This window comes from Lepisosteus oculatus, chromosome 11, assembly GCF_040954835.1.
Source record: "Lepisosteus oculatus isolate fLepOcu1 chromosome 11, fLepOcu1.hap2, whole genome shotgun sequence".
NCBI lineage: Eukaryota > Metazoa > Chordata > Actinopteri > Semionotiformes > Lepisosteidae > Lepisosteus > Lepisosteus oculatus.
Genome location: NC_090706.1, coordinates 6628683 through 6772861, shown reverse-complemented (window position 1 = coordinate 6772861; position 144179 = coordinate 6628683). Strand labels below are relative to the sequence as shown.

Genomic DNA, 144179 nt, shown 5'->3' with positions numbered 1-144179 from the left:
GTCTCTAAAAGCTTACCTTTAACTGTATAGAAATTATATTTAAAATAGCAGCGCTTGCTTCTGAACAATTAAGATGTAAATATGTGTATTTGTACATTTCACATTAATTGAACTTTAACTGCAGGCTACACACAGTACCACTATAAAGAATGGATCACATGGATCAAGACCACAAAGAATAACAAAGCCACTCAATATTTAAGAGTGCTGGAAAACGTTTTTTAAAACAACTGGCCTTATAAATACCAGAGGAAATGAAAGAAATGATTAGAAAACTAAATAGAAGACGTTGTTATAAAAATGTGTGACCTTAGTCTGTTTTAGTATATGGCAGATTCACCACCTTCCAATTTTCCGTATATAAATTGCCCAGTAGTATATTTCTGCTGGCAATATGCCCACTTTAACGAGGCCTTCATAAACCATTAGCACAGAATAATGCCAGCAGTTTCAAAATTTCAATTAAATCTGTATGGCCATCAAGGGAGACGTTTTTTTTTTCTTCTGATTTTCTGATGCATGTGACTTCTCAGCATTTCAACTTCATTTCATCTCAGCTTGTTAAAGTTTGTTATTCTTGGGAGACTGCACTTTTTCTGCAGTTGCCATTAGAGCACTATGGACCCTTACCGCTGTACGTGGCAAACATCATTGTGAATGGTGGGTGTTCTATGGAGGGGAGGCATCACGTTCTCCCAAGTTTGTGTTCAGGCCATAACACAGGAACTGAGGCATGCAGGTTCTGAAGTGATGAAAATCAAGCAAGAATTACTGACAAAGGCTGTATAATGCTACCAGAGAAATAACCAGCAAATTACACTGATTCTGGCTGCCCCTCTATGTGTCTGTATCTCCAAAAGGACCAAATCCACATTGAAGCTCTTGTCAAAGCCCAATTCTCTCCTGCTGTCATTCTGTGGTCTAACTCACTACAAAAGTCACCTTGACATTAAGTTCACCAGACAATTTTAAGGGACAGACTCTCAAACATCAATACCATAAATGCTGGAGGTAAAGTCATTCACTGGGTTGTGGATCTGTGGTTTGATTGCATAAACTCCATGGGGCATAACTCTTCATCTCTCCTGGAAGTATAGGCATTACATTTCATTTGTACTTGCATTACATACAAGCTCATGAGGATGGGAGAGAAGACTTGAGCAGATGGAGTGCCGGGTAGGTCTGGCAAAGGATAGGATGCCAGGACGACATATTCCGTGAGCTTTCAGTCCTTTACAGTAAAGAGGGCACAGCGCAAGCATGCACACACTACAGAAAAGTCCTGTATTAAATTGATACTGTATGTGTACGCTAAGTGGTAAAACAATAAGTCATGCAATGAATCTTTACAATTCTGTCCAATCAAAAACTGTCTGGCTGGTGTCTCCTACAAAATACTTTCACCTATTACTGTACTCGATGTGATCTTGGATAAATTACGACCAGGGTGTCAGATTTTGCTTTAGCATATATATATATGGACTTTTCTAATTTCTTCTGATTTTTTTTTTCAATTAAAAGGTCACTTTTAACTGTTTAGACTTTGTGTAACTCAAAGGTTTTTGCTTCATTAAGATACTTTTTATCTTTTGCTATTTTTTTATTGATCCAGGCTAGTGCTTATTTTATGCAGTTGGCTTTTCTAGTTAGATTAAAAAGAACCAAATTAATAATCCACCCTTTCTTGATCAAAAGACTTAAGCATTCTTGAAATTCTACAATGGATAAATGACAGTTTAAAAAAAATAATGCCAGTCTGATTAGAGAGGAGGTGATGAAGTAGAACTGTATTCTTTTGAGAACAATTTTGCAACTTTCATCAAAATAACTCTACAAAATAAGAATAATGTCTATGAAGAAACTGTAGCACATTTTAAATTGTTGGGCATAATTTCCATAAAGCAGACTGAAGGAATGAAAAAAGCTTAAGAAAAGATAAAAAGTGTCATATATAGGAATCAGTGGAGACTGGAAAGAAGCAGCAGTTTAAAAAAATACTTTTAAAAAAGACTCTGCTTCAACAAAGATCAGATTTCCCCAAGAGGGAGAAAACCAAAAACTAAAAACCCGTATCTCAAATGGTTCAATAGATTAGTTACGAAAGATGATTAAAAAACAAAAGGATCCAGTTAAAGAAAAGGAGTATAATGAATTGGAAGTCAAGGGAAAATAGGATATTACAAAGGCCAAGAGAGAAATTACTAGACATATTGCACCAGAGGCTAAAATAAATAAGTTCTTTCAGTACTACAACGGCACAAAAGCCATTAAGGGTGAAGTATAATATATTCAGGACGATACTGTTTCACCTCTAGACGGTAAAAAGGAAATGGAAGACATACTAAGGAAGTATTTCACTCAGATGTTCACTAAGAAAGAAATCAACAGCTTGCTCCAGGCAGCAGAAAGACAAAGGCTAGAAGCACTCAAGACAGACAGAGCATATGAAGGGTATTATTTTTCACAAGACCTTTGAAAAAGTTCCTCATAAAAAAATAATTGTAAATTTACAGGCATTAGGCATCCAGGGAAACACTCCGCCACTCTTTCTGAATGATATCAATGATCTTGATTCCAGTATAGGTAGTAAACTAGTCAAATGTAGATTATAAAGACTAAATTAACTCCTCTGACCAATTAACTATTAACTACTAATCAGGACAGACAGGCTGAATGGCCTCCTCTGCTCTCAAAGGTTTGTAACCATTCTTATACTGTAATGATGGGCTGTGTTTAAAGTAATTTATTTGAGTTGAAACGTAAGACATACTTGGCATTCGATATATGATTGGCTCTGTGGGTAAATGGCCACTACTTTGGATTAATAATCTGGGGCATATTAGCATCTGTGGAAAAATTCACATTTGGATAATCACCAGGGTCTCATTATGCAAAGTGTCTGGTACCAATTAAAATGATAGACATGGAAAACTGAGCATAAAGAGTTAAGCACCAGGGAGTCTCTGTATCAAAGGGACAAATCTGTGATTATTGGAATGGAGAAGCTGAAAGGTATTTCCCATTCTGGCCTTCCTGAGATTGACTGAAGATGGAAGAATTGAAATGACTGTGCTACTGAAAAGCTGTGTGGGAAAAACTACTGAACAGTGGACTGTGCAGGCTTCTCCAAAATGATGGAAATGGAAAACTTGGCGTAAAGAGTTAAGCCAAGATAAGAGCACCAGCATTAATGAAGTGGTGTACAGGACACCATGTACCAGCCCTAATTCTGTCATCCTGTTTCAAACTGGAATATTTAGTCTCTGCTCTGGCCCTCTTACCAAGACGAGGTGGATAAGCATGGTGAACATGCATTTATTTGAAAGCGGCACTTGTCAGAGACTTTCTCCACAGTGACCATCCACAACAGGTCAGGTGTTTCCATGCTTGGTCCTGAAGTTCCACACACCGTACTTGTTCCAGGAAAGCTCTCAGTTACACACAGTAGATGAACCATTTAAATAACATATTAACAGGATCAATTTTAATTTGTTTGCAGTTCTTTGCATTTGCATTTGGCCCTTTTGCCTTTTTAACTATTGCATTTGGTAAGGAAGGTACTGTAAGATCTCCACCTTTCAAATAGCAAAAAGGAAAAACTTGCTCTATTTATGGTTCATTTTAAGAAAGAAGCAGACTTGTGAACAGAAAGTTAGCATTGATTGTAAGTGTGATACAGTTTTTATTTGACAGCCCTGCAAGTTTGCTGGTATACCTGATAACCCTCATGATTTGCTTTTGTGTTGCAAGGTGACTCTGGCCATTACAAAGGCTGCGGGTTGGAAAGGACGTGGGAATCCCTGTCACTGCCTGTTAATGAAACAGCCCACAGTCAGACTGACAATCAGACTGCAGATTACTGGCTGAGCCACACATTTGTGGTGCTTATGATGGTTACATTCTCAAACGTGGAACAAAAGCACAAAATATTAGACATAAGCGGTAAAAATGTGATTTCTAATCAAAGAATTGTCCGCTTTCTGCATGGTTTAATGAGTGGTGCTTTTTTATGAAAACAGTGAATGTCCTCATTGTTATAAGACAACTGTTACATTGAAACAGTGACAAGTGTTATGACTGATATTCACAAATCTTCTGACAATATCAGCTCAAATCAATTTTAGCAGTAAATTTCTTTTTCAATGTCAGGAATATTATACAGGCCAATTAAAGTGCACATAAGGCCAGGATTGGCTCTTGTTTTGGGAAATGCAGCAGTCAAACGACTATTTAATAACGACTTCACATTAGGCAATGCAAAATCACCCTGCAGTATTGTGCTTCCAGGAAGAGCAATGAGATGAAATGAAATCTCCCTAATAACTACCTTCGATATGAATCCTGATACTCTATCTCCTTGAATGACCCTTATGCTGCTGAATCATACCATGCAAAACAAAAGCTTTCTTGTGCAATCTACATAAAGTCTATACAGTTGACAACTTTGCTAATTACTTTGTACTTCAAGTCCCATTTAATTAACAGACACACAGGCCATCTCAACAGATAAGGAGGTGTGGGAATTGGAACCAAAAGGCTATGGCCTTGAACATAATACTACACCAGATGGTTTGCATTTTATAAGGTGGCAGCTAGGTGAGCTCTTAAATAATTCAAGTGGATCAAAAGTGGTTTCACTGCACATTTGCTTTACAGAGCAATTCTGCTTCTTCCTCCCATAAAGCCAAGCAAGTAGGATTTGTACACTTCTGTCTGAGCTTATAAAAACGGAATGCAAGAAAGACACCAAAACAAAGCCATATCATATTTGTAGGTCTTGTTTTCGAATGAATGGAAGCAGTTTTTAATCCATTTTAAGCAGTGCTCTAAAGTACAACTTGCAGCAATCGAACAATGATTGTAGTATCTTGCCTTTATGGTTAATGTTGTCCTAAAGCAATACCGAAGCAATTGCTATCCTGTTCATGAAAACACTGAGAGACTTAGTCCCTGAACTGATAAAACTGTGTAAAACAATGCCAGTTTATATGTGTATATGTGAACCAAAGCTATAGTGTTACTCTGTACGTCAAAGCACTTCAGCGGGAAGCCTTCTGCGGATAAACGCAGGAGGCAGGCGAAATTAAAATTAGCAGGAAAGATATGATTGTTTTTCCAAGAAAAAAAAAGTTAATGGATCCTTTCAAGGCTGCGTGAAAATCATTCAAAACTAAGGTGAATAGCAAAGCAGTATTTAGTAAATTATTTCCCTTCAGCCTGTAGCACCTAAAACTACAGTTTTCGGGCAACTTAATCTTGTTAAAGGATTACAAACCTCTAAAACAGTTGAATAAATTAGCAACACAACCTTGTAATGTACAGAGTTTTCTTTATACAACGTTCATTCATTCAGCCGTGTATTGTGTCCCTCTATGAAATCCATTGTTGACACAAATGGTGGTCTTGCTCAGCCAACCATTCCCTTGGGAATAAACCATCCATTTTCTAACCGCTTCATCCAATTTAGGGTTGCAGGGGAGCCAGAGCCTATCCTAGCAAGCAAGGGCACAAGTCAGGATACACCTTAGATGGGACGCCAGTCATTGCAGGACGGCACACGGTCCAACTAGGGCCAATAACCCCAGAAACCAATTAACCTATCAGCATGCCTTTGGACTGTGGGAGGAAACCAGAGGCACCTGTAGGAAATCTACACCATCGTGGGGAGAACAAACAAACTCGAAGCAGATAGCTCCCCAGATCCAGAATTAAACCCAGGCTCCAAGTGCTGTGAGGCAGCAATACTAAACACTGTGCCACTGTGCTGAACAGTATACCATGCCTTTCCCAGGAAGTATGTTCTCCAGTGACCTATATGTGTACACCACATTTTAATGGTCTAATGTGCACAGTTTTCACCACACATTTGCATTAATACATTTTAACACACCATTTGGTGTTCTGTGGTGCAAACCCACACTGTTCACAATGCCAGTAACTAAACTCTTCTTAGAAAACGTTTAAAAGCTAGAATATAGAACTTGAATGTAGATCCTCGGTTCATCTATATTGGGGGGGGAGGAAGACAAGATCAGCCTGGTTTAAGCTAGCGTTCACATCCACAAACGTCAACTCCCTGTCACTGAGAAGAACAGCCAGCTACTCAGCCATGTTGATAAATGCCAATACCCCAGTTTGTTTTAAGAAACAGCAGGCTGAGATCCTCAGATCAAAAAACTACTAGCAACCACACAAGCTAGATGGGCAGAGTAGTCTCCTTTCACTTGTGACCTGTTTTATGTTCTATGTTCAGTTGCTGACATAAAGATTATGGTAGAGCCACATGCTAGGGTTAACAAACGTTCTTGTCGATTCTACATTTTCTATGCCTGTCTTGCCCCTGGGACAGATTTGTTATTCTCCCTTCCTCTTCCCTTTCCACACAATATGCTGCCGCATCATAACTATAATAAAACAGCTATGGGACAATAAAAATCTCCTGTTTGAGCCTATTTGAAAGTGCTTCTCTGGAAACTTTTTCACATTTGGGGGGGGAGGCAAAAAATGCAGTGTAAAGGAAAGTCTGAAAAGTTAATAAGCTGAAAACAAAATTAACTGCTGACACTACAAAGCGCTTGATTATCGGAGTGTGAAGAACATTTCGCTGCAGTTCATAGCATGCTCTTAAAAAACCTTGGGAAAAATGTCTTAAATGATTTACTTGAAATCTAAAAATTGATTGACTCAATGCACTAGAGCACACTGGACCTCAATTGGACAGCACACAGCAGTTTATGAAACATCAAGCAGTTATTATATGCCAGAAGAAGTTAGTTTGCTTCACGTAGAGATAGAAGAAGAAGAAGCAGTGCTCTAGAGTCTACAATCATGTGTGGCAACACAAGCCCTTTTATAATGTGTAATCATCCAGGCAAGGGTGTGCACCACAAATGACCAGTTTGTAAGGAAGTTTGTTGAAGATTTTGCAAATATGATCACCCCTTGTAGCAACAGTTTAAGACAAAGCAAGACTACAGAGCAGACATTGCTACTGCATGTCACGCCCAAGAGGAAGTCACTGTGAGTCTTAATCACAACCAGGTTGGTAATAAGAAAATTAATCACCATGCAAGTCAGGCCTTGTCAGCATGAGCAAAGAGGGAGCAGTACTTGAGGGCTTACTGTAGGAATAAATCAAAAATGAGGACTGTGTCATGCGCTTAATTATGCCTCCCTAGCCCGTTTCTTGGGACCCATGAGTTTAAGTTTAATTATTTAGTGCAATGTTAACGCATGCTACCACGGAGTTACTTAAAATGGAATCTAACTTGCTGCTCTTATTAAATCATGTGACTGATGTGAGACAGTTACTGGTCTCACAGGGGAAAGAAACAAACTTTGCAATCGGATGATAAGACACTTATAACACCAATGCATAATTGTTTGAAAAATTGTTTTCTAACACTGGTGCCATTGCTTTCACAGCTGCATTCCAAGGTTCTGAAATGTCAAGTGATTCAGATTTGATGTCACAAATGAGGTTTCTACTGTCAGCAATAGCATACCTAATCCAATGGCAGCACAAAAAAAACATTCACATTTAAACTTATACTGCATGTATTTACACTTGCCCTTTTCAGCAATTATTTTTCAGTTATATCTCAAAATATTTAAATAAACCATATGTCAGGGAACACACTTGTTAGAGATGTCCTTCAAGATAACTGTATAGAAATAGTTCAGTTCTGATACACATTGAATAGGCCAAATATTTGTCATATAAGTATCTGTTCAGCATTTTTTTAAACTTTCTAACAACTAGGTATTCTCCCAGCAGCTGTATCGCCCTGCAACTCACAACTGGCAGCCCACTGAAGCTCAGCAGGTGTGAGCCTGGTCAGTACCTGGATGGGAGACCTCCTTGAAAAGCTAAGGTTGCTGCTGGAAGAGGTGTTAGTGAGACCAGTAGGGAGGGCTCACTCAGCGATCTGTGTGGGTTCTAATGCCCCAGTACAGTGATGGGAACACTATAACAGTGAGATGACATGTAAAACCACCTGACACTCTGTGGTCATTAAAAATCCCAGGACGTTTCTTGAAAAGAGTGGAGGTGTTACCCCAGCATTCTGGCCAAAATTTCCTTTGGCCCTTACCAATCCTGGCCTCCTAATAATCCCCCTCTATGAATTGGTTTCATTACTCTGCTCTCCTCCCCACTGATAGCTGGTGTGTGGTGAGTGTTCTGGCGCACTATGGCTGCCGTCGCATCATCCAGGTGGGGCTGCACACTGGTGGTGGTGGAGGGGAGTCCCCATTACCTGTAAAGTGTTTTCAGTGGAGTGTTCAGAAAAATGCTATAAACGTGTAAGCAATTATTATTATTATTCATAACAGTGATAACATCATAGGTTTCACATGAAGAAAACATAGGATCAATGTGCTGAGTTTCTGAACAAATTGCAATACAAAACAATGACGCACACAAGTTTCTGAACCAAATTACTTAATTCCTGATTCTAGTCAAAAGCTTCCAGATAATGTGTGGGTTTGTCTTATAATACAGACAGTACAAGTCCCATTCAGACATGCTCTCTAGAGTATGAATCATCACTACATCTTACACAGATGGTGCCTTTCAGAGCCGCAGTATTCACCAGAAAAGCACAGCTTTAAAGCAAAGGTTATTAAGGCGTTAATATAAGCTATAGAAAAATGTCTTTATTGACATCCAGATTGCAAAGTCATTTCTTCTCTCTGCCTTCTAATGTCTGTCAACTGTCTCCAAATCCAGCTGCAGTCTCACTCGATCAATGCCAGCACTGCTTTTCAGATCTCCCGATACCAGGGTGTGTAAAATGAGCGTGCATCACCACACTTGCATTTTCAGATGGCCACTTGATATTTTTAAATCTTCTCCAGAGAAATGCATTGCACTTTTTTCTCCCCACTCAAAGCATACAAAGTGAAAAGTTAATAAACTTTAAAATAGCAATAAGACTGTTCACTCTAAGATCTGGACCATGGACATACTTTGAAATGAACATCTAACCGCATGAAGTGTCCTGCCTCAGCATTGAATAACAGTCAGAAACAGGAGCCAAATGTGATTTTCCTTCTTATGCCCAACAAAAAAGCAGATACGTTAGGAACAGCTGGAGGTTTCAGTACAGTGAGTGACAGAGACACAGACCTTCGTTTTAGTAAATAAACATTAACTATTCATTTTGTCACAATAGAAAAGTCGCAAAATTATACCACATGAAGGCCTTATGCTGATGTTTGTGTTTCACTTGGAACATCTGGAAGACAAAAAGAGGTAATAATGACTCATTAGAGATAGTTTATACTGTAGATAGCACAATGTGGAAAATAAATATATCTGAAAATAAGGCTGGAGGACACTGCAACCACAGCACTCTGTGAAATGAAACACATTCAATACATCCACAAAATCCACAGTAATAAGGACACAAAGTGAAATTTGTCATTAATATTCCAGTTCTTAAACATGCCTTGCAGTTTGCTTTTTGTTCTGGTATTCAGTTTTCCTAAATCCAATCATTGTGTCATTCCTGCAAGGTGAGAGAAATCTGGAGAAACCTCAACAAGCCCCCTGAAATAAACCAGCCAGTCTGAATAAAAAACAAATGGATTTAGAAGTGAACAACTGCCTAATCACGTCCTGCTCTCTTTTTTGTCATAAGACATCAATAATGAAAACCGTGTCATGGGAAAGGGGCTGTCCTTGAGTGTCGGCCTGGTAGCCACAAAAGTTAAATCCTATTTCAGTCTAGGATACCATCCTACTGGGAACTGGGAAGCTAATGTAAAGCAGCTCATCCTCACAGTTTCAGGGTACCCAGGTATTTATAACATAATTACTTAATTGTATTTGTAATTTTATTTTATTTTATTTGTATTTTTCAATTCCAGAACTGGGGTGCTATCTGTGTGAGTTTGTATGTTGTCCTCGTGTTTTCATGGGTTTCCAGTTTACTCCCACAGTAAAAAATGATACTGGTTGATCAGTTGGCTTCTGGTGTCCCATCCAGGGTGTATCTTGCCTTGCACCCATTGCTTGCCAGGATAGTCTCTGACTCTTCTTGGATCAATCAGTTAGAAAATGGATGGAAAAATATAAAGTGTATTTGGACAGCAGGTCACATGAAAACTTACGCTACAACAAATTTAGCACGATCAGCTTTTGTTTCCAAAACCAGGAAAAAAAGGTATAATAAGCATCATAATGGTATATATTCTTCTCTTTTCTAATAAGAACTCAACTCTGACTCTCCTAACTTTCACTACTTTTCTTTCAAATAATTTTTCCCAACCCCTGTACTTATAATTCCAGCCAAGCCTGTCGAGGACTGTCAGAACATCACAGCAGGAGTAATGCATTTATTCCAGGAACAAGGCCCACTGCATAACACGATTCCAATATGATCTAGTGAAGCCCAGTATCTAAAAGGGAGCCCAGCTGGAGAGTTCAATTACTATTTTGACTCCATTGTTCCTTCCCTTTTTCTATTGCGATAGTTTTAAACGACTTTCAGAATCAGGCAGTTTTCATTTAGTGTTCATGGCAACGGAGAGCGAGAATGAAACACAAACTGCACCCCATGTTCACAGAAGCATTCATATGAAGATTATATTCCTCCAGCACAGTCATCATGGTATCACATTTACTACCAATCATCTTATGTGTTTATTTGTAATGTGTTTATTTGTAAATTGTATAACAAGTAATGTGTTACATTGGCTTTTCCCTCTTTTTATTTAAATCAAGGCTCATTTTTTTTTACCTATTGCCACCCCTTTTCACAGGACAAGCTTCTCATTGCATGGGGGAGACAGACCATTGTACTGATGCACAAAGCAAAGGCAGCACTTAAGTCTAATGGATTTAATTAAATATTTTTTTAAATAAACAACAACAAAAAAAGCACAGAGCATGTGGACACAAATACAGATTGAAGAATTGTGATCCATTCCCAGTGTGAAGTGTGACACTGTCAAAATATATTGCTTGTACTGTATGTGTTGACACACAGACCTGATCAGCCTTGGGACAGACTGCTGTGGGATGTGACTCTTCCAGGGTGGCAGCAGCCAGCTGGTGAAGAGTGACCAGTTGAGATTGTCTGGCATCGGAGAGTTGGTCCCACCAATAATCTGCTGGCCCCAGGTTAACATAAAAATCTGGCCACGATGGAACCTCAAAACCTCTTGTAGTTGTTCCTAAGTAATGTGGGCACTGTGCAGTCTTACAGCATCCTGCTGGGCAATCTACACTTCCATACTGACTTGCAAAACAGAAGAAATCATTGGCTCAAGGACTTAATGTATGTCGTGTTGAGCAGTGATTATGGGCTCAGTTTGAAAAAAAGTGTTCTTATGTTAAAGCAGGTGCCAATCCATATCACCACTTCCACTGCCTCATCTATAGGCTTTAACAATGCAACAGTAAGCATACGAATTCCCTGTGTATCTCCACGAAGCTCTACCCCTGTCCGAGAACGTAGTTCATTTTGTGGAAGGGAAAATAGTCATACCGCCAATGCAGAAATTATTTCTTTCTGTAGCCTGAGAATTATTACATAGATCAGACAGATGCAAAGATCCTGGGCCACTATGATAATCCTTTGCCTTCCAGGATCTCTGCCAGACCTGGTGTTCTGGATTTTCTTTGGACTAATTTGCTGATTGATGAAACAGACCATCTTATTTTCTGGGCTGACATCATGCATTGAACACATGCCAGGATATCGACTTGTCCACACTGCCAATCTACAGTTCCAATCATCCAGCTGCCTTAAATAACTATTTTGAAAAAAAAAAAGCTAGTTGACTTAAAAAATGAAACTTCATCCCCTACCTGCTGTAAGATCTATTCCTTGACTACAGCACATCTAACCATGACAATGCAAATAAGCATAAATTGACCATTAACAAAATGAGTATACTAAAACTGAAAGACATTAAGGCAGAGCTTTTCAGAATCCATCTACAGTCCATTTAGAAAATGGAAAATATTCAGAGAAACTCACACTGACATTTAGGCAAGGTCATTTAGAGCATTTCAGACAAGCCAAACAAAGAAGAAGAACATTGACCACTAATTGTATCTGCAGTACAACAAAACTGCTTGTCCAAGAAAGACAAATATTAAATAAAATAATAATAAATAAATAACACCACTTTATTAACCCTTTACAATTTCTTGCATTAGGAATTATCTTTTCGAACACCCCAGCTTGATCTCCATGAGACACACAGACAGGGAGAGAGCCTGGGGTCAGAGTGGTGGGTCACCCATTGTACAGCGACCCTAGAGCAGTTGGGGTTAAGGGCCTTGCTCAGGGGCCCAACGGAGTAGGATTCCTCTACCAGTTGCAGGATTTGAACCGGCAACCTTCCAGCCACAGGCGTAGATCCTTAGCCACAGAGCCGCTGCTCCACCCCTTGACCTCATTGACGCCCCTTGAAAAATCACGCTATTGAAAACAAAATCCATGCAGAATCTAATGTAATCCTTGATTAATGGCCAGAAGAATGTGGTCCACTATCATTTCAAGGTTAGCCTAGCAAAGAGACCCCCTCAAATTCCATGACAGACATGAATACTGTCAGGTTAATGAAACAAGACCTCAAACCTGCATGCACGCTCCGCCCCTTGACCTCATGCATGCAGGTTTGAGGTCTTGTTTCATTAACCTGACAGTATTCATGTCTGTCATGGAATTTGAGGGGGTCTCTTTGCTAGGCTAACCTTGAAATGATAGTGGACCACATTCTTCTGGCCATTAATCAAGGATTACATTAGATTCTGCATGGATTTTGTTTTCAATAGCGTGATTTTTCACCACTGTCGTTAGATCTGTTTCCATCTTGAACAGATAGTCTAATGAGATCATCCTGGGGTCTCTCGGAAATCTGCGGAACCGGCGAAGAAAGATGGAACAGACAGAAGCTGACAATACCATGAAGTGGAAGCAAAGAAGCACAAAGAAAATTGGTGTTTAAAAACTAGATTAAAACAGAAAAGCCACCGGGCATGTACTCCGGCCTTTCACAGTGCTGCTGTACTACATGTCCCTACCGTCTCTGCTACACCACTGTGCTGAGTGGGTGCACCTTATAAAAAACACCAGCTACTGCTGGGAGGAAGACTGAAACCCGCTTCAATACAGCTACATTTTAACATAAAACTGAACTGTTTTATCTGGAAGTCTAATAAATGCGGATATCCTGTTTGTTTTTCACAAAATTGTTCAAATTCCTTCTTTACACTAACTGCTCATTCAGATGATTTTTATGCTGCCTAGTAAGTATTCTAATGGCAGTCTCTAATATTTGGCATCCCCCCCTTTCTCCCCCACCCTCTCTCCCTGCAGCCACCAGCAAACTCTCAATCTCCAAATTGTTTCTCTCTGCTTATTATTAAAGAACAGGAAGTCCTTTACCAAAACTGCAGAAAGGCTGCTGGTCCTGATCTGGTTTTTCCAGCCACTTTGAAGCACTGTGCTGCTCAGCTCTCCCTAGTGTTCACAGACATATTCAACCAGCTTAAACAGAATCACCCTGCTTAACCAGAACACATGAGTACATGGTGTAGTGTGTATATAATTGTGGACAAGTACTGTATATGTTCTTCGTGTGAAGTGTACAGTATATATGTTATTTATTTGTTTCTATGAATGTTTTTGCCCCAAGACACCAGATCAAATTCCTTGTATGTGTAACGTTCTGTCAAATAAAGTCATTCTGATTCTGACCTCCTAAGTTAACCGATCATACTTACCACCTCCATTGATACAGACCATTCAAAACTATGTCAAATAGAGAAAAGCTGAAAAATCTTAAGTTGAAATAATTATGCTACTGTATATGTGTTCTCCAGCTCCTTCTACTTTAGCTCTTTTTCCAGTAAGGAAACAAAAGCTATTAGCATTTAAAGCTAAACAACAAGGTGTAATAAACTTAGGCAAATGAGTATTTAAAATAGTTATTTATAGCATTGCATTTGAGATCAATCAGATCCATGCAAAACATTCACATTTAATTGTAAAAACAACTGAGTTTAGATTGGCCCCCTACCAAGAGCACAACCCCTCTGTAATTCACAATCAGGTACATTTTAAAGTGCATTTAAGAGAGCTTTTGAATCAAAGAGTCCCCTTGTCTGTACTCATTAACTATGAACATGATTGTTGTCTCATGTTAAAAAAGGGTTCTTGACTAATTCATATTCAGAAGTCCCTTTGTTTATCTGCATTAACATGAAGATGGCTAATTCACAACTACTACTGAAAGTGGTCTGTAATTCTAAGATAAAATACATTGTTTTCTGAATCAATGGAAATTGTATGATGAATCAACTAATATCTAAACAAAAGAGCTGTGAAATTGATCTATGCAATGCCATTTTGTGTATTTTTATCCTCAATGGATATCAATTAAATTATTTGTCAGAACTTTATTTTATTTTATCCTTGATTCTGACCATAAAGAGCATATTAATGATGGGTAGAAATGTTTAAAAAAACACTACCTTTCTTCTAATTCTTCTTCCACTGCAACATTAACAAAGAATATTTAACACACTGAAAACACTGGTCTTACATATTAAAAAGCGGTTTAGTGAATTCAGTTTCACTCATGAGGGTCACTTCTGATTCTTAAATTGGTGTCTTGCTGAGAGCTGTTAATTGGTGCCTCTTATCTAAAGGAAAGACATATTCAGGGAGTTGCTTGGCAGCTCATCAGATTTAAGTATGACACGAACAAGCCTATCTTCTAAAGAATTAAGAAAATAATACTATAATAATAATAACAATAATAACATCACTTTATTAACCCTTTACAATTTCTTGCATTAGGAATTAACTTTTTGCATACCCCAGCTTGCTCTCCATGAGACACACAGACACACAGATAGGGAGAGAACCTGTAGCCTGTATAATGCAGTTTCAATAGTTTCCTGATTTTAGAGTATCAACAAACAACCCAGGACAAACTACTAAATTGTATGGCAGATCTGAATCCCCACTTAGATGATACATATAACATATAGAGGATAATACATCTTTTTTTACCTTCCTCTTCCTAAACCATTTGTTGGAGGAATAAAAAAAATCTCTGTGACTGCAAATCATAGTTGATAAGGTAATGATTTCCAGAAAGGAAAAGTGTTAAACGTTCACATGCAAAGACATTCATTTCCTACTTTTTGTTCTGAAAGAGATGATTTACAATATATTATAAATTCGTACAGTCTTTCTCGAATTCCTATGAAGGAATAATTTAAGTTAGCCCATGCAACACAATTCTTATTATCCAATGTTTTTGCTTGGAATTCTGCATATAATCAATCCTAGATTTAAATAATTCTATCCTCCAGGTTTCTGGCGATGAGGCAATGAGGCGATCTCTAAGTCATCTTTTGCAAGTAAAACATAAATTTTTCTCCATTTTAAACATGACAATGAGATACATATCCTAGCGTATTCCTGGTGTAATAAATCACTCAGCTTTGCATTAGCATAGAAGAGGTGACTTTATCTCATTTAAAAATGTCGGTGCCTGTAAAAGAGCCATTGAATCTTCATGGAGAGCTGCATTCAACCTGGCCTCATTAGCAGAATTTCTTAGCGGTAAGGTAATTCTAAAGAAATTAAAAATATGTTTTATCGTATACAGCACGTCAAATTCTGAAACACATGAGAAAATACCTAAGTAAAAAAATCACGCAGTGTGCTACCTTGAGAATATCTATAAAAGCAGCTGTCTAAAGAACACGATGCACAGTGGAGAAGAAAAGCAATTACTGTGAAAATGCACCATTTCAGAACACACAGCAAAAAGACCCCAGAATTCATCTCATTTTGAGAAAGGCTATTAGGCCCAAATGTCTAGATTATTATAGGGACATAAATTGCACAGCTGAAGAATTCCAACCAGCAGATGTTTTACAGAGCTGAGATGACTGCAACTAGATATCAGGGAATTGATACTGAAAGGTTTAAGCTAAGTGTGTAGCAAGATGCATTCACAGAGGTTACTTTTAATGAGCGCTTACTGAACACTGCTGCAAGAACATTACGTTTTCCGGAAGTCATAATTTATACAATGTCATTATTAGGAGGATGGGATCTATTAAACCATAATCACACAGAGGAGTTGATTAAAAAATATTATACCCCCATCTTAAATTAGACGCTGAAGATAATGCATCCATCACTTTTTTAATCCATGTAATTTAGTCATTGACAACGGTAAAAGAGCAGCACTGTCTGTGGGCTATCAGACATTTGGTTGTTTCGGGAAGATTGAGAGACTGCAGTGATAAGTTCATTCTAAGTGTCACAGAATGAATGAATAGAAGAGAAGCATTTTTGGCTCCAGTCCTCCAAATGATTTAGAATTGAGAGCATGTAAATAAATAAAACCAGAACTCAGCAGGAAATAAAGAGCGAAAGTACAGAAGAGGTCTGCACATTCTGGACAGGTTTGCTCTCAGAACTAATGACATTGAGAGCCACTGTAGACTGGTTGTTGCTGACACAAGCCCCATAATAAAATGCAGAATTCAGATTTGACAATTTCCCTTTTTTCTCATGTGTAACCTGTGTCACACTTTGGTAGTAAAGGGTTTTTTCCATGAACCTATTAGGGCTGTGAAAAATGTACGACAGCCAGCGTGTTTGTGAGGTTTGCAATGTCCGAAGATATCCGTTTCTAAAGCCTCTTCCCCCTGGCATGACTTTATGTGGGGACTTGCAAGATCCAGTATACAAAAAGCCAGAGAAAAGCCTGTGCTTCAGAGCTGAGTAAATCAGAGTACATTACATTGGCATCTACTACACGACTCTCCAGGGCACCTGTAATAAACTTCTTTCAAAAGTACACCCAACTGTGGCTTCCTGCACACTTAAAACAACTGCAGGTGTCTGCTGTGTCAGTTTAGTGGACCGTGTAAGACAATTAATAATAGTTAACTACAGGTACATGATGGGCATTTGTTCTGGGGAATACCTCAGTAATGTCAATGTCAGAGCCTGATGGTCAGCATGTAATTCAACACATGGATTCCAGCTCACCATGTTGGAGTATCTCAACAGCATATTCTACAGAGACAGTGGTTCTTATTTAATGTAATGTAACCAAAGCTTGTCTTGCAAGGTGACGTGTAAACAGGCATTAGGAATAATCTGGGCTGATTTGTAAAGCCCTAGACAGGATTAAAAAGGTTTTATGTGGGAAAGCAATTACAAACTACAATCTGGCATACTATTCATATAACGTATAGTAGTCCGGTTGAAGTCCAGTGGAGATTGGACAACAATGTTTAGATAACTTTCACTACTACGCTAAAAATGAAGCCTGCTTAAAAAGAATAAAGATAGAGCAAGCTATACAGTATCACAACAAAGAGGAAAAGAATTAAAAGAGTCAATCTTAAACAGATGTTACCCAAATGGAAAAAGGGTCTTCAACTATACAAGGAGGTATCCAAGCACAGCAACTATTTCTTAAAAATGCAGCGATTTCTTGTCCTTCAGCTAAACCACCTAAAGTACATTAAATTTGGAATATTTTGAATATTTTGTTAAGCACATAAATAACAGAAAAAAGACACAATTATAGTGGGTTGAAAACACTGGGAAACATGTCTTTGACAATGAACTACGAATTTATCTGTAATAGTCTACTAGATTTAACACAGTAGATAGAAATGCTTTTCTAAATATTCCCCTAGCAGTGAACTTGTTGACATGCATCAATTATACAAAAAAAAATTTAAATAGTGCAAGGAATATGGAAGTGTGCTCCACTGGGACAAATGTATCTATTAAATTGCATTCGTGATTAAACAAACAGTGATTTTGAGATCATATTCTTTTAATACCCCTGGCAAATACTCTCATTATAATAGCTCAGAGGCAGTAGTAATCATAGACTGGAAATCAATAATGTAACAGAATCCCATAAATATATCATTAAATATTAACCATTTCATAAAGATTTGTTTCATTTTACTTATCAGCCTATGTATTATGAAACATCCTGTGAAACTAAAGCACCATTATACCTTAAAGTAAAATGACTTTTCATGTTGAAGTATAGGGTGTTTCATCTCTCCTTCTTTCTTGTAGAAAAGCCTTTAAAAAACGGTTTTATTGGTTTTCAAATGCTATTTTTCCAACACTTTGCAATGCAGAGAAGCAACTGACAAACTAATTACTGTACTGATGGCCAATCGATTTTTACATTAAGGAGGTGGCAGAAAAATATGATGTAGATTGAAAGCTTTCTGATCACTGACAGGAATTGGCAAATATTCAAATAGTGATAGCTATGGTTTGATTACTGCCATCATTTGGCTAACCCAATAATATTGGTCTGAAAGGGAAAATGGCTGAATTATTTGTTATTTTGTTTATTTGTTAATTTATTTGATAGAACTGAGCTCATATGTCCAATATAAAACAAGCATGCTGATTAATCTGGCTCTCTAGAGTAACTGTAACAGTGGGTATCCTGATCTTTTGCTTGGGAGAGTGATCAATAGCACGGTTTCTTACGGTCGCTCAGCTAGCTTGGAGGAAGTCCATCTCAGACCAGACTTGAAAAATGAAAAGGTTTTTCCCATCAAGACCCTGTTTTAATATATATATCTGAAAAGCCCACACAGTCCATAGAACTAGTGAACACAGAACGTGACCATTGCTGTCAAATCAACATTGTCAATGACTTGAGATTAACCCTGATTAACACACATGTGCTATCCTTGATCATATTACAATACAGATGCAAGAAGAAATACATTCCCATGGGCTCATCTGATTCTAAAGATTAATCCACGATGAGAAACAAATATTACCTTTATCCACTATTTCTAGATGCAATATGCATCAATCAGTGTTTCTATAGTGCATAAAAGAACTTAATCTAAGGCTATATATTTATTATATATTATAGTATATTATATTTTCATGTTTCTTGGCATTATGTACTGTACCTGCAGCTGATTCCTTATGCAGTAGAGGGAATACCAGGGTGATGTTATGGATAGGAAATGAAGATACAGTAGTGTCACCTTGAAGGCAGCTCTGTTCACTATCTCAGTAGGGTCTCACCCTGTGCCATGGCAGTTTAGGCTTTTGTGCAGACGAAAGTCCAGTGGTCTGATTGCAGTCACAAAGAGGAACATTGGTAAATGTTAGGTGAGCACTGAGCAATGGTAATGGAGAACAAAGAAACAGATTGTCCTCTTATCAAACGGAGAGCAGAATCATATCACAAGGAAAGAGGTGCTGAGCAATAATACGCTCATTATCAGAAAATACTGCAAATCCAGAAGTTTAAGTCCAGAGATTTTATCGCACATGTTCATGTGTTAGAATAAACGGCATATAATGTTAATAAAAAATATTAGCTATTGATTGTTGCAAGGAAATCATTTTTATTATGCTTTCTGATGTGCTTCCTGGAAAATATCTTTCAGAACATTTCAGAAAAAAACTGAAGATGCTGTGTGTATGAAACAAGCAAATGTCCTGGTCATAAACATAGAGCAAGTGCCTTAATCTATGCCTAGTAGTGCATGAAGTGATTCAAAAAAGTCAATTTGCACAATTATTAAAAGATCTGCAAGTTACAGTTTTTGAATGCTCGGACAATCACAGAGGGTGATTTGTATCGAAGATAACTTCCCACTGTTTCATCTTTGAGTACTGATGTGTTTTTTTCTATAAGACAAAAAGGTATACAACTCTTGTGCTTAGGTATTTCAATTAATTATCTTCTTTCATCAAAGGGCCTTTTGTATAAGTGAACAGACATTTAGGTTTGTTTTTCACCTTATCCTTCAGCAAAAAATGCCCACAGTGTGGTTGATCAGTATATAGTTTACTTAACACTGAAATTTCTGCTTTTATGTGTATAAGCAAGATGTGTGTGTGGCCACCTTCTAAGAAATCTATTTGTTCCTACAAAACACTCAATCTGAACATTTCTGTAAATTAGCCATTATCTGCTGTTAAATTACATACTGTTACAAAAATTTATAAAGACCAAATAATTAAGATTAAATTGAATTTTGTAACATACTAATGTAACATTAGTCTTTTGTTGATTGTCTTTCTTGTGGTTATCTGCAAATAACTTATTACAAAGTATTTATTCTTATGTAGCATCCCTCATGCTAAACCATCCCAGAGCACTGTACCAATTCAAAAGCAAACAAAACCTCAGCAAATGGAAATCCGGTTGCAAGCCATTAGACTAAAGCACATTCAAAGGAAATGTTTTTTGATTCATTATAAATGATCATTGTTTCATTTTTTTCTGATGAATTGGTTGTTCGTGTTTAGGGTTCCAGTAAAAGGGAGCAAATACAGACTCTAAAAAACAACAAGCTGACAAAAGATATTTGGTTATAACAACTAAATCTACATCTTTAGATCTTGGTGAGTAATTAGGCTATGAACTTAGAAGTGCCTGAGACAATGTGCCTGACATTAGGCCTGACATTAGGCAAAAAAGAACTAAAAATTCCAGCTCATTTTGACATTAGGCAAAAAAGAACTAAGTGAAAAAGCTGTTATGGAGTCTGGTGGAGCTGGCCCATATACTGCGATACCTTTTACTAGATGGTAGGAGGGCAAAAAGGTTGCAGGAGGGGTGGGAGGGATCGTCCACAATACTGGAGGCTTTGTGTGATCAGCGTTCGTGGTAGATGTCCTGATTGGATGGAAGGGAGGCCCCAATGATGTTTCCTGCCGTACTGACAATTCGTTCGAGGGATTTGCGGTCTGAGACAAATTCCCAAACCAAGCAATGATACAGTTTGTCAAGATGCTCTAGATGGGCCTCTATAGAATGTGGATAGTATGGGGGAGAAGCTTTGCCCTTCACAGTCGCCACAGGACATAGAGACTTTTTTTTAGCTAGGGAGTTAGTGTTGATGGTCCAAGTGAGGTCATCTGTGATATGTATACCAAGAAACATAGTACTTCTAGCTGTCTCCACAGGGGAGCCATTCATGTGCAGTGGGGAGTGATCAGCGCAGGCCCTCCTGAAGTCAGTTATCACCTCTTTTGTCTTATCTACATTCAGAGACAGATGAACAACATTGAACAGAATACATTCTTTGACATTCTGCATACACTGTTTTATTTTCGTTACAAATTGGTCCATTTTCCTCCATCAGCCCAAGCTTCCATCCCTATTTCTCTCAGGAAATAACATTAATGTAATGAAATCCCGGCAGTAACCTCATGACACGGAGCCCATCAACAAAGATGGAGATCTTTGGCTGAAATAAGCTTATTGGCTTTGTGATAAATGTTGACTTGAACTTTATTGCCATATGTAAGCGGTGCTGGTACAATGGAATTCTTACTTACAGAAAGTCTCTCAATTGTAAAACAAGTGTAAAAAAACAAAAAACAAAACAAAGTGCAAACAGTGCATCAAGACAATGTACAAACAAACAATAGACAATGTGCAAGTAAACATGCAGACAGTTTGAATGTAAACAATACAGACGTGTAAACAATGACTGGAGACGTACAATAAATAAATTACAATGAGGTAGATGGTGATGGTGTAGGTGTGGTCCGAGGGGGATGGCTAAATGTGTTTGCCAGTCTCACTGCTTGTGGATAGAAGCTATTGAAGAATCTAGTGGTAAGTGCATTCCCGAGCTCATGATTCTCTTCCCAAAATGCAATTCCTCAACAAACACTTAACATGCTGGCAAGGAGCCAGGGAAGTTGTTGGCTTGGGAGTGTTGATCTTGTTCAGCTCACTTGGCGCATGTCTGTCTATTCCTGGCAAACTAAGCATTAAGGGAAAGGCCTAATGAAGTGTCAGGAAGTTGTGACTTTTTCATGAGGTACATTGGAAGGTTAATAAAAGTTTCTTAAGTGTTAATCAGCGCAAAAATCAACAAAAAAATCAATATCAGGGTTCTCCACCATCAAATTGCCCCTTTGCTCTGCTATCTACTCACAGGAACTGGCTTTTAAGCTGGGAGGAGAGTCCCAGCACACTGTAGGTTTATTAGCTGACTAACTATGCACTGGCAATGTGTCAGTGCCTTCTCATGCTGTCCAATTTCTCAGTCAGTCCCCTCAGCAGAACCACACCCCAGCCCAGTTGCATTTAAGGGCAACAGGACACTCTGCCACTGGTGTAAACATGTAGTGTAAAATCTACAGCTTGTAAATCACACTCAAGATATACATTTCCAATATTTTGCTCTTTGGAATAGGGAGTACCAGCAAGATACGCTGATACTTAAGTGGCAGAGAAGAACAGGACTTCTTCATTTATAATGAGCACCAGATGGTAACAACATTTTTAAAAAGCAACTTTTAAAAAACATGTATATGAATTAAGTAGATAAACTTCTTCCTTCACATTAAAAATCTACCATATCTTTAAGTGATTGATAGTTTGAAATGAACTTGGTATTAAGAGGTCTCAGCTCAACCCATTCTCCACACTAATTTGCCAAAGTCGCATTTAAGATCTCTAGTGAATTCCTGCAGTCTATCTTGGATGCATTCAAACACTGAGGTGTGAGAGACTGTTGACAGGCTGGTAAGTGGTTTTAAAAATAAAATGAAGTGATAGATGCTGCTACTCCATCTCTGTCTAATCACTATATTACGATCTCTACCTTTGCAAAAAAAAAAAGAATTCCACAGACATTTTAAAAACAAAACAAAACAAAATGAATATGGAATGGTCAAAGGTGATAATTACCTTTGTACTTAAATGATACATATACCGCAACAAGTATCACCCACGCAAATTTTTGAAGAGGTTATGAATCACATGCATCTCTATATTTAAAATGCATTCAGATTAGTTTTCAAATTAACAAATGAAAGTAAAAAGATGATAAGCAAAGGTCTGATTAACGTCTACTCCCATGCAGCTCAGGATTCCAGTCTCTAGCTTTAATCCGATACATTTCAGGAGCAGACATACACACGTGTTTACTGCTGACTGGTGAGTCAAAAGATTCCAATTTATTTATTACAAAGATAAAAACATGTTTTACTACCGATGCAGATGAAATGATCAGTTCATGCGGAGATGAAAAGAGCCTTTCACTGTACAGAAAGAGCTATAGTGTGTAAACAGATCAAATAATATTTATATACAGAAACCCAATGTGTAGTGCTATTTTGTGATACACTCCATTGCTATTGGTAGCCACACCTTCAGCTTCACTACAGTAAGCAGTCTTGCTTACTGGCCTAGTCTTGCAGAGCCACGTGGTTCCAATCGTGTTCATACTTGGTTCAAATGTGGTTGCTTATAAAATGTGCAGCATAGTTTTGTAGTCCGGTCAATACAATGCATTAATGTACGTTATAGCCTGGATTACAAACATGATTATTCTGAGATATAACATACTTGTTACCAAATAATCAATGGGACTATATATCACATTTTACATTATGAGTTCTTATCAACAACCCAAAAGACAAATAAATGCACCTAAGGCCTACAGAAATTTGTCTCCGAGGATGTCATTACAATGTCAGATTAATCTGAGAAATGATAACCAATACCAAAGGCAGTGAAGGCTGGTGACAAATACAAAGTTAAAGGAGACTGTAGACAATCAAAATAAACCGTTAGAAGTGTAAATAAATACAGAATCTCATGGCATTAGGCAAAGGACCTGCCTGTATATACTGGATAAGATAACATTTCAGAGCAGGAGAAAGGAAAAGATTCACAGTCAACGTGGTCAATAGGTCAGTATTCTGGCTGATAGATAACAGTATGTCAACTGAGAATTATGGGAAAGGGGAAATATGACCAATTGTGCCTACAAAGTGTTTGACAAGGCAGCATAATCCCTTCCTCTTAAAAAGATAAAAACAAGTCAAATACAGGACGCTTATCATCTGAATCGCTCTTTCATAAAAGAACAAAAATACCAGCCCAGGATGCTGTTCTTTATCATCATTGCAAAGACAAAATAAGAGTAGAATACTTGATTAACTGAGGACTTTGCATTATGTGATGCGTGACTTTATGGAAAGACTCAGAATAAAGTTACAAACATAGCACTTTGAACCTGTCACCACTGTCTGAGTTCCTAAATACCCATCTTAACACAAACTGGTGGACCGGTTGGGGGCACACTTCCTTCCCAATCAGAATTTCCAGACCAATGCTCCTGTATGGTAGCCAGGTTCTTGTCCACCACGGGAAAACCACAAGTGGAATACCACATTTTAAGTCAAATCCAATAAAGATGACACTTTTTGTAAGAGTGGGAGTGTTAAATCCCACTTAATAAGAGTGTCAGGGATAAATCTCAGTCTCTGCTTGCACAATCTGGCCTTACTAAAGCTCCCTCTTAATACAGTCCATGAAGTAGTTTCCTGATCTTCCATCTCATAGGCTGTGTAGTGGGCTGCTGGACAACAATACTGTATCTGCTGAGCATTATTTGCATGAGTACTGCAGAAATGGGGTCATCTCCCATAGGTAAAACATTGAGGCTATTCTGCGATAACAAGAAGATATTGAAACACAATAAATTAATTTATAGGCTCTGTTCCTTTAACTAATAAAAAATGAATTAATAAATGTAAAATTAATAAATTAATTGAATAGATTTCTTAACATTTTGAATTTCAAAACACCATAGTTTACAGTAAAGCCAACCAAATGCTAATATCAATGAAGGATATTCATTTTTTCTCAAGTTTCCAGGACTTGAATTGTCCTCAGAATTATAGGACCATATGGTCATCCTGATTTATATTTAAAGACAGGGAGAAATGCCTGTTGTATGGAATCATTAAGGAGCACATTCCCGTTTAGTTTACACATTAATAGTCACTTCCTCTCTTAATGTATTCGTGTTCTATCTACCTTTACAAAGTGGGAGAAAATAATAGTTTTTAATTGAATTACACGTTACGCCTCTACATAGTGCGTCTCTTTTAATTCCTTCTCACTGAGAGGTTACAGAAGGCAGCTACAGCTGTTACACCCTGATTTGTCATCACAGTAGCATTTTAATAAAGCCTCTAATAACAGCTAGCCATTTAAATACACCGATTTCCATGTGCCCTCTGTCACAGAAATGGTTAAATGCTCACACGTTGGCAGTGATCAAAACTGCAAGGAAGTTTGGAATGCAGCTGTGACTCTATATTAAAGATCCGGAAGATTCCAGTTTATTAAAAACAACCTACTGTAAAATGATTCAATGTTTACTATTCACTGAGAGACCTTTAAGAAAAAAACCCCAACAAGTGATACAACTCGAAAACGTTCAGTCTGAGATAAGAGCAGAAGGGCTGCAGGATTTGTGACTGACTGACAAGTTTATCAAGTCTTGTTCTGTTCTTTGCTGTACAAGCTTGGCAGAGCACTATCACTGTAACACCAGACATGCTTGAGGGAATATACTGTATGATTTAACAAAAAACAACAATAAAAGCTTTCTTGCTAAAGCACGGTGAAGTAGGCACTACAATCAATCCAAATAACAGAAATGATTGCAGGAGGACTTCCACAGATACTGTATCCTGGACCACGTTACTAGTTATTTTTCACACTCGGAAATGGAAATCTAATATGATAACAAAAACGAACTGTCACTGAGTTAGCGTTGATAATGTACACACCTTAAATTATTTGCAATTCCACAAAGATATTGCAAAGCCTGACAGTTCAGCTGGATGAACACATGTGTATGGCCTATCTCCATGAAACGGCTGGTGCCATTTTGTCAATTTCACCGACAGGATGTCTGGTTTGAGAGATGGCAGTTCAGCCTTAAGTCTAATCCCACATCACATTGTTCTTTTGCACGGGACTCCTTATAGTGACTCCGTTGTCCACATGCTGGGAGTTGCTGGGTTATAAGAACCAAGGTGCTGGGCTGACTTCCACCTTTATAGAGTCAGTGTTTAACATGTCAGAATCTCTTCAAGGGGAAAAACAAAGCTGCAACTCAGATCACACTGCTCGGTGAAAAGGAATTTAAATCAGTGTGCTCATTAATATTACACTTTAATATCACAGCACCGCAATGGAGCTTGCTCAAGACCCCGAGCCATCCAACGGCACATCTCAAAGCTCTGACGGTGCTAGCCTTTCACAAAGCGAAGGGACAGGTTAAACGCTGAGCCCTGTGAGTAAACAGCACGCGAGGGAGAGGGGGGAGTGTGCGTGTGTGGGGGGAGGGGGATGGCGAAAACAACCGCCGCATTTCCATTCTCGCCAAGGGGGTTATTTTTCAGGGCTGTGAAATTACTCCTTTTTTATGTTAAGCGAAAAAGTAATTATGGTTATTAAGCACAGAAATTGGATTTATTAATGCAGAGCGTGACTGACCAAGTGGAATGATGGTTAGGAAAGACTTTGGAGTTTGGAGGACTTCGGCATATGAAGTTTAGAGCAACAGGTTTTTTATGATGATTCGCACACTGTTGAATGTATTGTACAAAAGCACAAACAGACTGGATGGACATTTGCACATTCCCTTTGTAGACTGCCACTGGAAAGACATTAAAACCAGATATGTACAGCACATGCATGCATAAACAATTCTGTACATTTCTTCCTCCTTTTTGGCATGTTTCAAATTAATTCAGCTTCATCAATTAACCAAGCTCAGTCTTTCAGCATCGGAGCATGTGAGCCCAAGAAGAGTGGGGACCCTTTTCTGGGGAGAGTCAGTTCTGCCTGAGAGGACACTGTACCCCACCAGTCTCTGGACAGAGCACTGTAGAAAAAACATCTGGATTTTTTACTCCTCTGCCACCTAACAAGTGCTGCGTTGACATTTAATGCCACTGCCTAGATGGCTGGAACCCTGTAACAAGCTTCGATCAGTGAGCCACACGAATACTCCCCCACTGTACATTCTGTCCACTTCCAAAAAGGTGCAGACAGCTGGTCGGCACCTCATCAGGTTGCTCAGTTTTAACCATTACAGACGACTTGTTAAGAGCTGTAAACGGCATTATGTGTAGAAGCTATGAGCAGAAATCATGCAGGCAGAAATGCTGTGCAGTGGAGAAGAAGCAGAAATGACTTGTTTCTGGGGTCTCTGAACATGAGGCTCACAATTCCAGCATGTCCAACTAAAATGTGCACTATCGCAAATGTCAATCTGTGCACAAATATGATACAACCAGAACGTAAAAAAAACAAATTAATACACCTTTGACAGTTTGGGAGATATACAGTAGTATCTAAAGCGTGACATCAAACAAGACCAGCCAGATAAGGACTTCAATAGTTCAACCATGATATAATGTACATTCTTTACTCAGATAAACAAGGCTTGGTTTGCACGGCAAACATAAAGCAGCTCTAAACTCAACTAACAAAAATATATAGTGAAAGCCAGTGAAAATTATCTGCCTTATTTTTCTCATATCCAGTATTAATGTCTTGTATATTCATTACAAAGGATCCCATAGCACTTCACACATAGATGGGGTCTCTGTTCGGGTAGCGCAGCCACCACTTGGTAAACCTGACAACCTACGCAAGCCCATCTACTGGTCAAAAAATCTACTACTGAAATAAGAGACATTTTTACAAAATCTGTAAGGACGCTGAAATTAGGATAAGTTTTACCTCAACATCTTTAGAGAGTGAAAAATCCAGTGAAACCTGGCACCACATTAATTAAATATTCAAATAGTAATGACCACAAAAAGAGTTAGTATCTACAAGAGTTGGTGTCAATTCCAAACTAAATTGAAATTAAAGTTACATTTATTTAACTGGAAGTAAAAAATAGTTAAAAGGTGAAACTGGAATCAAAATCCTACATTACATGGAATTAATCAGTTCCTTCCCAAGTCCACATGTTTTGGTCCAAACTGGCTGATTTTCTTGAAAAAAACAAAACAAAACAAAACAGAAACAATAGGTATCATCACTTTCCGAGACATTTCCAGATGTAAACATTTTCTGAAAAGAAAATTGAGAACAGTTGCAATAAAAGACAAAAGACGTAGATATTAAACAAACGTCAGTGTTTGTTTAAACTGTGTTTACAACTTGTATTATGTCATAAATAGGAATTAGCCACAGGTAGAACTGAAATGGAGCAACAGGGCGATGCATTGGTTAGCATTACTGCCTCTCAGTGCTGGGGCCCTGGGTTCAATCCTGGATCTGGGTGGAGCTTCAGGGAAAATCAACCCTAACCAAGGTCAGAGTGGGTTTGTGTCTGCCCTACGATGGACTGGCCTCCCATCCGAGGTGTAGCCAGCCTTGTGCCCATTGCTTGCTGGGATAGGCTCTGGTTCCCCCATGACCCTGAATGGGAAGAAGCTGTCTGAAGATGGATAGAACTGGAATTGTACAAAAGGAACATACAGTATCACAGTTCTGGTTTCAACACTTACTGGGTTTAGGACTTTCTGAAACATATGCCCTTTCTCAGTGAATTCATTATTGCTTTGCATTAATCCCGTGGGGTATTATGTGAACAGTGACTTGCTTCTTTGTTTAGAAGAACTGCAATTTTATTGCTCATCAAAAGAGAAGCTCTTTTCCTCTATTAGTACACAGCACATGTGTGAGGCTTATTCATACAGAAGCTTTAGTTGACTAATCATAATGCAAATTAGGCACCAATTTTAATGTCAGGCCCCAAAAAGCAACTTTCATAACCTTTTCTGGATAGACGGTAGAAAGCTGAATAATAAAACTATTAGGACTGATGGTAAGCTCATTAGAAAATTGAACTATTGTTCTTTACCAGAATTATGACCTGCTCAAATTGAAGTTTAATGAGTTTCTGTGCACAAGGCAATGGTAGCAGAAGTGTTTTTAATTTTTTCATGCACACAAAAAATAAGTGTTCCCTTGTCTCCTCTAAGAAATGTCAAATTTATATTTTTTAGAGCTTTAACCCCCCCCACACACACACACACAATTAAAAGTGCTAAATACAACTAGTTTCTTATATTTTTCAAGACCAGTATTTGATATTGGGCAATGCAGTATAAAGAGTGTGGTACAATGCAGCTTTGTGAATGTGGAATACATAAAGAAATGAACTGCCAGTGTGGAGCATATCATATTGCATTTACATTAGAAAATTATCAGGTGTGTTATTATTGCAAGCAGGTTTCATATGTCTCTTACAAACTCTAACAGCAGGTGAAATCCTGTAATTAAAAAAGTGCCAATTAAATCTGAGAAATAGTGTTGCAAAGACTGAATACCTTAGAAATAACCTATTTAGTCTTAAAAATGTCGTCATTACAGAGAGCATTGACTTTTTTAATCAAAATCGTCCCCCTTGGACCCTTGTGTGTTTAACAGCTACAATCACAAACATTAATGCTGGTTATTCATGTTTCCTAAGAATACCCTCCCTTACCCTTCAGGAAGAACGGCCAGTGTTTAAGTCTGCTAAATGGCAGCACTGACATGGAAATCTACCCTAAACCAGGGGGTTCATTCAAGTTCTAGTGCTTACAGTTAAACCCTGGACCCAATGACTCACCTGCATTACAAAGGTTTGAACCCCCTTTGACACACATATTGTTTTGTGCAGATTAAAAAGCAGTAAGGAATTTCTAGTTATTTCTAATAAATGTCATGTCTTTCATGTCCTTGACATCTTTCTCCTGTAATCCAACTGCATTAAACAGCTTCAGTGTTCAGCCATTTCTCAAGTTTCCACTAAACAGAATGGCTGTGTCTCTCAGCTCAGCCTTACTTAATATTCGTGGCACCTTGCTTGTCGAATGATCACAAAACCGCCATCCCCAACACCCAGACAAATAAAAGAATACTGGACCACCAATGGTTCTGTTGAGTGTGATTATTACTAACTTGTTGCTTCTTCAATTCCTCAGTGTGGAAAAGAACCAAGGTCACTTCTTGCAGGTGAGAGAAAGAAATGTATTTCTGAATGATATGGAAACAAATAGCTCAAAAGTGTTACTGACGATGATTAAAGAACATTCTGGCCAGAAATCCATTATGGTGCATGTCATTTTTCTGGTTGTCCGCTGAGATAGGCATGCTATTTTCCCCAACAATTAAATTCAACAATCCATTAAAGCATGCCTACAAGATCTAAGCTACAAATAAAAGCTTACTGCAACGTATAAATTGGTTGCCTGACACCACATCACCGTTTCCAGGTTGACCTTTTATCATATAAAGCTGAAAAAAAACAAATGCAAATGGTGTTGAGCAAAACTCAATGTAAGAAGGCATAAGAGTTGGAGGGCATAGAGCAGCATGTTCCCATGTGCGCAGTTACAGGAGAATCTTCTTCTGGCCCAGCACCTCCTGGGTAAGTGATACAGCACACTAGGTCCCTGTCCCCCAGCCTGCAATCATTTTAACAGTCAAACAACTCTATCATTGCTCCTTAGCTTATTTTTAACCACAAACAGAGAAGTTAGAGCAATGAAAAGGAGAAAACAAACATTTCAATTTCTACACTTTACAGTCGCCTCTCATTTCCTCCTTTGGCAATTCATCTTTCTTTCCATCCACAAGCGGAGAAGGCAGAGCAATCAATCAAGGCAAAGAAGAAAAAAACAATATGGTTCAGTGTTTAGTAGACAGTCAGCTCAGTATTTCTTCCCTTCTCAATACGTACCCTTGCAAATGACGTGCCAGGGAGATGAGTTTAAAAGAAAAAATAAATCACTTGAAGACTAGGTAGCACTTTGTTGTATCCATGAGTGCTGCTGCCTCACAGCTCCTTAGCCTGGGTGCAGTTCCTGGTTCGAGCACTTTTTTTGTGGAGTTGGCATGCTGTACCCAGCTCTACACATGGCCTCTTACAGTGCTCCACTTTCTGCCCACTTCAAACATTCTGTCCACGTTCACTGGCATCTCTGAAAAATTTAATTTGCATCCCTCTGCTCAGGAGTGGGTCTCTGGAGATTTATCCCCTGATAAAAATAATTTGTGAAGACTGAGGTAAAGCGAAAAAATATCCTGCATGACAATTGCTTTGGTCTTTTTCCTATTTTAAGTTTTGTTTGCTGTCCATAAAATGTCTTATTCTATCCATTGTACATTGTTTCATACACAAAAGGCGGCTTTTAGATTTAACCTGAAGCTAAATGTTTCATTTCCTAACGTCACTGCCTACTTCCACAGTATCAGTGAAAGAATGCATGCACAAACAACCCAAACAGCTCTTGCAAAAAGAGCCAGTAAAGTAAGTGTAAAATAATCTGAACTGCTCACTGCTTTTTTTTCTGGATGTCTTAAGAGTTATTTCTCGGAAAACCCCAATGCAGGTTTTTTCCTTAGCTACTCCTTCAGATTGTCAGAGGGAATACAGTTGATCTTAAATTACTGCTGTAGTTTATTACAGGAGTTATTGATTTATGCTTACACAATGGTTTCTGATTCCCAAAAGCAATTACGCTGAATAAAGACTTCCTGATATAATATATATTATATATTATATATATTGATGTCTGTGGGGATTAAGACATGTCAATATTTAAATGAAAAATAGCTGTAGGGTGGCACAGTGCCATGGTGGCTGGTGCTGCCTCCCAGCACAGGGTCCTGGGTCCGATGCCAACCTGGTGCTCCTTCTGCAGGGACTTAACCTGTCTCCCCCATTTCCACATTTTCTCAAAGTGGCCTGTTTTCCTCCCATCTCCCAGAGACATGCACTCTCCTCCCTGTTAATAGAACTCTAGGTGGATGAAACGCGATACAGTAACACCTTGATTCAATTAAGTAACAGGAAGGGAAATGCAGTCCTTTCTTGGTGGGTGTGCATTAAATCATAAAGCGTACAGTATATATACACATATGTATGTGTAACTATCACTAAACATGATAGCGTAAAGTACCAGTGACAACCTGTTACACCATACTTGATCACTAATGAAGGCAAACAAGAGTGCAGTACATCTAATAGGAAACTCAAAACTGGTGAACAATGTGTAATTTAAAACAATAATGAACACTTCAAATTCTTTAACCAGGTACTTTCATATACTTTGTAGCACCAACAGTAGATCATCTTGTTGTACCTACATCAACTTTTAATGTAGTTTCCTCTTTTTTTATATCAGACACAGTTTGTTTCTTTCCACCATGTTTCTGACACATGCACGCATGACAGACACGCCAGATTGAAGCTTTTTTGCTTTCATTCTAGTTTCTGACTTGGACGTGGGTTGACTTGCTTTTCGCCCCATTCTTTTGAGCCAGGTTGTATATTCTCTCCTCATGTCTGTGCAGAAATTGAATGACAAAAGAAACTAGATTAGGCAGGGTCCACCCTTGGACAGGACACCAGCCCATCACAAGACACTCACACCAGGACCAACTTTTCCAGAAGCCAATTAACCTACCAGTTTTCCTTTGGATTGTAGGAGGAAGCCCACCCAAACATGGGGAGAGCCTCCAAAGTCCACACAGACAGCACCCCAGAGCTGGAAGTAAACCCAGGGCCCCAGCAATGCTAACCACTGTGTCACTCTGCCAATTTTAAATGGTGACACTGAAGTTGAAATTTTTAAACTGACTTCACAAACCAGATACACATTTGTAGTACATAACTACTGAATCACGTGTTTTAAACAATGAGTTATAAATTACCCTCTCATGAGCTCAGAGCTTATCAGACTCCAAGGTGATGTTCCCCATCACAGAGTTTTGTGACCCATTTGCCTTATAGGGTTTTTTTGATCTAGTGGAATTTAAGATAATGAAATAATCACCTGAAAATAAAAACACTGCAAGTAAACTTAAATGGAATGCAAAAATCCAACATAAACATCTGCACAATGGATTACTATTCCCTTATGTGCTGTTAGATTAGGGATACCATTATTTTTTCATGTTTTTCAGAAGAATCATGAACAGTGAACCATAAGAAGTAGTGACAGTGACTGTGCTTCTCTCCTTAGTTACCCAGGATTCCTCTGTGGTTTCTATACTTTTCTTTCAAGCTCTTTGTTTTCAAGGAGTTGAAATAAGACTTTTCTGCAGGTCAGTTACACACTTCAAAGCTTGAATTTCTTGAAAACATGGCCCATTTTTATGATAAACCACATTTTAATGAGTATATAGTTGACTGCAGATGCAGAACAGAACTCCAAGCCAAACAAAACTACTGTCAGCAAAACAAAATTGATTAAAACAGCATATTTTAATTACCCTCCACATCACTGAACAGACAAGACTCCAAGAATCAAATGTGTTCCCAGCAGAGAAGAGAAAGTTCCATCATTTCTTTCAGCTGCAGTTTCTGCATACTGAGGCACTGCTCCCTTGAGTTATAGGAAACTGGCTTTCAGAGGAGTAGCTGATTAAAAGTGTGAAAGAATTCAGAGACGTCTTAATACAACACCCAAGTTAGATAAACATTCTCCGTGCATGTTTAAATAAACAACTTGTCAAAAACTTCTAAAGTACCTGATTTTGAATTTCCCCTGGAAAAAATGTCCACTTTATTTTTGGAATATTAAGGCAAAACTATTTGACATTATAAAAGGAGTCAAGTCATTGGCAGATACCCTGGATTTAGATTAATAATATTTTATACTTGAAATCACTTTTCACAAAATGCTTGTTTCACCAAAGGTGTGCATTTAAGAACCCAATTCCCACTGTAATGCATCTTTGTGAAAGGAAGAGAGTTTCCGACAAAATAGTATTTGTAGAAGTGGCAGATTCCATTAGTTTGAGGACTGTAATTACAGTAAAATCATACCAGATGAGTTCCTTGAGACAAGCCAGACTGAAAATATTTCACACGATGGACAAACATGGCAAAAACGCATGGAAATTCCCTGTGCTAATGGCATCTGTGATCCTTCACCTACCACACATCTCCCATTCATTACAGGCATGGGGCAATGCTTCAAGTCAGTTTCAGATCTCCTGCAGTATATCACAGGGAGATCTTCAATATCACACAGCAGCCCACTCTGTGGTATTGTAGAGAAGCACATCAAAGCGTCTTTGATAAAGGAATAAAAAGATAAGCCATTCATCCTGTGGATGGACAATGCATGTTGCAAGATTCATTGCACCCAATAATGCAATTATTTCCAAATGAATTAGGAGAGGGTGTTTCTACATAGAATACCAGTTACATTACCCTGAAAGTGATACGGGGAAAAGATTTAATGCACACTGCCATTATTTCCTGAAGCAGTTAATTTATTACCTTTTAATATGACCTTCAAAAGATTTTCAAAATATAGAAAGTCTGAAGGGGAGAGAAATTAAGAGGAATAAACGCTGGGCTTACTGAAGAAATCAACTGAAAATGTTAAATATTTTTTAAAAACAATTCGACTGTAGCATAAACTCAAATTTAATTTACATGACAAATTAAAGGGGTCAGATGGACATGTGAATTTAGTGACCATCCTATCCATCAATTAACAAGAAGCCACTTCTCCTACTCAAAAAGACTGCAATATCTTTTCACAAACATGATTAACTTAGGTACCTATATCAGTTTTAAAACTATATTTACAGTTTTATGTCTTGCCTTTCTCTCAAGCAACTGATTAAATTTGTAGTCGATAAAACCTGTTGATTTAACTTGCAATTAAAAGTAAAGAGGACTGATCATCAATTAACACAATAGCTTTACCGTAATTATGCCAACCAAACATAGATAAACCCTTTTAGCTAAACAACCTGAAAGAATATACAAGAGAAACTAGCTAAATACACCATCTGTAGAACACAGACTACTTTGATTTGAACTTTGCAGCCTCAGTAAATCAAAACATTTTTAAAAACAAATCACTTTGTTAAACACAAGTCCACATTCTGTTTATAATTATGGCCATTGCATGAAACTAACATCTGGTCACTCATCAGAAAAAATAAAGAGGTGCTATACATTAATAACCAATGTCTAAAACAAAATCTATTTTTTTGCACTGATGTTAACGTTTTCACATCCACGCTGTAAACCTATGATAACATATTGTATCCATAAATATGGATTTGTGGGAGAAATAAATTATTGACAGCCAACATTTAACCACCTAAGTACTCATTCACAAAGTCTTGAGTATATGTCTACAAAGACATGTAAAATATGCATAACTTCATATTGTATTCATAAAGTTGACTTCTGCATATGGAGATCATTACCACAACTACATGTTAGTGACATGTTTGATTCATGCACAGTTAATATGAGAAGATAAGTTCCTTATCAGAAGGTACCCAAAGGAAATAGGACATAGGTAGCACTGGCTATGAAAGATAGGGCAGACACTGAGAACGTGTTTGCTGGAGAGAGAAAATGTCGAAGCAATTAATTTTATGTTCTCCAAAAACTCTCTGAAGTATTTAAAATAACACTCTGGGTAACACAGCTCCTTCAGGCTTTGAATCTTCCTTCGTCATTCCTATTTAATAGTAATAACAGATAATAGTGTCTTTTCTTGTGTGCAGGCAGTGTTACTATGCTCAGATAATGGCAACATTTAATAAGGATATCAGCTCATTACACTAGGTTTTCATCAGAGCAGAAAAATACACAAGATAAGACTGAATGAAGGAACGTTTTAGCAAGCAGTGTACATATCAATACTAATTCTTCCTCATCATTTACATACATTAGCATATTAAAATACTTATAACTAAGCATGTAAACTACATACTGTAAAGGACTTTTTCCATGTTCTTTTCATAGCTTTGAAATAAAGCATAGTATTTCATTACATGCCCTTTTACCTTGCACAGTTTTGATCATATCAGAACCTTTTGTGACTGAGGCTCATGGTGTCTGATGTACTTTCATCCTCAGAAATCAGTTGAACTAATATACGACATGGATGGCAAACTGTAACAACATACAGAACTGCAAAGGCAACAATTCAGCCATGCAAATATTAAAGACAGGTAATCTACTTCTCACCTTCCTTTCCAATAGAAAAAACGTGAATGGGGTCTATTCCCAGCCATGTAAGAGTGGAATCTGGAAGTCAAATGTGAGCTGGATATAAACAATTTGTTAAAACTAATTTGCAAATACTAATTAAAAAATGTGCCACTCAATTATCCATCCATATATGCAAGATTTATTAGTTACCTAATTTTGAAAAACACTACACTATTTATGAGGACGCGATACATATAATAAAATCAAAATAAACATCTAAAGAAATCTTGAGTCAGTTGGCTATTATTGACATGGTGACTTCATGCCATTAATAATAATAATAATTGCTTACACTTATATAGCACTTTTCTGGACACTGCACTCAAAGGGCTTTACAGGTAATGGGGTCTCCCCTCCACCACCACCAATGTGCAGCCCCACCTGGATGATGCGACAGCAGCCATAGTGCGCCAGAACGCTCCCCACACACCAGCTCTCAGTGGGGAGGAGAGCAGAGTAATAAAGCCAATTCATAGATGGGGGATCATTAGTTGAACCAATTTTTCCTGTTCCACTCACTCATCCTACATTCAAAAATATTTTATTCTTATAAATTTGATATATTATTTCCTAAACAATCCTGGTCTATGGATTATCAGAAGGATTGTGTGGGACATCAGATTCATCAGTCCCATTTTGACAATTTGTTATTTGTCATATCACAAACCTTTTCCTCCGGCACAATACCTTCCCCCTGGTTAAAAAACCCTGATTACACCGTGTATAAATCTAATGAGGCAGCTAACTTTCCTAAAAACAAACCTATTAGTGTTTTACCACTCCTTCAAAAAATAATACAAAGAATGGTAATTAAATGGGAGTTTTTTATTTTTAGAACCTCAGCCATACTGATGTTTCTACATGAAAAATTATTTTGCATAAATAGATACTGTATACTTCATCCCTTAGTTCAATGATAAATTCATAATCTTTTAAAGACTCCTTCAGGCCTGGTGACCATACGAAGTATTAACTTCTTATTTTATACATTTTGTACCATCTTCCGATTTGGTCACGGCATCTCAAGAAAGACAAGCACCAGTCACTCAAACAAACTTCATCTACAATCTGTATTTCCAATGTAGTATATTTGAAACCCTCTTTAAAAAATCAAGGTTAATTACCTTTCAAAACAGAACAAAAAAACAAAACAAAACAATCATCTTTTTTCCTTGAGCAAAAACAACAAAATTCTCCTTCCAATTATCTGTAAACACATATGCAGATCTATCACAAACTGGACACACTCATATCCATCACAGAAAAACTGAACCACAGTCTTGGATATAAGAATTCGGTCAAAGACCTTCTCACTGTTTAGCCCAAAAGGAATATATTCCCACTCTCCTTAAAATCATCCCTCACACTACAGACACTGTATAAGGGCTCAGCAGATGCTGGTGGACTATCATCCTGTCAGCTAGTGACAGGTACTGTATCTCTGTGTGCACTAAGACTCCAATCCAGTCAACTTCACCTCATCCACACTTGACAGTCCCAGCTAATTTGCTGTCGTTATTAGAAGCTCTCAGCCACAGTCACTGAACAGAAGAGCCTGGGATTTAAATGGTGTCAGAAAATTTGGACTCGGCCAAAATTCAGAGGATGCTTGACTCACTAAAGAGCCAGGTGAAGACTTTTAAAAATGTACTCTTTTAAGGGATCATTAAAGCCTATGAAGCCATGACATGAAAGAATCATGGGTGTCTGCAGTCAAATGTGAAGCTTTATAAAATTCCATTGTATCAAGGTCAACTACTCATGAGATTATGCTCAATGAACTGAATATTAGTACTTCACTGATAGACACTCATAAACATCAACAGAAAGTAGACTGTAGGAGACTATAATGAATTTCAGTCTTTACATTTATGACTCTTCTACATTTTGCAGGATCTCGTGTGAAACAAGTTCTTAGTCTGTATAACGTCTTAATTCTTCTGCTTGGGCTCATCTTCAATAGTAAGCAGTTTTTAAAGTCTTACAAAGTTAAATTACCAAGAAGACACATTTATATAAGCTCTAGAAACGAATATACCCTTACTTGTTGTGTAAAACATTAACTATATTGCTATAGCAGGGACTTGACATCATGGGGTAGGTTGATAAATTGTTATTTTATGGTAGATTTCATGTATTAAGATGTGATTCAATGTGGTTATAATACAAAAACAAATGGACATAATCCAATCCTCAATCCATTTTTTAATCACTGCCAAATAATTCTCATCCAGTGACCCTGAAACACTATAAAATAGTACTGACGAAATGGTAAATGGCTTTGAACATTATTTAGTACCAATGCAATCCACTGGTGATGAGCTGAACTGGTCCATTAGTAAATATTTCATGATTGCTTGCATATATAACATCAAACGTTATGTGCCTTACTTTGCTCCCCAGCAGTGCAGCACTTCCGATATGAAAATAATGGGAACAACATCTTTGATGTTTTCACAGAGTACAGTGTGAATACACATATACATTTCATATTTCAAACACGGGTTGAAGCATCCAGGATCCATTTGCCTGTAGAAGCCTTGTGTATGAGTACATGCAGCACAGATGAGAAAAAGAACTCCCTACACCTACTCTTTCAATCTAGCTGATTTTTTTTCCCACACTGTTGTACGATAACTGCTACACTCTTGCTCCTCCATTTTATTGTAGGGATGCAGGGAGTCACGGCGCAATCCAGTGAAGGTTTGAGATTTAACTGTAACGAAAATGGCCAATTTTCCGGAGAACACTCAAGGAGACACACACGAGGTGTATTTCCCACAGCGGGTTTTTATAGTCCCTGTTCAGCCATTTTATTACCATGAACGGGGGCTTAAAAGACCACATTCTACTTATGGTCCAGTGGCTATTCTTGATAATGTTAAAAGATTTAATTTTAGTATTCCAAACAAGAGGAAACATTCTAATATGAGGAGCAGGAAACATAACCAGATCCCAAGGTTTAATATAAAGTAATCGCTAACTTGATTATTTTAGAACACTTAAAAATGTAATGATTCTTTAAACATTGCTCTTTTAAAATGCAGCAGTTAGCCAAAATCAACCCAGCTGATTTATTTGGAATGAACAGTGAAATATGAACCCAAAGGGCACAAGTGGATACGACGTTAAGTGATTTTAAACCATGAGCAGGATACTCATTAAAAACTATTTTGTAGGAGTATAGAACCTTCTCTCCATCCATGTTGTTGTCTTATTAGTTCCAGGCTTGGAGACCTTTAAGTGTGGAGTTTGTTTGTGTGTTTCCTCCTGCCTTCTAATAATAAGTCCATATATGATTTTGGCTCCATTGAAGAATGCAGCTAAATCTCATTACTCAGCCCTGATAAAACTCCAGATGAGGTACCATACTAAAACAGAACTCTCTTTATACTCCAATTCTGTAGTCGACTACCAGATCATGACCGGGCCCCTACAGATCAGAACTACATGGTAATGGAGTAAATACTAAATATAGACAAAAACTATTGCAGCCAATTAAAGGTACAATCGTTCTTTGTTTTCTTAAAAATATGATGTGTTATGCTAGGAATGGCATTTTAGAGCCCTTCTACAAACTACAAAACACAATTCTGCTCTATAGCCTGTTATCTGTGTGCAAATGTAAAACTGGGGAGAAATCTTGAGAATGTACAATGTTCAGAGTGCCTAATCCCCCACATACCGTACTTTTGTATTCTTCATTTGCTTTAGGCCAGAATGCATAAAGGTCAGACACAAAGTTCTGCAGACAATAGACTGTTTGCCTCAGGCACAGGAGAGCTGATAAGAGCTGTACTGGGATTTTAATCGATCTGTAACAATGCATCATACCAAAGACACTAAGCTCCAAAACTGCGTATTCAGTGATGCTGTCTGTAAAAGTTTTAAAAGAAAATGTCCTATGAAAAGAAATCACAAAGCTCAGGCCATCTGTGGAGACAGATGTTAAAGTGTTAAAATATGGCATAAAATGCTATGCATCACAAGTAGTGCAAGAGGATGAATAGAATTTCCTTCGGGCTTCAAAAAAGTCTTTCCAGATGCCAGCAATGCTGATTTTTCATGATTTTCATGTACATGCTTGGTGTGGTTCTTTTCATTAAGATTCGCTTCACTGTTAATTACCAGCTGCAGCCATTTGCATCCTATTTAAAGAATAGACACTGGGACATTTCCCCACCCAATCCTTCCCCCTTTTGCAAGAGAGTGTGACCATGGCAGGAAAACCAATTCTTGATTAAGGCACTGCTTTACAAAAAGCCATAAGGAGAGGGAAGAATGATCAGGCTGGAAATATAGTTTCAAAGCTCATGGCAGAGGCGAAAACTATTTGGATATCCTACATTCCAAGATGGAAAAGGAGCAGGAAGGAAGTGTGATCTGGGTCTTTAACGAAGGTAACCATCGGGGTGCTCTTACACACTCTCTGTGTCAGTGTGGACCACACACCTTTTCTAGGTTATATGCTGCAGTGCAAAAGGTGCCTTAGGTTAGCAATGCAAAAGTGTCCAAGCTGCGGACCTGAAGCACTACATGTAATTTCTTTGCATTTCTGAAATTGCAGTGCCATCTGCTGATAAAATGAAACAAAAGATGAAAAGTGATCAAAATATTTAATGTTAGTGCACACCCATGCTCACAAGGACCTCCAGAAACATATTTGCAACAAAGGCCGCCATTTAAAATATATATCAGAATTGCAGGGTCTATTGTGAAATCAATCCAAAACTCATATACAGTAACTTACTATCCAAAACTCACATACTGAGTAACATGTCACTTATCTCATTAATGTAATTTATCAATTTACCTTAAAAAGTATTATGCTGCCACATTTATGATGTTTGAAACTCCAAAGACAGCGTACTTCTTACCCAAAGCCATGTGCATGGAGAATAATACGGTTTGGGTCTAATACAGTTTGGCTGATACAACAATCAGCGCAGACCAGTATGAGATCAGCAGACCAAGGAGAGACAGGCCATTTCCTGGAGGGCAGAGGGTCTCTGCACCAGCCCAGGGTCATCACATTCATCGCATCCAAATAGCAGTTTCCAGGCTGCTGTGGCTACAGCACAAGACATTCCAGGAATAAATAGGCCACAAATCATCAGAATTACTGTATTTCACTGTCAGCATGAAAAGAACTGGCATGCTCCCAAGTCACTCAGGGTACAGCTGGGAGCCGAGTGATGAAATCACCGTCTTCCATGGGTCAGAGAACATCCAAGGTGGTAATGTTTTATTTAACAATGAGTGACCTTGACAGATCTGAAGGAAGACCACTAGTGGAGACTTTGTAGAGAGTTATGCCTTTGCATTACTTGATCAAACAGGTAGGGTTTGTGGAAGTGTAATATGGGAAGAATTCATTATCATAAGAACACATCTGGTGCAGACGGTGTGGCTCCTTACCACACAGCGATATATTGGCTATGTCTTAGAGACGATCTCTGTACCTGGAAGCCCATACAGGAGTGTCCGTTTCCAGCAGAGCGATACAAATCCAAGTGATCAACAAGTGCTAGGCTGACAACAGCACAGTTTCAAGAAAAATGTTATGGCCCTTTTGTTTTGGTCAGACTTGAATCCTAGAGAACATCTCAGGAAAAAATCCATCCATCCCATAATTACCAGGAAACAACTGTGACCAGCCGAACTCCCTTCTGCACAGGAAGAGTAGAAGAGCACCCCAAAGCAGTCTGTCCCTAAAAGAAGCAAAAAGCAGCTTAGCCATTCATTTACCACTGGTCTGTTTTGGGTCACTTAGCCCCCTTTCCTCAGGTGGCTTGTTATCCATCTAAAAAAGAAATTCATTTCACCCATCTAATATGGTCTTTCTCTTAAGCCCCCATTGATCATGTGCACAAAACTGACTCCCTGCAATCACAGTGGACCACACGTGGACAAGAGTCAGAGTCTGGTAGCTAACCCAGACTCGACCCGCTCATGCACAAACAAATTTGATGGCTAAAGCCTGAATTAACATTAACTTCCTTGCATTTTCTGTTTCCCACAGAACAATAGCTAAAATTACAATATAAACTGTCAGATCTTCCAAAAAATAATAGAATGATCGAACAGTGGCTGTAAGAGAATGAAAGGGATTAATTACACATCAAATTATATGGCAGCAAACGTAACTGCTAAATAAAAAGCTATTGATTATGTATGAATTACCTTTTGCCACCCACAGAGCTTATGGATTTTGCCAGGATTTGGTAGGATAGATATTGTGATGAACCACCTGCTACACTGCATATTGAAAGAACAGATGAAAGATTTGACTATGATGTCTTCTGTTTTGAACTGCATGCATATTCTGTTTTTAGGTGCTATCTGGGTAAAAATACCATTCCAGTTTTAAGAATAATCTGATCTCCTTAAAACAATTTTCTAAGCTCTTAAACAAAGGTCTATTGCAGAGGATTACACGTGAGGACATGTGCTATATAGAGGTATGTGGATAGTCCTAGGGTTTAAAAAACCCTGTTATAGACAGTTCCTTTCAGTATGGAATTTCAATCAGAGCTAGTGATGCTGCAGCACGGAATGTTAATGGCTACCTAAACACATATGAATGATTGTAAGACTGCCAAGACACTTACTCTTTCCCATTTTCTGTTCTCAATTTGATGGTATTTCATGAAAAAGAAAGACTGTTAGACAGACCACTGAAATTATTGTGCTATAAGCATGACTACAGAAATTAGGCAGGTCAGAAATTATTAAAGGTATGAGTACAACAGTTATGAGACTAACCAATGCCCCACACTGCTAACCCATTTTCAGTGTGTAAACCTTACTATGTTTATAGTAATAGAGCACTAAACCAGTCCAATCAATACAAATAGGCGTCCTTCTGTTTACTCGCTTAGAGGTTCACATTTGAGAGCCTTGTTAGTCTTATGGCAGCGATTGCTATCGATCGCTTGCAGATTACTCAGTGAGAGGTCAAAGAAGCAAAACTGTTGGGTCATAAATCATTGCAAAACAGCACAGAATGGTACATTTAATAATTTTGGAGAAAGACACGGGAATGGAAAACTGGGTTTGTTTAAAATATGCACCCTTTGCACAGATTCAATTAATTCCCACTGATTTAAAAAACAGAACTCACTGGATGCCAGCTAATCTGTCATGTTCTGTTGTGCATAAATCTACAATACTTTTGGATTTTGTTTTGTGGATTTACCATAGTAAATCTGGCTTGTATTATACAGTATCCTACAGTTAATTTTAGTTTGACTTTATAGGTGCAGTTTATCCTATACCATTACTTTCAGAAGCAGTTTGGGATATTTAGATCAGAATAGTAAAATATGGCTTACATGGAAATCCTTCTAAGAATAAAGAGATTTAGGAATATAGGGTAAGCTTTTCACATGATGCCAGTTCAAGCTTTTTAAAAAAATCCAGTAAGTGTTAGTGATGATACCATTTTTAATACAAAACAGATTTATTTTCCCAAGACAAGGATGGAGTAGGTGGATCTGAGATCATGCAGGTCCTTTTGCAGTTGTAATTCCAAATTTTCCAGTAATAGAAAATGAATTTCACATTCAAATTGAAAATCACAGGTTGTTTTTAACCTCAGAACAGTTTCAGAAAACCACTACAAATGTTGTATTACAAAATGCCAACCGATCAGCAATTAAATTAATTGTTAACAAAAAGTTGTCTTTTGCAAATGTAAGATGGCATAAAGTACTGTAGCTAATTCTCTGATTTGAACATTTCATAATTAAGACACAAACATCTTTGATTTCAAATAAATCTCTTCAGAAAGGATCCGATTTTTATATTTTGACAGGATCCGAGATCTGGCTCTGCATATAAAGGAAAAATAGAAATCAGGAAACGTCATTAAATGAGTAATCTACAAAAAAAATTATGTAAAAAAACTTGTTTGTTTATAACCAAACTAATACAATCTGTCCCATCTGTTTGCAATTAAAATATAAATACCATTATATAACCATGTACCAGAAAGTACTACAGTTCATAAAAGTCAAAGCAAACAATAGTCTTAGTCTAATCATCCCTAATATGCCTCCAGTCTCATTGACCACTATAGATGGCGGCAGGACTCTCTTCATTGTTCTCTTATTGGTTTTGCAACACTTCCCATAGTCGCACATATTTTCACCAAAAAAGCATTTGACCATCATTTGTTCCCACGGAGGCTGTTTTCAGCACAAAAAAAACAAACAACAGCCTTGTTGTGACCAGACCATAAACTCTGTCTAATGAATTCCAGTTCATTTCAAGGACTGTCATTGAGCCTCCAATCACCAAGCCATATGTAACACCACATCTAGTGGAGTGGCAAGTTATTAGTTCGGATTTATTAAGAATGGTGTGCAGTGAAAGGGCTGAGGATGCTTTTTGTGTGTGCCCTGGTTATCAAACACAGAGCACTCACCTCTCCATTGTGAGCAAGAGGACCAGTATGCCAAGTCTTGGAAACAGTTTTCTGTGAAAAGGGGAAACAGTTTCTCACTAATTAATTTTGTTACACACTAATTATCATCAAAAAGACCTCAGGATGCATTGTTATTTGAGATTCGAATAGAAAGTGTTTCAATTTCCAAAACAGACTCTGTGGCAGTAATTGATTGCTGTGGGGAACAGGCAGGGCACCACGCTCTGCAGATGTGACTCCAAACCCTGTGGGGCTAAGAGCAGGATGTGAGAAGCAACAATTCTTTGCTGATAATTTGCTGATAATAATGCTCTCTCTCCACATAATGGAGAGAAAACTGATTCCAGAAATAAGTTATCTGGCTGACAAAGTTTTAAAGCTTGTCCTCCTGTGGTATGTTTAAAAGGAAAGGGACTAATTGGGGAAAAAAACATCATTTTATTACATTAGGCCACAGACAGTCAATCCTGTATCTGGACAGGCCACCCTGATATCATCAGTTTGAAAAGACTTCAAACACGTGAGCTTTGATCTATTTTGTAGGTTCATTGGTACAATTGTGAATGGACAACTGTGGGAGCTACAGAATGCTGGAATTTCAGATGATCTCTAAACTACCTAAATAAACCAATCACCCTGACTTGTGTGACTACCAGTTTCAGTTGTCAAAACCTCCCTGTATTATCATCTGTATAACAGAATTCAAAACATTGCAATCCTAAATATTTTGCAAGAAAATGCATCCAATCATTTCTGAAAGGTTAACCCTATGTTAAAGGATATAAAGACTGCTTTTCAATGGGATAAATGATTTTCTATTAAACACTTCATGTAGCTTTTAAGACACTGGATTAAATCAATGTCAGTAAAAAGTGAAAATGTAGCCTTTAAGCAAAATGACAGATTACCACATGTCAGGAATCAGCAATGGGTTGATCACTTTAAGAACGAGAGGCCAAGAACTGCCAGAGAAAGAGTTATATGGTAATGAACTTCCAGAATGAAGACAGATGCATCACATTCTGCCAAAAGTAGAGCCACACAGTCATCTTCACTAATCAATAGTCCGACATAATGTCATTAACAACAGGTTGTCCAATATCCATAAAAATCTCTGATTCATCAGGGATTTACAACAGATTAATAAAACAGGAAAGACAGGCACTATGAGAGGGAGAGACTTATCTCCACCAGGTCTGCATACAACAAAACACAAGCAGCTGCTCCATAGCTTATGCAAAACTTCAGAACACTAGAATAAGGCTTTCTTCTACAATGCAAATTTTGCATAATATTATCTGAAAGCAAAACACTGATAGATAAAACCATTAACACAATAACATCTATTTACTTAAGCATAATGAGGTACAACAACTGAACTTTTTGTCTGTTATTCAGCATTTTTCAAACTAATTGCTTGTTTCCAATTAAATGCAGTCATCAGGCTCATCATAATGTTTGTTCTATAAATTACAGGACTGGTTCTTTATTCTGTAAATCACAAAGCAGATATCAGCACAGCTACAGTGTGCAAAGTAAGCAAAACTTAACCAGTAACTACAGAAAGTAATCACAAGAGAAGTCATACAAAAATTGATTTTCTATGCTTGTCTGTATATTTGTGTTACACTTAACCAGGGGTCCTAGCAAATTCTTAAAACTGCAAACTGTGGTTAATCGACAATAGTATTCATCTTTGCACATCCTGGTCTTGGAGTAACCTGGTCTTGTTCCTAATGAACTTTAAGTTATTAAGCTTACTATTCCTGTAATTAAACTAAAGTACTTGCCTTTAAAAATCTGTTTCCACTCAAGATAGGACAAAAAATTAGCATTTACCCTGGTTTCAAAGAGTGGATTTGTCTCGTTCGGGTTTATTTTTTCAATAAGGAATTTTGTCTGTGCATCACTAGGAATGCTTGTACACTGTGTTTTTGATAGGGGCATTCCTACCATAACTAACTCATAAACAATCAAAAGCTGTTGAGAAAAATCAGGAAAGCAACAATTTTGAACTACACTGAAAATGAGATCTGTTTGCTACATTTCATGGAAATATGGCATGAAAAGGACATTTCTGCAACTGATGGTGTTTCAAATCCAGCTATTGTGAATTTATTGCCATCTTTTGTTTTTCAGAATAACCCACTCAATAGATCAACAGAGTTCACATTTTCTCAGAACTTCACAGTCAAATGTCGGCGTCTCAGGAAGATGGAAGAATTGGATCAAAATGAAATCTCGTTTTAATTACTCTAAAGTCTCTCTGATGGATTAATAATAATAATAATTCCATACACCTATATGGCGCTTTTCAGGACACTCCACTCAAAGTGCTTATCAGGTAATGGGAACTCCCCTCCACCTGGACCTGGACTTTTTGTTTCAAACTTCCTCAGGTTAATTTACTTTTCACTGAGGACTATGATGCTCGGAGTTCACATACATTGTACTGACTGGTGCAATTCTCAAGTACGTGGAAGGCACATCCACTCTAGCAACTCCAAGTTGCAGACATATGCAGGCATTCTGTCAGGAACAAACAAATTCTGTGGTATACAAATGACATGATACAGGATGCCAAGTACTTAAACTATCGATTCCTTAAAGACCTGTAGTACACTTCATCATGAATCATTTAATTCATTAGAACATCTTAAATATCACTTTCTTTAAAGGATGAGTGATCAATTAACATCAAAAAGCTGTCATGGACAAAAAAAACTGTGGTTGAGTATAATACATTTGACGGTGCAAACCCATTCATTCAAGGTGCCAGTGCTGAAGTCTGCAATTAAACATTCAAAGAACACCATTCTAATAGAAACTACAGAATAGCTGTTATAGAACGTGGCTGTACTAATGAAATATCTTAAGGTTGTGTCAGCACAGTGCACACAATGCAAAATTGATTTGCTACAAAGCTGTTTCCTTCCTTGAAGACTATAGTATTCAGTGCCGGAAGTAAATGATAAATTTCAAAGATGGAGATCATTAGCAGAAACGCATTTTACCTTAAAAAAAAACACCAGGCCCACTCCTCCCACTGTGTGATCACAGTTCTGTGGACCTGAGTGGGTGTGCAACTGTGCCACACAGTACATAGACTGCGTGGGTAGGAGTGCTTCAGCTACCTTGGTGTGGAAAGGCACACAAAGAGTCATTTTCAATGGCACTGAAACAGTGCCTAATGCAGTCACAAAATAGCATGCATCTGTAAAAGTGAGAAATCGGTAAGCTAGCAAGATGTCTTTCTTGCAAAAAAAAGATTTACACATTAAAGCTTGTCTTTTGTTTCAGATCAGTAGATCTTACTATGGCAATTGTTTCACAGCTCTTCTTTGCTACGTTTGTGGTAACTCCGTTAGAATCTATGATTCCCTTGTCAGAGTATAATATTCTAGATTTTTTTTATCATCATCAAAACAACTGTGAAATAAAGATTTACATTTCACTCGACTGTACATATGCATATCCTTCATAATGTTGTTCTGCACCTCAACAGTATCAGTCTTTATATCACTGTGACTAGAACAACTTACCAATTGTTCGTTAAAAAGACATTATGTTGTAAACGTACACGGAGCAAATCGCTTATATTTCTTTTCATTAAAAGCAAGGGTTTGCGTACAAGATGCCCCACCACTCCACACAGAAAAAGGACAGCTCCCTAATCTGGTGTCAGAACAAGGTGAAACTGGCGTTTAAGAAAATCAACCTTTTTGCTTATTCGATCTCAAACCTCCTGCTAAATACTACCTATGCTGCTTGGAAAGAGAGAAGCTCACGATACGTTTGGCTGTAAATATCATCTCGCCTAGGCAGCCAATAGTTATCAAACACTGCTATCGCGTGTTTAGTTTCAGCCACACCTAGACTTTCTACTGCTTACCTACATTAAGAATATATAAAAAGGAAGGTAAACATGTTTACTTTTCAAAGCAAATGGCATCATTGTGCCCTTCATGATCTCAAAGCGTGTTTCACATGCACAATAAGACACTCTCAAAAAGGAATCCAATATCCTTTCATTTCACTTTGTAACCATGGTAACAATCATCTGAGGAGGAGCAGGAAGTTTTATAAAGTAAAAAACAATTATGACCATTCAAAAACGACAAAAAATAAACCCCAAAATAAGCCCAAATACTGCAGAAACAGTGGCAATGGACTTTCCACAGTACAAAATGTGGTGTTAATTGTTGTTTATATACAGCACATATATATGATTAATAAAAACAGTGTTTCAACTTGGTTTCTTATGCTAACACACACTTGGACAGGGGGAGGAAATTATTTTTTTAAACAAATATGCTGACTGTTTTTAGACAGGAATTCAAAATCTTTGTGCTATATTATATATAAGTTATGGTTGACTTTTGTGGCTTATTTTAGTAAAGCTCTGTATCTTATAACTTGCTTGATTTTTTATTCTTACTGTGCATACAGGAGGAGCAGGTTAAAAGTCAGTTATTTATCATCAACTACCCTCCTGATCGACAGTGTCTGAATTACAGCAGGTACCTTTCTCGTCACTGTATTTAAAGTGCTTTAATTGAAACACACACAAAGAACACAAAGAGGGACATTATATCTATACTTGTGGGTGCTTCACTGAGTACCTGTGAATAAACCGTTCTTATGAACCTATTTAAATGTCCACACTCTGTGCATTTAAGTTTAGCAAGCGTGTATTGCATTGAAGTACACCTTGAAAACAATGATTGGCCATATGAACTCTTGTATCTAGGAACAGGGCTCTGTACGAAAGCTTATTAGCGCCACGGAAAAAAAAGGCGTTTAGACGAGATTCTTACAGTACACGAAATAGCTCTGCTAGCACATCACAAGCAGCAAGGCCAAGGGGGACGGAGCGGCCGTTAGGCGACCCACCTGGGCGCTACCCAGGCCCCACCTAAGAGTCGAGCGTCCCGCCGACTCCGAGCCGTCCTTCCAGACTGCTCCACAGGCTGCGCTGGGGCCTTCGCGTTGCCATGGCTCCCGGCTCCACGCGGGGCGCTTACCGACTCCTCAGTCCCCCTTGGCCATGCGCACGCAAGGCGGGCTGGGAACAACGCCTGAGGGGCGGGACTTGGGGGAACCGGACTGTATTTAAGGGGTCGGGGGCTATGGGGCGGCCTCTTCCCTTCGGTGTCTGTGTAATAATAATAAAATAATAATAATAAAATAATAATAATAATAATAATAGCTTACACTTATATAGCGCTTTTCTGGACACTCTACCCAGAGTGCTTTTACAGGTAATGGGGACTCCCCTCCACCACCACCAGTGTGCAGCCCCACCTGGATGATGCGACGGCAGCCATAGTGCGCCAGAACGCTCCCCACACACCAGCGTTGTAACCCCTGTCCCTGTGTGTGTACTTATCCCTGGTTCTGTTTAATCAATGTGTTGTTCAATGCGTTCCCCTTTTCCTGAATCTTAACGCCTGCTCCATTACTTGCCGGACCCGGCGGTCGTTACAATATATTCGGTTATATTGTCCCAAACTAATGATCGAAACAACTGCGTTAAAACGCGTTTATACACAGAAATTCTCTCTTTAATTCGGAAATTATCTCGTTTAAACGCAAAACCTTTTTTTTCCACTGTCGCCAATAAGCTTCCACAGTTATGACCTTGTGAGATGGAGTTCTGTAAGAAACGTAGACATTTATAAACCAGGTTAAGAGATGCAAAGTGAAGATGTAAGTTATGCTGAAATTGATAGTATACTTTGAAATCTTCAATTTGTTGAGATGAAACCTTTGAGCATTTCAAAGGCAATACAGTGGACATTTGTAGATTCATTTTGTTAACATGATGGTGAAGTCTAATTATGTGTGCTAGGCTTTTTGAGTAGTTAGTGATCACATTAGAAGATTCCATGAAATGCTATTATTTTAATATAACAGACGATACATTTAAATATTGAAATGTAAACATTTTTCACCTATCATTTATTCACTACTCTGTTGATAATGGTTTGTGACCTTTATATTTCAATATAAGTTCCAATACAAACTACTTTGCCATTAATAGTTATAGGTAAATAATTATATTTCCCATAACTGGAGCTGGATCAAGGAAAAAACACTGACACATTGCAATCTAAGGTTGCTGTTTCGGTATTGAGCTGGGGAAATCTCATTGCTAATGCTTTATATTATTTAAAGGAAGCATTTATAAGCATAAATATTTATGAAGCACCCTATATTGGATTCTCATATTTAATGGGAGTGAAATTTCATTTTACATTCTCATCTGCCAGACAGGTCTATTTATGTGTATGTGTTCTTATGGTGTTCTTGTACAATGGCATAAATGTGCATTTACATGTAAAAGAGCATATCCACAGAAAAATAATCAACATTTAACTAGCATCAACACTACCAGACTTTAGAGCATGCTATCATATATTAGCCATCCAAGATGTGCTAAATTAAATCCCATCACATAAATATTTAGGAGTATTCCCATGTGCAAAATGGATAAAAGGTTTTGTTTGAACTTTGTGGAGGTGTTGAGGGGGTGTTTGTTGTGTTAATTTCAATGAACTTGACCACATTTTTCTATAGTATGATAACAGTAAAAAAAACATGTCAGTTTCCAAAGCTGATTCTGTCATTCATAAAAAAAATTAACTGAATAAACGTGGCCTTAAAAGAATGACTCTGTCTGAACATATCTGTTGTTTTAAACACTGCAGAATTGCTACTGGTCATACGATTTCCCACTGAGGTGTAACACTGCAGAAAATTCTTGTATCCTCAAGGCTGTAGCTGCTTTATGAAACGTTAATCCAGCCTTGTGTGTTTGGCATTGCACTCTCCATTACAAAAACCTCCAAAACCTTAATAGACACCTCTGAAGAAATACACATTCGACCAGCTTACAGGTGGCAGGCCAAATTCCCTTTTTTATAAGATAAGATCACTTTATTGGCCATATACAATTTGGCTCTGTGGATAAGGATCTGTGCCTGTGGCTGGAAGGTTGCCGGTTCAAGTCCTGTGGCCGGCAGAGGAATCCTACTCTGTTGGGTCCCTGAGCAAGGCCCTTAACCCCATCTGCTCTAGGGGACAGCGTATAAATGGCTGACCCTGCACTCTGACCCCAAGCTAAAGTAAAAAAACTAACGTGTGAAGTCAGAACATCTGTCAGGGCAGCAAGGAAAGTCCCCATTACCAGGATTGGGACCAGCGCACTGTACATACAGCATCTCCTGATACAGTACACTGTAATTCCCAACAGATCACAGTTTTACTAAACAAGGTTCTTAACAATCCAGAGAAGGCTGGGTGAGATCCTTGATTCGAATAGCTAACTAACTACCAAGCAAACTAGGCTCATTTGAGACCTATCTTTCGTCTTCTGAAACTGTTGAAGTCCACGAATCTGCACTCTCAGGGCCTAGAGGGCGCAAGTGCTGCAGCTTTTACAGGCAGCCTTGATGATTAATGAGCAAAGATCCGGACAGCATGTTAATTATTTCCAATTAAGCAACTGGTCGATCTGATTAAGTCATTAAGAGCTCAAGTGGAATGAAACCCAGTAGAAACTCGGGTTCACAAGGACAAGGGTTGTTGTACACACCTGGTTCAAGGAATAAAGCACAGCTTTCTGGCTCAATGAAATAAGTGCAAAATCATTCTCAAGGTCACACTGCCTAATGTAACTCTATGATGCCTCTGCCAAGCTTCTGCACTTGTTAGGTTTAGACCATGGTGAAAAGCAGATGCTTCCCCATTGTGAAAACAGCCAGCCCCAGCTGCATCTGTCCAAAAGCCCTGCCCTGTGAATGTCTGAGCTTTGTCATGATTGACGAGAGCAGGATTAGCAATAGGGCTGAAGTGTGCACTTTACTGTACAAGAGGCTTATCAAAGGAGCCACAGGCTCCCTAAAAACTCTTAGGGAGATAAGAACCCTTGCCTGTATAAATTCCTATAGAACATGCATTACTACAGATTCAAAGAGAAATGGAGATATGTCTACATAAAGGACCCTACCAGTGTGACACAGATGCAAGACAGTGAGCTTTGACACTCCACAGAGACTCTCACTCTCAGTGGGTTTCTTCTTCATTTGTCCTGCTAAAAATATTCTTTTAAAAACAAGGTAGTGCAGCCCAAATACTCTCTCTAGGCGCTACTACTTGCAGTGTTTTTAAAAGCATGATGTGGCATTAGTGTTAATTTGGTTTACTGCATCATGCATTTCATGCAGAAAAGCATGAATAAGTCAGATGTGAGGACTGAATAAGAAAAGGGGTGAGACACAACAGAATCATTCTGAACGATGAGTCAAACAGCGACCTATTCAGCCTGTGTCAAACCACTCTGTAACACATCCTAACTTGAAAAGAAGCTCCTATAACAGCAGAATGCTGACTTTTAGTTGGATGCAGAGTTTCCAACAATTTAATTCTGCATTCTGCCCTGCCCCCTGCAACTCACCCCTCAGTCTCAGGGGACACCAGGCACCCCTAATATTCAGGTAATTGTCTTTTTTTACTTGACACTGGTCATACTGTGATACAACTGCACTTACGCTCACAGACTAATATGCCAACAGCCTATTTGCCCTTCACAAATCCAAAACAGGCAAATGAGCTTTTCACACACACATTGAAAAGGTATGTACATCATTATCACTGTCTTGATCTCTTTTATAATGGGAATTGGAAATGATTAACATTTCCCTCTTGTGTCTAAACAACACTAAAATACACACCCATGGAGGACTCCAGCTGAGGTCCACACAGCTATGTTGATCGTGTCAAAACATCTGAACAGGTTGGGGACAGTCAAACAAAAATGGTTTAAAAATCATGAAATGGACATTGAAAATCATTTATCTACACATTAGAGGCAGCACATGTTTATAGATAGTATAATCTTGTCAGGTTATATATCAAATGTTTTGTGTAAGCTAGGCAAGAGCACGCTCATTTTCTTTTATATATTATTTTGAAACCCCGCCTACATTGGAGGGAACACAGAAGGAATCGAAACTCCATATTCACTCTTGCCTGGAAATACCCAATGTTCCATTAGTGTGAACATGAATGAAAAACTAAGAAAAAAGGACGGCAGACATTTAGACGAGAAACACGAATAAGGCATGTTCTTTTTTTGTAAAGCATGTGACAGCCAGTAAGGCAGGAACAAAGCAAGAAGGCTCCAGAGCCGAAACGTTGTGTTTCCTTTCTTTTCAGCGTGGAATAAACCCGTTACCAGTTCATTTGCAGCCTACGCAAGCTGACGCAGCTGCCTACTTGAACTACAAAGGAGTTATGATGTCTTTACGGTTAAAAAAGAAACCTCCTCCACACTTTTTCCAGGCGCAGAGAATTTGATCCCAACGACGTTGAAGGCGCGACATTTGCAATTGTTACCGTTTTCACTGCCTTCCTTCTTACGGATGAAACTGACACACAAACAGCAGAGCCGGGGGAAGGGGATTTATAAAAACAGGGCCCCGAAATCTTTCACTTCTTGGCTGTGCTCCAGGAGCCGTGTGAGTCGGCTCCAGCGGGCTAGTGAAATATTCGGATCAATTATGCATTTGAAATGGCTTGCGAGCAGTAGTCCGTCAGTACCGCTGTACCACTAAATCACCTGGAGATGATTAAGGCACGACGGTGTTTTTCAATCTCGAAATCAGCACGGGTAAATTTGTTGAAATAATATTGAGGATTTAAGGTTCGGATTTTTCTGGAGATGGAATTTGCAGCTATTCACTTTTTTTTCCCACTTCAATCTATGAATCAGTACACTAAAGACAAAAAAATAAACTCGGACATACTCGTAGTACTCCATTTTACTTCCCAGGAACAGATCCTTTCTTTTTAGTCTGGCACTACCTGGCAAGTTGTAGCAGTTTTACCTCTGCGGCAGGGTTTGTAAATTCTGGAAGGCCTGATAAGTAATAGTTGTACATAACGATTTCGTGAGAAATTAGGAAAAGAGTATTGAAACAATGGGTCTTAAAATGAATAATTGCCAAGGCCGGTATGAATTAATAAATTTAACATACCGATAATTTTGGTACTTAACGGTTGTAGCGCAGCAATTTGTAATGAAATTAAATATTCAGGATTAAAGTGATCTGAAGTGTCATAATTTAATTTGATTTGCACAAACTTAATCCCCCTTTTTTCTCAAGTACCGATATCTTCTCATTGTATATATTTTCTTCTGCGAATTTCCAGTCGCTTCTACAATGTTTTTCTAAATTATAAACCCAGCTCGGTGGAACTGTAGTGCACAACAAAAGCAGAGGCCTTCGCCGTGTAATAAATTAATTATGAAGATTTAGAAGATCCTTTTAAAAGCCACGCCATGTTCATAGGGGCACAACAAGAAGTTGGACAAACGCACGGCTTTGGATACAACAGGTGAAGATTATTTTTAAAAGTAATTTAAGTAGATATAACAATTTTAGCTTGAAAGGTTGCAATAAGCATACAAAATATTTAATATTAAAAACATGTAGTGAACTTGTTCGGTTGCCTTTCAGTTTAGGCATGCTGATATACAGTAGTGTAGAAAATAAGCTTTAGCTACGAGTCTTCACACAACCTAAGCGCCCCACGTGTCCAATGAGATTTAAATTCTTGTTTCAGTACACGCTTACCACGGTACTGTGATTTTGATCACTATTACGGTCTTGCTCTTTCTTATGATGGAAATTTATTTTTTTAAAGATTTCTCTCTCGGGTCTAAAGACACAATACCAACTCGTTGAGGGCTCCAAAATCATGATATAGACATAGAAACACGCAACACAATACAAATGTATTTACTATTTTTGCAAATGTCAATAACATTTTATTTAAAGTAAATTTATCTATCATACGTTTCAAAAACTAAATGCAAGTCACGTCTTTGACAGAAAAGTAGCGTTCAGTGCGACTCTTGGGCGCAAGGCGGATTGTGTCCTATCACCCTGCAACTCACAACTGGCAGCCCACTGAAGCTCAGCAGGTGTGAGCCTGGTCAGTACCTGGATGAGAGACCTCCGGGGAGAAACTAAGGTTGCTGCTGGAAGGGGTGTTAGTGGGGCCAACAGGGGGCGCTCACCCTGCAGCTCATGTGGGTCCTAATGCCCAAGTGCTGTGACGGGGACACTATACTGTAAAACAGGTGCCGTCCTTCAGATGAGACGTAAAACTGAGGTCCTCACTCTCTGTGGTCATTAAAAAGCCCAGGGCGTTTCTCGAAAAGAGTAGGGGTGTAGCGTCCTGGCCAAATTTCCCATCAGCCTTTATCAATCATGGCCTCCTAACAATCCCCCTCTATGAATTGTCTTCATTACGCTGAGAGCTTACAGTACGTGTGGTGAGTGTTCTGGGAGTGTTCATCCAGGTGGATGCGAGTCCCCATTACCTGTAAAGTGCTTTGAGTGGAGTGTCCAGAAAAGCACTATGTAAGCATAGTAATGAAGCATGAAGCGTTGTGGCTTATGGAACAAATCCAAAGGCACTATTCTGAGTCATTTTATTTAAAATTTAAACGTAGAAGGTAATTTATGAAAACAAACTTAGCCTACAGATCGAAGCAGACAGAACTCCAGAACTCGATTCTACTGATTTTTCTCAGTCAATGCGTCTAATCAGTTTGGAACTGTGGGACAAATGAAACAAAAACTATGAATAATATTACTAAACTATTGCAAATATATGCACTCAGTTGCTATGCTTTTATTAGAACCAGTATTATTTTGAATTCTATTATACTGTCATTGGAGTTGACCTAAATAAAAGCAGTGTCGCTTAGACCAGTAAAGTGATGACAGTCTAAGACAAGTGGGCAAATGGTGCTTTCTGAAGCTTTCTGAAAAGTTCTAGGTTGGGTCCATTTACACTTCGGGCTTGTTTCACAGCCCATGAAACCTACTCATAGATGTCATATAAGTCACTGATGAAGTACTGATCGATAAAGCTGAGCTGACGATAGTATTGTTGAGTCTCAGTGTTGACACCCATCAAACAGAAACTGTGTTCTTTTTTTTCGCCTCGGGGCTATTGCGTTTTTTTCGCTGAGTTTACTCTTGAGCCACCAGGCAAGAAGTGAAAGATACCCCCCCCACCACCATTAAAGCCCCCATACTCGCCAATGGAGAGTACTTCTCTCTTCCCCAGAATGCTCACACCCATCTCCAGCTTCGCTGGTACACTGGGCCTTAGCCATCAGAGTAGAGTGCACCTCCAGAGGCCTGAGTGGAGAATTCCACACTGTCTAGGTCCCAGCGATCCCCCTTCAGAAAAACACATCTGCAGCCAGGTCATGCAAAACATGTGGAAACTGAAAATCTGCATGGTGGGCTACCCTGAATCCTGAGTCCCCAAAGTTCTTGCTGTGCAAAAACTTTTTCAATCCGTTTTCGATCCAAAGGAAATGCTTACAGATAGTTGGCAACAGAAACGCAGATTTCGCAATCCTTGTAGGTTTTCTGCTTAAATGATCCAATTCTGCAGACAGTACAAAAAGAAAAAAAATGACTGCACAAGGCAAAAAGAGAACTAAGAGGTTTTGCATTAAAACAAGTGGTGTCCTGGTTTGCATTTCAAAGGCTAGAAAAGTGCTTAGAACTCTCATTCAAATCATAGTCCAGACAGTACAGCATGACTCATAAGCACCTAAAACAAATGTAACAAAAAGAATAAGGCCAGGTTATTAATTTAATAATTATAATAATAATAATAGCTTACACACTTATATAGCCCTTTTCTGGACAATCCACTCAAAGCGCTTTACAGGTAATGGGGACTCCCCTCCACCACCACCAGTGTGCAGCCCCACCTGGATGATGCGACGGCAGCCATAGTGCGCCAGAACGCTCACCACACATCAGCCATTAGTGGGGAGGAGAGCAGAGTACTGTAGCCATTTAATGTAATTTAATTAACCATATTCTTATATATGTTTTTGTTTTAAATTTAAAGGTTTAGTAAATCATATTTTCTTAAATGATAATTACAATGTGCGACATGGTGATGCTGTGGTTAGCATTGCTGTCTCACAGCATAGATAGAGCACTATCTGTCAATTATAGTCTTCTGAACTGACTAGAGCTTCAGTTGTTCATGACACTTCTCATAAAAAATAATGCCCGCTACAATATTGTCCCATCTTAAAACCACAGCAAGGCATTTATTAGCGAAGTATTTGAAAGTATTTTAAAGGCAGGCATTACTGAAAAGCGCTAATTATGTTTTTCTGTACTTCTGCTCCTAATTTCATACACCACACGTTTCATGGGGACGTGCAAGCTACGTCGAGCATTTAATATTTCTTATAGAACACTGCCCTCTGGTGGCGAGCTTGTGGTAAGACGCAAGCGAACCAATTAAAATAGTTAAGGCAAAGCCAACAACAGAAAAGGCAATTCAATTCAAACCATTAATCACATTCATTTTTAAGTTAAGTAAGTGAGAACTTAGCTTATATTAAACCCAGGAGACACAGGGTTCCTTTAGGATCAGGGTTAATAAATCCTGCCTTAGGAAGTTTTCTGTGCCAGAGGAGTTCACTTATGGATAGCGATGGTCATGGACTCAGGACGAACGAGTATAGAAGATTGATTTTGTTTCCCATGTTTGTATGAGTCACTCTGACCCACGTCTGTAAACATCTGGAAATAACAGTAGTGGACTGTTGTGACTTATGGTAAATAAATGTGTTTTTAAGTATGCCGCCTGGTTATTACTTCGTTACCAAGCTGTGTCGGATAAATGAAAACTCGGGTCATGTAAAGCAGCAACCCATGACAACAGGGGGTGTGAAATTGTTAGTATTGATAAATTAGTGTCAGGACCCACTTTGATGGTCATTTCTTACTGCATAATTTAATCTCTAAATTCTGGATGTCTATGCAAACTTTTCACTTTGCCCTGTGAAATTAATTTGTAATACGTCAACTCAATCTTTGACTCACTTGACTTCCTAAAAACATTTAGAGCTAAGTTGTCCATATTCTTATTAACTTATTGTTGGACGTAACCTTTCAATTCAGGTTATTTACTAATGGCTATATACCTTACGGTTCCAGTTTTCCCCGATTCAAAAATGACTCGAATGACCGATGTTCATGGCTTTATCTTAGTCTAACAATGTAAGAAGAAAGTAAATAGTTACAGAAACAGGTTCACTTTCCATCTTTAAGGAATATATTAACCTAGCCTCCTGCAAGAAAGTCATGAAATTATGCACAGCAGGAGATCGATTCTAGAGACGTCAAAGCTCTTAAAAATAACTTCTTAAAACATCCTCTTAAAAAGTAACCCCTCTCTTTCAGATCATCTTGAAAGTAATCCAGTGGAAATGATGAAATCATTATCACCTACTCCTGTCTTGATTCTGTAAAACATCAGTTAAAATAATGCCTTTGACATGCCCATAAATAAGACTCTACCTTTCCTGAATAAAACCATGTCCAAATTCTAACTTGATCCTAGGTACAGCATTGGAGACCTGCTGCCTGTTCACTAAGAAACCACTCTCAAATTATTAAAATTAATTAATAATTCTCAAATTATAACAGTCCCACTCCAGAGGGAGAGAAGTCAAGAGGTCGCATTCACATGAAACAACAGCACCTGGTAGCTTACGGGATCACAAAACACGAAAGACAATATTGCCAAAACTAACTACTGCCTGCATGTTCCCATTTTCAAATGAGAAGAAAACCAATGCTATATACACCATGATTTTTTGTAAAGCAAACAAGAAGTATATTAGTTACAATTAGAACAGAATGTTAGCTTGCTATCACAACACCTGCAAATCTTGACAATGCAACCAAGAAGTCAGCAATAAACATATCCCTCATCTCTGCAAGAACATCAGAATGACCTAGTTAAGTTAGAATTGTGTAAATGGCACTGGCGAAAGTGAGAAAGCTAGAAATAAATGTTCTTAAAATAGCACAGAGCATCCTGCTACACCAATCTATATCAATCCAGCTTGAACCTGGTTCATGGAGCTCAAATAAAGGACTATTGCCTTTTGCTTCATGAGGGACAATTAGTAATAAAACAGTGTAGAATGTAGATTCTACAATATTTGGCAATTTCAAACTTTCACCATTGATGAAGAAAATAAACTGCAACTCATCAAGTCCGTTTTTTTTCTTCAGTACTAAAAAATTTGCAGGTTTACAAATGGAATGCACAGGGCACAGTCTGCCTCTGAGCCATGAAGGAAAAACTGCTACTAGTATACAAACCACAAGCAGCATTTTCAACACTGCTCTTAAACATTCACTTCACGTAATGTTAAGGCTAGACTACAATCATCAAAGCCACTGATCAGCATTCAGATCAGATACTGTGGCTCCTTATTTTTGAAATCATAATACATTCATCAATGTCACTTTCTCTATTAAATAAAAAACATTTCCTGAACTTCTTGAGTAGAACAGGCCTATGCATATAAAGTGTACTTGTGAATGTGAAAAAAACATGATTCATACCGAAATACTCATTTCAACAGTTAAGTATATCAATATTAAGTAGCATGCTGCACTCACCGTTTATGAAATCACCTTGGATCACAGCAGGTATTACAGAAAATATACTGAACCAATCAACAAAACATTCAGAGGAATAACTGATCATTACTCTATTGTCTGGCAAGTAGAAAAGGCTTTTAGTTCTTTGGGATTGTAAATAAGGAAATCAACTGCTAAAGAGTATGGAGAATTATTAATCCACTCCCTTTTTGTTGTTCATTAGCCAAATAATGACATGGCTACCATTCTTGCCAGACATGAACACCACCGAACACTTGTGAGATGAGCTGGAACGAGCTCAGGGATCAGTGATCAGGCTCATGCTTGTCCGGGCTCTATGGGACAGAATCCAATAAGTCAGCAAGTGCAACCTGTTACAAATCCCGCATTAAATACAGTTGTACTCCATACTTTGCGATTTTCACACCAGAAACCTTGTTGATCAGCCTGAGGACAAGTGTTCACATGGATAGTAAATATACCTAAAATGTGTCACATCTGTTCAATAAGATGATACAAACATATTTCCCTTTCCTGATAACCACGAATTTGAGACAATCTTCTTTTGATGCCTTAGGATAAGTATGGTGCTAAGAAAAGGGCTGGCAATTATTTAATAAATTTGTGCAAACTGATCCTTAAAGATGCTTCAACAAATGCAGAATGTGTAACTTGGTTTATACGAAATGTTTTGAGATCATGCATGATCAAATATAGTACTATATCATTGCACAATGATGGTAAACTGCTGGGAAAAATTAAAATGTGCTAGTTTTGGGTTAATATTCAGGCAGGACCCTTTTGATAGTACTCATGTAATCATAAAAGTGGAGCCACGCAACTGAGGATTTAAGACAGGCATACCTATACATCTCTAAACTTCATCTGCAAATTAGAGACCCCCCCAAAACAAAACAAACAACTACAACCAGACTTAGACGTAACAAAAATACAGGGCACCTTATCCAAACAGGCAGGCCGACAGGTCTCCCCAGTTGTGAGGGACAGTGGAGTCCCAGTCCAGTAGATTTTATGGGTAGGCATAGAGTTCTAAATATGGAATAATTCAATTGTAATCAAAGGAACAGGTCATTTAAAAAGCATAAGTAACCATTAAGTAAGTGTCTTTCACACTCAGGACTGACAAAAGAACAAGTTAAAATTCTGTTAACAAGCAAGCAGATCAATGACATAATCTATTAGCACTGGAGATTTTCATGCTAATCAGACACAATGCTCCTCCAGGACCAGGATTAGGAACCACCATCTTAGACAGAAGGTGCTCATGTATGCTTTAGCATATGCAAACCCACTTATTGACTGCCTGGAACTAATTTAACTGTAATAGATGTTTTTTTTTATTCTGTTCCTTTAAGTAAGCAGTGTCCCTTGTCTGATAACATGCAATTATATCAATTAATGGATTTCTGACATTGCTGGTGATTAAAAAGCATCAATTTAAGAAATGAAAATGTTCATTACTGATCATCAGCAGCTTTGGACCTAATATAGGGGTCATTTCAAACACTACCTCTGACAGAAGCTGAAGCCAGGACAGTCCAGTCCATTACAGAGTATTTAACCTTTATTGCTATATTGATCTTTCTAAATACCAATTAGTTACAAAACTGTGAATTGGAATGGCTGTATGCCAAAAGGCATAGCCTGCATTCCCATCTTATTTTAATTAGAACTGAATAAGTTTAGATCATGTTTTACATAACAAAGGCTAATCATGGGGTTAAGGTTATCAACACCGTATTTATTGCTTCCTCTGAATTAAGTTTAAAAGGTTTATAGCAAGATTCTAAAAGGTTGTTTTTTTACACAGCTGTACGTCAACATCCCTGAATAACATTCTAAAGAATTTTTATAAAATAATTAAAAAAATGAACATACTCAAGCTAAAAAAAATATATTTTCTTTGATCGTGTTCTAGCAATCCAACACCAGTAGAAGATATGGCTCCCATTGACCCGAGCAAGACTGTAACAGGGTTATCCCCTCTCAAGGGTCACTGAAGTGTCAGTGCAGAAGTCTTTCCCCCTTGCTCTCTCTATGCGTGGACTGGGTGCAAATCAGCTCTCCTGCTTTTCCTTCACTAGTAGGACAGTGTGCTGCCCCCCACTGGACACTGACAACACTTCACGGTTCTCCAGCTGCTTCCCCATCATCTCCACGGGGCTCCACTCATCATCTTCCTCTCCGGTGCCCAGCTGCAGATTGGTCCCCATGCCCCAGGCAAACACAGACCCTGTAAAAAACACACATTTTCCAGAATTAGCTGGAGCAAAAACCAAGATGGCAATCCCTAGCGGATATTCTGGGACTGCCCCAAAATGAGGCTTTTTTGGACAGGTATACACACGGAGCCCAGAAGAACATGTTTGAAAGGGATTTCCGCTTTCTATATGAGGTGTTACATTTTGGCACGTTGGATTCTTATTTGAGGAGGACTGTTGGGTATCTGATTGGAATTCTTTTGCCTGGAAGTAAAAAGGCTGTAACATGACTTCTCTCCAATTCACCAGAGAATGACTACTGATTTAAAAAATGAAATGAAACTTCAACCTCACTTACGGATGAATAAATTTGTTAGACATTGGTCGAGAAGGGGTAAATACAATACAAAAATAAATGTATTGAGAGACAGAATAACTGAAACTTGAATTTAAAAAAATGTTTCTGTTGTTCTTGTTTCTCTTCCCATGTAATGTGATTTTCTCCCTCTCTGTAGTCCTGAAAGATTATACAGCTTCATTGTTTTGAGTGTACACAGTTCTTTAAGAAATCTGCAAAAATATTTGTAACAGCTAAAACAGATCAGAAATACGCCATACGTCTACATATGACAATATGTGCAATATCGTACTGCTCAAGTGTGGTCCACGCAAAACCTTTTCATTTGTATCTAATGTGTTACTATCTTTCACTAAAGTAAAAAAAAGAATCAGCCAGAGCAGCTACACTGACCACAGAGGACTCACCTTGCATGGTGACAGCATAGCTGACAGATGCTCCACAGGCCACAGACTGGACATCCACCATCTCCGGCACAGGGGTGGGCTCGGCCTTCTCCTCTGCCCCCTGCCCCAGGCCCAGGCGCCCGTACTCCGCCCGGCCCAGACTGTACACCTTCCCTGTGGGGATGACCACAGCAGCTCAGATACACACTCTGACGCTTCTTTCACTAATAGCACAGTCCTTCGCATACCTTCACCTCAAGGGCTCCACAGAATATCGCCCAGTCAGCACCACCTAATAAGGACTCTTATCGCCTTTAAAGATGTTAAACAAAAGCTACAAGATCCCTGGGTTACGCACTCCTCGGCTAAATCTAAACAGACTTCAATGACTACTCAACAATAAGGCTCAAAGCACGCATGAATGGCTTAACCATGAGCCCAGGCTGAATGTTATCTTTCTATTCAGAGCCCAAGTCATGTCACTGTGTGCCCATGACCAGGATTCCTCAGCTTTGGGCATACAAGAGCATGAGTTCCCTCAGCTTTCCTGCTAACTGCCAGCTCATGACTGAGCAGGTACCCTTTGGTCTTGCAGCGGCATCAAAGAGGAAAGCACCACCTCTCAGCTTAGAGCTAACTCTCTTTGTCAGGTATGGACTACAGTAGACTTAATGCAAGTTAAGATTCTGTCCCCTTAAACCAATGAACAAGACGCTTATTCTGCTGGGGACACTGTGATATCTGGGTGCCTCACCCTCAGAATCAAGACAGATGGTGTGATGCTGGCCCCCAGAGAAGGCCACCCAGGATGTGGTGGAGTTCCTGAAGGCGGTGAGTTTGACTGGAGAGAAGCAGGAGCTAGTGCCTTGTGTCCCTGCAACAGGAAAGAGTCAAAGTCAAAAAATGACATGACATGACAATGTGGAAGAAATAAATCGTTCCACAGCTGATGCTTACCAAGCTGGTGGTAGTTGGAGAGCCCGAAGCCATAGACATGTCCCTCTTTGGACACAGCGAAGGTGAAGTATGCACCGCAGAACACATCCTTAAAGTGAACTTTGCCTCTGGCACGGACCAGGACGCGCTGGGGCACCAGGAGACGCTCTGTAGTGACACCAGACAGCACAGAACTCAAATCCAGAAATAGCGTCACAAAATTCCACTTTATTCAGAGTATTAAGAAATGAATGAGCTAAATACTTCTTCGACAAAACAAGTGGAGGATGCATGTATTTTTGAATCCCAACCGATTCAAAAATTATCTTTGCAGCTGCCACGTTCCTCATCACTAAGATGCAAGTCATTATCTCAACACGGTCTTGCTTCAGCAAATCTAAAAAAAGATAACTAACAAGACAGTCCAGGCAGTGAGTGAAAATATCTTAATGTCAAGACCGACTTTTATGTGATGAGAGTTTTAGGGCTACAGGGACAAGAAGCAAACAGCCAAAGAGTTCACAGGGCTCAAATGAGAAAACGTTATCAAAAAACACTAAAAACAACAAGAGAACAGTGGAGTCAATGCCCATGTCATGCCAGGCTGACCCTGAGTCCCTCTCGGGGAAAAGGGGGTACGGTGCACCTACTTAATCCCTTCCTGCCTCCTCTGTTGGTGAAGCGTTCAGGCACCCTGCCCAGCTGGCCCTGTTCGCCACAGCCCGAGCTGTACAGCTCCCCACTCAGTGTCAGCATCACCAGGTGGTCATTACCTGAGGGAGGCAAAGCAGGTGGTGAGTCTTCAATTCACTCTGCACCGATCCTGGGGGGACCCCAGTGAGGTGGCTCTCAAAGCGCCTCTCTATGCCTTTTGAATATTTTAGATGCACAAGAGCTGAGATTTCATGATGCCACCGTGTTTTTGCCACGAACACTGTTAAACACGCCTGACAAGAGTAGTTTTGCACACAAGAAACACACAGCTCTTTAGGTTCCAGGTTTTGTTAGACTATGACTGAACTGGGAAGTTGGAACCAGTCATCCCAGACGACAATATTTCTGCCAGGCATTTTCATAGGAATTTGATGTTGGTTAATAGAATTTTAAAATAGGGTGCCAACCTTAAGACATTTTTTCTTATTATAATAACCGTGAACTGTAAAGTGAAGTCACCTCACCTGATGCAATCTTTACGACGGGCTCCTCAATAGGAATCTGGACAGGCAACGTGCATTTTTTCATTGGCTCCAGCAGACCAATCACTCCATTGTTGTCCTGAGGCAGTGGGGAAAACCGTAAAGTTAAGAAAGATCAGAAACAAAAACCGTCACCATCTCACAGAGTTCGGAGTCTCCTGGGGTGCTTTTTGTTCAAAGGCTCCGTACCCTGAAGGAGCCCCAGATGTAGACGGTGCCGTCCTCTGTCAGAGCAGCTGAATGGCTGTCTCCTGCAGACACCTGCACCACCTTCTCCTGCAGCTCCACCTTCCCCGGCCTCGTCTCCGAGCCCTCCTCCGACGTGTCCCGGCCCAGGGCCCCCTCGTCGTTGCAGCCAAAAGTGTAAATCTAGAAGCCAGACACAGAACAAGCTTACTCAGACCACGATATAGGACTTTCATATTGTGCCATGACAGTTGCAAATAATTACAAGCTTTTCTCTCTATAAGAGTGGCTTGCGGTTAGCGCACTGAGTTGTATGTTTTAAATCACTGGCACACTTTGTTTTAGTCAGGGCCGTAATATACCATGCTAAAGATCTGTTAAATAAACAAGGCCACTGTCAGGTTAATATATTATTTAAAATCTGCAATACTGGCATAATGGACAACTCTTTACACAAAGGGTTGCAGGAGCGTGGAACAAGCTGGCCTGCCGTGCTGCCAAATTCGATACTCTGTCGGGCTTCTTTCAAGAGAAACTGGATGAGATAATTGGATCAATTAGCTTCTTGCTACCAAATGGGCTGAAAGGGCTAATTGGCCTCCTCTTCCTCATGCTTGTTTGGCTCCTAAATAATAAGAATGGTACAATTAAAGGAAGGCTATCGGTCCCATCTTGTCTAAGAATAGTTTGCCCAGTGTTTCGTGTCCTTAAATTCCACTGGAGCCTACCCTTACACCACACTGAAGATCCTTTATTTTATTAGAAATATCTGCTGGGTAAAGAAACAAAGTTGTCATAAGGTTTTCAAGACTCATTAAAGGTGAGGGGGGTGGAAGTCACTCACATTTCCAGTGTCGCTGAGACACACCGTGTGCATCCCTCCAGCTTCGGCCTGCACTACACTCTCCGGCAGGGAGACCAGCGCCGGCCTTTTCCTCTCCATCACATCCTCGCCCAGCCCCAGCTGCCCAACGTCCCCCTGCCCCAGCACCAGCACCTGCCCCGCCTGCTTCCCATGGGAGCCGTGGGACACTGTGGGAGGAGGGAACAGCTGGGATTATGCGACACGTCAGAGCAAGCACATGGTCAAGTGAATGCGCCTGGAAATCTGCCAAAGCAACTTTGCGCAAGGTTCTGCTAAAGAGCGGCAGGTAAATAAAATGCATGTCAGGCTTGTGCTGCAGACTATGAATTCTTCTTAGAAAAATGTAAATTCCCACAGGATACCGACTGATGCCCTCACATAGGTGCTTTAGAGTCCTTCAATGCAGACTTAACCAATTGAGGAATTCCGTGCAATGAGGGGTTAGGTGCAAAACGAAGTGATAATGTGAAATTATAGGAGCTTGGAGTGATTGTGGAAGGGAGTAAACTCACAGGTTCTGGTTATCTGTGCGGATTCCTGTAGGAGTGGTACATAAGGACTATGTATAGGTTGATGTCATTTGTGTAATGTTATATCTATTTTAATCTAATGCTTATTAAACATAGTTTTTGTATGTTTTTTGCAAACAAATCAGAAATAAGGTATAACTGTATTGTATATGAATGAGGAAAACACTTATAGTGTCATTCAAATACACCAGGCTTCTCATTTCGGTCAAGATCCTCAAGTTCAACTTGTCCTAATTATAGGTGAATACTGTTGGTATTAGTCTGACATTAACACTCACTGATCTAGAATTGGGCAACACAGGACATGCATGAATCGGAGCTTTAAGCAAACCAGTATGCTTATATGGGGCGCTATACTTCAGTCATGCACACATTAGCCCCAGATTTTACTTGATGTGAAGTTTACATCATATTTGGGATGCAAACATAAATACAACTACTTTACTGACTGCAAAAAACACCCAACAGAAGAATCGGATCATAAAGTAGAAGGAAAGAACTCTGAAAATGCTAACTTGTTTACAATAAAAGAACTCCTAATGGAATGCCTCCTCTGAAGATGTGTAGTTTTCCCGATGTACAGAAACCAGCAGTAATTAATAAACACCATTTTACAGCCAGAACTCTTCCCAATGCTTTTCAGCAGCCCCAGCATGAGAGGGCTACTATAGGTCAGAGAGACCACTGGACACTCAATGACCTACCTTTTACTTTCTTGGAGGGCTTGACTTCCACTGATGGGCTGGGCCTCTTTGCAGCCTTTTTTCCAGGCATGTTGGTCTCTTCTACTGTTAGAGGAGACAAACAGAAAATCAAACGTACAGGCCTTATACAGATCTTAACATGCAGTGCACACAGATATCACGACTTTGGCTACATATGTTAAGCAATATAGAGGCAGATATTACCGCTTGTCACAGGTAGTATAGGACCACTGCAGAATATTTGTATTTATGTCTCTGGACCATAGAACGCACGCCACTTAGTAAATATAGCTACAACTGATGTCCAACACCGACACACCATGCCACGTCATTGTAAAGAGATCCAACGACCAACAGGCGTAGACATTTTGATACTATTGATAATTAAAAGGAAACCCTTAAGTCAAAAACAATCATAACTTACTGAAAGGAGCTGTATATAAACGCGCCTACACCGCGATTACGCAGAATCATTCAGTTATCATGCAGCACCGAGAAGCTCAATTAAAGCAACTGCTGCTGTCTACGCGCATGGCCTTTGGTAAACATGCAAAAAGCTTTTTTAGGACTTGCAAACTAGCAAGTCGACAGAAAAACAACGTCACTCACAATGTTTCAGGGGTGGCGACGATAAAGAAAGTCCTAGCAACTGGACGAAAAATAGAGGTAAAGAGCATTAAATGCAATAAATCCCTTATCGCTACGAGGGGATAACCTCCTTAAATGCACATGAACTACAGCTGCCGGTGCAGCGATCCACGCGTTTGCAACAGATCTTCTGATTAAAAAAAAAATGACTGACAGGGGCTGATGCACGAAGTCCAGGAAGACCACAAAACAAAAACTGCTCTGTTCCCGTTGCAGATGCATAGGCTCAGAGCCTTATTTTAGGAAATGCATTTTTAAAGCATGGCGGTACTCGCTCCCAGTCATTCATTTCCTGGTTCACGGTGTTTTCGCGACCCGCTATTTTTTTTTTAAAAGGCCACGCGGAGCCATCCAGGTTTAACCAGGTCTCCCACACAACCCCATCATTTTTTTTTTACACACCGCAGTGCTCTACGAAACATTCATCTACTCTTAACATGTAATACGTTACCATTACTTTCAAGTCTGGCAGGATTACCACGAAGGGCAAATACATATTGAATAACTTTATTGGCACAATTTGAGCACACGTACAGGATAAGGTACTTTTAAAGTAACGTGCACAGAAAACCATGCGCAAACATAAAAAGCCTTTTATAAAGTTATAATATATCTAACCAAAAAGACTTTTAAAATAAAAGACACAAAGCCTTTTTGTCCCCCCGCTGGATACCGACAATTAAAAAAAAAACAGAAGTCATAAGAAACCGAGCCAATAAAATGTTCTGGAATTGTCTGTTCGCTATTTAAGTCGCGAATTTCGACTTTGACCGTCGGATATCACAGTTTATCTACAACCTTTCAGCTGTATTCACTAAAAAATACTGCGAGAATAACAGTAACGCGCTAGTTTATTGCCATACTTTACCACAGCCGAGAGTGTCCTGTTGTTAAGTTGAAAACCACACAATTTCCACTCTCCCTCTCCATGCGGCTGCTCCTGCCTGCCCTCTTAAAGGGACAGACACCTCTCCTTACAGCTCCTACACCGTCTCTGACGTTTTGGGGGGAAATGTTTGTTCATCAGGTGCTCCACACAGGTAAAAATGTAGATACATACTTATACTCTAAAGCCTAGCATATCTGCTGATTGGTGACAATCAATGGGTACAATCGCAGATAGAAAAACAAACAACGTTTATAAAATGTATACTAAGGATTTTAGATGGGATTATATATAGACGTACAGTGCCTTTTATAGAATATTGGATACAGTTATGGCCACAAAATATTTTCCTTTAGAATGAGTAACTAGGTACATTTCTGTGTTAACGGGGATGTACTGACAGGTTAAAAGAAGCAAATCATTTTAGTTGTGAACAGAAAAGGCTAAGGGTGGTGACCTGATTCTAACCTGATTTGGATTATTATATATCATTCTGTGTCCACTACACAAGAAAGACATTGGTGTTTTGAGATAAGTTAACAGAAAAACAACAGAGATATTTTTTCCTCTGACGGAACAATGCCACGTTGTGTTATGCCTGTCTTCTTTAACTTAACAATTGCACACTTCCCTAAATTTTGGGGGGGGAAGCGAACGGATAAAAAAGGATAAAAACAGCTCGTTTCTTATTGACACCAGCTACTCCCATTGGGGATGAAACAGTCAAATCAATAAATCAAAAAGAATGAAACAAAGTGATCTTTAATTCTTTCCCCTTGGTCAATGTTCACACAAGTCCTAAATTATGCAGTGTTACTAAGAATGTCTTCAGAACGATATGGTGAAGGTTAAGTCGGAGTGCCATCTCATTTAACTTTCACACGATGTACTCTTTCAAATGCACATGCGACACGGCGCTATTCACACCAGAATTTGGGTAAACAAAACCAAACCCGAATATCGCATGCAGAGATCACTCAAAGACACCCAATTCCCTTTCTGGGAAACAGTAAGGGGGCCAGGAACTGCGAGACAACTGTCTGCTGACAACCCACACCTTTCAACAGCTTTTAGCCAATCTTAGCAGATCCGTTCAGTTAAAAAGTTAAAGAAATCACTTAAATATTTCGTAGCACGAAAGAGGAAAAACACAAAACAGTGGAAAACAATTGCCACCCGTGATTGTCCTGAACAAAAAGATGTTAGACCCACTTAAATATAATTGGGATGATAAGCTTTTTGTCCCCTACTGTATATCTTGCCGCCAGATGGTAGCAAAGCTACAAGATTAGAATTGGCGGAACAACTGAAAACTCAGCTGTCGAGAGAAAGGGAATAAATCATTTTCACTTTCGGAGCTTTTCATCTTTCTCGCTTTTTAGAAAGGGCCAATTCATACAGCCCCAGTATGCATCTAACCCGTCTAGTTTCAATAAATGCTACAAAACCACGCGTCGCTCGCCTTTCAAAGCCAAGTGTTGGGCATATTATACGCAGCAGACAAATCTTTGTATTTTAGCTCAATTGACAGGTACACTGCACGAATCATTTGGTCGTCAATCGTTGATGTGGGAGGGCCATTGAAGACGCTGAACGTTTTTAGCCGCAAAAAAATAAATAAAAATCGCCTTGCAGCTCAGAAACGGACAAAAACAAATCGAGGGATTGTTTCAGGAGGAGTAACGATGTAAAAACCGAAATCAGGTTTGGGAGAATTCAGAGCACAAGACGGCAGACGGGTTTGTAAACTAGACAGCCCTAAGAGTCTCCTCTAGTTGGCAATGTTTGTATTCTTACACAGATGACTGTATGAGCCTGAAGCCAGCTCCTAGCCATGGCAGTGAAGTTGATTGTGAGGCCGTTTAAGAAACTGTTGGAATTTCTATCGGGTACATGACAACTCACTGAGATCAGGAGTTTTTCTTGCTGCTCTACTTTGATCTCTTTCTAAGGTTCCTTTTTTATGGTAACAGCTACCATGCCTGTACACAATATTCGAAACGAGTCTCTGTTAAATCTTGAGTACGATTGTCCTCTTAAACTCCACTGCTGTTAAGCCTCAACGATGTTTGGGGTTTTTTTTCTATTGCTTTGCTGCATTGGTTTGACGTGGACATTAAAGATGACTTTAAAAATGTGCATTTTTTTTACATTTATACAATTTATATTAGTATCCCCTAATCTTTATTTCAAATTAATCAATCAATCAAATTAGACAATCTGACTATTTTAAAGTGGTTAAGAAAGCTGATCAATTTAACTAGATGGCTGAACTGACATTTCATTTAAAATTCAATTTAAATAAAAAAAATAGAACCACATACCCTTTCCCAAAAGTTTAATTGACCTCATTATTTAACAAACATACCCTTGTTTAAAAAGGTTGCCTGTACATTAAAATCAGTTTTACAGCTGCATGATTTAGAGAGATTTTTTGGAATATGAAAGGACTAACGGGCTCTTTTCTATAAAATGAAGCTGAATGAATACGCAGTTAACTGTTCATTAGTCCATATGGAATCATTCAGACAAAGGACCAAGCATCCAAGAGGCGTCAGTTTTCACCAGCTATAACATTATACATCGGATCCCGTTCGCTTCAGCTGTTTCTTTACCCGTGTTGATAAACATGCACAATTACGAAGTATGTGGCCGCACTTTGCTTTTGATTATTTTCATAAGAGCTCCAAACTTCCCTCCGTTTTGAAGATGTTCAGACATGAACATATTCTCTCTATATACAAGAGTCTGTTGAGGTTTTCACAGTCGAGCCAATAAAATGAGCTCGTTTTTAAAAATATATCTACTAAAGGTATATTGAAAGAAGTTCAGTGGAGGACTATACTACAACAAATGAGACCAAGCAGTTACCCTCCCAACACACTTTTTAAAATCGAAACAAAAATGATTTAAAGCTGTGCTGAAAACGAGAATTCTTTTTGTCCTTTGAAAGTAATTTCTTGCTCTTTTATCTTGTATTTCAACGGTTATTTCCCCATCAATTACCCTTCGTCAATTAAATCCACTATTTGAAATAACCTGGCATTTTCCTATTTACTTTGTATTAACGGGTTTTATGGGCTGTCAATACACTGTAACTGTACAGTCATTCAGTGAATTCAATTTCTGCCACTATCGCTTCGTGCGACATCATTTTCTCATCTCCCACGGTGTCTTCAAAGCTGGGAATTTAGTTTGTAATTTTTGCAGAGCACATGGCAATCTTTTGAAGGTGTTAATTTATGCATTTGTTCTTGGACCCATAAGATAGGAGTCATCAGGCATACAAGAGGAGCCAAAAAAAGCATGCTCTATTTCCTAAAAACTTTTCTTTGCTCTTTTAAGAAATGCCATCAGTTCTTAAATGGTAAAGAAACGATGCTTGGAAAGAGGCATTCATATCATTGACCACACGGCGAAACCGCATATACCACACTTATCTTTAAATAAGAAAATTTGTATGAACAGTAGAAAAATGTGCCATTTTTACAACAAAAGTCCCGATGACCACGGCTGCCACACTTGGTATATAAGTACTATGATGTCTTTTCCTAATTACCTCTTGGTCATTTCCTCCTTTTAGGCTCGTATTCTGGGTTATAAATACCCAAAGGAGCAGAACTCATTTACGGAAGAAAAATAATATTCTGCCTTAAGGGCCCTGTATGTGCAGCTTCATAAGCCAACCAGCCGAATCCCAAGGGACTGGGTAGTGGAATACCGAGACTTTTACGAGAGAAAGCAGAACTTACCTAAAGGTTGATACAAGGTATAAGGCTAAGCTGTTCTTGGGGTTTAGGGCAAGTGGTAAAAGTATTGCTTTAGTGGTCACATGCTGGTTACGTTGCTGTGTTCTTTAACTGCTTTTTCCCCATCATTGATCATGCTTGGTTACTGAACTGGTGGTGGGTTCTAGGTTTGTTTGCTTGTTAATTGTGCACGCTTTGTGTACTGCAAAAGCCCTTTACTATGGCGTGTAAAGATTAACATTCTGCAACCATTTATCTTCTGTCACTGTGTTTCTAATTGTAAGCTATCTATATTCTACTCTATTCTCCGCATTCTAACAGAGACTGCACGTAATAGTCTCTTTTATAGTTTATTAATGCACAACACTTTGTGAAGAATGCATTGCCTGAAAGGCACTGTTGAAAATGGATTCATATCAAATAGACAACATGGACTTAATCCAGCAGAGTCTGTAGAAAACCTTAGCCCGACAGCATGATCAATCCCCCCCCCAAAACATATCCTCATACATAAGAAATATAAGACAAAAGAGACACTTTTCTATAAGCTTTTAATTTGATTCTGCAGTGGCTGTTAATTGCTAATTAGAGAGGTGCAGATATCAACTGCCTAAATTCCATAGCATTTCTTTACAAAAATTATACATCTGTAAAATAAAACAGGTGTTTTTATATACCAGTCCTTGTAGTGTTGCTGAACCACCAACCATTCTGTCATTAAGAAAAACAATGAAACAGCCTATAATACTTTTATTATATTTAAAATCTTTTTTTCTTTTTAAGATAGGAAGACAAGATATACAATGCATTCACGTAATCTACAGAATAAATCTATACAGCAGAGGTGAGGAACTTGTTTCCTACTGGCCCCAAAAAAGTACACTAAAACATTGTAAGTAAAAATGAAGAAAAATATGTTCCTGCCGAAATGATTTTCCCTGTCATCCATCAAAGAGGCGGATTCTTTTTTTCTGTAAAAACTAAGAGATCTGACCCTGAATGTTAGTCTTTTATTATTTATTTTACATTTACTGTAAAGGTTTAAGGTGCTGTGTTCTCTAGTTGCTAAAAGTTTCAGTCTGCACATTTGTTTTCAAGGGGGGGTAAATAAAATAAAAAGAACCAAAAAAACAGTTAAAAGCACTTATTGGACAGATTTTTGCATTTACTTCTGTCACAGTTTAACAAACACGTTTCACCGCTTGACAGATGATATGCATAAACTACATTCTACTTTAAGACTGAAAGTTTATGGCAGAAAAAAGAAAACATTCTGAAACAACCAGCTTTTCCTCCTATGGTGGCTGAGAATTTTTATACAGCCCCCCCGTCTTTAAGAGACGAGGTGCACCCATATTTTAAATCTCCATAAAAAAGTTCAGTAGTGATTAAAAAAAAAAAACTTTGTGCATTAGGAATATTTTCCTTTGTACACCTTTCCAGGTTATTACGCTATGAAACATTACAGTATTCTATACACACATACACATTAATTCCCAGTGCACTGTTCTACGTTATTAAGGTCCATAACTTTTTCTTTTTTTTTGTCTTCTCCTGATCAAGGACAAAAGAGAACAAAGCATCTCGTACAAAATGAAAAGGCAACCCGGCTAATCCCAAGACAAGGGACTGGCTGCAGAGACCAGTGTCTCCCAGGAAAGTCGCAGCATCCCTGGACAGAGTAGCACGGCTTCAGAAACCCCACAAACGTCTTTCAGCCGCCTTGGCACATGGTTCCCCAAACTCCTGGGCAAAATACTGCATTCTTCCTTCCAACATTATTGATGTGATTAGTAGTGGTAGGATTACTGTTCCAGGATTCCCGAAGACAAGCTGGTACTGTACATTCAGAAAAGGCAGTCCATTAGTGAGCACCATGTCCCATCACATCTCTAAGTGCTTTGTTTTCCAGTCGGAGGGATGTTAAGGCCGATGAAATCTGAAACGAGACAAACAAACATTTTTAAATTGCAAGTTGGTGCTGGAGAGGCTGGTGTTGCTCTGTAATGCAATACAGTGTTCAAAAAAAGAGATGACAAGAATTACTGCCTTTTCAAAAGTTCAAAATCTACAGCCTATTGTTTTTCACAGTTTTACTCCCATTGTGCTACAAACGAACTAGAACTTTTTAAAACCAGATTAATTCATTCAAAATCAGATTGCACATCTCTAAAAAGAAGAACCTCTAATGTTCCTCTGGTGTAGGCATAAAGTAGATATGATAGTGAGTGATGAGGAAAGGCTATTTTAAAATGACAAATGCAGACACACATTGGTAAATTAAAACACCTCGTCAAAGTGGATTATCATTAGAACGGTGACGAAATTATATACAAAAATCCAGAATGCAAAATAAAGGGACTATAATACTGCTGCAAATACCTTGTGTATATCCTACTATCCTCATGAACTTCCATTTCAGAGCTCTTGAACTCATTGAGTTCCTTTCGGATTGCAGCCTGAAAACGGGGGGAAAAAAAGATCAGAATTGGTCAGGAGATGAAAAAGCAGGCTGTTGGCTTCAATTGAGGTGTTTCCATATATGCTTTCATATTGAGACATGCTACTTCAGCCAAATGACAAGGGCTGCTACTTCAGCCCTTTTGCCTCTTGTGATTCCCCTGGAGAAGTTCATTTTACTTGAAGAGACTCTTCCCACTAAGGAAAAAGGTGAAGGCTGACAGCAAATTAAAATTGTATAGTCAAGACGCTGTTTTCAATGAAAAGCAGAGAAAATACATTTTCCAGTGACAGAGAAATGCACAAGAACATACACAGGTGGAAATGCATGCAGTGTTAGAAGACACCTTATTCGAGATAAACTGTATTTTAAAGTGCAGTGTTAGGCTAGTTTAACAAGAGGAAAATATAACAAAGAGACACTCAGCACGAAAGTATAATACAAAACTTCCAAACCCAGCTGTTTATACATCACCATGGCTGAAAAACTACTGAGACACAAGGCTATTGAGCTCTGGGTCGGATCCTGAAGCACAAGCTCATTTAGAATTTCACATGGACATGGGTGTGGATTCTGTATTTTGTCATTTTGACATGTTTATGGGATTTTCCCCGCCCTTCTTGTTTTTTCATCCCCTGGAGCACAGACTCCCTTCTCTTGATTCTTTCTCCCCGAAGAGCACATGGATTGCCCTTCACTTGATGATACCACAAGCAAACACGCCGATGATCATGAAAACATGAGCAGGAACCTGGCTTGGCAAACAAGGAGCTTGGATTTAACATAATAAGCACCAAAGGATTGCCACCTTTATAATCGAAAATATCCAATTTGGGACTTTCTCAAAGGGCAGGAGAAGAAAACTGTGGTCTTGGCTGTTGGTGAACTGCACTCTATGAACTGCGAAAGTGCAGGTTGTACCTCTAATTTTTCTTTCAAGCAACAAGAGTAAAATAAGCTGAGAAGCTTTATGCTTCCCTGGGTTATAAACCTCTGTACAATTCTGAAAAAGAACCAGTGAGCTGACTGAGATGCTCAAGTTTGGGGGTTAAAGTGGCAAACTTTCAACAGGCACAACTCGACAGTAAATTTTAACACTTAACTTGGGCACTACAGCACAAAAAGAACTACAAAGGACCTAAGATTTTATTTAATTTTAAGTCTTATTACATTACAATTTGATGAGAGAGAGAGAGGAAAAAAAGCACTCAAAGACAGCCAATGTCACGATAAAAATGGTTATGAAGCAATAACCGTTGACCTAATTACTATACACGTGTCTGGTGATACAGGATAATAAAAGCGAAATGAGCAAGTCTCGGGTCATTTTTTGTCTGGATGACATCCGAAGTGTGATTTCTGTTTTGGCAGGAGGAAAGGGTAGAGGGATCGGATCGAAGGGTGCGGGGATCAAATATCAAGTAGGCGGAAGGGGATCTTACTTTATCCGCTGGTGTCAGCTTGGTCCAGGGTTTGTCAGCTCTGCGGTCGTAGTCATGGGCGTCTGTGACCTCCACGTACTCATGGAAGCGCAGGATCTTCCGTGCCTGCAGCTCCGCTACCGTGGGCCTCTGGCTCAGCTGGAATAGACACGGATACATTTCAGCCTCTTCCAGGACTGGGAGGGAGGTTTCCAAAGCACACATATCTCGGTTAGAGACGTCGCTGCTCTCGTTTTGCTGATTTTTTCAGTGACACAGAAGAAGCTTATGGCTAGCAGTTAAAATAACTGTTTCATGAGGTAGCTCATTAGGGTAAAGGCATCTGCTTACACGCAGAATGAAATACGTACTTATTCATTTTTACATTTGAAATGTTTTGGCTTTGTATGAATTTACCTTTCAAAATGAAATCTGAAAACATCTCGCCGTTATAATAACGGCCAGAAATACAGTATATTCCAGTTCTAGTTACTATGTTTTTAGTAGACCAGTCTCACATGCTGTGAGAACACCTGTCTCTTGTCTTTCCCCATCATGGCAAACAAAGCACTGTTTCTACCTTTCTGGTCAGTCGACGCTTGATCTCTCGTTTCTCTGCCTGCCGATCAGCTTCATTCTTTGCTACAGGAAGAAAAGAGATCAGAAAAGGCTAGACTGTGATTTTTAGATTTAATTAAATTGTGCAGTGCAATACTTTTAATTAAGTAATGATTTTACATCCTTCCAAAAATCCAAAACTAACCAGACACCCCAGGACTTTCTTTACAGCCTTATGAGACCACAGGTTGAAGGGCTTCCTTCATAATGACAGCCATGCAAATTGAGTTGGTAGCTACCTGTGTCCTTGGTCCTCTTCCAACACCCTACTCAAAACTAGCTTCTCAGCTCCTTGTCAACTTATTAGTTACCTCAGCAATGACCTCCCAGAAATCTGGTATCCTACCTGTAGGCTTAAGGTCTGGTGTTATACCTACTTACCTACTATATTAGTTTTTGCAGTTCCTTTCTAACAACTGTTGTCTAAACCCCAAAACTGGACCATATGGTGAAAAGGTTCTTGGTAAAATGTGGTAAAAAGGTGTTCTTTTATAAGGATTCGTATCATAGTTAACTTCACAGATTTTAGAAATCTTAAATTCAGAGAGGCCTAAAAATTAAAATGGTCTCAATCAACTATTTTAATTGCCCCTTCTCTTAAGTGCAGTAAACTATGATAAAGGCAAATGTATGTATTTACTGTACATCACCCAGCTAGAATACCAACACCAAGGGCAATTGTTGGCAAGAAATGAAAAAGCAACATAAAAGCAGGAGAAACTGTGCTTAAGGTGCTATTTTATGCCAAAAGTGCTATAATATGGCAGAGTAATTTCATAGTACCTGGAAAACAGTTTGCATCACAGTTTGGATATGACACCTTTAGATACACGTGCAGTAACTGCAGTGATGAAACACATGCCTCAGTTTGTAATGGAACAGGCAATCTAACCATGAACTATCAAGGGACACAACGGGAAGCATGAACCATGCACAGGTCAGAAAATCTGATTAAGATGAAAGTGCATGATGTGGAAATAGAATTAATATCCTCAAAGCGCCATTTCCCACTTTCTTCGGAAGGAGAGATCGGTGTGGAGGGAGGTCTCAGCAGCTGAGATTATAAGGAGACCTGCAGATTCAGAGCCGTGCGACAGAGCTAATGAAATTAGAGGGGAAAGGATAATAAAACTTACGCTGAAGAATATTCCTCTGCTCCAGCTCTTCAGGTGTGGGCCTCTGGCTCAACCGTCTAGAAGGGCAGAAAAGACATAATTAGTATTACTAACACTGCCACATCATATATTATTAACCCAAAGGTCAACGCCACAGAGCACAAGACTGTACACCATGAAATGTACTAATTATAAAGGAATCTGGGAATGTGGCCACACATTAGTAAATGTGTGGAAAAGTAAAATAATAGACTCCTCTGTCAAAGCTTGAAAAGACACCCCATTTCTACAAAGTGGTGTTCAAGAGCTTCTTGCACATTTTTTTAAATCAGGAAATGGGAGGGGCAAGACCCCATATGAAGACAACTATATTTTCATTTTTTTCATTAAATTTTCAATATCAAGTCAATCTAAGAAAAATAAGAATGGAGACATGTCCAAGAGAAGGCACTACATGCATTTCAGCTGTTTATACTTGATTGAAAGGAATAATCTAATCAAATTCAATTTAATTAGTTGGAATCATTAATTAAATAAATAGGATGCATCTTAAAGCTGGTATTTCAACAACAGTAACTGATTAACACTTGTTCGAATTAACTCCTCCAAAGAGCAAGGCTTAAGCATGGCTATCGTAGGTGTTGCAGTCAGACTGAATAGATAACGGAATGAACTGCTGTCCCCACAAAGCAGATCCCAAAGTTTTTAGTATATGGGACCCAGCTATGCAATTATTTTTGCCGGCTGAGTAGAAGAATACTTCTATGCTTCCTACACCGGCTTTATCCCTCACCTCTCCAAGTGATACACCAATGACCGCATCGGTGCTGCCCCATGCTCTGATGACTGACTAGAGCATTTCCTGCATCACTTTTACAATGAATATATCTTCCACTACTCTTCCGTTTCTGGGCATAAACCACTGCATTAACCATCCGCGCCTCTCAGGAACGAAAGTTTGCCAAGCTGCGAAGAAAAAAAAAGAGCTGGCACGCATCCCCATTTCTATTCAGCATGCGTGGGAGAGGGCCTGGCGAGTTGTGTCCTGTAAAACCAGCTAACACCTTGCCTGTCTGTGTGCATTCAGCTCCTCCTCGGTGCCCCAGGGACTCCCACTGGTCTAGGCTAGGCCCTCCCAGCAGGCGGCTGCCTCACCGAATGTTTGCTTTTTTAAAGGTGTGACTTGAGGCCCGCCTGTAACCTGATCACACCACCCACACAGCGGAACCAAGCACATGGGAGTGGGGAATGCAGCTAGCTTCTCTCTTCCCAGCCAGGAAAGGTCAAAGGCTTTTAGCTGCAGAAGTACCTTCCAGCTCAATTCAAGAAGCCAGCACCAAAAACATTCGGATAATGCTAAAGCAGTAACTGGCAGTTTAAGGCTTCAGAAAAAAAGGATGTATATAATTATTTAAACTAAAAAACCAGGATGTTTTTACAGATGCTTAATGGGCACCTTGTACTTGAAGGAAAATGATTCATTTAGTGGATGCTGCACACAGGTGGTGGTGGAGGGGAGTCCCCATTACCTGTAAAGCACTTTGAGTGTCCAGAAAAGCGCTATATAAGTGTAAGCAATTATTATTATTAAATTATTAGTGTAATAAGCAACGATAGTTTTAGGGATAGCATACACAAGTTCAATGAAGACTCATTCTAGCAAGCAGCACTTGATGATCTGGTGGGAGAACAAGCCCCTCTGTGCGGTGGAGACGGCAGGAGTGTGGCCCGCGCAGCGCTGTCGTACCGTGTGAGCGTTGACCCGATCTGGGTACGGATGAGCTCCCACTGCTCCCGGCTCTGCCAGGTCACGGGGTTCTTGTCCTCCCGGTCTGGGGCCGATGGCCGGCTGCTCAGCTTGAGGGCCAGAGTGTCCTTGCGCTTGACCTTGCTTGCCAAGGAGCCTGCAGCACAGAAACGACCTCTCAGATCAGAAAAGGTGAACAAGCACAGCCTGCAATGTAAGCCATCCATTCAAAGAGGATCCTTCCAGTATGGTGGAAGCAGCATATGCATATTAACACTTATCACCTGTATAACACTACCAACACCCAAGAGTTTTTGAGTAGTTCTCTCTCACTTTAACACCCTTTGATAACGTGCAATGTTATAATTCCAATACCTGATGGTATATAAAAGGTGTGACGGCATACTTTTTTTTGCATGCTTGAAACCACAATTTTTACAGAATTATTTTATTTCAGGAATGATTTACTTGACTGGGTGCTGGTGTGTAGACATCCAAAAGCTTGTGTTCATTTTCATCTTCTAAACAAAAGTAGTTGGCTTTACTTAATACAAAAAAAAAACCTTTTGTAATTGAGATTAAGTTGGCCAAATTAACCATTAAAGGAAAGGAGAGGTAAAAGCCTACTGAATGAGTGGATCCTGTCTGAAGCATCATAGTCTGGGTCACTAGAGGTTTAATTCATTGCAGCTTATCTGCCAATGATGCTGTCTCTTCAGATTGTGAGAAGTTGTAGCCGAAGGTTTCTAACCATTTACCTATAGCATTTTACATGGAAAATAACTGAAAGGTGTTGTTAAGAAAAAAAACGATCCATGCGTAATAATTAAAAGAGGCATACTTGTTTGGGTGTCATCTTCGTCCTCCTCCTCTTCATCCTCGTCTTTGTAGAGGACGGGCCCGTCCGAGTCGCTCTCCTCCTCTTCGCTGCTATCGGACCCCTCCACCTCGGGGATCACGCTCACAGACAGGTTGTCGCCCACGTACCCCCAGCGGCTCCGGGGCTCCAGCTCCGGATGGGTCGGCTGCTCCTCTTCCTGCTCCTCTTCTTCCTCGAAGTCGTCATCCTCTGGGCTGAGAGGGAAGGGGTGAGAGCACTTATCAGCACGGCACTGAATAAATTCATAATTTCGACAATTCAAACCGCTGACAATAACTGTGTGCTGGAGAACGGCATGGTGGCACAGTGGTAAAGGATGCTGCCTCGCAGTGCTAAAGCCCCTGGTTCAATTCCCAGAGTGCTATCTGTGTGGAGTTTGCATGTTCTCCCTGTGTTCATGTGGGTTTCCTCCAGTTGTTCCGGTTTCCCCCCCCAAAGTCCAAACACATACTAGCAGGTTGACTGGCTTCTGTGAAAATTGGCCCTGGTATTCGTGTGTGTGTGTGTGTGTGTGTGTGTGTGTGTGTGTGTGTGCCCCGCGACGGACTGGTGTCCCACCCAGGGTGTTATCCTGCCTTGCGCCTGTTGTTTGCTGGGATAGACGGTTCCACTGTGTCGCTGTATTGGGTAAACCAGTTAGAGAACAGATGGATGGAATATAACTACGTCCAGCTGAATGAACCCACTAGACTAGCTTCTTGAATTCCTCGGGATCCTAGGAATGACTTGACACTGCCCAAGCCCGCGTGTAAAAATGGTTTAAGAGACACGAGGCCGCCAGACAGTACTCACAGTTTGAGGGGCTCGATGGTGATGGGAAGGGAGCGCACACGGGTGGCGGGGTCGTTCTGGCCCTCGGGGGTGGTCTCAAAGAGCAGGGAGTGGGCCCGCTGGGAGCCGTCGGGATTAGGCACGGCCGGGCCGGGGCTGTTGAGCGCCCGCTGGATCATGATGTGCAGGGGCACGGCAGGCTGGCGCGCGGGCTCCGGGGCGGGGCTCGGCGGGGTGTGCTGGACCTGCGGGACGGCCTGGGGGGGCTGGCTCGGCAGGGCGATGGGCGGCAGCGCAGGGGGATGGGTGCGAGGCGGAGAGGGGGGAATGTGCGCGGGCAGCTGGGGGGAGGGGGGAGCCGGGGGCGGCTGGGAGGCCTGGGCGTTGGTGTCCTCCGGCGGGGGGGCGGCCGTGGCGGCGGGAGTCGAGGGCTCCTCGGGGTTTCGCTTGGTGACGGGAGTGGTCCTCTTCGGAGGTAGAGGCGGGGATGGCTTTGCTGGCACTAGAGCGCCCCCACCAGCTGCCTGTGAAAGCTCAGCTGTGCACAAGAAGAAAAACAACATCCAGACCAATGATATGAACTGCATGGCCCAGTGGAAGATGGCTGACGGCTGATGACTGCAGGGTGGACAAGCACTACTGAGTCAACATGTTAATTTCAGGTGTTGCGGGCACTAGTCAAAGCAAAAACATTACAAGTTAGAAAAAAAAACATGCTGAGTCACTTAACCCCTTAAACTGCTTCTTATATCAGCAATCTTCACACATAAGCACACGGATTATCCAGTGAGAAAATCAGTTTAAGGGGACAAGGTGCATGATCTGAGGAATGCAAGCAAATGTTTAAGCTGCGCAAGGATGATTAAAATGAATCTGACTTTTTTTTACGCAGACTGTTGCGGTCTTAGCGTTTCAAGAGGTTCCGAAAAACTTTAACCAAGGATGATTTGCTAAGGAAACCTGACTTTAAAACAACTTTCATGATTATGACAAATGAATTAATCATATGCATAAGCGGTCACTGCCCAAAAAAAAAAACATCTTGGATTTGCAACATTCAATACATCGCATTTCCCTGTAAACCTTCTGGTTCCAAACTGTAAATACGGGTCTGTTGCAAATCAGAATCTTGAAAATGGAATCGATGTAAATATTCTAGCTAAAATCAAACAGCACCTTTAACGTCTCATCCAAAGTTCAAATCATTTCAAAACGGAGCTGGGCCAGTGGGCGTTTTGACAAACACTAACAAATCGCGTAGCATTGCCACTCCACGTCCGAGAAGTCATCTCATTTCAAGTTAATAGCATGCCATGAAGTCACAGCTGTGGGGTTATCATGCCATCAATCTGCATGCTGTGGCGTACGCAGCATCGCTTATAGCGCGTCATCCATGCAGCCTCGTAAAATAACACTCCGGAACAGAAAGGCTCTGTAAGTCTCTTTAGGCGTAAGTATTAGTTCGTCTCTGGTACATGAAACAAGCTGCAGATGTGTCAGCCCAAAAAAATAAAACAAAAATAAAGATGGAATTCCCTGGTGAGCGAGGGAAGCAGCTGGAGGCCGGACGCCGTTGCCATGGCGAGCGGGTGGCGCCCACCTGCCCTTTACCTGAACGGGGGGCTCCAGCCCGTCTGCAGAGATACACAGGCAGGGAGAGGTACGCGTCGTACTCGGCCTCCCGTTTCCAGCACGACCAGTACAGGGGGAAGGAAACGTTTTCGCCCCTGTGCAACGTTGAGGCTAGCAAAAACGAGTCAAGAGGTTTTCTCGGCGTTAGGGTGGCGCGGAGCTTCAGGGGGTGGCGGCGGTAAAATCTGTGCAATGTTCCTTTTAGACAATCGTCACGCCGACTTGATTTAAATATCAGGTTCATGTCACATTTGCGAGACTGTGACCTGACAGCCATACAGCTCAGACAGCACAGGAAATATTGTCAAGGGTAAGTACCTTGATTTAACCTGTGTCTGGGGGACATTCTAATGTCCTCTGAGAGGCTGTTCCACACACTGCCCGAGAAACTGAAGGCTGCTCTACTTTTCTCTGGGGGAAGACACATGTGGGGCGTTATTATATTACTATTTTTGGAAGATGGATTTCAAGGTGCATTTTAGGCTGGATCACAGAGTGTGGGTAAAGCTGATTCACAGATCAGGAGGTATGTTGCTCAGAAGCCCATTCTGTAAGTCAATGTCCCCACTCCAACCAAAAAGAGTCATGTTGGCTATATTACAGGTCCCTGGGATATAGATATATACGGGCCCTATGGATATTTGCAGATATAAAGTTGTATTAGTATTGAAAATATAGCTTATACCATAAAGCTGTGCTAAGAAACTCTATGGTCCTGTCTCTGAAGTTTAACTTGGTGGATCCTTACTACACTGCAACTATACAGCCATAAATTGTTTGCATAAATAAATGAGACCTTTTCTTACAGGATTTTTGTCTTTGCATTGCACAAAACATTTAAAAACACTTTACAGTTAAAAACGTGCAAACAAAACAGATAAAATAGGATGAAGAACAGAAACAGGCTGATTAAGAAGGGAACATGAGAGCACTACAATCCAGCTTCTTAAACAAACCTTATTTCCTCAATACAGAACAGCGTCTGGCTACCCTTGTCCCCAGAGACCATGAGTGATGGGGAAAAAAAAAGTCTCCTCTTGTGATTTTTGCACCAGAGATAACAGCTGTTGAAACAGCGGGCAAATCCTAGCTGGACAACACCCTTGCCTCAAATGGGAATGTCTAATTCTGATCTGACTGCAGCAAGTGCGTGGGTGGGTGTGAACTTGTTTTCCTGAGCAAGTGCGCACATGCTCAGACATCATATTCGGAGCACAACACATTGCCTGCAGTCTAGCATGTTCTGAAATTAAAACAGCTGGGACATGCTGAGAACACAGTGGCTACTGAACCTACCGATCACAGCACAAAATAAGCCTGTCTTTAAGCTAAGATTCTCTCCCCATTATTTATGGACTTAATACGCAGAAAGGAAAACGATTCAAAGTCTATGAAAAACACAGATACCCTGTTAAGGCGCTAGTCCGACAACAATGCAAACGTGACTACTACAATTTTAAACTGGGCTGCTATTTAAATATACTGATTCTGTGGGCAAGCAGAGACCAATCATGTTTTTTTCCATAATGTGATGTTTGAAATTCCTCCGTGGATCATGACATTCTAGTTTTTTTAGGCTTTTGCCTTCTGACTACACTTTGACTTTCTTCCAGCTACATTTTGCTTCTTTCATTTTCAAAGGTCATATATCACTTCATTTACTCTCCATTTTTACATACACTACCGATGTGCCAACAAGCATACCAAATCACAGTTATTTTCTGTGGTATGAGGGGAACAGACCACTTTGAATCTTCTGTACATTATTTTTTCTTTTGCAATCAAATCACAAATAATTATGCAACGATTTCCCAGGTGAAAAGGCAAGGAGACTTTTCATGTTGAAGATAAAATTACATGAAAAGGCAAATAGTACCATAATCTCTTGCTTGCAAGCACAGAACAAGTTAATTCTATGACAAAACACTTTAAAAGTGCAAGTCCAGATTCTAGATGAACATAAGATGGGATACAAAGATGGTATTTTATAGAAGTTTATTCTGTATATTTTGTCTGACTACTAATTTTATGAGTATAATTTCTGAACAGTTTCTGGCAAGAAAAAGTGCAGCCTTCATGAGTACTTTGTATACGATAATGCACTGACTTCAAGCACTCCACTGTAAGTCCTCCAAAACCTAGAGAGTCGACCACAGGGTGGAACTCAAATCCACAAACTGCACAGCAAACACTGGCAAAGACTACACACAAACTAAGGTACATTTCCTCCATTCAGTCTGTAACACTACTGCCAAGCCAACAATGTGGGGGGTTGTGTCTATTTAACACATTTAACATATCCAGTGAATCCCACAGGTCCTGGACTGGGTGGTGGCAGTCAATCATTCTAATAATATATTTTGCATTTCCATCATATTCCTGATCACAAAGCACGTAGGTGGAGCGACACTTTGTCCACCTGGGTGAAGCCTTGTGGCCGGAGAGAAGCTGCTTCATCAGCTGATGGCCAGAGACACAGTGGGCCCTGCACTGAGCCAAGACTGAAGCAGGACAGCTTGAGTGGCACTTGCCAAGTGCAGAGGAACACTACTTTGTTGACGGTTTAAGGGATTATGTTGCTGTAACAACCGGTAAAGCAGGTCTCAAAATGTGGTCACCATAGCCACTCAGGCATCGACCTTTAACAAAGTTTAACAAAGAGGGGCTCCTGATGTTGACATGAATCGCCAAAACAATGACATTCCATACACAGATATCACAAACCTTTTTGTTGTCCTGCCTGTATAGATGCTTTCAACCATCACCAAATGAAAGATGACGCCCAGATACCACAGAAAATACCACACTTTGCTACTATTCATGGAGTTGCAGCCCTTCAGTCATGCCTCCCAGTGACTCTGAATCATCACGCCACCATTCTAAGTGTCCAATGACTTAATCATGCTTATGGGTCTGTCATGGTGCCTGGACGGGTTTGTCTTTGCTGTTGGGAAGCGATATCTCAAATGGTTTTTCCAAAACTGTCTCTCCTGTCACTGGGGTGGTCACAGGTGCTTCCTGCTTCTGAAACCTTGCGACCGTTGGATGAGTGTTTTTCCACTGCGTTTGTGGATGAATTGCACAGCGATTAAAACTGGCAAACCTCTCTGCTATTTCAGCATTATCATCATATACATTATCTACTATGCCCTTCGAACAACCAAACTTCTTAACACACAGGCTCGAAAGGGGATGTGATCTATAACATTTTACATGGAGACTCATCACAACCTCCTGCACTATTACACTCAATCAGGTTAGTAAGCATTGCAGTGGCTTATATTGAGGGACCTTACAACTAACAGATGGGGATCATAAAGAGAGCAACAGTAGTACATTAAAACACAATAATTCAAGCACAATTTGAAGCATAAATAAACGAAACAAAGCTTTCTCAGCAAGTTTCTAACAGACAATCCGCTCATGAGCTCTGCAAACGAGAGCATGAAATAGCTACAGTGGTGGGCAGTCTGGGCTGTCAGGAGTGCTGCAGGAGGGCAGGGCCTCCTATAATGCACAGCTGTGGCTGCAGGCACACTTACCTATTAGCGCAGGGTTGCTATTCCGGTTTATAGGCTTGGGTGGCGGGACAGGGGGCTGCTTGGCAGGTGCAGGGGCGGTGGGGGTGCTGCTTGGAGCAGGAGGATTAGCGCTAGCAGAGGAAACAGTCCTAGCGGGCTTGGCGCCCGAGCCAGCAGAGGAAGTGGAGGATGAGGAGAAGGAGGAAGAGGAGGAGGCAGTGGTGGTGGCGGTGGGCGAGGGGGCAGTGCTGGTGGGGTTCTTGTGCATGCCGTGATCTTTCACCGGCCCGTCGCCTCCAGCCTCCTGCACCGGGGAGACCATCAGCCACTTGGGGGGCAGGATGGGCTGTTTGGGGGGCAGCGGCTCTCGCAGGGTGTCTCTGGGCGGCTCGCTCTCAGATGCCGGCCGGCTCCCATTCGACTCTGCGGGCGGCCGCGTGGCAACGAGACAAGAAGACACACAGACAAGCAGTCAGACGGAGCGCAGACATGCACACACTGCAAAGCCCCCCGCCGCTACTGAACCTTCTCAAACAAAAGGTTCTGGGAGATCAACACATCAAACAAGAAGAAAATGAGGGTTTGTGTGTTTGTGATTTAGCTCATAAGCAGCAACCCCCTCTAGGTAACATCCTACCCTATACATCAATTCACATCCTCACAAAATTAAACCTCAAAAAGAGGCATCCATACAAATCTCATAGTCTGTAATATCACAATCCTTTATAGCAAGCAAAAGATTTTGAGAAGTCTCTCAAAATGATTAGTTTTGGAATAACCAGACTATTCTAGGCCCCAAGTTCTATTCTTTTTTTAATCTATCTAATCCATTCTTCAAAACGAATGTTTTTTATCTTAAAATAGAGAACAGTGGGTATAGAACAGCTTTATCATTATGACATACCCGACATTCAAAACTAGGTCAGCAAGCAAGAATACTGCTGCACCTAGAAAAAAACGAGTTGTCTGCTGTATGCAATGGGACAAGTCTATAGTAGATTTTTAACAACCAACAGCCAAAAATCAATCTTTTGCATGAACTTTTTGTGGGTATCTAATTCTTTGCTAGCATGAATAGGGCTGGCTTTGAAAGGAAAAGATGTTGAATGTCAGTCAACACCACAATTTCAAAATAACGATGAGACTTAGAGCAACACGAGATCAATAAAGCAAGCTGTTAAGATTTAGTGGTGCTCAGCAGAAATGCTGAATGTTAAGCAGTGAGTGGCTATACAGGAACAAAAAGCAACATTGTAAAACCAGTTAGAGCTGACTTTGGAAGGAAAAATTAATTCAATGACCATCTATCAGGAAGCGGTCTGTGCCATTGGGATTAACCTGCAGTGCGCCTTTTCTTTAAAGAAAGCTTACACTGGGCATGACAGACTCCCATTTAACAAAAGCCAGCAAATCGTGGCCATTTTAATTATGAGGTTTCCTGGAACCTAGAATTGGACATTACGGAAAGCCCAGTTTAGGAGCTGTTATACAACAGACATATAGGCGGCACAGTTATAGGATGCAACAAACAGCCCCCGTCCAAACCAGCAAGATCCCAGCCAAGAAATACACACCAGCTCTGCAGAGAGGCAGGCAATACATCACCATCACTTTTCTGAGGAACCCCTGACAGGGGAATGAATAGAAAAATCCCCCAAAAACCCTAGAGAACGTTAAGGCCTTACCTTTCCCCAGATTATTTTTTTTCGGGGACGGGGGAAGGCAAGTATTAGTTCAAATCAGGTTTTAGTTTTGAGATTCTGAGAAACGTCCTTTTTGCTTCCAAAACAAAATCGAAAAAAACCCACTTGCAACATATCAGAACTGTTGAGAGTTCATAATAATGTACGTGAAATTACAAATACACACGGTATGTTGACAACAAAGCTGCTTCATTAAACTAAAAAACAACGGGCATTTCGGAAATGTTTCGCAATTGCGAATTAAGCAGCTTTTGAAAGCTTAGCTGAAGGAGATCCTTTGAGAACCCGGCTCATGCTCCGATGGCTCCTTCCACCACACGAGACCTCGGATTCCAACTTAAACTCGAGGAAGGGGCAGGGAGGGAGACGACTGCGGGAACTGGGTGCTGACCCCACGTGACCCATCCCTCGCTCACCTCGTCGAAGCCTGCCATCCTCGTCAGAGGGCTGCTTGGGCAGAGTGCCCTTCTTGTCGGGCTCCGAGTAGGGCCGCATCCTCCTGCCTTCCTCTGAGGGCACCTTCTGCAGGCTCAGCTTCTTGTCTGCCTCCGAGTGGGGCCGAACCCGCTTCCCTTCCTCCGTGGGCCTGTGGACGGCCGGCTTCTTCTCCACCTCCACGTGGGGCCGGCTGCGCCGGTTCTCCTCCTGGACGGGGGCCCTGGGGAGGGTCGACTTCTTCTCTCCATCGGAAGATATCCGGACCTTCCTGCCGTTCTCCCCCTGCAGCAGCCACGAGGGGTTGGCTTTAAACTCCAACTCCGAGGGGGGGCGGCCCTGCTCTGAGCTCTTGCCCCCTCCCACGGGCACCGTGTGGCCGTTTTTCATTGTGGGCTGTTTGGAGCTGTTCACGTCCTCCCCTTCTGCAGACAGGCAGAGAGACAAAAAAAAAAACCCACGCAGGCCCGTAGTAGAATTGACAAACAAACTCAATCAAGCTCCCTGGAGCTCTAAAAACCTTCACCAGCAACGGCTGAATTCTGCACATCAATCATGAACAGGGCAGCTTTAACTAAGTTAAAATAATTCTGTTAGGGGAGGCAGATCAAAGCCGGCTTAGGCTCAGGTCTGGTCTGTCAAACAACTTGCATCTGTTTGCTTTACAAGAGAAATAACCACATTCAAAAACACTCTACCTCAATGCTTGTGTTCAATTCTTTTTTGCTCATGTAGAATATAAATAATTATATAAGCTCCACGTTAACAGTTCATTTTTCCAAAATGTTTCAAAAATAACTCTTTCCCCACACTTCTATGTCTTTAGTGTACCCTACAAAAGACCTTTTTAAAAGGTGCAAAAACAAGCATGTTGATTTTGCAAAGAAGACTTCCTTCATTTGTGATCTTCTATGTGTGTGGCTTAACCATTTAACACTCCATCCAGAGCACTGGTTTGGCTTTTTAATCCAGATATCAGTGGATCAGATCTGGGGCATGTTAACTCCCCATATGCAATGCTGCTTGTGGTGGTGGGGCTTGTAACTGTTGAGGTGTGCAGCAGAGGTTACCTGTACAAGTGTACCTTATAGCACAAAACTACAGTTACAGCATTATCAGAGACAAGGACGTTTCATTTCCCAGCTAGCTCTGAAAGCAGCATTGTATTTTTGACACGTAACAATATAACACAATGTTTCAGAGAATGAGTACAGTGATCTGTTTGTGTGATGGTCACAGAATTGCCAAATTCTAGAAAAAAAAGATGTGCTTATTAAGACAAAAATATTTCTTGGTATAACTCATGCAGTGGTGCACTGACATCTCACGTTCTCTTACCATTATCTGGAATCTCCTTTAGCACACCCTTGTCTATCAGCTCCTGCCTGGGCTTCCTCATCGAGATCTTTCTTTCCAGAACTGCGCACACAGGGGAAATTGATCAGAACCTGAACTAGATTTATTTACTGTTTTTTTTTTTCTTAAAATAAGAAAGTGGCTATTAGTGGACTATTAACAAGATTTAATACCACTCAGGAGCACGACTGGGTAAGTATCAGCTTCTGTCAAAAGGGCTTCAGTGGGCCACAGAACGATGTGGGTTTCTGTTTATCAGCAACTTCCGTACCCAATAGGGCAAATGCAAGCATGCAGTGATCAGACAGCTGTTTCAGTGCTTAATTTCCCACTACAGGGGAAAGAGGGGGATTGCTCTGACAATGCCAATTTCAGCTGGGACATGCAGAGTTCTTATTCTTCATGCACTAACAAGCAAAAATAAATAAAAAGAGAAAAGGTCACTTGTTTCAGACTTTTGATCCTTCGCTAACAAAGTCCGAATTGCCACTCTTATGTTTTAGGTTGTTTTTGTGTCAGTTCTTCAAGAGACAAAGGAAATCGTGTTTAGGAAAGTAAAAGCAGCACATAACCGTGAGACTTACTCTTGTCACACAATCTGGAAACAAAATGCTAAACAGTCACATCAAAAGTACCTTCCGAAGTTTCCTTAAACTTCTCACTGCTTTTCTTCTTCCTCCACTTCCAGGGCTTGAAAATTTTGCCAAAGTTGGAGAACTTGCCCTTGCGTCTGGAGGGAGGGGTGCTGTCCCCAGAATTTCCCCCGTCACTCCCCGGTGTGTTGAGCTGGTTGTCGACTTCATCATCTTGGGGAAAAAAATGAAGAAAAGAGCGGGATTAGGCACAGATTCCAGCTGCTTCATCCAGTACAGCTACGGACGAATCTGTACACTCCAGACGTAATGAATTATCACTAAGCACAGGATCACATTTAGGAGCACATACTTTCGCCACTGATGCACATTGAGCAAAGCGTGTGCACCACATCTCCTGAAATCACTGGGATTTGCCCTCTTTTGGATGGGAATTGAATAATGCTGGCACGATGTTCATCACAACAAGCTGAACATAGAGCTTAGAGGTGCCTGACCAAAATAAACTACACACACTGACCTTTTGGACGAATATTTTTACACATGACTAAGTATGAGCTCTCTGAAAGATAAGGCATAATTTCTAGAAATATTCATTATCAGGATAAAGGACTACCTTCAGTACCCTGCTTTATGCATTTATTTACCACTATACATTACAGGACTACAATAAGAATGTATGTCTAGCTTGACAATGTTTCCGACTATGTTAATGTACCCTTATTTAATTTGTTTCATTACTCAGATTTGCCCAACAGCGTCATTAAATGAGTAGCAGCACAATATGACATATGGAATTATACACTAAGACCTGCATGGTTTAAAGAACCACTCAATTTAGGGATGCACTTATATCTCAACACCCTATTTGTCATATACAGTTGGAGATGGAAACTAGATAACTGCAAGAATGTTACAGCTCTGAAGAATACCAAGCAAAAGGCTACATGACTTGGCAGCACCTTTGTGGTTCTAAATAACAAAATGCCTTTGTACAACATTTGAGGTCTAAATAGAATACCTTCAATATATACCAAAAACAACAAAAACTTTGTATTTGAGTCTCAACACATCAGTTATCTATACAGTAGCGTTTAAGCATGAAAACTGGTTTCTAATCTGTTTTAAGGATTTTTCCTTGTTTAATGTGGTAAGTAATAAGTGGTTACACAATTCGATGGATTTAAAGGCTATCGGATTAGAAGTCTTGACTGTAAAGTAAAAAAGGGCTCAACTTAATTTCCTGAGAATTCCAAAGACTAAAACTTAATTAAACTAAAACGTTCATATATTTTAAATGAATAAATTAAGCTGCAACACTAAAATGTGTTAGTCAACTAAGAGTGATTATAGTCAGATTTTAGTTGACTAGACTAAATTAAAAGTGTGACTAATATGTAATACTTTAGTCGACTTGACTAAGGCTACATCTAATCAAAAGCTGGTAACTAACCCCGAATCAAAATGGTCATGTAATATTAAAGTAATTCCTTTCCTTGATCTGACAAGTACTAATTAGAATTTTATTAACAAAACAACACCTCCCTATCTTGGCTTTAATGGCTGTAAAATCTGATGTCTATCAATAGATATTTTCTTTCATGCATAATTTGTATCGCCTTTTTGATTTAACAGCAAACATAAGAATAACACAATTTCAGATGGCTAAAGTGTGCTTTCAGAACAATCCCAGCATGCTTACAGAAAACTAGCAAGTAAAATCTGCCTTCTCTTAACTGTTCAGACAAAGGGCAAAAGTTTTGTTTCTCAGGCGAGCCTCTTTGTTCTAGCAGTCAAAATATTTACCAGCCACAATCCAACCAAAATACAGAACCAGGCCTCTGTACAGGATGTCCTGGAGACACTGTTTCAAATTATTTCCCAGAAAAAAACATGCAATATGTATCTGCTTCAAACACAGAAACTGCGGCTAAGAAGCCATTCTTTGGGTTAGAATTGGTATTTCTTATCCCTTTAAAGCAAAGTTAACTTAAGACTTCAATGGATTTGAATGGAATTATTTTAAAAGCAAGACAGCCAAGTTCCCCAACAAAATCAACTTAATCTTTAAAAAAAAAAAAGATTATTGCTGCTAATATAAATTTTAAACATCCTGGACTTTAATACATTCTTTTAACCAACTCCCCCTTGCATTTAAATCAAGAACATCTAACAAGACAAAGGTACGTTTTATAAATGTACAATGTACATCCTGGAGCTACACAACACAGTACCTGGATTTGGAAAGCAACTCCGAAACAGAATGCACTGTGCCATAGGATCACTCCCAGAACACTGCAGCCACGGCCTCAATACTAATTTCAGCTATCCAGGAGCACACGGAGCACACACTGGAAAAGCTGAGCCAGAGACACAGAAATGGACCACGACTAATGAGGAGAGAGGAAACAGCACTGTACACTGTAGCACTCCACCCATCGCTTAACCAGCCTGGGGACCAGGGAGGAAGTGGGATTACACACTATATTGGAGATACTGATGTCCTGAAACCTTTCAGTGCAGTCAACTGCACATGGAAAGATTTATCCTTCCAGTAAGATATTCTATTTAATCTAAGCATATTTTGTTACCAAATTAACGTAAGAATCTTTATAGTCGCTTTAAAATTTCAGATCATGAAATGCATAAGGAGGATCTTTAAGAACAATGCATTCAGCTGTGCCTAATCAAAGATTTTTCTTTCAATTGATGATACCTTCAATACCTTTTTCTGTTTTGTTGCTTAGCTTTCTGGTTATGCCGATCAAAGGGTTAGTGTATGGGATTTGCTGTCTGGTTTAACTTGACCTAACTACAGCACTAGAAACGGCAAAAATAAAAATGTTCCCTACAAAATAGAATGTTTTCCAAAGAATTATATGAACGTACTATATCTACTGTGCCAATGAATTATGTACTCATTAGTGCAGAAGATTATGATGTGCACTTGTCCCTTGCCTTAAAAATGTAATTAGCTCAGTATACAGTACTCTCAGTATTTCAAGTAGGGAGCTGCGTCAGCATGCACAGGCTGCAAAGGAACAAGTACAGGTTTATTCCATGCCGAAAAGAGAAGAAAAGAAACAACGTTTTGGCTGTGGAGTCTTCTTCAGGTGTCAACCTCAGTATTACTGCAAACTCTCAGTATTACTTATTTCTACTCTAACAGAGCACTGAATCATCAATGTAAGAACACTATGGCTTGTCTTTAATCCCTACTGAAAAATACTCTACATCCTAATACCTTAGTTTACGAAGACAAATCGACAAGATAAATAAGAGGTAAAACAATTCTAAGAACGCAGGTACACTTGGGAATGGAGTTGTAGGAAGCTGTAGTGAGATCATACTAAAAGGCTGCCGATATCTTTTTGGCTATAAGTAACACACCTTCACTGGAGTGAAAATCACTTTGGAATGGCGAAAAACAGATACGAAAATGCATGCCTTCCTGTTGCAAAAGTTCATAAACTGGGCGGTCCTAAATCAAGAAATAGCTGTACACAGTAACTGTTCTATGTTCATAGGAATTTATCACCAGTCAGAATTCAGTCTGAATGATACAATTATATGTGATTTTGTCATGAACAAAAATAATACATGTTACAGTCCATTCCAATTCATTCTGCCTCTGTCACTCTAACTATTAACTTCTAACCAGCTTTGCTTTACAGATTTGAATTAATACAATATTTTTTGTAAAGTCTGATGGACTGAATCCCAAAATGGTCTCACACCCAAAATAAAACTGGGATCTAGCCAGAATCACACCTGTACAATTCAAATTAGCATGAAGAAGCTCCAATTCACAATGTTCTACTTTAGAAAAAAATATCGCCAAAGGCAGAAAACAAAAGATGTCCTGTACCTGACAGGATTAGCAGCACAAAAATATATCAGCACACTCCACTGTATGTTTCTTCACAAAAACACTTAAAATCCCCAAGCAAAAAAAAAAGAGAAAGCAAACCTAACCCAGTTTACTAGAACTGATGTAGCGACGGAAATGCAGAACTGTTTTCAACTGAGTATGTCTCCACAATATTATCTGTATTTATTGCAAGAAAAGGAATCTTCCCCAGTCCAACATGGAACAAAATCAAGAGACGGATTAAGAATTCAATCACTGGAAATAAATTGTTTTGTGAAAAATGATAATAGGTTTAAATGAAACTTGATTTGAAATGAGGAAAAGCCCAGTGTCAGAAAATATTGCTAAATTACAGAGAGGAGATTTTACGAGATGGATTACTTACACTTATCTCATTTAGGACTGCAGTTCCTGTGCTGCTCTCCAATTCTCTGATTTCAGGCTTTTAAAAGACTAGGCTTAGTTGAGCACTCAGAACAAATATCTAAGGCACAGGCAACTATGATCTACATAAATGCTCCCCCTCTTACTTGTAGATTTTCCAACATTCAGGTATGACTAGGTGATGCTGCTGCTGGGCTAGTCTTGCTGCACCAGCACTTACGATAGGCTGCTGGGCAGGTGTCACACATGTCAAAGACACTGACAAATCTGTGTTACAGGCACCACTATTTGAACTCTTTAGCAGTGTGTTTTTTTATTTATTAAACCACTGCTTCAAACCTTCCACAGTTATTACCTCAATTCTTAATCGCATAGGTTGTTATCTCCTTCGCCCTGGACACGCCATTTAAGCTTCCTTGAGACTGCTTCAAATGAGTATACATATATAAAAATTAATTTAAAAACGTTACAGTTAAGGGATAATCATCAACTTTGGTCTTTACTGACAATTCACATTAGAAATTCAAATTAATTAGAATGTGACTAGTTCACATTTCGAGTACTTCAATTTAAAACAGAAATCCCACCTCTAAGAGAGTATACTGTACTGTACTATGAATTTAATCTGCATTAAGTCTGGCTCATCCAGTTACGTTTGCATAACAAATGCGATACATTGTACAGTGTGGCATCCTGCACAGAGTAACTGCTCCTTTGCACGTGTTTACATGCGTGTCTGTAATATCCAAATGTTACGTTTTAAGATGACAGCCAGATGAATCAGCATTCTGCACCGGACACATAAGGCCACAGGAACCTGATCTAGCCAAAGCCAGGGAATGACAAACAAAAACAGGAGCCTCTCTGGAGCGCGACCTCCCAAACAAATGTGTTCCTTAACTTTGTTTGAAGCCATTGTTTCCGACATCTGGATACAAAACGAAAAGAAAAGGAGCTCTGTAAACAGGGTTTGGCTGTGTTGAGAAACAGCCGGGTATTGATGCAGGTAGCACACCTTTAATCATCTGAGGCATGAACCTAGTGCACAGCAACAAGTAATTAAATCCTGAAACTGAACACGAGATAACAAGCACCTCCTGCAATCCCTCCATTGTTACTTGGAGATAGATCTGCAGATCACACGGCAACACGAGTTAAACCACCAAATGCACAGTCAGCAGGACAGCTGCCCTGTCCTGGGATATTAAGATATTATACAAATAAAAGGCTTATGTGGGTAAGTACGCCACAATGTAACATTTTCAGCGACATCCCGTTCGCAGTATCATTACTGCGAGTTATAATGAGGGTATTACATAAACTAACCATAATTTAACAAACTTCTTTACTAAAACTTAAATAGAAAGCACTGCAGAGCATTGCGAAATCAAACGAGCGGTAAATCTCATTTTCAGTACTTGCTGCACAAACATTAAGTTATGTCAGCTGCTCAGTCAGAGGTTCCTTGTATTCTGGGAGAAAGACTCTGCGACCGAGCAGCCGATGCTTAGAGCCGATTTTGCAGAATTAAGAGCAGCACGCAGCAGGGCTTGCACTCTGTGTTTCTAGCTCTCCGGACAAACAAGCTCCAAGTACAACATGAGACGGGGGGGGCGGAATTGCACAATCGCCGCATTCCATCTGCACATTCCCCCCACACCTGCTGTTCTCCCTCAGCTCGGACTGCTTCGCGAAAAACTTTCAGGGGCTTACCGGAGTTCAAGCCTGGATCCTCGGCTGCCGAGTCCACGTCGATAGCCTGTCCCATGCTACTTCTCCCTTCCCCTGTGCTCTCAAAAGAGAGGGGGGGAGGGAGGGAGGGGAATATAAATAAAAAAGCCTCACACAGCTTCCAGTGCAGCGCTGCCGTAACTTAAGACGGGCTCCTCTTGCTTGGTCTCTCTCTCTCTCCTTGTGTTTTTCTCTCTCTCCCTCCCTTCCAGGATCTCTGACTTCATAAATAAAGTAGCATGCCAGGAGCATTAACAGATGGATGCTTATCATTCCTGTGTGGAGATTGCTGAGGGTCAAAGGTCTTCCCCAAGGGAGGAGGCAGGGAAGGTTACTTGCACCAGATGAGCCCACTATCTGCTGGTGTGTCTGCGGAGCAGTCAACACATGGTTTTCCTCCACCTGTGCTGTCAATACTACGACCCATGGAGCTGCGGCAAAACACTGCACAAAACAGGAGGGACGTTCCAGGGAGCAGCCACTCGAGACTGAAAACGTGAGTCAGGCCAAGGTGGAGTCAAGCTCGAAGAAAGAGGAAATGACATCACAGAGGTGTCCGGTACATGCCGATACCCTGTGTTTGTTTTTTCTGCAATACTGCTGTATTTTGTATTTGTAATATCTTCTTTAATCTTAACATACAACTAAAAAAAACAAACCCGTCTCAAATACATGTGGTACACGAACGAGGATGTGTCTAGGTCTGGGATTTTTAAGCAATATCACGTCATGTTCTTAAATTTTCTTATATGAAGAAACACGAGATGGCTCTCATTATACACTGTTTAATTACTGAGGAAAACAATCATCATATTTAAAAAATATTCAAGGTTTAACCACTGGATGCACTTCAGAGAAATCAACAAAAACCCAGATAGGAAAACAAAATTCTGTTTGATGTCAACAAAGGCATTGAGTGCAGCTAAAACAAACAAAAACAAGATGAGGTTGGGAATGGAGATGAAGCCAAAACAAAACATTTTGTATATCATGTCTTCGTAAGAGATAAAATTCATAGTTCCGCTCTTCTCTGCAAAACAACCAGCTCTCTAAAATACAAAAGGTTGAATGAGGAGAGACTAGGTCCGGAAGAAATGGGACACATTCAAACAGATACAGCAGAACATTTCTTAACAAAAGGTCTTGAGCTCAATGTGAACTGCTCTGATAAGACTGTAGAAATGTATTGCCACTGAAGTAAGAAAAAAAGAACAATATATATATATATATTTGTCCAGTTATTGGATCTAAATCTCAAGAATTATAAACATTTATACCTGTGAATCCCTAGAAAAACTATGAATACATTCAAACCCTGTGCTTTTGTAGAAAAATCTTGAACGGAGATATGAGCCACAGCAATTTAAGTGCTGCGGCTGTTGTGGTCACAATCAAGTGAAAGACTCCTTGAAAACAAATACAAAGCAAAGTACTGGACAAACAACAAGACAAGAAATACCTTAAAGAACTATGTCGAGGGGGAAAAAAAAATACCGTGGAAGAGTACAGGAAAAAGGCCACAAAAATATTTTCATTTTGGAGCAGAAAAACAAGCAAACATAACCACATAAAAATAAGCAGAACAGACCACAAGCTAAGCAAATTAGGTCACCAGAGCATGGTTTGTACGGAACAGTGCAATACCTGCTGGTCCTGCAGCACCTGGTATTGGAGTACTGTAAACACCGGGACTATAAATTCCTCTGTATGGAATGCGGCTGTTATCTCGATTGATATCCCTCCCTGCTTGGCTACAGTGCTGCTCCCAGATTGCTGTGTATACTCATACTCGGGCAGTGTGGCCTTGTTACTGGGTCATGCGTCACTCGGGGCTTTAACTTCAGAGTTGGAATCATCAAGGTTAAAGAGGGAGGGGAATATAAATAAAACCCTCACGTCTCTACCAGCTCCACACTCCCTTTAGGTAAAGGGAAAGTTAGGTAAAGGTCTTACAGCAGCACCCTTATAACAAGCTGGTGAAGAAAAGCGCAAACAAAGAACTGACTCCCGAACTGGTCTCCCCCCCCCCCGCGTGATGCTACTGTGCGATAACCTCCGATATTACTATCCCTTGTGTTCATTATGTCAAACACGTGAGAATAACAGCTCTGATCAGTATGATTTTCAGCATACTACAAAAAATATAAACACGTTAAAGGATAAACACTCTCACGTGAAGTCAGTCCCACTGTTCTTCTCTATGTTCACAATTAGCCAAAACAGCTTTGCTGTCAAGAACACGTATTATCTAATCACAATATTATCACTTTACGTACTACTGATGCGGTGGGGTACAAACACTTCAGAAGAATCATAACCAATGAGAATACATCTGTCAATATCTTCTAGGACAAAAACGTTCCATTAATTTTATGCTAGATGCTTTTACTGTAATTTCTCAAGAAAGAAAAGCACACAGTACCAGGCAGCACAAACACTTCTTGCAGTCCTTTCATAGGCACACTTTGTACACACAAATAAGAGGCATGTTTTTACACAGACGGCATGAAAGGTACAGACAAATGTGCCAAGTTGTTGAAGAAACTTCCCTAGGATCCTTCCAGAAGGAGCTAGGTGACGTCTTTGGTGAAGTAAACTAGTAGCAAGGCAATGATTAAGATTGCAAGCACACAAGCCTCCAGACCACGAGTGCCAACACAGCAGATAGCAGACAATGAATACAAGGGCGTACAATTATTAACCACAACACTCCACTTGTGAGTGGTTCTACAGCAGGGTGTTCAGGCTAACTACTATCCCCCTCTAGGGCCCACAGAGTGTTATGACATCCTTTTCACTGGGGCAAGATTTTCAATAAACCCTTGCGAAATGGAATTCATAACTCTAGAGAGTATACTGCACCAGAACAGTTTTGTACTACCACTTGTGCGTTTATGACCCATATTTTGTTTTACAAGACTGATATTAGAGCAGTTGTCTCCTGAATGGCCACAATATGAATCAAGCAAGCAAAGAGGTCAGTGTACATACAAGCCAGAGCAATGAGAGAGGATTAAACCCCACATTAGTGTCCTTAATCTAGAGGAACTCACAATAATTAAAAAATCAAAATGATTAAGAGAATTAATTAAATGCTTTAAACCTAAATTAAAACCGTGTCAAGCATACCATTTTCTAAATATCTGTCCAACCATTCACTTTCTAACCTCCTGATCTAGTACAGGGAGGGTCTCGAGAGAGCCACAGCCTACTGTGGATAGTAACGGGTGCAAGGCAGGATACACCCTGGATGCGATGGCAGTCTATCACACAGACACGGACACAAATGCACCCTCGTCAAAAGGCCAATTAACCTACCAGCAGGTGTTCGGACTGTGGGAATACATCAGGACACCACGACGAAACCCACACGATCCTGAGGAGAACACGGCGCAGACAGCACCCCAGGCTCGGGATTGATCACAGGACCCCGGCACTGTGAGGCAGTAATGCTCACCACTGCTCTGCCATGCCACCCACGTTTGCTAAACATCTTGTAAATCACCACTAGAAACATTGTGACTAAAATATACCACATAAACAGAATCATCTACATATCCTATTTTGCACGTTGTACTAATCCACAGAACTCCTCAGGTATGCTTTATTATAGTAATGCTCTACTGGGGAGAGTGGTCGTCCAGTCAGGTAGGCATCACCCCCTTTTTGAAATCAGAAAACAAAACAATAGATGGTGGTTCAGTGAATGTATACACTATTGGTGGTCTTCTAAACAGACAGGCTACTTCACAGTGTAGGATATTGCCACACTTAGCTCAGTTTATTGTAACCAATTCAAGAGATTGCTGATTTAAAAAAAAAAATCAAAGAGCAATGGGCTTGATGACACTTCTTACCCGACATCAGGTCAGAAGCTAAATGAGGCTTCCTTCTTCAGCTTAGCCTGACATCACCACATAATCCTGCAGGTCAGGCTGGCAAAGGGCCAAGAGCCATTGGTAGCAGGTGAGCATTTCAGCCTGAGCTGGGAGACAAAGTTCCCGGTGGGACTTCACAGACACCACTCTTGTTTTTGATTGTTAGCAGCTTCCAGCTGAAGACAAATAATCAGGGAGCCTCAGCTGAAACTCTCTGGAACAGAAAATGCTGCACAAGCAATCAGGCTTTCAGAGAGCAAATCCCCAAGGAGTCTTTCTTGTATACCAAAAGCTAATGCAACATAAATTAGCCATTTGGTTGTGGACTATAAAGCAACTATACCTGTGACTGCTTTTAAAGAACCATATTTATCCTTTCTCACTGGGCACAGAAAGTATGCACTAAACATAGTAATAATACATCACATGATTGCTACAATTTCTGCATCATGTTTCCCCTCCTGGGACAACCACTGCCACCATCCAGTGAAGGAAGTGAAACCCCTGGCTGCACAATTTCAGTCTTTCAGACACATCTGCCACTGCTATCACCAAGCACAGGCGTCTCCAAAGGACATTGCTCTTGGTTATGCACCTCTAAATTTAAAGTAAATTTCCTTCCACTGTGATATTTCCCTAGTGGCGAGTTTTTAAAAAGGAGCTATTTAAAAAGAGTTTCGGCACTTTCTGATCTAATTCAAGAAAACCCCAGCGGAAAGGATTTAGATTGCGTAAGCTCACATAGCTAACATGGCAGCACTATCTTCCTTTTGACTTCATTGGGTTTTAGGTTACACACACACCCCAATTCCCCTATATCAGAGGTTTTACACCTCAGGTAAGATATTTTGTTTCTTTTGGTAAGAACCTGTGACAAATACTTTCAACTGTCAGTTTAAAGATCGCAATTCTTTTCCAGGAAACCTCTGCTGAATATTAATTAGAGGAGACAAAGGGCCTCAGGTTAAAATGAATCTCTATTTTGTTACTCCTTACCAGGTGAGAACAACACATTTTCAATCAGATTAGATTTACTGCTGCATTTTTGCATCCGTAAAAATGTGACGAGGACAAAGCATACTTTACACTGAATTGTGCATTGATGAGAACTGTCTGAAATTTTCACGCCAGGAGTCCTAAAGCATCTACAGGACAGTCACTACTGACAACACTCTACACTGGAGAAGCTATTGTCGTGCCTGGAGGCCAGGCATGTAGCAGATGAAATAAACCCCTCCAGCACTAACTGCTTGGGCACAGCTGGGCAGTCTAGACTCGAACCAGTGAAAATGCTTCTTTATACCTACTTTGAACAAGCAGGATTATCTCACCTGGATCTACACGGGTCCATTAAAATCTCCCCGTTCTTCTAGTATAGTTGAGTTGAAACTGTCATGCTTCACTGAGCTAAGGATGGCCTGGCCAAATTTAAAAGAAGGCTCCACCACTGAATAACAACACCCATTAAAATAAAGTTATTTTACTTCAGTTTACTTAACATTGGTCCCAGTTGTAAATGGGAGGCACTAATATCCTAAAATAACAAAACCAATTAAACCCCCACCGATCAGATTTACCACATGTTTGGACAAAATTGCATCAGGTATACCTGTGTTTGAGTGTTTTAATTAAGAAATTGGTATTGTTCAAAAACAGTTATTACACTTAAAAAATACATGTTTTTATGTTATTATTATTATAAGAGTTAAATAATGTGCATAAGATATCTCTAAAAGGAAAAATCAAGTGAGCAGCTAGTTTGTTTCAATCTTGCTTTGTTTCCATATTGAACTCAGCAACAAAGGTAGCTCCTATATTCCACTGCATGTGTCTTGATTATTTACATTTTAATTTATAGAGCAGCTTCCTTTATTGCTGCTATGTACTGCATTCTGCTAAAAACAGTGCAACCAAACTTTTTATACAATTCAAATGTCAGCATTTGATATTAATTATGAACATTGTATAACTGGCTGTTCGAGCAATATTAGACATCTAAACATTCCTGTAAAACCTATTTTTACCTTTTATTTAATCATTTCTGTGTGCATATGTTGTACCGTTTTAGAATAGCACTTTTTGTGTTCAAGCTCAGGAAAAAAACTTTTGTGGTGAAAACACAAAACAAGAGATTGTGAGCAGAAGTAAGAATCACTTACCACGATTTTCCATTACAATATCCGGAAAGTAATGGCAGGCAGCTCCTAGGAAAAAAAAAACACCAATAAACAAACAATAGCAGTATTTCCAGAGAAACTAAGCCAATCACATAAACAGTGAAGTACATTAAATGGAAATTCTCGGAATTTATATGAATTTCCTTGGCTAGAATGTCAAGCTCTGTGCGATAAAATGTCTGCTGATCATCAAAGCTAACCATTAAAACAGAATCCTCTAATTCTTTCAAACTGTAAATATTTTAGTTTGGCTACAATTTGATATTTACTAAAATAACACTTATGCCATGAACGAGAAGGGTCTACTTTGCTTCAGATACATCCCCCTGAGTTTATTTAAAACCACCTTCATTAAGGCAATGATCTTAACCCACTGATCTTAGTTTTCTGGTTTGTTGGGTCTGGATTAAGAGAGCGAGTGGCAGAAGTAATCCAGTGCTTGGGCCGCAGTCCAGCTCCAAGATTCCACTACAGTTCTGCAAAGAAGGTAAAGAACCGAGCTGTTCTAAGAGAGAGGTCACTTTATTAGCCATATACAATTTCTTGCATTAAGAATTCGTCTTTTCACATACCCCAGCTTGCTCTCCGTGAGACACAGACACATACAGACGGGGAGAGAAGCTTGGGGTCAGAGCGCAGGGTCAGCCAGTATACAGCGCCCCTGGAGCAGTTGGGGTTAAGGGCCTTGCTCAGGGACCCAAAGGAGTAGGATTCCTCTGCCGGCCATGGGATTTGAACCGGCAACCTTCCAGCCACAGACGCAGATCCTTAGCCATGCTAATGCCATCGCTCGACCCCAGAATCAATCTAATTGATGTTTGATATAATCAATCATCTAATGACTGATACTGTGCTACACTGACCAAATTCTAGGAAAATCCCAGAAATTCTATTCTTCAGATGCTGATTTTTCTTATACAGTGATTATCAAAAGTATTCATCCCACCCTGGACTAAGAATCTAAGAATCTAAAAAAATAGATGGACATTGTCAGTAACCCTACACAAGGTTGTGTACTGGAAGCAAGGCTAGTTGTTTTGTCAAAATTCATGCCAAATAAGCATTTTGTATTTGTATAGAAGTAGACTAAAATTTAAACTCAGCTCCAGAGTGAATTGTTATGACTACAGATAGTTCTTGGTTTACGTGCTCTTAATTCACAATAAGTCAAAGAATTTTGTCGTTTGTACCAGGTGGTTATATTAGATTAACTGTCACATTTAATAAACTGATCAAATAAATTTTAATCTATAAAGAAATGTACACATTGAAATTGCTACAGTGAAAAACCTGAAACTCTAAATAAGGAAAACATATTTGCAATGCTGCTTATGAGGGTTTAAAATAAATAAAATTTAAAAGGCTCACTAAGAATACAAGGATTAAAGACAGCTGCCCAGTTGAGATGCATCTTTGCACATATAATTCATGCTTTTCCACACTGTTTCCCATCCAGCGACTACAACAGTCTTCCCTTTATTTAACTATGAAAACTTCCTGCATGAGCAGAAGTGTGGAACTGTTTTTATTTGGGAGTTCCACTCTCTGGTTGAGAGTGGACCTGAAACACATGCAGTCTCATAGGAAATCAGTTGTTAATTTCTTCTTTTTTTTTTACGCAGCATTTTTCAGGAACACATCGAGACCTGTACTCCTTCTGAGGTGGAAAAAATATCACATTCTAATTGCTTAGGTGCCTAGTAGCGATCGTTTAAAAAAATCACCATAAGCAAGAGGAGACTTGCTAGAAAAGGGAAAAGATTTGCCATGCTTTAACTTTTTAATAATAATTGGCATTTTCAGTCCTATAAACGTCCCTCACATATTCATGCTGCACAATAAGAAACTCATACTTTTATCTAGATCAGTGGTTCTCAGTTCTGGTCCTAGGGGATCCCAGTGTCTGCTTTTGTTTCAACCGAGTTCTTAATCACAGGCTAATTTTATTTCACTTATTTCACTTATTTTTAAGATCTCAGATTTGCTTTCAGCTCTTAAAAAGCTGAATGAGATTTGTATTGGGGTTCACCTTGTACTAATGAGTAAGTTTCAGGACTGGTCTCATTCAGGTGTGGGAGCTGAAAAACAACCGACTGGATATTAACAGCAGAAAAAAACAGGACTCCCCCCGGTTTGTTCATCATTAATTGATCTATAGCTCTTTAATCAGATATAAGGGAGCAAATTCTTATTTTTCCAAGTTAAAAGAGAACCCTCATAATGATGGGCAAGATGAAGTTGTTGGAAATGAAACCAAGGACTGAGTACAGAAAAAGTCAGCTACAGGCATCAATTAAACCCTGTTGACTAAGGGCCCAGTTTGGGGAAAAACAGCAGACAAAGGGGTTCTCGAAGACCAGGTTTATCTACTCCTCTATATGTTAATAATCTTTAGGCAAATGGATGAGGCAATTGACAGTAAACTCTAAAGGTCACTCACCATTTCCGTTTACACATAAATAACCAGCTGGTCAGTTTAGGACCCTTATACCGCAGTCTTTTATATTGAAAATGTTTTTTAATTTCCTGAAGGCTGGGATACGTGAACTTACAAACCTCCCTGCCATACAAGCCAGACCCAGCAAGATAATGTTTTGTTCGATTTACTAATATATAATGGCTTTACTGAAGAATGCAATAAAAATACATTGAAAAAATGGGAATGTACTGAGCATCTAAAGAAAAGTATCACTTACAATTTTTAACAAATGACGCAGATGCAGTGATATTTTTTACAGGCATGACAAATTCATGATGACAATTAACATTTGAAAAAGTTGATTAACTGTGGGTCTACTGTGGGGGGGGGGAAAAAAAGAGTTTTTGCAGGATGGAAGCTGCATGTTTCATTTCAAGCCAGGAAAAAGCACAAGCCTGCTCATGGGTTTTTGAGTCCTAGCTGTCAAACGTCAACCCAGCTCATTCCACAAGTGTTCAATGGGGCTCATGTCTGACAAGTAAAGCATCCTTAACAGTACTGTCAATTGCCATCTCCCAGGACAGCGGGTGCTACATCAAGACTTGCGCTGTCGTGGAACACTGTCACGCCATGAAGAGACTACAGGAAGGATAGCAAGTCAGGACGCAGTTAATGATCAGCGCAGCACTTTGTAGTCAGGTTGCCAATAACTACCTTGATTGCAGTCACACTTGGATTACCCCACGGATTGCTGTGTTCTACAGAATTAGCCCAATCTAATTCGATCTCTATGTCCGCACCACAGTCTTCAAGCTGGTCGACACCAAACCTTGATTCATCACTAAAGAGGACTTGGCTCCATTGCTGGCTTGCGCACCCGAGGGAAGTTTGTCTCAAATATACCGCTAGCACAAAGCTGGTGTTCTCTGGATGAACAGAGAGTGCTAGTTCCTTGCATTTTTCTTTTCTGATTTTCAGCAGGCATGGCATTCAACAGGGGAAATAACCTCCTCACCTAAACCCTCTTGCTAATGAATTGATTTAATACCCGTAAGGCAAAGTAACTCAAGGGTACCGTGGTCAGTCATGAAAGCTCAAACCAGGCATTTGAATCGATATCCAAGATTTGCATGCTTTTCTTTTTTTTTTTTAAATCACACACGCCTGCATAGAGCATTGTGCAGCGCCTGATGAGCAACGTGCATTCCTTGTATTAACCTACTGTACCAGTTTACAAAACAGGCCTCTTTCCACTCCTAATTGATAGGTGCTCCTAGAAAAAGAATGAAATAAACAGAGATAGTGTCCTATGAAGTAGTGATGTGCAGACATGCACCTGGGAGAAAATGCTGTTTTTATGGAGGAAATAAATGGCACTGGAGGAGAACAGACAGGGCACACATCTTTCACATGTGACTCTGAAGAGCAAAAAGGGAAATCCATATGTATTTCTAAAGAGTAGCACTAACTGTATATAAAATTGTTCCATTAATTCACTGTAATTTGTGTTATAATGATATGGCAGAAGGTCAGCCCTTTTTACGTTTGAAAGAGACGTAATGGCGATGTCTCAGGAACCGAAAGATGCCTTATTTTTGCACAGTTTGCTCATCATGACAGCGACTATAAATAAATAACATTGATCTTTTGAAACTGTGAAACTGATCTAATAGAAACACCTACCCACCAGAGTATGCAAAATAAAACTGCATCATGTACTTAAAATTAGTAACAAATCACATTTGCTTTTTTTGCTAGAATGTCAAGTGAGTAAAAACTTTCTCGTCTGGCTACAATGAGATCTTTTTTGTTCTCCCGTTCAAATATCTGGTAAAAGTCTCAGAAGAATTTGCTTAAAGTAACTTTAAGTCTTTGTAGAATGTTGCTTTAAGCAAATTATTCTGATCAAATATGAATATAATATTAAGCCGGAAGAAACACAAGCTTCTGCAGAAATTAATTTTAATAGAATGGCGATAAGCACAATCAAAAGGGCAGTTCCTATTTCAGTCAGTCGTGTTCTGCTTCCCCAGGTTTCTATGACTTCTTCTTGTCCTATGAACAGGAAGAACTGCATCCTATTATATATAGTTGACAGGCTTAGATTGTTTTTTATAATTCCCCACACTGTAACAAAACACACTACAGCACAATCACCATTTTATTAATCAATAATTCTGCAGCAGCTCTTATTTTTTAAACAATTACCCGCATACTCTAGAGCTGCCTCAGTCAGGACTATTACTGTGGGAATATGGCACCACATGTAGCTTAGTCATTTTTGCATAATGACCAGAAAAAAACAGTATACAGCTTTTTTTAGAGGAAGGAAAAACTGCAGGCCCGTAAAAATCACAGTATTTACCTAGTGACCTACTCAGAAACTCTTCATACAATGAACTCGGTACTGAACAGAGGAAAAAAATAAATACACTTAACATGTTATAAGAGCTCTCAACTAAAAAAAAATCATCTTAGCAGTCTAACTGCATTGATTTCTCACACAAACTACAGCTTGACTTCACACTAGGGCATGAGACGGTTAATTTTGGCACTTGAGGGACAGCGCGCCTGACAGCCAAGCCTCTGCTCATTCTAATCAGGTGAGTCAGAGTCCACGTGACTCAAACAAAGCAAAACTTCGGATGGGGACACAGGGGTGCAGCTGCAGGAGGAAAAGGAACGGCAGTAACTCACAGTTTCTGTCTGCACTCTGAGGGCTAGCCGATTTCCTCAATCCCTGTCAGTTTTGTCAACACTGCGTACTCTCGATTGCTTCAGTCTAGATAAATTACACAGCAATGCCAGTAAGACGCGTTGTATAAGAACGCATTGCTGTAAGACAGTTTACACCATACATAACTTCTCTGATGCTTGCACATTATATAACATGCCTTGCCCTGTAACTGGAAGATACTGAACTCGTTAAGTCAGATCAACGAAATACACGTTCCTCTTCTTTCTTCCCTTACTGTTAGCCCAGGAGCTGCATGTTCCATAAAACGGCACCGGGTCAAAAACATGCTGGCGAAGAAAGGGTTAAAAGGAACTAATTTATCTCATTTTCATCTCACATTTAATTGTAATCTAGACGTTACACAACAACTACAGGGAGCGTGGGCGCAGTGTGTGGCAGGGGGTACTCTCTCTTCTACTTGATTTAACACGATTTGCACTCGGATACTAAAACCATTTTCACAAGCAGACTTCCATTTCAATATTTAATTACTGGAGCCGTCTGCAGTCCTGCTTGTAAATACTGCAAATAACAGCATAACCTGTCAGGATAACCTAACGTCCTTTAGTTCTTTATTTCTAATTAACTGTTTTAAAACTAACATCCTTTCTGTTTCTGTTCATAGTGTTAGGTCAACCCTGGGTATATATAAAAAAACGAATGCTTACTAGCAAAATGTTTTGCAGAATGTAAACTGTTTATTGATTAATAAATAAATATGCAGGAATTATCAATAGGATAACTCAATCTACATTTGCTGTAGATAGTCATTTGCCTTAAGTCAACCATGGTCATAGAACAAATATGCTTAAGTAGATTTGTATTTGCAGAATAAAGACAGTTTACTGACTAAAATATAAATATTCAGTAATTATCACTCAGATAGCACTACTTACATTCACTGTAGATGCTCATTTGCTTTGTGATAATTTCTGCCAATGATGCCCCTCAGTCCGTGTTGAAAAGCTCCAATGCACAGCACTGTCTGTAGATTCTTCCTGCAAAAACATGGATCAAAGGAACATTTACTTAATACACTAAATGGAACTTCCTGTAGTTTTAATATGGTCATAAAACTTTCCTTTCTAGCTTTAGAATAACAAATATAAAATTCTGAACACAACATTCTCACATTAGTTTTCATTGCAATCTGCAAACAGCCAAACTGAATCTCTGTTAACAGCTGTATGAGGATGACCTACATGTGAGACAGCACCTGCGTTTTACAACAACTACTACGAAAACACTGCCATTTCTAAAAACTGTTCCCACCCAGAGATTCAACAGGCATTTGGAATTTGTTTTTGAACCACCTTCGGTCTGTGGGCGTTTTCTTAGTCACCTTCAAATGATGAGTACTTCATCGATACATAACTGAATGGAAAGCATGACAGATGTGTGAATTAAGACGAACCCAGTTGGCAACCAGGTCTAGAGCAAGTGATCACATCACTCCTATCCTGGAGTCCTTGCACTGGCTTCCGGTCAATTTCCGTGTAGACTTTAAAATCCTCATGCTCACCTATAAGGCTCTGCATGGCTTGGCACCTCAGTACCTGTCTGAACTATTATCACCCTACTCCCCACCTCGCAACCTTCGCTCTTCTAATTCTGCTCTCCTTACTGTCCCCCAAGCCCGTCTACATTGTATGGGTGACAGGGCCTTCTCCTGTTATGCCCCAAGCTCTGAAACTCTATCCCCAAGGATATCAGAGAGTCACCTTCTCTAAACTCCTTCAAATCCAGACTCAAAACCCTCTTCTTCAGAAAAGCCTTTACTTAACTGGTTCCATTCTTCACCCCTCTGCTTTTCCTAGTACCACCATCCACGGTCTCCTCTATATATGGTAATTGTGTTTGATCTTGTGTGTTCTTCTTATTTATTATTGTTGTCATCCTGTAAAGCGCTTTGAGAAGCCACCTGTAAAGGTGCTATATGAAATAAAGTTTATTATTATTATTATAACTCTAATTATCTCCCTGGTATTGCCACATTTCATCAAGGTGAAAAAAGGTTTTAACCATACTGGTAGGAAGACTGTGCAAAGAAAGAGCCACCTCATTGTGGCAGATATCTAGGGCAGAGATTTTTAACCTTTTCAGATTACATACCATTCTTTCAAGCAAGAGCTACGAAGAGTAACAGTTGGATGGGGTGGGGGTGGGGGGGGTGACTCTTTTCGGCAATCTCATTATTCTATATAGAATAAGACTCAAAGAGTGGGGTATCTAGCCGCCTTATCTAATACAATCCTTATCCAATCTCCCTCCTGTGAGATAATACTCTTGTAGGGGGGAGAGGGCTGAGGGAAAAGTACAGATGGAAAAGCCTACAGTTCATACCGGATAGCCTACTGCGTGCCAAAGGCAAGACATTCACATCCCAGTATAAGTATAACCACTGGTCCAGGCAAAATAAAGTTCGAATAATGTAATTTACTTTAAAAGTGAAGTGTGAAAATGTTGCAATCTTCTGTTAAAGACCTTTGCTGCAAATCATACTGCAAAAGAACTATTTAACAAAGACTATACTGAGTACTGTGTTCAAAAGTAACTATGTATCAATGTCCTAATCTACACACCTCATAGCACCACACTGTTATCTGCTTGCTGTGGGGTGTCCAGGGATTTGATCAACATTATTTTTAGCGTGTTAACTTGACCAGGCCTCAGACTGTAGCAAGATATCCTCGCTTAGATGGCGAAGGACACAGTCATGCAAAACAGACATCTATTTGACACCCATTTTCAGTAAGCAGCTGCAAATGTTCACATTGCATTTCTCATGTTTGCACTGTACATGTGTATTCAGGGTCAGAGCCACTATTTGCTCTCAGAGACCGAATCTGACAAACAGGTTGGGCAACTATTACAACCGACAGGCCTAAACAGCTTCAGACTAAGCTCAAAGTAACACTGCTATTAAAAGTGAAAGGAATGTGTTTTACACCTAGTTAGAGCAAACCCTTAGAACTAAAACAAAAAACTGACCCCACAGTAATTGGTAAATACAATTTACACAGTACTTTACTAGAAAAATCAATTTAACAAGAGAAAACCAAAAGAGAACTACATTACCCGTCATCGCGAATGTACATCAATGATGAACTTTGTACCAGAAAATATTTTCAGGCAAAAACACATTACTGTAGTTTTGTACACCTTTTCAATAAGTTTACATGACCGGCTAGACACACCCCTCCAAATATTAGGATCGTTATCACAATAGTTGACATTTACAGTAAAACCTCATGGGTTTTCTGAATTGCACAGAAGGAACGTTTTCAAAGTTAATTTGGCTTTCCTGGTAAACATTGGTTATATGAACCTAACGTAACTTAGAGACGGTAAAAAACACCTACAGTGTCTCACCCTCTTGATGGTGGTTACTATCACCAAGCCAGTCTACAGCAGGTTTAGAAACTGCTGTAGCCTAGTAGCAGGATCACACCCAAATCTGGCCCTGGGCTTTGTCTACACTGCCAAATCGCATTGGCGTGTGCCCCTGTACTACCCACAGTACTGCAGGTACTGACACAGCACCAAGTTTCATCTGATTCAGGAGTTATTAGCTTGTAAGTGGAAAATGTAAGTCTAATGAGCTCATATCGAAGTAGCAGAAAGCTAATGCCTTCTCAACTGTAGCTCTACTCAAAGATCCTGCAGTATCAAGAATGACTTGTGATGGGGGAAGGGTGTCTGTTGATACCATAAATAGCAGCTGCAGGAAAGGCTTCCATTTTCTTTTGCATATTCATTGGAAGTAGGTAGAGTACTTGAGAGCACTTGTGAGAAGTGGGTAATTCAAGGTCTGCGCAAAGCTGTCCTTTCCTGAACTGCATCACTAGACCTTCAGGTTACTTCAGATAGCACTTTCAGTCCCTCACTGTGCTTCGCGCCATATAAAACTGAGTGGGGAACATTTCAAAGTGGTAGCTTTTAATCACGGCATCTGAATGTAAAAATCTGTTCCAAGCCTGCAGTTTGTGACTATGACTATGAGGTTGCTGGGAAAGCCTGGCCACTTACAAAATAAATGCCTGAAAATCTGTGGGTTGGCAGACAATTTTCAATTTTCTTACTGGAAGGAGTCTAATTAGACAAGTGCCTTTCTCAGTGGAACTGACTGAAACTAGGCTATATGGTATTTACTGGTAAAGATGCACACAGGTACAGGGTTTAGCCTCGCTGCCTTGTACCTGGGTGTTATCTGCGATGAGTTAGGTCCCCCCGTGTTCCTGTGGACTTCCTCTGGCTCCCTCTCACAGTCCAAAGATGTACTGGAAGGTTAACTGGCATCTGAGACAAGTGGGCCTGGTGTGAGCGGATGTGTGCCTGTGTGTGCTCGGCAATGGTGTATCCTGTCTTGCACCTATTGCTTGGCAGTATAGGCTCCAGCACTCCCACAACTCTATATTGGAAGAAGCTATTAGAAAACTGATGGGTAGAATATAATGAAGGCCAGTGATTGCCTTGTATAGGCCTGATTTTTCTCCCCACTTCAGACAGTGAGAACATAAGCAGATCAGATACATCACAACTATGGATAATGTCATTGGGAACAGTTAACAGTTTAAGGCACGACAGAATGGAAATGACACAGCATTGTTTTCCTTTGACTGGCTGATTGCTTTCATCAACATAATCACATACGTTTTCTTCTGGTAGTTGCTGCTTCTTCAGATTCCAGCCCCAGTACAACCAAAAATATCTTTTCAAATTTGAGCACAACCGCAAAGTCTGTCACAGTGAAGACAACCATACCCAGTGGCACTTCCTTCACACTCATTGCAATGCAAAAAACAGGTAGTGCTGTTTTTGCACTACAATTCTTTGAGTAATGAAATGCTGATCAATTCAACGATCATGCACACAGACTGGATGGATATGTACTATTTTGGAACAGCTGGTGTTTTGCATTGCAGCGGGTGTTAGCTCACACTGCAACCTCATGGGAAAGCTGCAGTGTTAGAAATGGTAGCACAGGAGCAGTGTCCTACAGCACAGAATCACATCACAACTACAGCCCCAGAATCCAGACACTGCATATCCTAAAATCTCATAGCAGGTGAGGAACCATGAATCCTTTTAATTCTGTGCATTTCTGTAGAGCAATAGAACAAAATTATACATTGTTCAGACAGAATTCTACAATAAGAATTATTGCTGTTGGGCACTGGAAGAATTATTTCCACTGGGCTAGTGTATCTAGCACATCAGGTGCAATAGAACCATTTCTGCACATTTACACTAAGAGGCACAGAAGATGCAATACACCCTACATTTACCCCAAGACAAAACACATAGTAAAGGAATATTTCTGAATTTCACTAGCTCATAACCCTCTTGGTGACAAACAGGAAACTTTCTCATAATATACCTGATGATTTAGTGCTCAAATTAGTTGGTATGCAAGTAAAACTAACAGAACTAGAACTAATAGATAACTATGGGCTGCACTGGCCACTTGTTTGAGAAGGATTCAGTCTCCCTGAATTACAAGAACTCTTAGTTTCCTAAATTTGTTCCAGTGTCCACTCATCCGAAAGCTCATCCTCTGCTGTTACTGGGTTAGAGACCACAAGTGAAATCACTGTACAAAGTGCAGGACAGACAGTTACATAATGCTAGGAGCTCACACAACAGTACACAGACTTTACATTTTCTCTGAAATAGCAGCAGTAGTTACATGCTGTCAGTGTTTGGACAGTATTTACGATCATAAATACTGGATGCTGCACACTGGTGGTGGTGGAGGGGTGTCCCCATTACCAGTAAAGCGCTTTGAGTGGAGTGTCCAGAAAAGCGCTATATAAGTGTAAGCAATTAATTAATCAAATCCACAGCAACAACTACTGACTCAATCTTCTTATCTGGAGTACAGGGAAAATACAGAAATATAGACTGTTTAGTGTCTAGCAATTCCTTCAAGCCCCTTGAATGTGCAAATATCTGCCTACAGAACTGATTCAATGTGCATCGGTCTAACAGCAGACATGTTACAAATACACAAGAACAAAATCCTAAAAAGAATTAAAAAATGAAACAAAACACGAGGTGAAAAATAAACATTTACTGTCCCTGCAAAAAAAGCTCTCAATCACACTTAAACAATACATCCTGCATATTTTAAGTCAATCACCAGTTTAGGGCAGCAAAAGAAAACCTAATTTCAACTCAGGATGTCTACAAGCCCTTATTCCACTACAGAGCTTTTTTCAAGAAGTACTTCACTGTGTAGCTACAGAAGTGTGGAACATTCCTTTAGCACTTTAGATACTGCAACAGTATTTTGAAAACAAAAAAGCACAGCCAACTTGCACTTACTTAAATCAGCATGACTGCTGGACATCAAGAATCAGTTTTCAGAATCCACTTTGGATGAACCCCGGAAAAGCAGCAGAACTACACAGGACTTGTTCTGCACAGCTTCAACCACCCCATCCCAAAATGAACAGGTTGCTCTGTGCGTTCTCGATCCAAGATGCCTAACGTCATCTCTAGCCTGCCCTAGAAAAAAAACACAACTCACCATGGGGACAAGTGGCCCAGTTCTTTAGAAATCTGCTGCCTTCTTTTTTGGACTTAACTTTTAATTTGACTTAGCTGGTTGTTGTTAATCTTTGAGATGCAGGATCAAAGGAATCTAGGTTTAACAAATCCTTATCAAAGTGATTTATTTCTCTTGAAACTTAACATCACTTGCGGCAAACATTATTCTCACGTAGCTTCCCTAAACTTCTTCAATACGACCCGTTAAAAAGAAGAGGCCGAGAAATTAAGAGCTTAAGTCTCTCTGCAAAACTGCAGTAGACAAGCTCTGCTCACTCTAGAATCACACAACACAAAGAAGAAAAAAGTTAACTGATTTATAGCCAAAGGAATGTTCAAAAAGCACAGGAAAAGACAGATGAAATACAGTACATACAAAAAAAGAATAAAATGACTTTTGATGCAGAGGCCCAGCTAGAGAGAATAAGAATGAAATCTGATTTTAAAAAGGCTATTTTCCAAAAACAACAAAGGCCCAGCAATCCATTCATATCTATTTGTCCAACATTTCACTGTGCCATTATTGCTGTTTCAGTTTGAAATGATGCAATACTATACATCCAACAACTGATAAAGTTATATTTAAAGAATAACATTTAATCCCATTTCTCTTGTTAAAAAGCAAACAAGAACAATAGAAAATCCAGAAAACTTTTTTTTTTACAATGGTATGGATAGTCATAGCAAATCCATGCAGAGGTATGTTTCTTTACATGACTGTAATCTACGCAACTCCTCAGACTCTTATGTTTCAGGCACCAAATCCAGCTGTGTAAAAAGTTCAAAGCACTTAAATTATTACAGGGAAATACAGTCCATTACAATACAAAACACATTCATCAGCTAACCAATAAACTGCAAACTGCAGGTTACAGAGAAATTACAAACCAGGACAGAATGTGCAGAAAGAAGATTCTTTTGCAGGATTACAGGACAGGCTACTGCTGGGCTTTCCTGCATTAGGTTTTGAAAATCACACCTCAGCGCTGGTAGAATTTGGGCCTGGAATATGCACCGCAGTACCTGCAGCTGGCAGACGAGAACAGTGCACTGAGCCCTGCAGGAGCGTGTCACAGCCGTGAACCTGTTGGGGCACGTGGATGCGGATCCGAGAGATCTTCCTGAAGTACAGGTATGCTGGAGGCGGGGAATGAGACACCTCCAGAGGATAAATCCCTTTGAAGCCCCTTCCTTTTTTTTTTCCTACAACCAGCGCTCCTGCTAATGATACAGTGAAGGCAGGTGACATCTCACCGGGGATGAAAAACGAACACTTAAGTCAACAGGCAAGTTCAACACCCGAGGACTTGCTTGTTGAAAAGAATTCTTTCACAAACCAGGCACATGTGCGTACATCCTCCTTCACATACCCGCTCACAGAGTGGATCTTTGAAAAAGACTTTTAAAGGACAGTGGAAGATGCTCCTTGTGTCAAGAGGTGGCAATCAAAATCACCTATTTAGTAGTGCTTTCATTTTTCAGAAACATGCAAAACTAATACATTGACATCAGTTATGAACGGCAGTTAAGGAGGTCGCTCTGATTTCATGGACACCATTTGTAGTTCTAGCACTTAAATCCGTTCAGACCAAAATGTAATAAACCAGTTAATCCTTGGATCTTTGGATCTGCCATGGAGCAGACTTGGGGGTGGGGATAACCGATCTGCAGAGTGGTAGAGCCTTTTGGTGGGTTGTTCTCATTCTGTGGTTTCCACACAATAAGCATCATGTTAAAATGGAAAGAACCAAACTGGACTCTGAGTTTATAAAGGGTATGTAACATCCAGTACATCGCTTGGTACATGAGCTGTAACCGTGAACACCTAATCACTGTGTAATTTACACTTTACACGGAGATTAAAACTATCATTAGATGTACATGGCGAAAATTTTGAATGCCATAACTCATAAACATCAGCATCGTTTGTGAACCTGAGCTGCATACTAGACTAATCTGACTACGCTGCCTTTTAGTGTCTTTCTGCAACAAAAGCAGGCCTCAAGTCAGTCCACTACAGAACAGGAACAAAATCATGCACAGCAGTGGTTCAGTCCTGGTCCTGAGGGACTCCGTTGTCTGCTGGTTTGTGTTCCAGATGAGTTCTTACCCAGAGGCTAATTTAAGAGGCCTGAAATTTGCTTTCAGCTCCTAAAAAGCAGACTGAATGAGATTTGCAGTGGGTATGAACCCTGTGCTAATGAGCGAGATTCAAGACTGTGCACAACTCAGGTGTGGGAGCTGAAAAATATCCAACTGGATAAAAGCAGCAGGACGGACACTGACTGACTCACCGTGGGAGTTGTCCGATAGTGTCATTTCCACCTGTGTCTGCTCACCATTAGTTGATCACCCAACTGAACTCTTTAGTCAGAAACAGGATGGCACACTGGAGCAGTAGTCAGCATTGCTGCCCTGGCTTCAGTTATAGACCAGGGCTGCTATCTCTGTGGAGGCTGTATGTTCTCCTCGTGTTTGTGTGGTTGTCCACCGGGTGCTCCAGTTTCCTCCCACAGCCCACAAACATACCCTTAGATTAACTGGCTTTTGGGAAAATCGGCCCTGGCATGAGAGTGTGTTTCTGCCTGCCCTGCAACGGACAGGAGTCCCATCTAGGGCGTACCCACCCCTTACACCTGTTGCTGGCAGGGGTAGCTTCCCTCTCCCCTGCAACTCTGAACTGGAAGAAGTGGTAAGATAATAATGGATTCTTAAACGGCAAACTGAGGAGCTTCTGCGAGCACAGACTGTTGGAAGCGATGCACTTTAGGTGATGTCTGAAACCGAGGACAGAGCGCACAAAAGTCTAAACCAGGAAAGAGATCTGTTCCACACACCAACTAGCACCAGTGATTAAGAACCCAGCTGGAACCAACTCCAGCAGACATAAGGTCCTTCAGACCCAGTTTTGAGAGCCACCGATCAACAGGGATGTGCTGTGTACCAATTGTAGCACTTACCATCTTAATAAGAGATTAACAAAACACATCTGAATGATGAAAGCATCAGTGCAGACTGTTAGTACAGCCATAGTCACCTGTAGAAGAGATGGGCTGCATGCCTCTCTGACAGCCAAATTTATTGCAGTGAACAAACTGCAAGGCAGAAATTACAGGCTGCACCAGGCAGCAAACGAACACACTGTCATCCCATTTGTAATTTGAAAGCACGTATAGGCCATCGCAGTTTCACATAGAAAACTGACACTCACACATTCCACATACAGCATCTAAAAGACAGCAGCAGGGAGCCCAAGGTTATCTGTCAGGCTTTGAGTGGACTGTGGGATTGCTCAGTCTTATAACTCATCTTTATTTATTCGGAAACATTAGCTAAATGGGGGTGGGGTGGGGGTGGGGGGACATGGCACTCATTTTCCATCAAAATTGAATTGATCATAATCAAAATACAGTTACAGCTCAGGAGAAGAAATGCCGACTGTGGACTAGACACGTCTTATGACAACCTTAACACATCCAACATAAAGACGTCCAGGGAGGGCGGAACCCACTGCTGTAACCTACGGCATGCAGGGCTGTAAAGGTTACATCAACGTGTCAAACACTAGAGAGATATGACCATCGGATTATTATTAGAATACGCATGACACTGCGGAAGGCGAATGGAGTGACTCCTCATTTGCTCCACATATCCGAGAATCACGAGAGGACGGAAGGCTTGGAAATTTGAGCCCACATCAAATCGCAGGAAACACTCGGCTTGATATGTCAAACTCCTTTCGGATATTTTAGTTTTACAGGCCAGGAGAAATGAGAAGCCCGTTGACGGGAGGTCTCTAATCAGAACTATCAGGGCACACCTATTCCGTTTTGCCTTGATGAATTCTGGCACACCGAGATTAATAACAAGGTGGAAGACCCCAGGGCTTTAATGGAAATTGGATTTTGGGGAAAAGACGATAACACAGACCGTTCCGACACCCCATTCAAACAAGCACTGCCTCTTGACCTATACCACTCCCGGAGAATACGTAGCAACACTCGGCATGTTTAAAAGGGGATCGTGGTCATCGTCCGTGGCCATCCGATCGCTACGTCCCCTTTTCTCATCAAAATACACTCGCTCCTGAGTGAATGCATTAATGAGTAGTTGCACACTACAGCGGGGCAACTTAGCCTAAATTCGCCGTGCGCGCCTCAATCAATTCTGCACGAATCGCTTGGCAAACACAATAAATTCAAAACCAGACAAAACTGGTCACCAGAGCGGTTTAGGGAGCTGTCTCGCAATTAACAGGTGCGAAACAGTGCGAACTCAATTTCACACACAACGACAGCAGACTAATCTTGTACCTGTCAGCGGTACTCCGGATTATCCAAACCGACGGAGCGGAGAGTTCCGCGTTAGGCATTAACACCTCTGTTAAAGAGAGAGTTACCCGAACCCATTCTGGAAAGTTAAATCACATGATGGATTCAGAAAGCTGCATAAATCAAGACAAAAACTATTCTTTAGCGATCGCTTTGTTCCCAGCGAAGATGTAACAGATGTACACCTCGTACCGTCTATCAAATTCACAAGTGAAGCTAAGAGTCGGCTAACGTCCCCACACAAGAGAAAGCAAAAAAAACCCCAAGCTTACTTTCCTTTTTTGTTCTCTACAGTCTTTGCGAATGCAATTACAAGTTTCTCTAAGGTTGAAAACTTTTTGCAGACTTCTATTTGCCTTTGACTGCTCAACTTTGAAAAACACTTCTTACCTTCCTCTCGTCTCGATATCCCCTCCTCTTCCTTTACATGCAGTTTCAATCGGTACAAACAGCAATACACTTCCTCGCCGCTCACTTTTTCGACCCCAGCATATTTGTTATCCCGAAGCGTTTTTTCTTCACCGGAAGCTATCCCCAAAGGCATTTTGGTACCTGTAGTTCGGATATGCACCTGTAAACCAATTCGGATTGTTGGGCTAATTCAGTAAAAAACTACAATACCCATGATGCTATAGAAAACCTCGAACCGCATGCGCAAAAGTGACATAGTGCTTGTCTACCGTATAATCGCGAGATTAGTGGCCTTTTCGTTTGTGTGCATGTGTGCTGTTTTTATCAATAAACAATAAAAGGGTAACAACATTATATTATTTTTAAAGAGATTACTAATGCACATGTATCAAGAAGCCGCATAAAATAAAGCTCCAGTATCTGGATTTAGCCGTCTTAATGCATTGTGTTTCAATCTTATGTGTGTACAGAACCGCTACTTCAAGAGGTGAAGGACAACTGAAATATTATATAGGATTGTTTCATAATATCGTTTAATATTATTGTTTAAAAATAAATGCAAAGCGGTGTTAAAGAAAATTGTAGTGTTAGTTAACATTCATACAATAGTTTAACAGACCCATAACTAATAATAAATAATCATAAAAGATGGCAGATTAAATCGATGAAGGTTAACGAACAATTCTTTAAATGGGTGAATACTACAAACTCGTAGGGACGACCACACTGAGAAATAAATAAGAAGTGGAAATTTTGTTCCATTTAAAAAAATAACTTTAAAGGGAGTCAGGAAGTGTTCAGGTACGGAGCGATACTTGGTACAGACCTGCAGAAACAACCTACTGATGACCTGCATGAAGGTCTTTATAGAAAATCCCAATCTGTGAAGAAAGATTATGAGAACTGCCAGACTCCTTAAAAACAAACACTTAAACAAAAAGACAAGTTTGTTCAATAAAGCACTGCATAATTGTAGTAGAGATTTAATTTTCATGAGTGGGCATAATTAATGTCCATATCACAATAAAGAACAGTATTCACGGGAAAACTGTTGCGATTAAGCCGTCTTGGGACCGTTTTGTTTCAAAGCCTTTTAAAAATCTGGTCTTTGGGCGCCCCCTTGTGGTTCATTGTATTTACAACATCGGGGTAAAGAGGGCTGGAATCAGTCGGGATATTATTCATCTCACTTTTTATTACTTTAGGGTATCCAAAACTATAAAATGGAAAAAATGAACAAGGAATTTATATAAATCTATCTTATATTTTAATATTGGGTATGGAGTTGGTGTTAATTCAAACACAAATCTCAGGTTGCTGAGTGTTTATGGATTACTGACTGACTGCACCAGTACACCGGGTTTCAGGGACAAATATCGCCACTATGTGAGGAATTCGGTTATCCCATATGCAGGTGAGAAGAGTTTCAAATTCACTTTCTTACAGTTAGGAGCTCATTTTGTAGTTTAATACACGTTTTTACATCTCATGTAAACACATTTCTCTATACTCTGTTTTAAAATCATGGTTTTCGTCATCAAATGATATACATGTTCAAGTTGTCTTTTGTAAGTGACTTTAAAAAATCCCACACTATACCAAGAATGGTTTATGAGCGCCTATTCGTACAGCGAATTAAAAAAAAAACAATGCCCCCTGTGGACTGTTTTGAAACCTACTGTAAGTAGAAAATGAAGATCTCATGAAGATCTCGACATCCTGACCATTCAAAAACAGTAAAATAAACCAAACTGTTTCCATAGCGTGTGTAACACTACATGCAGTCTTGATCCCTGTTACAGGAAGTCTCCCAGGTGTTCTGCATAACTGAGCATAGTGGAAGAATGGCGCGGTTGAGACATTTATTGCGCAGGAAGCCAAACCATAAATGCATCAATGATAAACACTTTCAGTTTCAAGCTTGGACCTGAAGCTCACAAATTTCCAAGAAACCGGGGTCTTTTGGGTAATATGACAAAATAAAAAAGTTTTTCTCCTTTTCAGATAGAAACTTAGAAAGCTGTATGACTTTGTGTTTGCCTTAGTTCATAATTGTGAAAGACAGCAATGCAGATTTCGGGAAAATCATATTCCAGTATTATATTGTAAAATTAAACTTTAGTAATACCACAGTATGACGCTTTATATAAAATCACTGTAAAGCAAAATAATCCACATTCTTTTACTGGCATATTGTCATTCTTTGACTTTTATTACAGCGTATAAGTGTGTTTTTTTTGTTTCTTGGGTCATTTCGATCTATGTACATTCGGGAGTCTGTCAAATCATTTTCTTGTCTGTTTATTGACAGTGAATGTTTTTTTAACCATTCTCCCACAACCCTTTGTGTTATTCCTGAGAAGTGTCTTATGCCCCCAAAAGAGATACTTTGCCCCTCCTGCCTTCCTTCTATCACAAATGTTCTGCTTGGGCAAGTCCCAGGCAAGCTAAGGAGTGTGCCTATTCACTTGTAATTCTCAGTCATCAAATGTTTTTGTTCGAATTTACATATTTTCTTGCACAATCTCTTTACTTAAAGCAATTTTATAACTTGATTTTTGAACTTTGGATAACACCACACTAGTTAGTTTTGCTTGATATTATCATCTTCTTGGCATAAGAACAAACTCTATGACAGCTGTTCACTATCACTACCAGCAATTAATAAGATAGTTTGTTGCTTTAGTTAATAATTACTAACTCAAAATACTGTCTAATTGAGATCAAGTGTTCTTATTGCACTTCTGAGCCCTGAAATTGTAACCTTTTCTCCTTAGGAGTTTATAAACTTGGATTGAATCATTATTCAGTCTTCTTTGTTCTAAGAAAGTGTGAAGTTTATTTAATTTAATCTGTCATTATTCAGTCTCATTTATTTCTAAATCATGCTACTATTGATATACTGTATCTAATTTGGCTGGCCCATTAATCCAAAGAAACTTATGTTTGCCCCCACTTGTATACAGTAGCTGACACTTAAATGGTCTTTTTACAAAAAATATCATTTTCAAAAATATCAATATTTTTACAAATGTAAACCTTGATTATTTGAAAACCTTATATAACCTCTATATTACGCAAGAGGCAACAGGAGCACACACTGTCTGGACAGCTAGCTCTTGTCCCAGCGCACACGTTTAAGAAAAGGCCACATTCAGCTTCACTTGCTTCAGAACAACAGCTTGTCAGAGGTATGTTCTCTGCTAGAAATTCAAAGTCCTTAGAAATGTTCTAAGCAGCAGTGTTAAGGTTGTACATTTCCCTTTGATTGACAAGAGTGTGATCTCTTTAACAGAGCTCGGTAAGGCACAAGATGTCAACACAGCCTTCAGTTCGCAGTGTGGTCTCAGGTTTAACTGCTCCTGCTCTTTGCCCCTGGTAGGTCTATAAAACCATATCTGGGATGCCTGTTTGCATCTGTCTACTTTTCTTTGCCATTAAATTGTTTTGATCTCTTTGTCTTGTATCATCTACAAATCTATTTTTCAAGTGTTCAAGCTTAAAAGCCCTTTCTCACACCCACCTCCTGCCTTATCAAGCCGGGGGCTTAGTTAAACTTTATGAGAGAAGAGCACCTCGATTGCTTTCAATGGGGGCACTTCAAAATCCAGCAGACACAATGCAGCATTTCATCGCAAGTGTAGTAATAAGTAATCAAAACAACCTTTGTGTTGCAGTCATTGCTCTCCTGTCAGGCCTGTTCCAATGCACCCTCTCCCTCCCAACAGCTTTTGAACTGCAAACATAATAAAACTCTATTAGAAGTGATCATTTTCCATATCCTGAAAAATTTCACTGCTATGCATAAATGCCAGGAATAAGAATTGCACTACGCATCAGTTAGTACTTATTAAGGTCATCTTGATTGGCAAGAGTTTCATTTCTATATCAGTCTTTCGAAAGTACTGCATACTTTTATTTAACAGCTCTTTATATCAATATAAGCAAAAAACGTGTTTGACTTGTTTTTGTTAAAAAAACATTCACAACACAAACAGCCAAAATGATATCGGAATTGCATTGCTTAGATTTGAGAGCAGGGAAAGGACAAGACAAGCTCACAATCTTTATGATTCTCAATAAACTCTGGTGCCAGTCCTAAGATCAACTGCACTTTTGTTAGGGACAGATTGCTATAGCATGCCTAGAATTTCAACAATGCTCTACTGGCACATATAACTTTTATGGTTTATTTTAATTGCCCTGATCTCTTTTTATCTGTTTTTATTGCAGGTTTCTTGAACTTTCCAAAACCAAGCAATATGGAAAACTGTATAAACATATCCTGTCTTTGCGTTTCAGTTTTCTTTTTGTGTTGTAGGATTTCATAATAAAACATTTTGCAGTTTCAGAAGCATACTAAAATGTGATCTCATTTTGTACTGTGCGGTTTGTGAGCAACTGCTGCTGTTGAGCTCAGTAATTTCAGTTTGTAGCTCAGGTGGTTTGCAACTTGCTGAACTGGCAAGAGACACATCATACATCAGACAAAATCAAATGTGGACACTCAAAGTAGGCTCTGCAGCTGAAATGTTGTGTTACTTTTCTTTTCAGCATGGAATAAACCTTTATTAGTTCCTTTGCAGCCTATGCATGCTTGCAATAATACTCTTTTCACTGATATTATTTTAATATTACTGTGAATAATAACAAAAATGATATAATTTACTGTTATTATTACTATTGCCACGACAATTCTTGTCAGGAAAAGTGAACTAAAAAATGGACAGATGGACTAAAATATATAACATCTTACATGACACAGCTTTGTTTGACAATTTAAAATAAAATAGCATGTGTCTACAGTATATACCAAATTTGATACAATACATCATGCAAAATTTTAATGTTTTGTCAAACACTCTTCTGACCTTTTGAGAGCTGAATGCAAATTTAGAAATATATCCGGAATAGAAAACTGACTTTGAATGACCTGTAATTAAGAACACAGCTGAAGCACAGGACCAGGGGTGGGAAGTTAGGATGAGGGTAAATAGGGTATTACCCACCTGTGTAATGTTATGGTTTTATAATGGTCCTGGGAAAATATCTTCATGAAAAACCCTCAATTTCCAATATTGTGAGACCTTTGCTAGCTTTCCCATCCTGGTGTTCATATTTAGATATCCAACAAGCCCTGTGACGTCTGAATCATGAGTTAGCCTGCTTGTCCTCTAATAAGTTAGCTATGAATCCCATCAAACTGTTTGATTTATTTGGCATAGTACGTAAGCATTGTGGTTAAAACGCACTTCCTCGAAGTATTTAAATAGTAATAATATATAAGTTGATATATAATATATCAGGGTAGGCTTTCAACCCTATCCTACAAGTCTTCAGGGGCTAGGAAGAAACTAGAGCACCAGGGAGAACATGAAAAATCCACCCAGACAGGCACTTGAAGCTGGATTGAATCCTAGACTGTGGAACTGTGAGGCAATAGTCCTGAACACCGTGTTACTATTAGTAAACCAAGCTCTCTGATATAAGTCTATAATATTTAATAAGTACTGGACCAGTGGATTACAATACTCAGTGGATTATTTTGGAATCTTATCTAATTACAGTTATGCACTCTGCTTTGGCCTTGAAAAACACTTTATAAAACATTTCATAACCTGTAAAAACTTCAACCAATTAGTAAAATTGGTATCAGATCAATCTGATGTTTCGTTATGAAGTTATGACGAGGTGGAAACAAAGCTGGTGGATCAAGAACTAACTCCATTGTTTCTATCATCACGTCTCTGAAACATGGAAAAGTGGTTCTTTCTTAAAGGTATTGTTAATCCTTAAACACATGAACAATAAGGAGGTGATGTTAAATACCATACCCTCAGAACAGAAAGGACCTGGAATAAACAAATGCAGATTCATCTTTTTCTACCTGTAAGGTAACACATTGACTGACAATTGGGGTTAACGCATCCATATTCCCCAGTGTTATCTCTGAGGAAGAGATTCTCAAAGTGATTGCAAAATTTTCTTACAAAAAAAATTTCTTACAAAAAAAAAAGTCTTACAAAATGTACTGGTTCCCATCTTGATTAAGTAATAAAGTTTTGTTATGTGTTTATGAAGAACTAATTCATGTTAGCTTTGGAAAACAAAAGGGTAACATCTGAATGGTTATACATGAATACATTAACATTTTAATTCATTTCAAGCAAGGTTATGGTATGCACAAGAGAAGGTCATAAATCATTATTATCTGAAACAAACATTGAAGAATTGGTCTGTACAATTTCCTTTTTGTATCATTTCATTTTACATTTTCAAAACCCTATATTGTTGGTGCGTAATGATTTGGTGATGTGTTTCCTGCTTAGAACTGTTTTTTTTTTCTGACCAATTACTCGCTCACGTTAAAGTTTCACCACTGGCTCTTGATAGCCATTGTAGCTTGTAGCAGGAAAATGTGTGTTGTAAAGTTGGGAAAGTAAATTATGGAAAACAGAAACTTTAATCTTCCTGGAAAAACAAAAACCCCAGCTTCCTACCAAGTCAGTTAAAATGATACTTTTGCTTTCCCCAAAACAAGAGCTATTTTTAGAAACTCCTCTGCTCTTACTAATCGGCACCATTATGACACAATGACCTCTTGTAGTAACTCATGGCGTAATGTAGACAGAGCTCTGAAGGGATGCTGGAAAGGAGATCTACCATGGAATTTCCTTGAGTGAGCTGACAGCTGTGGCACAACTGCTGAATGGCATTCAGGGAACAACTGTCTTCCCTTTCCTCTGGAAGAGCCCCCACTGACTCTTACCCAATATCTCCAGATGCACTGCATCAAAGGAAAAACTCAGTCAGCATTGGGGTGGATGTGGAAAACACTTCACAAACTGGTGAGCTTCTTGAGAAAGCCCTATGATTTTGAGATTTTACCTTCTTTAGGTAAAACAAACCACTTATTATCGTTCGTGGCCAGACAGCCAAGATCTCACAGGCAAACCCATACATAGAACTTTAAAAAGATGGCTCTGAATAAAAGATACAGATACAGTCAGGATTATGCAATAGCTTGTGCTTTATATTTTTAATTACATGTATAGAATAGACATGTACTGTATTGTTATCTTAAAAACCCATGTCACACTGAAGTAAAATGGTGGTATCTATTGAAGATACATCCTTATCTGAGTTATGGTTTACATACATAGATACACTTCCTCAGCTTACAGTATGTTCACTCCATGCTGCAAAGTAAACCCTCATTAACCAACAGGGTGTGCTGAAATAGAAAAGCAATTAGCCTTTGGTTTTAGTTTGAATCTCGATGGGAGACACTTTGAAAAAGCGGTCAATTTGACCAATTGCAAATCTCAACAAGAGGCATCCTAGACACAAAATTCAGAAACATAATGAGACAAAAAAGGGAATTAGTTTATGAGGTGTGATCGAGCTTCTAAGAATGATTCTGTATTAGCGGAACTGTCCACTGTTTGACTGTTTCAAGACATTGAGTACAAGTATTGTATGCTGTCCATTACTAATGCAGTACAATTACAATATGTATCTTAATTGTAAGGTACCTTGCTTATGAAATTCAGCATTAGTGTTTATACTTGGGATCTGATCTCACAACCTTTTTACTACTAAGTCCAAAGCCCTTACCACTGTATCACACTGCCCAGTATGTAGCAAAGAGAATCTATAAAATATTTTATCACAAATCCAGAGTTTCCACCCACTTTCTTACAATGTGAACAGTGGGTTTTCCACTCCACAGTTCATGCCCTTTTCCACAATGCATTTTGTTTCCCCCAAAAGGCAGCATTTCTTCAAATTACCAATTCATACAATAAAACAAGCGAGCAAGTCAAAATCTGCTTTAAGAAAGTTTAGAATTTTTTAGGTCTGACAAACAAACAGAGGAAATCCTTCCAAAGAATTAGAGGGACATTCTTACTATAAATAAACCACAAGAATGCAATTTAGAAGAAACAAGTAGGAGCAGCTGCACAGTATAGACGACATACACAATATAGTTAGCACAAGCACAGCATTCCTAACCCACAGGTTCCAGAAATAAACCACTGGAAGATTTTGGAGGTTTTAGGCATTTCGAATCCATATTATTTCCGGGAACAAGCTGGTAGGGATAAAATAGAATGCCAACGTGAAGTGCGTTCAAATAGCAATCAGGCGGATGTTTTTTGGAAAGGATCAAGTAGAGGTGAAGTCTGTGCTGAAAAGCAGAAAGAAAGAGCAAAAACCCCAATCCTCCAGCTATGGAGCCTTTTCATCAGGTGTGTACAGGAGAGGAGGATAGGGCGGGGCTATAAGATTAAGAGAGAAGAGGGGAGAATGTGTAGGGGTGGTTATTAGGGGTAATTGGGTGAGAAGTTTAGGACAAATGATGGGGGGGGGTAGGAGGTGTGAAAGGCAGCAGTCGTACAGTTGATTTTGGAAAATCTTACTCCGGAGGCTGTAAATCCACACTCACTCCGCCCCTGCCTCGCCCACACAACTCTGTGCTCCCCAAAACTATGTCAAATGCGCACCTGCGCCGACTTATCTCCCCCGGACTGATACTCCCATCCCCCGCAAAACCCAGCTGGACAGCTGCTGCAAGATGCAGAAGTGAAAATGCCCAAAAACCCTTTCCAATTGCTCGCTGAATTTGGCCAATTACTTATCTGTTATATGACACTGTCAATCTTTTTTATGACTTTCCTCTTGTACAGTCTTCTACCGCAAATACAGTCCCGGAGAGTGATTATGAACTTGAACTTGAACTTGAACTTTATTGCCATATGTAACCGGTACTGGTACAATGGAATTCTTACTTACAGAAAGTCTCTCGTTTGTAAAACAAGTGTAAAAAACAAAACAAAGTGCAAACAGTGCATCAAGACAATGTACAAACAAACAATAGACAATGTGCAAGTAAACATGCAGACAGTTTGAATGTAAACAATACAGACGTGTAAACAATGACTGGAGAATTACAATAAATAAATTACAATGAGGTAGATGGTGATGGTGTAGGTGTGGTCCGAGGGGGATGGCTAAATGTGTTCGCCAGTCTCACTGCTTGTGGATAGAAGCTATTGAAGAATCTAGTGGTAAGTGACTGTATGCTCTTATATCTCTTGCCTGAGGGCAGTGGGGTGAAGAGCTCATGCCCGGGGTGGTGACTGTCCTCTGTGATGGCCAGAATTCTACCACGGCAGCGGTCCTCATAGAGCTGTTTAATCTCTGTGAGACCGCAGCCGATGATCTTCTGGGCCATATTGACCATTCTCTGCAGTGCCTTTTTTTCTCGCGAAGAGGTGTTGCCATACCACACGGTGATCCCGTTGGTGAGGACGCTCTCGATAGTGCAGCGGTAGAAGTTCACCAACACATGTATTGGCATCCCCCATCGCTTGAGGCACCTCAAGAAATAAAGGCGCTACTGAGCCTTCTTCATGATAGAGTCAGTGTTCACAGTCCAGGTTAGATCTTTAGAGATGTGAATTCCCAAAAACCTAAAGCTGGTGACTGTTTCCACTTCCGTACCATCAATACTGAGTGGGCTGTGAGTGTGTGGCCTGTGTCTCCGAAAGTCCACTATTAGCTCTTTCGTTTTCTTTATGTTCAAGTCCAGGTTATTGCTATGACACCACCTAAGCAGCTGCACAACTTCATCCCTGTAAGTGGACTCGTCTTGGAACACCAAGAGGAGTGGCAGCTTTTTGGTAGCTGCCTCATTATCATGAGGCAGCTACCAAAACAGGGAGAAGCTTAATGAACCGCAGTGCGAAGGTTCGAGATACTGGTGACAAACAGTGGACATCGCTCCATCACCTGTGAGCCACTAGGACAGGGGTTCCCAATCCTTGACTTGGAGCCCGACACAACTCTGGGTTTGCATTCCAGCCAAGCTTAATTACTTAATTGAAGTATGCACTGGAAATAATCAAGGTGCTTGAACAAGCAAGTTCAGAACTTTGTGTTATAAAATCATTTGATTGAAATGATTAAAAGGCAGCCTCCAATGTGTATAAGAGCTGAAAACAGTCAAACATTTTAAAATTAATCTTATTAGGGAGTCAATTAAGGGTTCAGTTATGTCACCAAGAGCTTGGCTGGAAAGGATCAGGTTAGGATTCTCTTAAGATGCATTATTCCTGGTTTTTATCTAATTTTGTTATAACAAATGTGTCTGGCAAAATTTGAGATGAGAAAATGTTTTAATACAGTATTCCTATTGTGTGGCTTCCAGGTGTGGACTTTCAGTAAATTCACAGTTAACAGATAATGACAAAGCTCACTCAAATATTTTAACAACCATAAATTCCTTAAGTAACAGTAGTAGTTGTTTTATTCTTACTGTACAGCAGAAATATCTGATTTATTGCACTATTTAATAAAAAAAAATGTTGTTGTCTTGAAACACACCATTGCTACAATAGTAAAAAATGTTCAAATGTGAGTAAAAACCTCAAAATAACTTCGGGCAGCATTCATATGAATTTAAGGATGCTAGTGATCATCATCTAATCAGTATCATTTACTAAAAGACTATCTTCAGAAATCAGAGGGTTGCCTGATTTTTGTTCTTATACTCTTCAGTTAGTCATTAGGAATTTGGGTTAATTATCTTAAAATGTTGCCCAATTGCAATTAATCATACAATAACTGGGAGTAATAACGAATGTCTTAAATGTTTTCTAGGAATGCAGAGCCACGAACAATCCAGATGACTTCCATTTTTTATCAAGCGTAGGAGTGCAAACATGGTTAATTCCTGTTAGTCCTGCAGGGAGTGAGTTGTTTGGAGTTCAGTTAAAAATTAGCCTGTCATATATTTTAAGTGGGTGATTTATTGATAAATAAATCCTGAATGCATCATAACTATATACGATGGAAAAGGCAGGGCATTTTATAACAACGCTCTTTTAGGAGTGAGCCACCGTTATATCACTGAGAGTAACACTGATAATGATAATGTTAATGTTAATGATAATGTTTCTATATTAGCCCTATACAATTTCTTGCATTAGGAATTCGTCTTTTCGCATACCCCAGCTTTTCTCCATGAGACACAAACACACAGACAGGGAGAGAAGCTTGGGGTCAGAGCGCAGGGTCAGCCATTGTACGGCGCCCCTGGAGCAGTTGGGGTTAAGGGCCTTGCCCAGGGACCCAACGGAGTAGGATTCCTCTGCTGGCCGCATTGCCGCATTCTAGCACGATGTGCGAAGCTAAGAAAGGCTGGCTCTGGTCAGTACTGGAAAGGGAGACCTAAGGCAAAACTGCTGCTTTGAGTGGTTGGTGTACCAGTAGGTGGTGCTTTTCCCACTTGTTCATAATTTCCAAGCCAATGACTCAATATGACCTTGCGCATTAGGATGTCCCACCCTTAATATGTTAAATCAAGGTTACTTGGTCAGTGGTGTTAATCTCAGTCTTCTGCTTAAAATCCACTCTGGGCCTGCTGGGAAGTTTCCCCTTAAGTAAATTAGTGAAGTAATTTCTCACTATTCTACTTGAACTACTGTAGCAGGACTGCTGGCAAAGAAATGACTGGGGTGCTGTACTTCAGATGATAGAGAGGCCTTCTTATGCGTAAAGTGCTTTGGTATCCTTTGAGATAAAAAACACTACATAAATGCAAATTATTCTTATTGTCATTCTTACCCTGTAGGCTTTGTTATGGATAAAGCATTCCGCTGCTGTTTTGTTCCATTAATCTACCCAAGGCACAGCAATCAGGGCACTGGCTAAAGGCAAGAGGAGATCACCCAGGCTGAGCCCTGCCCCAGATCAGAGGCCACTCACTTATCTACAGGCATCCTTCCTGACTGCTTTGTATACTACAGGCAGGGGGCGAAATAGTGACGTACACATTCCAGGCCGGGAACAGTAAAGATCAGAATTTCAAAATCTTCAAACTTCAAAGTTCAAACTCTCCTGCACAGCACAAGACATCAAAATTCCACTGATAAATGCTTTAAGAAGCAAATTTTAATTTTAAAGTGTATAAAATACAGTTTTTTACTACTATTATTCTTATATGGCTACCCTAATAAAATGTCATCAATGAAGATGATGCCCGAGCATGAATCAACAAGGTGGTTATTTTTCACTTTTCTTATTTGACGAACTGTGTTTCAGCACTTAAGTAAATCTGAAACTGGTAATAAGAAACACCTTTGCACTGCTCAGATAAAAACAATACCAAGATAACATTTTCCTTGACAAGGGAACTTTTTTTTCCCTGCTCTCCTTCCTTTATCCAGTCCAGTGACCCATGTCACATGGTCTCCATTAGGACTCCAAAATAAACTCTTGACCTTGCTAATGAGGTTCACTGCTGTTAAAGGAAAATCAGACAAAAACAATTCATATTTAGAGTCAACATTCATAGGCAGCACCTGCAAAACCACATTCAGGTGTATAACCCATTACTGAATACCTACATGAACAGAATAGCATAGTGATCCTATCTAACATGCAGCATTAAATAAACTCTGCATTCCACCTTGTCATTTTGTGTAATCAGAGCTCACATCAGTTGGCACCATCGTTTGCTCAGTCAAAACAGCCTGGGAACTGGGTACATATTTCTTCTGGCTTGAACTCAGATGGGGATCTTATATTGCTATGTGAAATATTTGGGGAGAGGGTACAGCAGTCATTAGTATTGTTCCCATTTTGAAATCCAGCATGTTTCTTAGGTCATGCTGTCCTCCTGTCGGTTTCCTCAGTAGACTGTTTGACCTGGTCTGGTTACAGTGCTTCTTAGCAGACGAACTGGGGCAGATGCAAGCACTCTGGATTCGAATTCCCTACAGAAACAACAAGTAATCAAGTAATAAGTGCTTAACCGCATTTGCCTGTCTCACACATACAGAAATAAAACTAAGACATGTTATCATTAAGAGAGGAAGATAAACATTTTTCTAATGTTTCAGTGATCCTTGCAGATCAAATGCAGATTTGCGTCCATGTATGGTACTCTGTAAACACATTCAGCCTTCAGGCAGCATAGTGGCCAGCAACACTAAGCTAGTACAGACCTGCAGTGCATCTAGATTTACAGTATGTCACTTAGGACTAAATAAATAGTAAAAGCATGGTGCCCTAACCTCAGTGTTCACACGAATCCCTAGAGAGTTTGATGTTGTTTAGATGGGAGATCACCTTCAAAAACACATTTATGGATTACGAAAGAGGTTCAGGCAAAGACGGTGAGATTACAGAATGTTAATCAAACCTAGCTGCTGTTTGCATTTTGGAACAAGTTTCCGCTCCTCAACCTTTCTGGGACTCTGAAGTTAGTTCTGTTAGGGACAGAAGCCAGAAGCAGAAGCATTCCAAAAACAGACATCCATTTATTGTCTTGTTATTAAAAAATTGCATTCATTTTAACCATTTTACACTACAGCTTGAAGTCAATTCTTGTCCGACTCACTAACCAAATGCATATTTCCAGGTACGTCATTTCTGACCAGTCAATGGCTTCCTTTTCTGATGAGAAGCTGAAAAATACGATCATTGGAATGAAACACGTCGCTTAATATTTTCCATTCCCACAATTTCCAAGCTGGAGACAGCGCTCACTGTCATTTACAGTGACATGGTGAATTTAATGCAGTATCTCCAGTCTATGAGATTCATGAAGCATTCTAGGAAGGCTCAATTTATCTGGATGTTAAATACAGATTTTACAATTCAAAACATAAACTTTCACAGATAAATAATACTGAGGTTCATAACAAAGGCAACATAATGCCATTTTTTTCTTTTTGTTGGACATCTGTGGGTGATATGTATTAAATACACCAGGGAAAACTATTTTTAAACAACTGTTTTTAACTTGGACAATTTACGGTGTGGTGAAACTCCAATTTCTGTGGTATAGGAAGTAGTGAGTCAAGGATGCTTCTACAAATAATGCTGATATTAAAAGCAAAACATATCTGAGAAAGATGTCATTTAAACAACAGATAACAGATAACTTCTGGAATTTAATTCCATTAAATGAGAGTCCTTGGAATGCTGAGAACCTTTAAACAAAACACTAAAGAGGTTTACAGTGAAGTTCTTAAGGAAATTGCGAAACAGTTGTCCATTCCATGATATGAAACACAAAGAAGCCTTTCTAGTCTATTTATAAGTTAAAGGTGTCTAACTCCAAAGCACCTCAATGAAAGATGTTTTATGAAAATATGTAATTTGAATACTGACATTGTTTCCTAAAGGAGCTGTCTGTTAATAACCCATCTTCTTATCTATGATTCGTTTGATCAGAACAAGGTCACACCTTATAAATGTCAGCACTCTGCACAGTCACTTCTGCATTTGTTTTTAATCTCACCTGTGCTTAGTCTTTCCGGCCAAAAACAGTAACTTCATATTTTGTCGTGGGCAGTATATCAATTTCAGACGTAAAGGACATAAAAATTTGCATGTACTGTATATGCAATGACGAGTTAGCGTTATCTGATATAGGCATAATAAAATTGTGCATCTAACAATGCTCAAACAGATTTTAAGCATATGGTATGCTATTGGAAATTGAGCATCAAACAGGTTTTATTGAACCTCTCCACTGGCTCAGGTATTATCAGACTATAATGTAATTTTAATGGAAATTTGTTTTCCTTCTGCAATATAAACTCACTGCTAATCATATACTATCATCTTTTAGAAGCTAAAAATAGGATCACAAATGCTCGTGGCCATTGACCAACCATTCCAAAAGTGAAGATAATGCTTCCTTGTACAGCAAAAGCTTTATCTTTTTTTAAAATGTATTTTATTGACATGCTTGTCGGACTCATATGGTAATATATTGACATTGTCCTTCGATAATTTACTATGGTATGCCTCATGATTTGTTTACTTAGCATTCTGGAGATTTAATCCATAATTTGGCTGGCCAGGTTTTACTGATCTACCACATTGATCAAAATTGTAATACCCATGTACAAAGATGGAGAATAATGCAAGGACGTCAATGAGCATTGTCTGTAAAATCATTTTGCTAGTTGTTTGTAGTTTTTTATTGACTCATGGATCTCCTATAGCCATTTCTTGAAGGATCCCAGAGAATCAGCACTAACACTATCTCTGGATAGTTCATTCCTGGTCCTCACAATTCTTGCTGTAAAGATGTTCCTGCTGATTTGAATTAATTTCATGACCTCTTCTGTCCTTGGGTCATTATTCCACAACTGGTCGTCAATTAGCCATCTTTGTCAATACTTTTTAAGATTTTAAATAATTCCTCAAGTATAGACTCCACATAGGCTCCTCTGATTAAAGTGATTCCAGTCCTTTCACCCGCATGTGTAGAGCTCTCCTTTAATGTCACGATATAGCTTAACGTTGTATGATTTGAACTCAAGGACTGAATAGTTCTCTATGTCCAGAAAGTACAAATAGACTCTTTGCAAGAACAATAAATTTAATGGAAACAACTCCAATGGCAACAGCACACCACCGCAGTTAATAAAGGTTCCTGTTGGGTAGCACACAAGCCCTTCAGATTCTTCTGGCCAAATTAAAAACCTTTTGTAACATAATTAAATATTTGCAGTTTGAACTCAATTCTGATGAAACTGAGAGTGAGTTTCAGGTGTTGAAATCTGTAATAAAATGCACTCACGTCACCCTCAAGACCTTTATCAAACGGTTCTGTGTAAATGCAGCTTCTCTGGTCAACATATTTAAAGAGCCAGCTATAATTCTCAGCCTGTTGACAACACCTTCATAAGTAAACACACCCGTTGTAGTTTCATAGCTGCTGTTTTAGATGGATCGGGCCTTAAAAACAGTGAGAAACAACACTGTAACCAAGTGAAGCTTATGGATTACTATGAATCACACGACGATACAGCAGCTGTGCCTGACAGAATCAGTACAAGGAGTGGCCTGTTTGTGATCATCCGCCAAGGACATGGACATATGGTAGCACTGATATCAGAGCAGTTCAAATGGATCCATATTAAATGATGGAGCAATGACATTGCTGGTAAGACATCTAATATGTTGAACCCTGTAAATATACTGATTTTAGCTATAGAATCCTATTTCCTAATCTCCTACCTATTTTCCATTACCACCTAATCAAAAGCCAAAGGATAAACCAAACAAATGTGACATACTGTACTATAAGGTATTCTCATCATAGAGTACGTTCTGTTCTGTAATATCACACCCAAAACCTAGTAAACTCACTTATAAATTGATCAAGTATTTCTAAAACACTAACATAAATAGCAAAGAGGCACACAATGAGAAGCCTTTATCTAACCTCATTATTTTTGCTCCATATTCCTAACTTGCCCTTGTAAACCAATACTAAAAAGAGAAGCATCTGAGCTCTTTTAAAATCGGTAATGCCAGAGAGGGAGAGATTGTATCATTCCATCACAGGCAATTGTTAATGTGGCAATTGTCACAGGTATACTTGTAAGTGAGTTAATTTTGTATATATTATGAATTTGTTTAGCCAATGCCATTGTCTACTTCAGCTGACAATCAACAAAACATCTTCACAATAAACAACGAAACACAATCCCAAAGAAACAAAGAGGAAACTGTGGGGCCGTGCGTTTAAATGGGAGAACAGGGGTCGGTTTGAAATGTAATAAGGAGACTTGTTTACACAGAGGGCTGCGGGAGTAATGGACAAGCTGACAAGCCATGTGGTTGAAGCAGACAGCCTGGTTTCAATCAAGAAAGGGAAAGGGCTGGATGAGGTCAATGAGCTACTGGGGAAAACAAACAAGATGAATGGGTCAAATGGCCTTCTCTCATTTGCAACCCTTCTTATATGCTTACAGGCTATTTAGATAAACGTGTGACTAGCCTGTTAGGAAAGAGTTGCAGTGCCCATAGGAATGGATTGTATGCATTATTATTTTGGATTCAGTGATAGCTGTTCATTCAGGTTGGGGGATTCACTTTAACATTATAATCCTGAAAGCCCCACCGAGGGTGGTGACCCACATGTTTGCCCGCTGGACAACGAGGCCTGTCTGATGCAGTGGGAAGGGTGAACTCATTATTGTTAAAATAAGTTTACACTGTTGGGAGATAAGATTCCTCTTTATTGTGGGCAAGTAAAAACACAAATTGCCCACATTTTCCTGAACACCTACTCTTTTCTCCCTTTGGCTTCCCTTTGAGGCGGTGGAGCTTGTGGATTCCAGTTCTGTTTTTCTAACTCTTTTTTCCACCTGCAATAGGAGGCTCATATCCTACCAGCTACAGACAGAATGGAAAATAGGATAAAGTGCTATTTTTTGAATGCAAACAGAGCCCAAATTAGAAGAGCTTAAGCTCTGGTAAATGTCAGATAAACCCGCAGAGAAATCCTATGGCTCAGACATTGCAGCTCTGTTGAAAGAACAGTTTGCTGCTCTAGATTGTGGGTGTAGTTAATTAAAATGAAGTAAGTAAGCTGTCCCAATCATATTCCCAGCATTTCCAAAGCTGCGTTTTAATTTGTTAATCAGGACAATCTAAAAGAATTTTTGCATTTATACAGCCCCTTTCACCCAAAAACATTTGAAAGTGCTTTCAGATACAGTATAGTTAGTGACCCACTTCATCCACCAGTAAAGTACAGCAGCCATCTTGATATACACAGCACCCATTCAGCACCAGCAGCCTGCCACACAGCATCATGTAGAGACGTGAGACTCTGCCCCACCACTTAAGGGAAAACTTAGAGGGGCAGATTTTACAAGGCTTGAGTACAAATTAGTTGGGTCATCAGAGTTTACAGCTTTACTCTTAAAAACAGTGCTGTAGGATCTTTATCTTTAACCATCATTGCATTAAGAGTTTAGGTATAATTTCCTCTGCTGATTATTTATCATGTAAAGAATTTAGCGATTCATGCAGGATTAAGCAAAAGAGTTCTTCAGACGATAACTCCTATTCCCAGCAAAGAAGATCTGTCTCGAGCACACAATCTTCACCATCCAGTGAACAGCAACTTCAATACCAAAAAACCTTCCTGGTAGCCAAGAGATCCCAATCTCAACACCTTTCTTCTTTTCAAACCAGCTCTTGGTGTCTTAGTTGAACCTTAAATATACCTTTCAGCGATTAATTTATCAGACCTTTAAAAACTGTTTTTTAACTCCTTAGTTCTTTTCTGTTTTCCTTTTACGTCAGATTATCTAACTAACAGCTAGATGCTGAAACCATTTTTAAGAAGCTATTATTATTTCAAACAAGGTTCCACCTTATTCATGGAAAGTGTGGCTGAAGTGACTAAGCACAAGATACCAAGGTCAAAGAAACTGTGGCTGGAAAGTTCATCGACAGCATCTCTCTGTGGTAGAGAGCCGAGGCTGAGCAAGGAGGAGTATTATCTAAACAAACGAATGCCCTTGAATAAAATTTCTGATAAGGTGAGGAATCATTCTGTTTGGAAAAAAGGCGTGTATCTTCTGATCCAGGCAAATAACATTTTTCAAGCAAAAGGTAAAGATGACAAAATTCAAATTTAAGGAGAGGTTAAGATTTGTGGTAGGCTTGTTCACTGCCTGCTCAAGCCAAGACATTAAAATATTCTCAGATCAAAAGTCAAAATATGTGGACTCTCTGTTTTCAATGTCCAGAGCATTAGTAGTTCATTTTCATATTTCCACCCTGTACCACTCCAGAACTTTGATTCAACTGTCACATCAGGTTCACTTAACTTACCCTTAACTGATCACAGGACCATTTTGTTGACTTTTACAAAATTAGGATGAATTGGAAAAAGACTTGTGGTTCAGAAATGACCAGTTTAAACTGATCCAAACCCCCATTTGTCTAGTAAATAACTAAAGAGTGACAGAGAATGAAGTCATTTCTAGACAGTGCTGCTTGGTTCCTTAGGAGGGGGGATGAGCCAAGTGGGAGAGACTGGATAATGGTGATAGAATCAGATTTTGTAACACTTACACATGAATGAATTAAAAAATAAAGTATTGAAACATGTGTGCCATTTACACTGTGGGACCCAGTCACAGACTTCGGCCAGGCGTCATACTGGTACGCAAGAAACCCTTATTTAGTTTCAAATCCTGTCTGTTGGCATGTGAGAATCAAGCCCTGTGAGATTATTGAGATTCAATACACAGGAAGGCATCACGAGTGCAGGTTTCGGAGCTGTTGACGTCACTGGTGAAGAAGGCTCTGTTTGTCTGTGACCCCCCCGCCCCAGCACAAACACATCCACCTTGAGGCAAAACAAAGTGACCTTTACCTCTGGTATGGTCTTGGGAGCAGGCATTCACTAACGTGTGGCGCGTCACACAGCAGCGTGGCTGGGAGACAACTATTCCACCTATTACAATGATACCCGATACAAGCAGGGTGGTTTCCTTGTGCTTCCCTAACCTTCAGGAAAAGCCCCAGGCGATATGCCAGAGCCAATACAATTAGGAGAAACAAAAGCATGTAGCTTTGAAATTAAAAGCACCACAAAATGCATGGTGTGGCAACTCAATCAAACTGCTCTTACCAATAGGCACATAGCTTATTGTCAGCTGTATGACACTGCAGCTGTAAAGATAGACTGAGTTCATGCTTGGAAGTAGTTTGACTGATTAAAGACAATTTTTTATAATTCTATGTGGTGTTGCTGCCCTGCAATAGACTGGCGTCCTTTCCAGGGTTGCCTGTTGCTTGCTCCCCCTCAGCCCTGAGGGAGGAACTAGCTTTAGAAAATGGTTGGTTGGCTGTTGTGACGCACGACAAGATGTGGTTTTCACCCACTCACCCAGGCACAGCCCTGGGCTGCACTGAAAGGACCTGGGACCACACGCGTGGTGGCCTACGAGACGTGATCAGTGCCAAGGCGGTGTCGTCCTTTCACACTGCGATCTTGGAATGCAAACAACAAGGTCCTCCTGCCAGCAAAGGAACAAGCAGGAGAAGCCACAGAGTAAAGCAGAAAACATCATGTTGAGGAGCATTTTGTATTGATATATAGACCTCCATTTGGTATTTTAAGATAGTGATATGAAGAGAGCAAGAGATAGTCATTTGTTTGAATCACAGTGTATTCCTGTCTAAATTTAAACCATGTTCACTGATTAATGTCAACCTTGTGGACGTTAATACATACCCATGCTCATATGTTTTCCTTTTTTGAGCACCCAAGCAACCAGTTTCACACATAGACTTTCCTATCGCAAATACTTTTCATCTGATCATGGCTCCTTAATGTCAAGGCAGACCCGCTGAGGTAACGGGAGGATGGTCCCTACGCGGTACCTCAGGAGTTAAACGAGAGGCGAAGTCCGAGTCGGGTTCCGAGGTTCGTGGGAAAAGGGCCAGAGAGAAGGTTTCCGAACCAGAGAGGGACAAGGCTGAGGTCGAAGTCAAGTAGGCAGATCTGAGAGTCAAAAGGAGGAGATCAACGACTAGGCTTCCAAATCCAAGGGGCGAGACAGCAGATGAAGTCAAGGGTGAGTTCCGTGGTTAGTCACTAAGTGTCAGAAGGCAAAGAGATTCAAAGGCAAGGCAGGTGAACAAACATACAACCAATACCAGGCGAAGAGCAGAGGGTTCAGAGGGGTTTAAGTACTGTGCGAGGAAGAAGGTGCGTTGATTGAAGAAGTGTCGTGGTTGGCCGATTTGCAGGGGCGGTGTCGTTTGGTAGAAGTGCTCAGGGCTGGAGTGTAGTTAGTGCGGTAGCGTTTCCGTGTGAGAATGCGGTGAGTAGAGGGCGTGACGCTTAATTTATATTGTGAACTACCAATGTTGACTGAGCACATTGGTATATCCTGTTCTTGTGACTAGTGTGATGTATACTTTTTGGCATGGGACTTTATTGTCCTTCAGTAGTAAAAAAAAACTGTATTTTTATTTTCTAAATGGCAAACATACTCACTTTCAAGAAAGTGAATACATTCCAAGAAAGGATTGAAGTGCTTTGGTAGAATGTGTTTGCTTCTTACACAAGGCATGGGATAGGCATAGTGTGAAACAGCGTTTTGCATTTTGTACTTTATCTTTAAGAAAGTTTCTGGAAGTGAGTAACTGACTTGAGCAAGAACTCAAGGTATTCAAATAAAATTGGGTGCTGCTTAAAAAGACCAGTTTTGTGCGCACAACTACATAATGTCCTCGTACCACACTGATGGCTCTTAAATTGAAGTGTTTCTCTTTTAATTCCAAGAAGCCTGAAAAACTAAAAAAAGATAAGAATCGCACACTACCCTCTTTCATGGGAAACATCACTTCTGAAATATAACGTACACTGATACAGTCCAATTATTTCATTCACACATGTTGACAGGGGTTCCTGTTCCTCTGCACATAACATTTTCCTGGATATGACAGTCTGACAAAAAGCACATCACATCCAAGAAATGAAATGCAATCAGCTATGAAAAAAACACCCTGTATTTCTTTCTTTTCACTGATAAGTCAGAGTTGAACCCAACTATAAAACTGTATGTCAAATCTGTGACCCGTTGGGAGACTCCCATCTCTTCATGAATCAACCAAAGTACAGTAAACAGTAAATAAACAAATGTATGAATGTGAATTGAGACAGAGATTCCAAGAGTGAATTTAATCATAAGTACATTAATGGTCAGGCAACACATATAAGTTTTGAAGAGGGAAATTAAATGTTTTAAATGTGGATTTAAAAACATCAACCAAGGCTGCTTTTTTTAAGATGGGCAGGAAGAGTATTCAAAGGACAAAGGCAATGAAAGGACAATATCTTCACAGTGGGGAATCTGCAACCTTAAACTGATGATAACTAATGATCTGATCTTAATCTTTAAAAGCTGAGTCAGAATGAGAACTCTGCGAATACACTGTCCCTCCAGGACCACGTCAGGACAACCTTGCTCAACATCTGAAAGAATGAAATTACTGTAACTGGCTCAAAATATAAATCCCTAATCCCTGCTACATCCTCTCCATGTGAACTTTGATGCTTTTGAAACATTAGAACCCCGTCAATAAATAGACAAACCTCAGCTAGTTTGAACAGTTTTGGACAACCACCCATCTCCTTTCCTGGCAAAAACTAACCTCTATCCAATCTCAATTCTCAATCTGGTGGAATGTCCATCAATTCAATCTCACAGACCACACCCTTCATTACAGCCTCAAGAGGAATGAGATAATGCTGGGTTACACATATTTCCAAACCTGATAGTTCACATGCCCACTTGTCCTGTAAACAATTCTTGATGATCTAAATGATCACATTAAGGACCAACATTTAATTCAATGAGTGTCTGAAGCTAGCTATAGCTATCCATTTAGGATGTTGGTTTGTACACCTCTGACCTCCCTAACCACAGATACTAAATGAGCATATTTTTACTTTCACCACAAGGTTTGCCTATTAAAGAAAAAGCAATTGGAATGCTAATGAATGACTGAGAGAGTGACTTCACCTTTAAGAGGCCCCTGTTACTTTACACTTGTGAATCTATTAGTCCTCAAATGGCTATAAACATGGTGTCCTGATGCTGGCAACATATGACACTGTCTCAGCACACAGCCTAATTCACCATAATCCCAGTTTCATCTCTAAAACTGTTTGGGAGACTTGCACAAGATTACAATAGGCTGAGAAAGGCTTAAGGCACATGTTTTGTTGAGGATATGGAATTTGTACATTAAAAAACAGGATATGCATCCACAGACACAATTATCCAATTAACCCATTCAGTCTATACAGCTCACCCTTATTTAAAGAAACGACATTCCATCTATGTCAGAATTAGCCATAACTAAAAAATGACAATAGCATTCAAGCATTCCAGGAATTTTGTGATGGAACACATAAAATAACTGAAGGAATAACTTTTCTGAAAAGGCTGTTTTTAAACACAGATGGACTTTGATTTCAGTACAGTAGCTAGTTCTGGTGTGTTGGTGAGATTCTGAAGTTTGAAGAACTTCTTTTCTCTTTAGCTAACAACAATTTCATTTATTTTTTAAAAATGTCTAAGGTGATGCTGTATTATTAATTTTTTTGATTTTTTTATAGCTTCTACTGTCTTCTTTAAAATGAAGATTAAATATCTCTTAAAATGAAAACATTAAGAAGAGCTTGAAATATCAAGCAAAAAATATCCTTGCTCCTCACTGGTGCTAAAATGCTGCTGCTGATCTTCAGTGTCATACAACACGTCCCTGATTCCTACTGAACCCTTTTATCATAAGAAGCGTTTGAATCTCAACACAGAGTTGTCTTATCAGCATTTTGTTTTCATTCCTTAACCTGAAACCTTAATTTACAACAAGGAAATGGTTAGACTACCAGTAATGATCTCAAAGACGGAAAACCCCTCTTATTCTTTTTGTTGTTCAGAAAAATCTCTGCGGTGAATTGCACCTCACCTGCTTCATATTGATGAATTGAGACGTGGGTAATGGCAGCCAACGGTTCTATTTTTTTCCAATTAACTATTCCTGGAAATATGTTTTCTTTTTCACAGAACTTTTAGTGTGACAAGGACGTTGCAGCACCAGCTATGTTTTCATGATTATATTGTTGCATTCATCCAATCAAAATCCATTAATTGTTAAACAAAAGACCTGCTCAAAAAACATACAGGACCAAACCTTCTATTCTTCACACCTTGTTGAAGACATCTGTATCTTTTACTACGTTTGCTGAAAGGGCTAGGTGTGATGCAAACATATTTTTTCTTTCACATTGTGAAGAATAGATTATTTTGGGAATTCTAAACCAGTACTTGGTTGTTACTTTACACCTGTTGCCTGTCAAGGCTAAAGAGGTTGTATCAAGGCTAAAAATATTCCACTGTTAATGCTTCTATAGTCACTTTTCCCCTACATCTACTGTATCATGCTGTGTTCACATATAACTCCTTCACACAGTATCCAGGATCATAACCCACAGCAGCCCTTTTCAAGATTCAGAAGCAGAAAGTAAATATATATGGAGTTACAACAATGCCACAGAGTTCATGCCATACTGATTGTGAGATTCGAGCAGTGTGTCTCAAGCCTTCGGATAAAAAAGCAAAAACCCTAGTTTCGCAAATACAAAATTCCATTATTTACAAACATTTTAACTAGAATAGTTCACAGACAGCAGTAAAGGATAAGGGTCTTTGATGCAGAACTAGAAGTGTGTGTTCAAATGTGGACTCAAGTGTTGTGTATCGTTCTGATTGCACCTGACTGTTTACATGGTACCCTTTAAATTGCTTTGGATAAAAGCATCTGCAAAATAAATCATATTAAAACATAACAAAACATAAAGAATATTCTTAAATATTATACATATTCAGACACATTCAATAAATAATAACGAACCATTTTGATTGTTGTTGTTAGAATGCACATTCCTGCTCTAGGCCTGTCATTTTCACAACAGAACTGTTGAAAGTGTCTGAGCCCATTGCTGTTTTCTGGTCTTGTGGGTAGTGTGGCGTGTTCTTTGAATGACTTTTTGGCATGTGTTTGATGAGGTAATATTTATAAGTTACTAACCACACACCCCCAGCAAATTCCACAGTTCTTCCAGGGGGGTCTCCTGTGGTTTCTCCCAGTGAGAATGAGTCCCCACACCCCCTACTGCCCAAACTGTCCTGGTGATTCAACCTGACCTCTCCTTGCACTTCAGTCAGTCAAAGACGCCATGGAAGAGTGGGTGAATTCTCCAGAATTTGCATGGTGTTGTTAACACAGGCACAGAATGCCTGCTGTATATTATCAATCCCATTATTACTTTCCACAGAGGTTCACAGAAAAACAGAAAAACCACGATTGGGAACAGCATGCATTCTTTGCCAGATCCTGCTAGTTTTGTTTCATTAACAGCGTGTACAGGCAGCGTTTTTGTTTGTTTTCTAAATGCAATAAAAATATTGGAACATGCACACGCCTCTCTCTATTCATATTGGGGTTTGAGCCTTCCTTTCTATTTTGGATACTGACCCTGGCACTTGTGCAATACTGGATTAAAAGATTAGACATTATATAAAC

General features: G+C 39.7%; 2 protein-coding genes and 1 long non-coding RNA gene across 15 annotated transcripts; 1 reads left to right on the top strand and 2 right to left on the bottom strand.

Moving 5' to 3' along the window:
- Positions 1–61568: 61568 nt before the first annotated feature.
- On the bottom strand, positions 61569–68816 carry rcc1 (regulator of chromosome condensation 1). Of its 7 annotated transcripts, none has more exons than XM_015348412.2 (10): positions 68727–68816; positions 67211–67294; positions 65956–66143; positions 65115–65294; positions 64908–65004; positions 64380–64502; positions 63751–63897; positions 63548–63667; positions 62815–62967; positions 61569–62081 (listed from the first exon to the last, which is right to left on the bottom strand). In XM_015348412.2, exons 2-10 carry the CDS (start codon positions 67278–67280, stop codon positions 61906–61908), a joined length of 1254 nt encoding a protein of 417 aa, XP_015203898.1. In that variant the 5' UTR covers positions 67281–67294; positions 68727–68816; the 3' UTR covers positions 61569–61905. The 7 variants fall into 7 exon arrangements, with proteins under 7 accessions (XP_015203898.1, XP_015203899.1, XP_006631329.1 ...); XM_015348413.2 differs by having other exon boundaries at positions 68722–68808; XM_006631266.3 differs by having other exon boundaries at positions 67211–67291; positions 68727–68808.
- Positions 68817–73027: 4211 nt separating this feature from the next.
- On the bottom strand, positions 73028–119337 carry phactr4b (phosphatase and actin regulator 4b). 7 transcript variants are annotated; one of them, XM_015348735.2, is made up of 17 exons: positions 119217–119337; positions 108840–108941; positions 107904–107988; positions 102770–102814; positions 90789–90959; positions 90136–90216; positions 88779–89222; positions 86681–87082; positions 83118–83249; positions 81528–82044; positions 80697–80929; positions 79856–80012; positions 78130–78185; positions 76956–77017; positions 76397–76534; positions 74876–74952; positions 73028–74432 (listed from the first exon to the last, which is right to left on the bottom strand). In XM_015348735.2, the coding sequence occupies exons 4-17, from the start codon at positions 102780–102782 to the stop codon at positions 74417–74419; spliced, it is 2499 nt and encodes an 832-aa protein (XP_015204221.2). In that variant the 5' UTR covers positions 102783–102814; positions 107904–107988; positions 108840–108941; positions 119217–119337; the 3' UTR covers positions 73028–74416. The 7 variants fall into 7 exon arrangements, with proteins under 7 accessions (XP_015204221.2, XP_015204218.2, XP_069051552.1 ...); XM_015348732.2 differs by lacking the exon at positions 107904–107988; XM_069195451.1 differs by lacking the exons at positions 107904–107988; positions 119217–119337 and adding an exon at positions 119099–119180.
- A 1807-nt stretch (positions 119338–121144) lies between these two features.
- On the top strand, positions 121145–123559 carry LOC107077508 (uncharacterized). The gene is made up of 3 exons (XR_001478525.1): positions 121145–121203; positions 122533–122615; positions 123471–123559. It is a non-coding gene; the product is annotated as an uncharacterized lncRNA (long non-coding RNA).
- The last annotated feature ends 20620 nt before the right edge of the window (positions 123560–144179 follow it).

What these genes read in the sequence shown, in the direction of transcription:
- phactr4b (XM_015348731.2), bottom strand. Translation starts at nt 96,769, where the DNA reads ATGGGACAGGCTATCGACGTGGACTCGGCAGCCGAGGATCCAGGCTTG. An exon ending in TAGCAACCCTGCGCTAATAG is followed by an intron (nt 83,250 to 86,680) that starts GTAAGTGTGCCT and finishes CGTTTTTGCTAG; the next exon opens with CCTCAACGTTGCACAGGGGC. An exon ending in ACCATCGAGCCCCTCAAACT is followed by an intron (nt 80,930 to 81,527) that starts GTGAGTACTGTC and finishes CTTCCCTCTCAG; the next exon opens with CCCAGAGGATGACGACTTCG.
- rcc1 (XM_015348412.2), bottom strand. Translation starts at nt 67,280, where the DNA reads ATGCCTGGAAAAAAGGCTGCAAAGAGGCCCAGCCCATCAGTGGAAGTC. An exon ending in GTCTCAGCGACACTGGAAAT is followed by an intron (nt 65,295 to 65,955) that starts GTGAGTGACTTC and finishes TCTGGCTTCTAG; the next exon opens with ATTTACACTTTTGGCTGCAA. An exon ending in CTCCAACTACCACCAGCTTG is followed by an intron (nt 63,668 to 63,750) that starts GTAAGCATCAGC and finishes TTCCTGTTGCAG; the next exon opens with GGACACAAGGCACTAGCTCC.